Source organism: Equus caballus, chromosome 14 (genome assembly GCF_041296265.1).
Source record: "Equus caballus isolate H_3958 breed thoroughbred chromosome 14, TB-T2T, whole genome shotgun sequence".
Taxonomy (NCBI): Eukaryota; Metazoa; Chordata; class Mammalia; order Perissodactyla; family Equidae; genus Equus; species Equus caballus.
The window spans coordinates 107,081,812-107,225,990 of NC_091697.1; the positions used below are offsets into that span (position 1 = coordinate 107,081,812).

Here is a 144,179-nt window from a genome sequence, read left to right on the forward strand (position 1 = left end):
AACTACCTTTATAAATATTAATTTCCAAACTGCAAGTCTTAATGTTTGGAGGATTCACAGGAAGGCTTACCCGGACGCGCATTCACACCGCCCCTCCTTACAATGCTTCATTCATGACTTCACGTTCTATTTTAATTTCCGTTTTGAGGAGCAGTATCTTTCCCTGCTCCCCCACCGAAAGCTGAACCAAGAACCGTTTAGAAATATATCAATAACAGAAGTTAAATTAAAATGTGCAGAAAATAGGTCTTTTACCACACCATACAAATAAGAAAGTACTCAATTTAAAAAATAGATCATGTCAAACAAGAGAGCACTAATGTCTAAGCTCAGAAAAACACCCTCAAAGAAAAAACCCCAAAGAACAAAAACAACACAACGACAAGACCTATCTGGACCCAAAATGGGAAGAGGAAGAGAAAGGAAAGAAAGCTCATTTCCTTTCATTAAAAATCAGAGTGAAACATCTATAGTTAAACACCTTTATTAACATCGTCAAGCAGGGATTAACATTCACATCTATTATGTCACATCATACAAATGTAAATACAAAATTACTACAGTACAATATATATTCTCTGCATGATCCAAAATATTTGGTGGCCCCAAAAAACTCTCTTTAAAATTCAGCAGCTTATCAAAAATTAAAACCGTATTCTATGTAAAATGAAGATCTGTTAGCACAGAGTTAGACTTCAAGAAGTGTCAACTGAGCACAGTTTGAAGTTGCAGGAGGATATGTTTGAAGGACACATTCTAACATAGTGTGGCAGGTACAGGAAACATCCGATTTAAAGCTTTAAGCATAACTCATACAACCTAAGTTGTCAGCAGAAAGATCCAGTTATTTATAACTAAAGCTAAAACTACTAAATTATTGCACCCAATGTTAACATGAATATTAAGTGTAAAACTGTTTTATAACATGAATTGATTAACCATGTTTAAACATCTCCTCTCACAGATGATAATCTATTAAGTAAAATTAATTACACAGTATTGTCTAATTATTATCTCCATAAAATATCATCCAATCTTCATTTGGTTACACATCCACAGAGGAAACAACAATGAAGCGATAGTGGAGAACACAGCGGAACCCCTCTGCCAGGCTGGTATGGGAAGGGACTAACACTGCCTTAGAGGCTAACCATGTCACAGGAGGCTTTCAGGAAGATAATCAGACTTGCAAAATAGCTAATTCTGCATAATACCAAGCCATAGTATAAGGGGATTCTATGGTAGGTGCACAAAAATTGTTTTAAAGGGAAAATACTATTTCCTTAATTAGTGATATAATGCTTGGCAAATAGATTTGGTTTGGTTTTAAAATGTACAACAGGTACAAAAGAAAAAAATCACCATTTGCCTTCCCTCAAAATCATGCATACATTTTTTTAAACACAATACATTCTGGGATACAAATCACAATAAACAGTTGCTATAATTTAAATGTATACCTTAAAATTAATATGCACAATAATTAGGCATAAAGATAAAGATGACATATTAAGTAACACCAACGGGGGCAAATCTACATAAGACTGAGAAAATGAGTTCTACGTCACCTGAAAAGTATTGAAGTGAATGAAACCTTCGTGTAAAATTTTATTTTTTAAGAGGCATTAGAAATATCCCCATATTTAATACAGTCTGAAGTGTACTAAGTAGGTATAGAATGCTCTTGCATGGTATTATTACCAGACAAAATTGTCACACAGCTCTCTATCAATCTGACCTTGCATCGAGATTATCCCAGACCCCTCACAACCTGAAGCCCAGTTTCTGAAAGATCTCCATGCCTACACTTCAATAACAGCACTAGTAGCGACAGTTAGTGTTTTCCCCCTTGGATTATTTGCAAAAGTAATTCAACAAGCAAAGCTGTGTGCATTTCAAATACTGCTGAAAGAAGGATTTAAACTGCAGTTATGCATGAGACACCCTTCCCCTGAGAAGGATGTTTTTGCACCGTTATCTGTTAATACATTCAATATGAATAATATAGATTAATTATATGAAGCAAAAAAACCACTTTTTTCTTTATGGCAAAGGATTTAAGTTAAATTTGGACTAAAGGGTTTTTAAGACATAATGAGTTTAATTCTGGCATTTCAGCTATGTAATATAACATAGGACAGAAAAATTTACACTTTCCTATCTTGAGGGTCTGGAGAAAAGGAGGACCAAATTGAGCTCACTCTCAAGGTAAACCTGCACACAAAGGGCTCACCAAGAGGGATTTATGCCACCCTAGTCCACTAGAACAGGGACTGGAAAATCAGACTAAATGGGAAGATTCTTCATGAATACACTAGAAAATAAGGAATATAAGTATGATGACCCTTTATAAGCATATGTCACCAAAGCAAGAAGGATACAAGAGTATTCACCTGAGATAAAACTTGTATCTGAATATTTTATAACTGAGTAGACAAAACATTTCAATAGAGGAAAGTCAGTTGAAATTATTTTAAAATATACATCTGATTCTATCTTACAATATATGCAATTTAAGCAATTAGATCAATGAAAAAGTCTTAACAAAAAAAAATCACAGTGTTTATCAATATGTTAATTACAAAATGTATGCTACGTTATTTTGTTTTTAAGATGTAATGGCTTGGTTAAGTGTTTTAAAATCTATTCTGAAATATAACTTGCATCACAAAATCAAGTAGCAATAATGTAAAGCATCAGAACTGGCTCTTAAAGATTATTTACATGTTGATTATTTGGGAAATAACCAACCAAAAAATATAAAAAAGTGATTTTTTTATACAGTATGAAGTTATTAAAGAGATCAGACAATACAAAAAAGAAACTCCTTCCTGAATAAATGAACATCTGTGGCACTAAGTTCACTTACTAATGGACTATAACATGGAACTGCCAAACATGCATTTAAATTATATTAAATACACTTTCTGTTTCCAACTTAGGTTGATCAGCAGCTTTTGTTCTGTTAGAATCCTTCAAAGAGAGAAGCTCGAACAGGAAAAAGAAGGCATATAGAAAACAGTAAACACTGACCTCCTGAGGTTCCTACAACATAAAAATATTCAAGTAGAAAATCGACATCACTGAGCAGCGGCTATCTCTGTAGCTGAGCACACTAACAGCACTTCAGTGTGTAAGGAGCAGATGAAGTAAGCCGTGCTTGAAGCATGCCAAAGGCAGGAACACTGGAATGTAACAAAGACAGACTCACAAGTTCATAGACATTCAGTCAACAGTCAAAACTATTACAACTACACCACAAGAATTTAGTCGCTTTATATATATCCCATGATGTATTAAGTTTTCAGAACAATAGATGCTAAATTGGAGCTTACCTCAAAAGATAACTTAAATGGCTTCTGCAAATTCCTATGCTATACTATGCATCTGAAATATACACTGGGAAGGAACAATAACTTTGAAGGAGAGAAACACAAAAGAACCAACCCAATCTCAGGTTGCCAGCCGTACATACTCAATTTTATTTTCTATTTTTAAATTAAATTTCCTTTAAATTTAAGAACAGGTTAAGTGACTTGAAAAATGGGCACATTCTTGTTACATATCTGCCTAACTGGAAACCAATTCTTAGTCAAAGAGGTGACAATACTGCTTTTCAGTGAATATAGAATTGTCAATTATAGGTCCAGATAACTTTACTGAAGGTTGTTTCTATGTTTGTTTTAAAGTGTTTAGAGAAGAATTTCATTTCTTTCAATTTAAAGTATTTATTATCTGTTCCAGAATATTAAAATATCTCCCATTCTAAATCCTAAAAGTATCCAAACAATTACAGAATATCACTAGAATTTAAGGATAAAACAGCTACCCTAACCAGGTTTTAAAGACTAACTAGGAAGCAAATTTTGAGCTCCCAGTGAAGCAATGGTACTGGAAAGCAAAATGCAACATACCCTTTGGATCCAACTTATAATTAAAAAAAACCCTGGACATTATAAAATATTATTTAACTTCAGGTTCTACAGACTGAAATTTGCAAAGCCAAAGTAGAAGAAAGAAAGTGAAAGGACATGTTAAAAAAAAAATACACACACACACAGAGTAACAGAAACCTTTCTGCATGCTACCATGCATTTGAAATTTCTTGAAACGGTATTTATAAATCCACACGCATACAGCTCAAACTTCAGTGCAATGGCTGTATCATTCAACACCTTTAGAAGAATAGAACCATGCAAAGAGGAGCAACTGCTTATAAAAATGGTTATTCAGAATTTATTCTGCAATGCAAAGGTGACAAACTGAAATATAAAAGGTTGTTATGGCTTAACATTTCTGTTGCAGATTAAATATGCAGCATTGAAAAATGGAAAGGTGTGGCTTCATCTCTGACCAGCAGAGTTAAAAAGAAAAATCTCTCCATTTTCCTTCATCATCATGGGATACACTGCTCAGGCAATCCAAATTAATAAAGACTTGCACTTTCATATGGACACAAGATCAAGTGTACCAGTTAGGTTTTCACATTCACAGTATATAAGAAAATACACATGGAAGGAAAAGTAAAGGGTTAACTTAACAAGGATTTATTCACAGGAATACATGTAAGTAGAGAAAAATAACAGAAAAGCTAAACAAATGAAATGAAGAGGATCCAAACCAACTTTCACTCTGTAGCTTTTTACTTACACCCTGTGTGCATATATCTAGGGCACAGAGGGCCACCAACATGCGCCAATACAGTGTAGGAACCCTGCATTACATCCATTAACTTAAACATATCTTTAAGATCATGCTTTGAACAAAAAAAGAAAGCTTAGAAGGCAATATGTTGAGTGGGAATAAACATTGAAGTATAGCAATCATGTCTTCAACTTCTACAATTGTCTTTATGTGCCAACTAACATTTATGCAGCCTCTTACAGATCTTTTACCATGTAATTTAAGTTTGAGAAGTTTCGATAAAATCACTAGTAGTATATAACCATGCAGAAAGCACATCACACTGACAGCACAGAGGCAAGGATTTTGCACAGGTATATCAGCTTTCCACATTGTGCAGGTTACACACAATACAATATCAATCTTATTCCTAACAGATCCTAAAAAGATATTTCAAGGCCTAGCTGTAAACTACAGTACTTTATATCTATATTCTTAATAAAAATAAAATCCACAAATCTTAAAAAGGAATTTTAAATGCAGGGCTATATTGAATCGGTCAACGGCAACACATACTGGCGCCCCAGCTAACTGAATGCCAATCTCACCCCATGCTGCGAGCACGCCCCCCCACGGATCAAAGGGCCCCATCACTGAGCCAGAACGCGTGCCTGAACCTTCAACTGCACTTTAGAAGTAACGTCCTGGCCTAGAAATTAAATCTAACGAAGTACAACCATCAAATTATATCCACTACATTAATGTTTTAATGCAAAATCAAGATGTCAATCTTTAGTTCGATATGCCCAGCCCCACTTCTTCCTCCCTCCCTGCCCACCCACCAAGGTCAAAGGAGTGACTCAGTTGGCATCTCACAGGGTGCTTCATTGTTTAGATTTGTTTTGTTTTATTTCCAACTTTTTTGGGGGTACCTTAAATTGTAACTTCCAAGAACCTGCTTCTACTATGGGTAGGCAAGCTGATTTTAACTCTATTAGCTTCATTTATGTAGTTCTTCATCAGCATGCAAAAACAAGGCCCCATCATGGGGGAAAATTTATCAAAACCTTTAAATTAAAAAAAAAAAAAAAGCTTCTTTACTGTCTGTATCCCCCATTCTTAGGTTTCCTTTATTGTGCGCTATAGAATTTTTTCTTTCTTATCCCTATGCGTCATTTATATGGTTCTTGTTTTGGTACAATTCCCCATAATATTCCAGAATGTACTGTTTTGTGAGTAGACTGAATAGGTTTGTTTTTTGCTTCTTCACATCCAGTGCGGAGTTGTAATTGGAGACAGATTTCCACCCACAAAGGCTCCAGATGTTAAAACTTTTCCCAACATCGACTTATACAGTGACGGCAACACCTCCCTCCCGCCCCTCCCAGTAGGGTTGGGTTGCACTGTGTTCCCTACTGGGTTGCCCTTCCCCCCGTAGAGGGTAACATTTTCCCTGGGTGCAGAGGCTCCCTCACAGTCTCCAAGACCGAAGGACCTGCAAGAAAACAAAACAATTTCAGACTTTAGCAACTGCTCCTCTTTTAAAGCTGGTGCCACACAGAATCAAGTAACCCTGCTCTTTCTACCTAAAGAAAACGGGAAATTGGACCGACTGCCTAAGATAATCTAGCCAATGATAACCCCTTGCTTCCTCTCTCCGACGGCTCTCAACTGTCACCTGCAACAGACACGAAAAGTGACAGTGAGCTGAGGACACGCAGAGAGTAGTGCAGCACTCTGAACAGAGCAAACAGGGGAAATGGGCCTTGCAGGATCCCATGAGCCTAACGCTTCATCCCCTTCCGCACACTGGGCCCAATGCAAACTGGTTATATTTTCATAAGCTACCTTACTTCAAAATTAAACAGCAGATTTTTTAGGACAATCACTTTGCCTAGTAAACATTAAAACACTATGCTTTTGCCAGTATTCCCAATATTAAGCAAACAAAAACCCAATCTAACAAAAAATAAAAGGAGCATTACTTATTTTTGGGTGTCTGATGTTTTAGCTTAGGAGGCACTAAAGGTGTTCACACTGCAGTAAGGTCACTACACTCAGCAAATATCAAAAAGCAAATTTTAACACCCGCCTTCTCAATGTTCCCGATAATTCCTCCGGCTCTATTTTACTCCATCACTTCCTATACTCTCAGGCGTCTTGCTTTTCCTGGTAAGGACTTTTTCAATGCCAGCACAGGTTTGATGATGAGAAGGACATAAAGACATCAAGGCAGATTACTGGGAGATCATAACTAGCACCTGGTAGTGGTCCTTCTACAACAAAACTCTACTAACCACTCAGGCCAAACTCTGGACACTGACGAAAGTTTGGGTGAATTTACAGAGGGTGACTGGCCCACCTGTGGAGAAGTACAAGTAACCCCTTTTCTCTGCCTCTGAAAAAGGGGAAGAAGAGTACAAGAAAGACCGGAACAAAAGCTACCAACGCACTTTTACCTCTAATTAGAAAACTGAGAAGTATTTCATACCTTGTCTTAGAACATGCTCACCACAGTTAATTCCTAATTGGTGATATAATAGAGACCACAGAGGTCATAAATCTGAAAGTGCTCAAGACTCAGTCCACTCTTGAATCTTTTGGCCCTTGATGATAAAAATCACTCTCATGATTTAACATAAAGTGAATCAAGCACTTTTCCAAAATGCTCAAGCCACAGAACAGCTACAGGGACCCAAGACCACAGTGGGACCAGACGCAGAAGACTGAGATGTTCCAGAAGCCGCGAGTCCGTTTATACGGCCTTCTAGGTTACACAACTGGGATGCTGAAATCTTCCCAGTTTAAAATCTAGCTCACAGTAAAGAAGCAAGCAAGCCGAGAAGAAGTCCGACATAAAGGGTAATTCACTGGTGTGCATCCTCTGGACATAGACTGAGTACTCTCTGGCCCTCCAGCCGTCTCAGTTCATGTTCAAAACCGAAAGAAGTGTATCCTGGTTCACATTCTTAACACTTACTGAGCCAACTTGGTGCGTTAGGCAATACACTAAGTTCTGGCATCACATATAGTACAGTATTTAATCCCTGAAACAACTCAATGAGGGAAGTGGGGTCAAGAGACCAGAATTATTCATTCAACTAAATAAAGAAAAACTCAGGGAACAAGAGTCCAAGTGGACTTGCCCCTCTACCACCCCAGATCAAACACAATCTTCCACTGCCCATTTCAAAACGCAGTGCTAGCCACAGGGTAGGTGCCCAAAAAGACAGACGTTGAAGAATGAATGTTAAATATTCTTATCTACTGAGGGCAAACCCAGTTCCAGTTTTACCTGGGTTTTCCCGAAGGCTCACAACACAGAAAGTCCCTGATACATCAGCCTACAAATCTGTGCTTCAAAAGGAAACCGTTTTCACCCCACCGCAGCGACCGTCAGTGACCTTATGGGGTGAACAGGAAAAAAGCACGAGCCGCAGCAGCGCTGAGTCATCTGACCAGCACGCCAGCCTGGATGTCCTCCTGAGGATTCAAAGCGGGACCTGCAGCGTCTCTTGCTGGTTCTCTGAATGATTCTCCAGCCTCCACTTAAGTCACTGTAAAGTCCAGCATAGCTGGAGGCTGCTTCACTCGGCCTCTGTGGAACAGGCTCTACTCCATTTAGCAGCTTTCGACTGTGGTCCTAACTAAGTCTCTCCATCGTGGAAGATTCCAGACTTCTCACAACTTACCCTAATCACGGGACTGCAGCTTAAGCGCGAGATTAAACACCGTAAAAAGCTGCAAGACGCTCTTTTAAGGGAAGCGGAAACTGGTCAGAGAAACGCCTCCAATTTTCATCCCCAACTTGATTTTTAAATCCATGAAGGATCTGCAGAGAGTTAGAAAAACCATTCAATTATCAATAACAAGAGAGAAAACCTCAGATCTGCATAGCTTCTGACATCAAATATTATTGGTTTTATTATTCTAAAATTTTATCCTTTTAAGGTGGTAATTCTCACACATTGTTGGATTCTACGCCATTTCACGTCTTGCCTAAGAGCCCCTCAGAAAGTGTTCAACTCTGCCTTGAGGAGGTCGGAATTCAGCAAGCGTCCTCCTCACAGACGCAGTACTCTAAGCAACCTCTGAGTAACATGAATGAAAAAACCCCAGAAAAGGACAGAATTCACCCAAGGGATAAAATTTCTATGCCAGATTAAGTTTTTTCAAATTGGAAATAAATAAAGCTTTGGGTTTATGCTGCAACTGTAGTTCACTAATATTAGCGGCTTAAATGCGTCACAGCATTTTATTTCTCATTTTGTTATGGCTGAGTGCTGACGGGAGTCAATTAAAAGAGAGCACTACTAAAGCAAAGAACCAGATAGGTTTAACCCCGTGGAGAAAAATATCTTTAAAGTCCATGCTCTGTGGATACAGTCACTGCTGTATCTTAAGAAAAGATCAAGCCAACTCCTTTATTGATTCAGTATTGATTCGAAGACTCTAAGCGTCCTATGAAATATATAGTAAACTTTCCAACTAGGATGGTAACAGTCCCAAGATATACATTATAAAGACGACTTAGTTACCTTACAGAACATGTCTCTCAGGTCATCCTTTGGATTAATCCAGGATGCAACAGCATCACAAAAAAATATAAAATCCTGTAACAAGCAAAAATACATCTTAGGCTGATATATTTGTCAAACACAGCAAAAGAGCTATGCAAACTTCAGAATACATGTCACAATAGAATCCTAGCTTAAAAAGAGAAAACATTTTAAGAATCACCTATGATCATGAGGAATTCTAAGAGATTACTTAACGGATGCTGCTATTACTCCACCATCAAGGAACTACTGTGTATTCAGTTTATATTGGAAGTTAATGCCCTTTTGTATTTTACTTTACATCACAAAACCCGTCTAGTAAATGCTTACCATCAGCAAAGGACTGAAAGCATCAAATCAGCATCAATTTAAAAAAACCGTCACTTTTTTGGATTAAAGAATTATATAAATTCAATGATCTTACAGTTCTGACTAGCCTAGAAATAATTTTAAACTACTTAAGTGTATACCTAATAAGCTCAATTTGAAGTATTGTAATAGACCTAAATTCAAGACGTATCTTCAGATAGAAACTTAATGTCCAAAAGTGAGAAGAAAAACTAATTATGCCGTGACCAATAAGACCCAGCTCAACTCAAACAAAAAGAAGAAAAAGCCCAATGCTCAGACAATTACTCAAAAGATTACCAGGTTATTCTGACTACAAGAATAAGGCAACAACAGGTATATGCTTTAAATATTTCACTATTTTCCAATTTTGACTGTCATAATGAAACAACAGTCCAGTATACAACATTCAAGATATTGCTGATGTTCTGATATGTCAACTACTTTAAATTTTATTATTAAATTCAGAGAACTTCATTAATTTCAAAATTTACTAACATTAAAGTACATGTATAAAACACACATTTAGGCAAATAAAATGCCATGCGCCTAAAGTTCATGGTTTATTCAAATTATGATTACCTATGCCTTCCAAATAACGTGATGTTAAAAGTTAAAATATATACAAATCTAGAATTTGTGATTAAAAATTTAAATATAAGAAATAAGACATTTCCTTTTAACCGTACCCAAATAAGTATGTAAAAAGTAGAGATTTCTACCAACTCTAAAGTTGTACATGATCTCATGACCACATACATGTGTTACTTCCACCATCTTAAATGTTAATTCAATAAATAAACAAACAACTAAAAAACCCAGAATGAAAAAGGATCCTTCTTAATACGGTTATGTCATCTCAGACACCTCTGAAACACATTTAACATGACACAAAAGTTCTTAAGTACTGCAAAAACAGAAAATGTCAGGAGGTTATTCTGCAACCAGGGCCATCTCTAAATAGTCCTGGCTTGTTTTCATAGTCAGACATTAAGGTTTTACAAAGGCGAAATTAGTCAAAAGATTGTTTCCAGTTCTCCTTTGTAAGTTTTCAAGGCCTACCACCTACATCAATTTGAATTTTATAAGCTGGTAATTCACAATGTTTCTAAACCCGAATTACCAAACACAGTAATTAACAGAAGACAGGAAACACCAAGGTCTCAATGACAGTGTTTGAAGCGCCCATCTCTTGGAAGGGCCAGGTCATTTTCCTGACCCTCCCATGCCGTCCTCTCCTCAAAGTTGGATCCAGAGGTGGCTCAGACTCATGTCTGATACTGTTGCCAAATAATTTTTAAAAAATGCTAAAAATGTCTAAACATAGTATGAACTAAGACAGGAAATGATAAGGATGAATCAATCATAAGCTCTCAGAGTTACAGCAGTTTCAATGGCTGATTTCATTTTCCATTTTATTCACTGCTGAGTCTCTAAGTTTGATTCTAAGTAACAGAAAGAGTACCCTATTTGGTCACTCTTTTAGGTGTAGATAACCTCAAACTCAGCAAACTGTTATTCATGGACAGGAGGCATGTACACAACAAATAAATGAGGTCCAAATGTGAATGGAAGCAGCTTTGGGTTAATGTAAGACAAGAATGTAACTGTTCTCCAAATCTGCCATTACTATGTTTTACGACAAAAAAAGATGTAGGAAATAAAAACAGGCATTATCATTTCAAAATATTAACAAATATACATTTTAATATATAATTTGTTTCAGTACCTCTAAAAAATGTTAATAAATATAATATTTTTAGGATTAAAGTGTTAAAATATTTCCTCCTTTAAAGTTTCATTATTCAGAACACTTGAAGTTAAAAGCAGAACCTTGCAAACACCTTACTTGGATCACGCCGCTGGGATTCACACTGATCATGGTACAAATCCCACGGAACGCTGAGTCCTTCTCCTCATTGTCCCTTATGTTTCTCAGAGAGGTGCACCTATTAAGTTATAGAACTGAGTTTAGTATGTAAGTAAAAAGCAGGTTCAATTACAACACTAATGGACAGTATTTAATGGAATAAGCACCACAGTATAATGTTTATATTCAAAGAATTTTCATAAAGCTTAAGTTTCTCCACTTCCTGTATGTTGGGCCCATCTAATCTCAACATAGTAGAACCTTGAAATTTACATTTTCTTATTAATAGACTACATCTATGAAATGCACAGTTGATTTTAATCTCCCATTTAAACTATTAATGAGCTTGAGTCAGAAGTAAATTACCAATTTTTAAAACTGTATTATGACTTGTATTCCATTAAACACTACTAAAAATGACTTGAAAGATTATCAATTGAAAAGAAGCAGAACATAGGCTATACTGCCACAATATAAACTATTATTATACAACTTATGGTGTAGATGTTTAACTTTTACATTAACAAGCAAATAAGATTTTTATACATAACAAATTTAAACATGTATTTCTTAATGCAATCCAAGTTTTCAAATTAACTCTTAAAAAGAAACATAATGCAAAACCCTAAATTTATAGAATTTGCATGCATCTTTATTTTACTGGTGGATATTTAAATGCTTTTTATGTATAATCAAGCTTTTTAACACAGCAAGCATGTGACAATCTTATCCCATGCATCAATTAGTCGTTAGCCACAACATAAAATAAATATACATGACGATGCTACTGAAAAACCTCACAAACCTGATAGGACAAGATTAGTCACATGGTTGGCAATGATTAAGGATTGTGATTTTTGTAACCAACTGAAAATATATCTAAAAGTGAGATAGAAAGAGAAAGAAAGAGTGAAGAAAAATGAATTAAAAAAAAAGATTGAATAATACACACCAGGGTCTTATAAACTGCTGTAGCATGGGGGCCACCTCTTGAGGACAAACGTAACCAAGACGACCAATTGTTATTGCTAAGGTAACGCAATCACGGTTATACACCACCAAACGCCAACCAAGACATGAGCAAATGAGGGGGAGGAGAAAAATAAAGAAAAACAACAAATAACTCAGAAACAGAAACCAACAGAATTTGTGTATGATAATAAACATAAGATTTCACCAGTGCTGTTTATTACCACCCCCTAAAATAAGGGGCAGCAACATATATGGCATACTCTTGGAAAAAGAAAAACAAAAGGAATTAAAAAAACTTTAAAGATTGAGAGAACACCAAAAACCGTGACAAATTGCTTTTCTCGCTCAATCAAGTGTCAAGAATTTATCATTCTCTGGTAGCAAAAAGATGAGCAAGAAAAATGGATGGATTTAGAGATTCTTCATTCAAAGCCACTGGAAATGTCAGAATTTAATAATGAAATCTGTTTTTTCCCCAAGAAATACTGTACATATGATTACATTTCTGAATTGTCTACACTTCTCAGAAGTTAACATTTCTTTCTCACTTCTCTACATCTCTTTTTATAAAATTACCTACGAATTTAATCCAAATTTTGGTAGGTTTTGTTTTGTTTGTTAACATTTCCAAAACAAACCAGTGAATCATTTGTTGCCTGGTATCAGAATCAGCTGTCAAATTTAAGTGTTAGGGCATGCACTGAATGAATGGACTGGAAGATTGCTGTGCTATGTTAAATCTCATTCCAAAAACCCTCCAATGGTGACGGTAACAGTAACGGACATAAAAGCCCGCTAATTTCGAACCATATTTGACATAAAGGAAATTTAGACAGTCCACTTCAATGACACGTGATAGGTGGACTAAAAGAACAAATAGTTTGTCTTCGCCTCAAAAGGCATAGCCCAAAATAGATGATAAAACATTAGACTGATTACATGCTAATATTTTATTTTAAAAGATTTTGAAGTGGGAATTAATCAAACATATTCACCATCAAATTCAGGAAGTTCTTAAACTTACACTGAGCTAAAACAAGTGCAACTCAGAACTGCATCCTGCAATTCCAAGGTACGTACATATAAATACATTTATACACACGGGAAAATACAAACAGAAAACAAACCATAAGAGCTTTAATGGTGTTCTCTCAAAAACTTACAGGTCAACCTTTCATAAAAAAAGGGTGGGGGTAAAGAAAAATGTTTAAGGATTACTTGAAGCAAACTACACAGATAATACTAAAATCCAGCAGATTCATATGAAGCAAGAGAAAGAAAACCTATGTTCAAAAGACACAAACTATGCAACATTCTCATTAAACAGGCAAGTATGAACAGTCCAATGAAACATGCGATAAAGCAGATGATGGTCCATTGAGAAAGTTCAGTGTAGGATATACTAATGGGGAAAAGCAAGTAACTGCACACACTAAGGAATTGGCTTTATGAAACACCAAGATAATGGTAATTAAGTTGCTAAAATCTATAGACATTCGGCATTGACAATGATTTTACTTTAATAATTAAAACCCCACCACTCTTTCAGGTAAGGAACTAGGGAAACATTTTCCGCAGCCACTTGTGATAAGAGTAATCCAGTGAATCCCAAGTGTGTTTGTTTCTCAATTGGATCAATTCGATCCGTCAACTTGATGGCCATTGTCAACGACCTTTTGATTTACTCATGGTAGCATCATACTTAGAATATAATCTTGTAAATAAAGCCAATTTGTTAAAGGAACTCTAACAAATTCATGAGCTGATATCCCACAAGAAACTTTAATATACATTACACTCAACATTTATTTGCAGTTATCCATTCACATTTAAAAATAAATAGGAAGTTTCTTTAGGTTCAACAGTAATTTTATAATGGCAAGTGTTCCAAATCTGAATGTCATGTATAGGTACTGCATTCTAACAAGATAAAAACCTGACAAGATTTCGTAACCATCCTATACATAGATTTCTGAACTTTTCAGCATGAAAATCTAATTTACTTTATGATATAAATAAACAGTACCCATACAGCCAAACAGCCAATATAACTGTTTCATAATTAAAAGATTTCCTTCCATACCAATAAACATAGCAATATTAATCACATTAGAATAAACTTTCTCTAACTAAAAAATAAAAAACCATATTTTGAAAACGAATTTTCTTACTTAGAAAACCTTGTTTTAATCTTTGTCTGGTATTTTGCTAAGACCCCCACTGACTATGAATATATTATTGGAATTACCTTAGAATATAAAGAAAAGGATATGCCTGATTGAAAACAAAATTTACATCTTTTATCATTATTAGCAAAAATCAGGAAGATGGAAAGGAATCACCCTGAAATGTGTTCTGTAGTATGGAAGGGCCTCTTTATTATAAACATGCTTTCTATAAATGCAAAAGAGAAACAAGCCTCCTGAATAAAACCCGACAAGGTACTGCTTAAGTTCCCAGTGTGAAGGAAAGTATACAATGAAATACAAAATACATCTGCCATCGTCAACCAATTAGCCACTATGCTGCAATCTATTTTTGGCCACATTTTTACAGATTAAAAAAAAATCATTACTTCCCAGCTCCCAGTTACTCTATGAATTAATGTGAAAGTAAAATGCATACTATTCAATAGCTATTTTAGCTGGGGTCCATTTTACGGAGTATTAAAACACCAGGATGGGAGAGAAAACTTTTTTAAAAGTTTCTGAAAACTAGTTATGGAATGCGGCTACAACAGAACACTTCATTACTGAGAATCCAAAATAGCTGTTAATAATAAGCCAGGTTTCTAAAGCTAGCTTTGCTTTGGTTTCTCTACGCATCTTAAGTGAAAATTAAAAGGCAAATAATTTTCTCTTCACCGTTAACAGTTCAGTCATATGGTACCTGTATTCTCTAACAACGTCTTTGGTGTGTTGGGTCTGTTAATGATTTCTACAAGCTGGTGCAACACCATAGGGATATAAGGCTGCATCTCTATACCTAGATCATCCCCAAAGAGAAAACAAAGAGAAAAATTTGAATGTTAAAATATCAATGGAAAATATTTTGCTCCCTTTATTAACTGTGACATAAGTTATAGAAAAATATATAAAGCTCACTTACATTAAAAAAAGGGCAATTACAAAAATACTAAGGCATCTAAAAATGTATACTTTTAAAGGGGAAACAATCTTACCCATCTGGATGGAGATCTCTCCAATTGCCCATGTGGCATTATTGCAGACCGAAATGAACTCTGGGTTTAGGTTGGTTCCCAATATTGGCATGAAATCAGCTAGAAAAAAAATTTTTTAAGAACTATGTAGCAAACTTCTCAAGAGCAGTGTATTGTGCTTTACAGGAAATCTACTAGGTGGAAACTGAAATCTAGGCAAGAAACAGCCATGTTTTTAAAGGTGCTGGTAATACTTATCTTAAGAAACTGAAGGAGGCACTATGGCCACCGAACTTCATGTGAAGTAGCCCAGGACATGTAAGTTTTGGTTGATTTTAGGTGTCATTAAAGAGAGTTGGTCAGATAATCCCTCTTGCATTAGACTGAAAACATTCAAATTAAAAGTGAGGAAAATGTAATACAATAGAACTTCCTTTCAAAGCTAGTTTTTCACACACAGAAATTTTTTTTTAAATCAATGATTTTGGCTTTTAAAATAACTTTTGCCCTAGTGCACAGACTGTGATCTGTAAATATCATTTCCACTCAGAAGGAATGGAAGCTCTCAGAGAAATGTCTCCTACAGGCTAAGGGCAGGGAATGCACAAAACAGGCCTGGACAACGCTGTCATCCCAGAGAGGACTCAGGAGCTGACTGGGCAAGCTCCCACTGCCATCGGAGGGCAACGTAAGCATTCCGAGTTCATACTGACACTCAAAAACTGAAAACACACTACAGATACCTGTGGAGCATGCTGGAAAAAAATTCATCATTTTGAAAACTGGTAAATAAAGAGAGAGAATCAAGTAATTATCCTGCCTCTCCTGTATGATTTGTATTTTAGGTATAAATCATAAAATTTATTGATATGGGAAATGTCTCTACATGTGTGTTCTCACTGTTAAACAAAGCATTAGAATACCATCATTTTTTTTTTCAAACGCCCAATAAATTAGTGGATCCAAGCCTGGGTTTCTAATCTGGGTAATGCTGGTAACTGGGGCCAGCTCACTCTCGTGGGGGGTGGGGTGGTGGTGGGGGGGAGTTTCTCCTGTACTGCAGGCAGTTTAGCAACATCCTCTACCCACTGGACACCAGCAACCCCCAGTGGTAAACAGAACGCTCTGCAGCAGGGGGCGTGAATGGCAGCAAAACTGACCTGGGTTGAGAACCAGTATCTAGCAAACAACCATCATGGCTGATAACAGAGAAAAAAGAAACAACTACACACTGTGTGCCTCCTGAAGAAGGTACACGTGATCTATAAAGTTTTAAAATAAAACAGAAATGAAACCCTTTCACACAAGTTTAAACTCCTAACTACTAAATTAAATGCTAAGTACCTATAGAAGGAGCTTTCCATGAAACAAGAACTCATTACTTTCATTTAGAGGAGTGAGCTTAAACTTAATGGTTTAACACATCCTAATTAATGTTATTACTCAAAGTTCAGAAACACAGTTATTATTCAAAGCACAACGTGGAAGCATGTGAAGGGGGTCACAGGGACCAAGGTCTAGTTATAAGGTAAGTCAGTCCTGGGGATGTGATGTATTACCTGGCGGCTACAGCCAGGGATACTGTATACGTGAATGTGGAAGAGAGATCTTAAAACTTCTCATCACAAGGGAAAAAAACCTTTCTAACTACGTGAGGTGATGGATATTAAGTAAACTTACTGTGGTAATCATTTCACATTATATACATGTATCAAATCACTGTGCTGTACACCTTAAACTTATACAATGTTATGTCAATTATATCTCAATAAAACTGGAAAAAACCCTCAAACTCAAAAGCACAACTGTATCAAATGAAAAAAATCATTGAGGTCAATGTTTTAAAGGTTTATTAAATCATGGATCAGAAACAACCAAGGTTGGGTATAGAAATGAAGGAAAAATAACTGAAACCCCATTTAATCCATGGGTGCAACAGCAATTCAGGTTACAGTATTTAAGGAATCCTTTATTGTGTTCACAAAAGGCTAAGACAAATGCTATGCTATTAAAACAGAAACAAACCATTATTTACTTTTAAAGTAAATTGTTTGAAAAGTTTCCTATGATACCTGAAAAAGTATGCTGGCTTATCATGAGAAAACTTGATTACTATTATTACTTCTGGGTACCTCTACCAAAAAGAGGCTATTCAAAAGGTATCCATGAGCCAGCACATGGTACCAAGGTCTCACAGGTGGCATGTCCTCCACGCTACAGGAATGCTTTTCCACCTTCTCTCCAGTCACACGGTGCCTACCAAAGGGCTGCACTGATGCGAGCACAGGGGAGCAAGAGACACGGGTTCCCATCCTGCCTGCCTCAATCAGTAGCTCTAACTAGTAGAATACACATTTATAAATGCCGGGATTCCATGAAATTTCAGTTTAATAATAAAAAACATAGCTGATGTAAACACCATGTTAAAAATCACACAGCAGTAGAAAATATTCATACCTATACAAGGCTTAACATGCTGAAAGCAAGCTTTTGTCAGGTCACCCAAGAGGGCGAAGGAACTCTGTCGAACTTCTGGCATTTTATCCTACAAGAAATGAGGAGAGATTAATCCGCTGTGACACAGAGAAGCAGGTTTCAGTCGGCTTTAATGTGCCCAGTCTCACCTGCATGCACTGATACATTAGCGTCAGAATGTTACTTCGGGCTACCAGCTGTTCGATGTTGCCGCCAAGTCCTTCGGCCAGGCCGCTGAGTAAATCCAGAGCCACTATCATAAAATCTTTATCTGGAGCCTCGTACTGATCTGGTTGAGCATTGTTCAGCTGAAATTAGACACAATTTTTTGAAAACTTACTTTGAATTAATTACAGAAAAAGTTCGTATACATTACGCATATCCTTAGAAAAATGTTTATGATACCAAGAAGGGAGATAAGTACAAATTTTTTAAATACCATGGCTTGTGCAAGGGTCTTCTGTACCAGATTTACACAACGCTGATACACAGGTTCACAGTACGGAAGGAAGCCAGACTGCAGGGCTGTGGCAACTGAAGACAGGCACTAGAAAGAATAAAGTACATGAAAACTTCTGGGCGTGCTTCAGATTATGATCAATGCCTCCACACTCACTCGCTAAGACCCTGAGCACTTAGGAGCCTGCCCTCCTTGCTGGCCACAGCAGGTCTATTTTCTCAAACCTCTCTTTTGGATGCCATTCCCTGCTGTTAAGTTTGCCAGCCTGTCAGGGGTGGTTCCTTGGGGAAAAAACCAAGAAAGTTCCTATAATGAATGTTATCCTTCAACGACAGATTAAGTATTCCTATTTTTTCCCCTCAAATATAAGAGAGATATTTACTTATCCTCCTATCCTGATCGATGACATGGGTAGACTTTACTGGGCACATTCTGAACCCCTGCCTGAAAAGAAATCGATTTAACCATAATGATTACTCTTGTTTTGTAGGGCCCAGAATTAGCCACTGCTGTTGGTCACAGACGTTTTTACTTCACTGGCTAGGGACAACCTATGGCAGAAGTGGTAACCCCTCAAATGACAGTGGGAACAAGAGTAACAATGACTGAACTGGTTCTACCAAGAGCAATTCATCCAGGTTTAAGTAACCACATCTGATTGTGTGTTATGTGCTATCATATAAAATTTCTTTTTGGTTAGAAAAAGTATTTAATATGCATGGAAAAAATTCAAACTAGACAGAGCAAAAAATAAAGTGAAGTCCCTCCTTATTAGCATCAAGTCCCAATGCTACTTTACATACATGTGTGAGTATATACGTGATAATATATAAAAGAATGACTATTAATTATGGCATAGCTAATATCTATATAAAGAAATATGGTAAAATAGACATATCATATGTAGATATGGAAAGATCTCCAAGATAATTTATTATCAATTAAGTAGAGAAACTTAGAAAACATATATAATCATCTCTACTTAAAGGAAAAAAAAAAGCGTTAACAGTCCATTATGCCTTTTCCATTCAACAGTGTTTCTAAGTATAGATGCACCATAATTAATGAGAGGTGACCTATTTACTCGGCATTTTAACAGAAATGGTTCAGACTGCAAATTTATTAACACTTGACTTATCACATACACTCACTTTAGATTTGGACACTCACTTTAGATTTGGACATGAGTGTCTGACAAAACACACTGTCAGATTCACTACATGTTAGCAGCTCGGCCTACCTCAAGCAAAGGGAAGAGGTCTTTATCTTCGTCCTTTAACATGTTCCACTTCTGGATCAGCGGAGGCATTAGCATCTGAATATATTCCTATTTACAGTGATGAAAAACACATAAAGCTCCACTATCATATGTAAATAAGTCCATTTTGAGTCTATGAAAATTAAAACCCATTTAGAGTAATTGTGTAAAATCGTTACAGAATGCATATTAAGACTAATTCTTTGTTCTACTTAGCACCTTTAAAAATTTTACTGTTTTGGCCTTTTAATTTACATGACCGTGTTCTGTTTTAAAGTCATCTTATATCCTTTTAGAAAGAAAACGTATACAAATATACCACTACATAAAGATTACATGAGCACAATCAGGGATGATTTGTCTAAGTTTTACACTCTAGCGACAATCTTTTCAGTCCTGGGGCCTGGGACATAATACTGGCTCTTGAGGCACCGTACGTTATAAATGACAGGTAAACTTACAGAGGCGTCTGTAGAAAAGGATTCATGTCCTTATTTAAACTGAAGAATCCATAAAACCAGGTAAATAAACACAGTGATCATGTCAACAAGGGGCACAGATTCTGAAGGGTCTGAGACATTTAGAAACCCCCTCCCAAAAACAAAACCAACATCAAAGCAAACCCACAAACCAAGTGCCCTGTACCAAGTTTTAAGTATAACCTAAAGACACGATTTTGAAGACTTTTCCTATAGCAATCATGAAGATGAAATCCCTTCAGCGGGGAGTTTTGAGCTCTATTAAAATTCTATTCCTTAGACCCTACTTAAACGAATCCAATCGCACCCTCCTCTTCCACCCTTAACACCACAAGAGACAGGGTCTCTCTGGCTCCTTAGCCACACTTCTTCGGTACCGTAGTGAGCATTTTTCACCTGCTACCCCAATTTCTAACTGTTTCATCTAGTGTACTCCCCACACTTGTGAGTCCGGTGAGAGAACAAAGCTGCCTAGGTCCAGGACTCTCAAGCTGCAGTGCTCCCCACACCTGTGAGTCCAGTGAGAGAACGAAGCTGCCTAGACCCAGGACTCTCAAGCTGCAGTACTCCCCACACCTGAGAGTCCGGTGACAGAACGAAGCTGCCTGGACCCAGGACTCTCAAGCTGCAGTGCTCCCCACACCTGTGAGTCCGGTGAGAGAACAAAGCTGCCTAGACCCAGGACTCTCAAGCTGCAATGCTCCTCACACTTGTGAGTCCGGTGAGAGAACAAAGCTGCCTAGACCCAGGACTCTCAACCTGCAGTGCTCCCCACACCTGTGAGTCCAGTGAGAGAACGAAGCTGCCTAGACCCAGGACTCTCAAGCTGCAGTGCTCCCCACACCTGTGAGTCCGGTGAGAGAACGAAGCTGTCTAGACCCAGAACTCTCAAGCTGCAGTGCTCCCCACACCTGAGAGTCCAGTGAGAGAACGAAGCTGTCTAGATCCAGGGCTCGAAAGCTGCAGTGCTCCCCACACCTGAGAGTCTGGTGAGAGAACGAAGCTGTCTAGACCCAAGACTCTCAAGCTGCAGTGCTCCCCACACCTGAGAGTCCGGTGAGAGAACGAAGCTGCCTGGACCCAGGACTCTCAAGCTGCAGTGCTCCCCACACCTGTGAGTCCGGTGACAGAACGAAGCTGCCTGGACCCAGGACTCTCAAGCTGCAGTGCTCCCCACACCTGAGAGTCCGGTGAGAGAACGAAGCTGCCCGGACCCAGGGCTCTCAAGGTGCTGTGCTATTAAGTGGTAGATGGAAAACACTCGGAATAAAGTAACGAGGGAAATCCAGAGTATGAAGTCTTCATCCCTTTTCCCTTAGTCACCATAAAAAATGTTGGTGCATTCATGTGAGATGCTGCTGTAATTTCCTGTAATTTGCTGTAATATGAAGCACATATTTATTTTTTCATACTTTATAAAAGATAAATACACTTGCTGCCTTTTCAAGATCTAAATTCTTAAAGCACCAAACACTAAGTGTTCATATCTCCCTAAACATTTTAATTTCAGAATATACGTTAACCTATTGATTGTGACTATGCTACATATTTTTTCATCCTAGTTAATCAGAGATACTTACTGGTTTGTTTAAATGATGTCCTACTGAGTCTGCTAACGTTCCTATGGCATCGTACAGAATGAGCAGGTTCTTATGCTGGTATTTACTAAACGCAAAGACCAACGTATCAAGTATGTAAGCCAGGTAAGGAACAAGTTCTGTACAAGCCTCCTCTTCCAGGGTAGCAAAGGCACTGTAATTGTTAAAAAGAAAAAAAAAGGGAAATTACTGTTGCAGAAAAGGAACAGAATACAACAGAGATAGGAAACTAAGTTGAGAGAATATCTATTTACACTTTACACGCAGCACACTAGGTGCTTAGTTTTATTATTTCTTTCCCATTCCTTACCACTTCTTTCAAAAAGGCTGTCACTTATAGGCATCTGCTTAACTACACTGGTAAAATCTAAAACTAAAACGATGCTGACTCATATTTATTCGTTCAACACATTTATTTGGTGTTTACTATTTATTAGAGTGTTGGGGACAGAGCAACGAACAAACGATGTCCCTGTTCCCAGGGGTCTTACATTCCAGCGATCGTTTCAGATTGGTGAAATGAGAATGAAAATGCTACACTCTAACGTACACCTTGCCCTTCAGATGCATGCCAACAGTCACAAAACTGTAGAAACATCATTGACACTTAGTGTGTTTGAGATGTGTAAGAACAGAGCAGTGTCACGACCGCTCACGTTTCTCCTAGTGGGAGGGGGACATGGGGTGATGTGGGTCAAAGGGCACACATTTTCAGTTATTAGAATACTTCTGAGGCTCTAAGGTGCAGCATGGAGACTGCAGTTAATAATTCGGTACTGAATACTCAAGAGTTGCTGAGAGGAGGTCGTAAGCACTCTCACCACACACACAAGAGTGAGTGACCTGCGTTAACCATGTGAGGTGATGGATGTGTTAACTATCCTGATCTTGGTAACTTTTCTACCATATATATGTATATCAAACGATCACGTGGTACACTTTAAATATACGCAATTATATTTGTCAATTATTCCTCAATAAAGTTAAAAAAAAGTTTCTCTAAGCCCTACACTATGCATTAGAGTGCACAGTGCATCTGTTACTATAAATCTGCATTATGTGAGGCTTGTCTGTTAGGACAACTGTGTAAGAAAGGAGAAGGTCCAGAGTCTCAGTGCAGTTACTTCAATTTAGACCTAAACTCGTCTGACTCTAAGGTATATCTGGCCCTTCATTTCTAAAATTAAGGTTTGTATTATTTTCTGTTCTACCCAGTTGAGAATTTCCTAAAATGATAGGCTTAAGCCAACTGTTAATGAAACTCCTGGTCATTAGCATTGCGAACCATTTCCTTCACAGCACTTGCCATTAACTGTAATTATATAGCTGTTCAGTATTCCCCACTAGCCTGTAAGTCTCGAGGGGGCAGGGGCTGTAAGCCCAGCTTTGGTATATGCCTAGCAATTAGTAGGGATCTAAAAAAACTTGCTGGATGAATAAACTGCAAGAAACTAAACATAATCTGTATCCTCCTCCTACTTAAAAAAATTCAGTGCTATCAATCCCCAAAGCCCCCTTGTTCAACTTTCATCTCATTAAGAATCAGAACTCTCCCAGATACTTTGCTTCAGACTTGGTAAAGTCCAACTCCATTTAAACTGACTTTCCTCTTTTTCAACAGTGATTTCTTCCTATTAACAAAGTCAATGGTAAAAGCAATTCTATTTGAGAAATTAAGAGCTATAAATGAAAGTGGCCCCTTTTAGAACATAAAGGTTTATTCCAGAAAACCAGAATATCTGTAGTAATGAAACTGACTGCTGGTCTGACATCTAAACAGAGACAGCCTCGAACACAATGGCCAGAGCAGCTACTCTAGCAGATGCACTAAGCGACAGATGACAGTCCCTATGGGACCTTCTGTGGAGTAATGATAGTTAACTGTAGACCAGTGATGGGAATCTGCTCAAACTTCTTACTTCCTGCAAGAGTAGGACCCTTGTCATCACCACTCCAGATGTCTGCGTGAATTAGAGTGAAAGAGAATTCTACTATTATCATAGCCACTGAGTGGAAAAAAATGAAGAACCAGTGAAGACTGATGTATAGTTAGTCACACCTGGATTTACAAAATCCTCATGTGAAAACTATAGGTACTAAAACTCCACCAATGGTTTAATACCACCATTCCACCACAAGGCTGAAATTAGTTTCTCATGGAAATACTCTCTTCCCCCACAATGCCCATTTTGTTATGAATTCATCCCACCTGCAGGCAGCTTCTTGCACTCTCTTGTTGCTATCCAGGATACGCTTTAGCAATTCTGTCATTAATGGCTTCAGGTACGTGTCTGGGGGTTGGCTGACTACCCAGTGTGCATAGCGGCTAAGAGTCCAGCACGTTATGGAACGCACAAGAGCCTTTTTATCAGAGAGGCACTGAATAAGGTGAGGAATGAGCTCAGGCAGGTATGGAATCATGCCTTGCATGCAACCTAGAAAAAAATAAATCTTTCAGAAAGTGCTAAAATTTGGTTACAACAAAATTATTTCAGTTAAATACTAAACCAACACACGCATCCATAAAAAAATATCCAGATCATCTCCACTGCAACAAATATACACTTATGTGCTGCCTAATGACGTTTTGATCAGTGATGGAGCACATATACGATGGTGGTCCCATAAGATTAGGACCTAGAGTCTAGGTGTGTAGTGGGCTGTACCCATCTAGGTTTGTGTAAGTACGCTCTCTGATGTTCACACAAAGATGCAGTTCTCACATGTCCCTCCTGTAAAGCGATGCATGACTGTGCTGTAATAATATGCCCCGAAATTGTTAAAAAAAAAAAACTGAAATAGAGCTAACTGCCCCTATGTATCTTCCAGTAGGGTTAGGAGCTCATATTTTACGTCTGCTACACAATTGATGGCTTTCAGAAATGCTTGTAAGATACTTCAGTTTTTTGTACACAGGGGTATACAGCCAGGACAGAATAACAACCCTTTGTAGAGGATGATAACACTCTTGACTCAGCATGTTTCTTACACTTACCTATGGAACAAAGTTATTTTTTTTTAGCAATGGGGATGCTTCTGACATCTGAGGCCTCTCATTCTGTTCCCTTTAACAGAAGCATTTGCAAAATATCTGACTGGGGTTAGAAGTAAACCTACGGCTCTTTAATTAATAATAGCTAACTGGTTCAAAGTAAAAACTTATCCTAAGATGGCTTTTAGATTCAAACAGTCTTTTAAAGGTAAACGTGGATCACAGTCTTGTCTACCCCACATCAGCAACAGAAGAGCAAAGGGGTGTGTGAATTCAAGAGTGAACGGTCTTTCCCTAGAGAGTAACAATTCCTGACAGCAGCCTGGCCACAGCGGTGCCAACTGAGAACTCTACAGTTCAAAGGTAACTGCGACTTACCTTCAGCAATTGCTCCTAAAACCAAGATGCCAGATTCTTTAATAACCCATTCATGATGAAAAAGTAATTCTTTCAAAAGGGGCAGAATATGTGGCAAAAGCTCATCACGATAAACATTTGCAAGAACATCTAGGGCAGCAGCAGAACATTTTCCTAAGGAAATAGTTAATTCAAAAATATAACATTAACGTCTATTATCATTTTGTTATATATATACATAAAATGAGTATCTGTTGCATGTACACTTCATTCATACCTCTGCAGTTTCAAAGAACTCAATTAAAGAGGAGGCAGTCTGTCACATGAAAAAAATTCTATTAACAAGAATACTTTTTTATGACCAAGAATTACAATTAGCAAGCTTATTATAAAGACACTCTATTCTGTACATGCCTGTCATATGAGAATTCTTTTGTCTATATAGAAAATTAAAATCAATACTTTTCCACTCAATTTAATGCTTCTAGGACACAATGCCCACTGTTAAAATCCCACAGCACAATGTGTACGTTTATTATTTCTACTTAACATTCCTAGTGGTAGATCATTCAGAATCAAATATGTAATGACTTAGGTGGGGGTTAGGCAAATAAAATGGATCAAAAGTCACCAGCACGTGAAGCATAAAATATGCTCGAAAACATTCTTTACAGACAAAGGAGCTATTAACTATGGAATTATACATCAATTCAGATTTCATTTACTGTTAATTTAAAAAGAACAAAAAAATTGAAAAGAACGAAAATATAAGTATCCAAATTTTTCCCCCAATGTGAACTAGGCATAATAAACGGTTAGTCACAAACTAGTAGACAACAGTAAAATCCTTAGGGAAAAAAAAAAGCTTTTACATTGGCCAGAAGTAACAGCTTACTCCTCAACAAGGGTCTCAGTTATACTGTATAATAGATCCTTACAAATGAATAGATTGCTATGAAACAGAATGAATCTATATGTGCAGACACAGAATTAGTTAAATGATACATGGAAAAGAGCCAGCAGAGTACATATAATCTGATTTCAATCTGCAAAGTCAGCCTCCCTTCCAAAAACGAAGATACACATGTGTTTGTCTGTATGTGCGCAGAAAAACTTAGGGAAGGACATGTAAAGATGGGTGGGGCGTAAAGAGGAAGTAGTTTTCCCCCAATTCAATGTACATTATTTCTTTGGTAGTTACCTATATTGTAATCACAAACCCCTCCTGCTGCCCACATGAAAGTTGAAGTACACATAAGGTAATTTGTGTAGCAGTAAAGATTGTGGGTTCCCGTCCTGTGTGAGATTTGGGTTCCAACACTAGACGTGCCACCAGGACTGTGCTAACCATGGGCAAGTTTCTCTCTAGCTTCCTTACCTACGTGAGGCTGCTGGAAAGATTAAACGTGGCATGTGCACAAAGTCCCTGGCTCAGGGCAATGCATATCAGGCACTCTGAGCAACTGCTAGTTATAGGAAGCTAAACTGGCAACAGAGGAATGACCACTATTTAACCAAACCAACCACACAGTCCAGGCTGATGATTTATGTTCTTAACCACATCATCAGGTCCTAGAAATCCCAACTCTGAATTACAGTGGTGGTTCTCAACAGGGGTGATTGTGTTTTCCAGGGGACATGTGGCAATGTATGGAGACACTGTGGGTGGTCACAACTGTGTGTGTGTGGGTGATGCTGACACCTACCGGGCAGAGGTCAGGGATGCTGCTCAACATCCTACAAAGTACAGGACAGCCACCACAACAAAGAATTACGTGGCCTAAAATGTCAATAATGCTGAGGTTGAGAAACCCTGAACTAGAGCAGCAGAGCTTTAAAAACCAGCAAGCAAGCAAGTGAAACAGACGTGTCTCGGTTCCTCCCCAGAGTTATTTAATCAGAGTGCAGCCTAGGATGCCGGCTCAACAGATGATGTGGATTTGCAGCAAAGGTTGGAAGCTAACAGATTTAAAAAAGCATATTTTGTAAGTTTAATATGACAAAGCAATTTATATTATTTTAGAATTATCCATGATAATCAGCTAATTGTCATGCAAATTATCACAAAAAATGAGTTTATGTTAGGAAAACAGGAAAAGCTTGTGGCCAATGTTTCTATTTTATAGTATCAAACAATAGATAGTCTTTTGAGAAACAGGAGTTTGAGGTAAGAAGTCTTCTTAAGGAATATAATGAAGATTAAACATAAGAAAAGCCCACCAGGAAAATGCAAACCAAGACCACAGAAAGATACCACTTCACACCCACTAGAAGAGCTGTAATAAAAAGACAGACAAGTGTTGGCAAGGATGCAGACAAACAGGGACCCTCAGACACTGCTGGTGGGAAAGTAAGTGGTACAGCCACTTCGGAAAACAGTCTGTCAGTTCCTCGAAAGGTTAAACAGTTACCATATGACCCAGTGAAAACATACATCTACACTTAAAACTTTATACAAAAGTTCACAGCATCTTTGCTCACAATAGCCCAAAGGGAGAAACAACAAAATGTCCATCAACTGACGAATGGATAAATAAGATGTGGTCTACACATACAATGGATTATTCTTCCATAATAAAAAGGAGTGAAGTCTTGAAATATGCTACTACATGGATGAATCTTGAAAACGTGCGAAGTGAAAGAAGACAGTCACAGAGGACCTCACACTATAGGATTCCATTTATAGGGCAAGTCTAGAACAGGCAAACCTAGAGAGAGAGAACACAGACTGGTAGTTGCTTGGGGCTGGGGGACTTGCAGAAAATGGGGAGTGACTGCAATGGGGATGCGGTTTCTTTTTGGGGTGACGGAAAAGTTCCAAAATTCATTGTGGTGATGGTTGCACCACTCTGTGAATATGCTAAAAACCACTGAATTGTACCCTTTAATGGGTGAATTGTATGATACGTGAATTATTTCTTGATAATACTGTTATCAAAGCAGACAACTCTGCTTTTCCCTCTCTGGCTTACTTAGATTCCAGTCAGAAATTGTATCGTCATCATCAATTTCATCGTCATCATCATCTTCCTCTTCAATTCCATCTTCATCATGCTGCTGAGCCACTGTCCTTGATCGATGAAAACGTGGCCTTATATCCTGTTCACTATCAGGAATTGTTTCATCTTCTTCAACATCACCCTGTTTTTTCAAAAGGGAAAATTTTGGTGTTATTCATTTTAAGCTAATAATAGGCACATGAGTAAAAGAATCAGAATATCCAGAGATGGGGTCATGCACAGGATTTTGAAGCCTAATCCTTCAATAAGAACCACTCCCTGTGCAGAGAACAGTTCCTGTGAAGGGAAGAAAAGACTATCATATAACACCTGTCAGGTGACGGGTACTTCAATTGCATTAGATTGCCTACCACCAGCTGGTATGATCCAGAGCACCCGAATCAAATTCAGATCATATTTACAAGATCTTTTAAAATAAACTCTAGGTAATCTGAATCAACAGAAAATTAAAGCTAAGTCTACTAGGGTCACCACTTAATTCCAATTAAGCTGGATCAATTTCCACCCAAATCCATTGTTTGCTTCTGTCTTTGAACTCTGTAGCACAGAATATACAACGGAAAGCTTATTGACATAGTCTATGCTAAATGGATGTTCTACTAGTCAAATTCAAAGATTTACTCAGTCAATAAAAATAATCTCTGTTCACAGAAAACCTTCCTTACCTTAAGCAGAATAATATCTATATCTGAGTACTTCATGCCATTCACTAACACAGGAATCAACCTAGAGGGAAAGGAATTCATGAAACAAAGATCTCAACACAGTTATTAAAAAGTCTTAACAACCATATGTATACTAGTAATATGAGGACACAACCACAATACGAGTGAGTTAACCTCAGCCAACACGGGTCTTGGCGCATATTCTGTGATGTCTGCCCTTCTCACATGATGAGTACTCCTGACATGCATCTCAGGCCTTTTATATATTCAGGCACAGACTTAATGGATGGAATCTTAGTGGGAATATGATAGCTTGTCAATAGTGCTTACGGGGGCCGGCCCCATGGCTGAGTGGTTACGTTCACACGCTCTGCTTTGGTGGCCCAGGGTTTTGCCGGTTCAGATCCTGGGGGGCGGACATGGCACTGCTCATCAAGCCATGCTGAGGCGGCATCCCACATCCCACAACCAGAAGGACCCACAACTAAAAATACACAACTATGTACTGGGGGGATTTGGGGAGAAAAAGGAAAAATAAAATCTTTAAAAAATATATATATATAGTGCTTAGAAATAAAAACAATAACAAAAACCCAGCAATTTCTCCCCTAAGAATTTATGCAAAATATACTAACAAACATCCCCCATTTTTGGCTGTAATAATTTTAAGCTTTGGTAATTTTTTTCTCACTGGCCCATCAAACACACATGAAAGAGTCTACTGAGGACAAAAGGTACCAGAACACTTTGTAAACGTTTAACAAAGTCCACAGTCCTCTGCTTCCAAATTCTACCTTTAACTGTCCTGGGAAAAGAGTGGAAGTATGAAGAGGCAAAAGAAACTCAGGCTCAGAGTGCCAGCTGTGGGCTGATCAACAGGCTCCTTCCTTCTAATCTAGTGATCCCCATTTTACAGAGGAGTAAACTCAAGCTCAGGGAGGTTACATTATCTCCACAAGGTCATAAGCTTTAAGTGAATGGGAGAGTCAGAATTCAATACCAGTTGGGCCTGACTCCAAAGACAATTCTTTCCCTACACCGGACACAAGAAACTCTCACTGCCTACACTGTCTTCAGCCTTTGTTGAGGCCTTACTTCAGTTACACGCTCTAACGTCAACTTAATAAATAGGTGTGAAACCACTTCTTAGCACAACTCTTCTATCAACGAGATAATTTTGCAAGCCTTCGTTAATTAAAGCACTACTAACAGGGAAACAGAAGCAGTGGGATTTAAAATCCCCTGGATAGATGTAAAAATGTGAGCCAGCCAAACTTCCACACTCAAAGTCCTTCTAAATTCTAAAAGAGAAAGACTAATAGTAATTTAACATTTAGATAGTATAACACAACTAAATAAAACGTATAATACATAGTGGGACCAGCCTGATGGCTAAGTGGTTAAAGTTCTGCACACTTTGCTTCAGGGCTGGGGTTCGTGGGTTCAGATCCCAGGTGCAGACCAGCCATGCTGTGGAGGCATCCCACATACAAATTAGAGAACTGGCATGGATGTTAGTTTGGGGCTAATCTTCCTCAAGCAAAAAAAAGGAAGAAGATTGACAACAGACGTTAGCTCAGGATGAATCTTCCTCACAAAAAAAAAAGAACAAGAAAAAATTTATAACACATAGAACCATATTTTGTAAGCTACAGGCATTTTGTAGGACAACCAGGTCCATCTGCATCACCAATAGTTAAATCATTTACGATCTTTGTCGATAATTTCAGGGAAGTGCTGAGGACAGACGGCAGACTGTACAGTACTGAAGAGCTAAACAGGAGGTGAGGTAAGTGAAGACAGAGCCTCATCTGTTCTCTGAATCTTTTTAAGATGGAAGAAATGGCAGCAAGTTAAAAAGTTATGGAGAAGACGCAACAGAAGGGGAAAGTTGAGAGAATACATCTTACCTGATGGAGTGAGGTCCCTGGAATAAGGAAAAAATCATGCCATCCAAGACCATAAATAGATTGGTTAGGAAAAGGATAACTCACATGAAAAGATATCTGTTAATTTTGGGGCAAGATGGAGGGTGCCCTGTTTCCCCTATAAACAGAAGTGCTCACACACTGAATGAAGAGAACTTCAGAAGAGGGATAAAGGTCTGAAACAGCTGCTCTGGTGAATGGAAGACAAAAGCTGATCTGGAACAGAACAAATTGGCAGGTGTGTGAAGGTCCACTTGGCGCTGAAGGCCATGGGTGCTACGGCCATCAATCCTCCCAGCAAGGCAGCTTTTCCCAACAGGATTGCACAAGAAGCAAAGAGAGTTCAATTAATCCAGAGCAGGGGAGATGCAGGGCAGCTGGAGGCTGATGGTCAGTGCAGTTGATGTGTGGATCACAACGTCTGTGCCAGAGAGAGAATAAAAGTAGATGTGCAGGAAATAAGGACCCAAACAGCTGGGCAAGTAAGAAAATGAGGCTGGGAAGAGATGCGGGAGTTAACTGTGACCATGTGGCAAGATGGCGTGTGTCTGCTGAATTCCAATCATGCAAGGCAGACTGTATCTTTGAAGAGGTCTAACTGTTAAGAATCATTCTCCTGAAGCCTAAGGTAGCCACTGAAAATAAGAACTTTCTATGCTACATCACGGAAGGGCAATAATGTTAATACCAACGATGAACGTTTACTCAATACTTACATATGTGCTGGGCATTGGGTTAATTGTTCTACATGAATTACAGGCCCAGGAGCTATCAATGTACAAGAATAAAGGTGGAAAAAAGTAAAAATAATTTTGGAGGAAAAAGAGAAAGGAAATGAAGACCTGCTTTACCAGGTAGCAAAAAACATTATTAAATGTTCAATAATTAAGAGTATACTACTGCTTAAAAAAAAACAGAGCAGACTATACAGCCCAGAAACAGAAAAAAGAATTTAATGTCATCCCTTGTCACATGAGTACTTTCTTTGTGAGTCCATATAAAGAAGAGCGATCTCATTATATATACAATTTTGATGCCCAGGCAAACCTTTTTTGCTCATCCTAAACAAGAGTCTGGTTAACAGAGCTATTTGGAAAAACAAGCTCTTTTATCACATTTTTTTTTATGTCAGCATCAGATACATGCTGATATTTTCCCATCTTCACAATGCATTATTTCAACTGAAATAAAAGCAGCCTTGTTTTATATAAAAATGGTTCCCAAAGAGTGGTCTGGAAGACATATAAATCAAACCCAGCTATGCTGGCACTGAGCTGTTTACAATGTTTGCACTAATTAATCAGCACAGCAAAAAGGGAAGTGCTGATTTTTCAGCCTGCTACCAAGTTCCCACCTGCTCCAAGGACGTTTAGATTTTATTAGTCTAATGACAGAGTTGGAGCATCTAGCTGTAATTGTGTACTATCGGTAATTATCTCCTAATGTTATAGCTTGGGTTTTCATTAATAAAATCTCTTTAGCTTTTATAAGAATTAACATCTCTTTATAGGATTTTTAGAATGATACAATCCTATAGTAAGAAACAACCATATCATAAAAGCGACATCACAAGTTAGGGCGAAAAGGAAGAAAAATCAATACATTGACTTCCTGAAGGAAAAAATCCATTTAGCACATCACCTTTCACTTTACTCCCAAATAAATTCCAGATTGGCTGGAATAAAATATAGATGGAATTGTTGCTTTCCTAGTGAGAAAAGAAAAAGAACTCGCCTATATGAAAACGAGAACATCCAAGTACCGTAAACATCTGAAAAAAATATGACTCCACTAACACGACAATATATTAAAACAAATGGTTTTGCATACTACAAAGCTACAGTAATCAAAACAGCATGGTACTGGTACAAAACCAGGTGCACAGATCAATGGAACAAAATTGAAAGCCCAGAAATAAAACCACACATCTATGGACAGCTTATCTTTGACAAAGGAGCTGAGGGCATACAATGGAGAAAAGAAAGTCTTTTCAACAAATGGTGCTGGGAAAAATGGAAAGCCACATGTAAAAGAATGAAAATTGACCATTCTTTTTCACCATTCACCAAAATAAACTCAAAATGGGTTAAAGACCTAAAGGTGAGACCTGAAACCATAAGGCTTCTGGAAGAAAAGCTAGGCAGTACACTCTTTGACATCAGTATTAAAAGGATCTTTTCGGACACCATGTCTTCTCAGAGAAGGGAAACAATAGAAAGAATAAACAAATGGGACTTCATCAGATTAAAGAGCTTCTTCAAGGCAAATGAAAACAGGATTGAAACAAAAAAACAACCCACTAACTGGGAAAAAATATTTGCAAGTCATATATCTGACAAAGGCTTAATATCCTTAATATATAAAGAACTCTCGCAATTCAACCACAAAACATCAAACAACCCAATCAAAAAATGGGCTGGAGACATGAACAGACATTTCTCCAAAGAAGATATACTGATGGCCAATAGGCACATGAAAAGATGCTCATCATCGCTGATCATCAGGGAAATGCAAATCAAAACTACACTAAGATATCACCTTACACCCGTTAGAATGACAAAAATATCTAAAACTAATAGCAACAAATGTTGGAGAGGTTGCGGAGAAAAAGGAACCCTCATACACTGCTGGTGGGAATGCAAACTGGTGCAGCCACTATGGAAAACAGTATGGAGATTCCTCAAAAAACTAAAAATAGAACTACCATACGATCCAGCCATCCCACTATTGGGTATTTATCCAAAGAGCCTGAAGTCAGCAATCCCAAAAGTCCTGTGCACCCCAATGTTTATTGCAGCACTGTTTACAATAGCCAAGACGTGGAAGCAACCTAAGTGCCCAGCAACAGACGAATGGATAAAGAAGATGTGGTACATACATACAATGGAATACTACTCAGCTGCAAAACAGAACAAAATCATTCCATTTGCAATAACATGGATGGACCTGGAGAGAATTATGTTAAGTGAAATAAGCCAGCGAGAGAAAGATAATCTGTGTATGACTCCACTCACATGAGGAATTTAAAACTATGGACCAAGAACAGTTTAGTGGATACCAGGGGAAAGGTGGGGTGGGGGGTGGGCACAAAGGGTGAAGTGGTGCACCTACAACATGACTGACAAACATTAATGTACAATTGAAATTTCACAAGATTGTAACCTATCAATAACTCAATAAAAAAAAAACTGAAAAAAAAGAAAACAAATGGTTTTGTTTTTTGCTTATCCATTTTGGTAAGATTAGAGAAATTATAACTAATGGCTGGCAAAAGATGTGACAGGACACTGCTGGTGGGGTGTAAAGTGGCATAACTTCACTAGAGAACAATTTGGAATATTTACGAAGAAGCTTTAAAATGCTCAGACCCTAGGAGCTTGGTAAAAATCACTTCCAGGAATTCCACCTAAAAGAAACCACCACTTACGGACAAAGAAAGATGCTCACTCCAGGATTATTTATGATTCAGACAGCACACAAGCTACAATAACTGAAAAGAGTATAACCAAACATTTCAGCACTAACTATAGGTAGACGCCCTGTTAAATGCTCTACATACTACCAAGTTTAAAAACACCCTGAAAACACGGTATTTGGTATACGGTACCAACACAAGGGAAAACAAACGAACATTAAAAGACAACACATCAAAAATACTAACAGTGAATACTCAGGGTGGTGAAAATCTAGGAGATTTTAAGTTCTCTGCATTTTAATTTTCTTCCACAAGCCTGTATTACTTTATTTTCAAAAGAAAGTAAGCATTACTTTTCAAATACATATATCAAATTATTATGCTGTAGATACCAAACTAATACCATGTTTTAGGTCAATTATAACTCTACAAAACTGGAAAAAACATTATTTAAAAAAATAACTGGGGCCAGCCCCAGCAGCCCATTGGGTAAGGTCAGCACATGGCACTTCGGCGGCCCAGGTTCAGTCCCTGGGCACAGATCTACACCACTCGCCTATCAGTGGCCATGCCGTGGCAGTGGCTCACATACAAAATACAGGAAAATTGGCAACAGATGTTAGCTCAGGGTGAGTCTTCCTCAGCAAAACAAAAACCTGATTTAACAGCATTCACTGGGTTAAAAATAGGATTAACAATAGATTAACGAAAAATTTCAGAGCATCACAACTAGCAGGAAATGATTTTTTTCAGAAAAAATCCCGACCAGAGTCCATGGTCAAACTATAAGGATTATTAAAAAAAGGAGCTGTGTCCTGAATTACCCAAAATTAATTATGATTTAGAATAAACCATCCTCACATAATTAAAAGAAATGTAATTGCTTCTTGAAAACTCTCTCTACTTCTGCCAACAGTAAAATTAAGTCTGACTTCTTCAGAACTTCAGTCCCTGGTGGCAGAAGAATGCAACCTAAAAATATAAAAATGAAAAATCACTGTTAAATTTAAGAACAAAGGTAGCATCCATAAGAAGAAACACTTACTTAGGAAGATGCCTCACGAGTACATCTTTGCATATTGGTTGCTCAGCCAAAGTGAGCCAAAATTCACAGGCTTCCAAAGCCACATTTTCATCTTGATCTTGGGTCCTCTGTAGCATGTACTGTAAACAAAAGTTTACAGTTAAAATTAATCAATTCAAATCATACAATCAAAACAAACCTAATCCCATTTCAGCAAGATAAGGGTCCTCTGCCATGGCCTTGCACTTCAGAGTGGTTCTCAACCCAGGCTCTGGACTTGAAACAAGTTTCCTAGTCAGCTCCAACACGCACGCACACTTAGAACTACCGCTTTACAACTCTGCCTAACGAAAAGTATTCAACACGTGTTGTTTACCTGCTCCCGTACAGGTGTACTTCGTTTCATAAAACCACTGAGATGTTTAAAATGTATTAATAATCAAACATTAAGTCTTCTCAGAAACATTAAAGTAAAAACCTCCCTAATACCTTTCTTAAAATGAAGAATCTTTTTTACAACATAACCACTCAAACTGTCTCCTGTAATGGATATACTTTCACATATTTAGAGAGATACTGACATACACAATTACAAAAGTTAATTTTTTTTTAATTTGCAAAGTAGTGACATTTTGTAACGCAACTCTAATCTGTAGTTTCCAACAAAACAGGCCTATCATGTCCTCTAACATACCAAGCAAAATTCATTCTTTGTTGGAGGAACATCTGATTCCCCAATCTATCCAAAGACATAGTGTCTATCCTCCTTTAAAAAAGCCCTTGCACACAAAAACAAAACTGTATTTGTCAAAGGGACGTGTGTAATTTCCCAGTGTACCTTAGACTGGAATTGGGGTCAACGGACAAATTCTTCGTACCCATCCTCTGCCTAACTGAAACATCTCACACGACAAAGTGTGACGACACAGCAGTGTGACAGGCCAGCTGCCACCACACCCACACCATGTCCCACCACTAAGCTGAGCACGGCTGAAGACCTGCAGCATTATACATGAGGCTCCCGCTGTGACACGGCCCCAGCAAACGATAAAATGGCTGTAACTCTCGGGGTAACTCTAATCTCTCCTGCCAACTTTCAACCAGCTCCACTGACTCTTCACAACACTTCACAGAGAGAAGAGGCTCATCAGAGAAAACGTCACTTATCCCCATCTCATGCTGCTACATCTCCTCATCTCTACAATTATCCTTGCTAAGGTATTAGAATGAGAGCTGCTGCACATTATAGGTGCTAACTCTCTTCTCCCAGGTTTTAGATCCCATCCTTTAGGAAAAGACCTTCCCTCTCCACACCAGATGGCCTTCTGGAAGGGAAAGGGAGGACCTAGATAACGTCCTATTTAATACACTTGCAAAGCCATATATCACTCATGTACAACTACATCCAGTAACAGGCAAGCCAGGTGGCAGAGTCTGATGCAAGCAGTACTGAGCACTGCCCAAATTATTTTGTTCTAATAATAATTATACCTTGTTATCATGTATTCCTTCCTTTAAAAATGGCTAAACAGTGATCAATGTACTTAGAATTTCCTAGTAAAGTTATTTTAATTGCATGGAGATTGAAAGAGGGCCTTTTAAAATCTAAATGGTTTGCTGGAACTAACTATAATGGTTACATATTTTCTACTCAGAAATCTCACTGGGACCATAAGTCACAAGTTCATCAGATCAATTTTACCAGGAATGGTTAGAAAACAACTCTTTAAATTCTAAACTCCAGTGACACAAGAACATGCCACTTAATCTACCAGTTTTATGGATCATTTAGCCTAACCCATATCTAAAAAACACAATCTAAATATTTCCTAGTTATCCTGGTTAAAAGCTATCTACTCCTTTAAACAAGTTCTCCCCTCTTTAACATCTTAAATATCATCAAAGAAAAATCACCATAAAGATAATTTCTAACCCTATGACAATCCTATTTTTTATGTGTTAAATAAACTGGCAAACAGCGGTTTCACATCGTAAACTTTGTGCCCAGGATTTTTCTTGGGGGAACAACAAGGAGCAGGCCTTTAAACTGCCTGTGTTACCTCGACTATATTATGCATGTGAGGAAGCAGGCGGTCCATTCGCACTTCAAGCAACATCACAAGTGCTCGGCACACGTTTTTTCGTACCTCTGGTTCTTCATCACCAGCCAATGCAAAGAGATTCTATTGCACAAGAAATATTTTTTTGTAGTTAAAATATTCCAGTATATTAGAAAGGTTTATATATAATAACCAGTAATCTGCAAGGTGGTAACATTTAAAGAAACCTAAGAAGATACAATACAAAGACTGAATAAACTGGCCTACAATATTAGGTTATAAAGTAAGGCAATTAAATGTAGGATAATTTCCAAAAATTATGATTTTGGTAAGCGATCTAAAGCCATTCTTTGATAGAGTATGATCAGTTGTGTTTTGAGGTAATTTTTAGTTTGTGAGAATAAAACCATGTCATTAGGACACAGGGGCATTCGTTCAGCTCACCCAGAAGTAGAGAGAATCATTAAAAGACCATTTGATTTACCCTTCAAAATTACTGTCTGTCAAGAAATTATTCCTAACAACCCAGATTCTTTTCTTTGTTGGTGAGGAAGATTGACCCTCAGCTAACATCTGTTGTGAATCTTCCTCCTTTTGGTTGAGGAACACTGGCCCTGAGCTAACTTCTGTGCCCATCTTCTTCTACTTTGTATGTCGGACACCACAACATGGCTTGATAAGCACCCAGGATCTGAATGGGCGAACCCCAGGCCGCTGAAATGGAGCACCCAAACTTAACCACTGCGCCACCAGGCCAGCTCCTCAACTCTGATTCCTAAGTTGATTCCTAAGGTACAAGTTTTATAAAAGCATCAATAATGAGGAAACATATACCGGGTTTCTGACAACGCAACCCTAAGCTGTTGCTGTCTACCAAGTCAACTGAAAAAATAAGCAGCAATCGATCTTATGCTATTCTTAACAAGTTTCCCTACAAGGTTAAAAAAAAAAAAAAAAAAAATCTCAGCATGAACAACTGACTATTTCGTTTAATCTTCACAACCCCAAGATTTATTATTCAATTTTACAGATAAAGAAACGGAAGTTCAGACAGTAAGTAACATGCTAGACAGCTGGGGATCAGAATCTGGTTTTCACAGACTCATAAATAAGTCCACACTCATTTCGCTACTTTAACAAGCCACCACTACAAGAACAAGTTGTCTCTTTGTAAGAGGATGCTAGTGGGATGTGAGAAGAAAAAGTAATAAGGTTCCCCATCTCACTCCTGAGGTTTTACTTTATTCACACACACAAACATACACCCATGCATTAAAAGCAGTGAAAAGATCATTTAAAAAAATAAGTAAAATCCCAGGGCCGGCCTGGTGGCGTAGTGGTTAAGTCTGCACGCTGTGCTTTGGTGGCCCCGGTTTTCAAGTTTGGATCCCAGGTGCGCACTTAGCACTGCTCATCAAGCCACGCACTACCCTCTATACCAAACCAGACTGAAAACATCTTGAGGCATAAAATTTACTTATGTATCCCTAGCACCATGCACAGTGCCTGACTCACAGTAGGTACTCAGTAAAATCATTCAAGACATGTTTGGTTTCAACTTTTAAATGGTAGAGGATCCTAATGGCACTACTTGTAGTCCATTAGTAAAAGATGCTCGGAAAGAAGCTTGTCAATTTAAGTGATAAGAAGAAAAACGACATTTTTTCCCCCTTTCTTATATTTCCTAACAGAAATACCAGCAGTTATGGCCTCTGAAGGACTTTTTTCAAGGACAGACGATAAGGAATGGACTACTTAATTCAATTTCACTTGTTGAAAATAAAGCAAAGTGCTTAAGGAACAATTCTTTCACAATTGCTGTTATCAAGCGGTAGAAGTTTTGAAAAGAAATTTATGGTCAGAAAATTATCCTTTTGTTGTCTTTCTGCTTTTATCAAGTTAAAAAGTGCCTTTAGAAAATGCACGCTGAGATTTAGGAGTCAATTTTTTCCCTGACACCTTTTACAACGGAAACCAATGGAAAAATAGAAGGACCTTCCTTTTAGTCTGTGCCTTCAGGTTCTTTATCAGGTTAAATTGATCCAACCTTACCAATGTTTCATGTTTCAAATACTGCAAATGAGCTGGAAGGTTTCATTTCCATATGCAATTTGAATAGTATATTGGAGCAGAAATTTTTATAGTGAAGATATTAAAAACACACACACTCCATAATCAATGTTTGTATCACCATACAAATAGAAAACTCAGTAACAGAGGAAAAGAGCTTTTCAGTTAAAAATTACAAAGCCAATACTGTACCCAATTTTAATACTATCAGAAATAATTTAACTAAATATTGACAGTTCATAATTACAAATTATTATAGCTATAAAACTACATTTAATGAGTATTTCCTAACTTTCTCAAAAACAAAGCAGGGGACGACAAATCTTACCTCAATAAAAGAATCAATGTGCAACATCAGAGCTTGAGTCCTACTGATGATAAACTGATTGACACATGCCACAGCATGAGACCTAGAAACAAAATTTAAAATTTAACATACAGTCATTGTAGCTTTTTTCTATTTATGAAAGATTGGCAAGAACTTAAAACATTCCTCCATAAAAAATATTATGGTGTGTGTATAGCCACATACACACACTCACCCCACTAAAAAGAATGAGTCAAATTTCTCTAGGTATTCACACAAAAAATGTGAGTGATATATTAAGTGAACAATGAGGGTTGCTGGGCAATATGACAGTGCTTCTGTGAAAGTGAGAAGTGTCTGAAAGGACATAGGCACATTTTTAACAGTGGATACCTCTGAAGAGTGGGGGCATGTGGGAATTTATTTTATATACTTACAGGTTTAAAAATAATGGGTATACATTCCTTGAGACTAAAAATGAGGAATAGTCTATAGTCTGTGTGTTCCAACATACCCAATTCAATCCCACAGCAATTCTTAATGGCACTCCCTGTAAAAAGAGAGCCATGATCCAATTCTTCTCACTACCTCCAGGTCCCCCCTCGTTCCACAGTGATCTCCCACCAGGATTATCCCAACTGGTTCTAACTCATTTCCTCACTTCCGCTGTGCCAAACCCCACTACAACCTGTTTGACACACATGAATACAATCACATCACATCCTTGTTCAGATTGCTCCAATAAAACATAACCTACTTTTTCTACAAGAGGTCAAATGGTAAATATTTCAAGCTTTGTGGGCCACATAAAACCTCTATGACAGCTTCATTCCCTCCCCTACTTAAACACAACCTTGTAAAATATAAAATCATTCTTAGCTCAAACATTCACGGCTGGATCTTGCCCCATGGGTCACAGTTTGCTGACTACTGGCTTAGACATTCCTCTGTTACGTGGCCACTCCCAACCCTCCATCTTCATTTCCAACTATGCTACAAAGTCTGTTCTTCTGTCACTCTAAAAGGCTTGATCTTAACTCCAGGGCCTCTGTACCTGCTGTTCCTGTTGTAAATGTTCTTTCGCTTTGATCTTTCAAAGACTTGCTAGTTTACAGTGGTCTCCCCTTATCCAAGGGAGATATGTTCCAAGACCCCCAGTGGATGCCTGAAAGTGGGGACAGTACCGAATCCTTTCTATATTATGTTTTTTCCTACACATACATACCTATGATAAAGTTTAATTTATAAATTAGGCACAGTTAGAGATTAGCAACAGTAATAATAAAACAGAACAATTATAACAATATACTGCAATAAAAGTTACCGTAGATCCTAGCAGCCTCAGCATATGATTCTTTTTCTTATTAAGTCCAAAACTTTCACCTTTTCACTTAAAGAAAGCACTTGTCGGCTTCTCTTTGGCATATCTGAGTTGCCAGCACCACGACTCTTGTGCTTTGGGGCCATTATTCAGTAAAATAAGGGTGACTTCAACACGAGCACCGTGATACCTCAACAGTCGATCTGATAACTGAGACGGCTACTAAGTGACTAACAGGTGGGTGGATCGTGGCGTATACAGTGTGGATATACTAGACAAAGGCATGAGTCATGTCCCGGGCAGGACGCTGCGAGATTTCATCACGCTGCTCAGAACGGAGGGAAATTTAAAACCTATGAATTGTTTATTTCTGGAATTTTCCATGAAATATTTTTGGACTGCAGATGACCATGAGTAACTGCAACTGGGAAAATGAAACTGCAAGGCAGAGAAGGTGGGACTGAGGCAGTACTTTGCTCACGGTCTCTGCACAAACATTACCTTCACAGAGAACCTCCTATAAAAATACCTCTAATCACTGTCTAACCCCCCATTCTCATTATTTCTCCACAGAATTTAAGATGAAATTATGCTATTTATTTACTATTATCTGTCCTATCTACCTCCTCCTCTGATGATGCACTAGAAAAAAGTAGGAACAGAAAAAGGCACCGCAATGTACAGCCAATCAACAAAGGAGATGTTCCACATGATTAATGACTGAAGAGTAAACCATCAAGACCACAAAGGGATACCATCTTAGATCAATGTGACTGGCAAAAATTAAAATGTGTGACAATACCGAATGCCAAGTATGTGTACCCAGAGAACCTTTTGCTTTGTTAATAAAGAGTATACATTGATGTAACCAAATTGGAAAACAGTTTGATGTTATTTCTTTGATTTATTCATTCATGTGTCTTGCATCCCAGAAATTCCTTCCCAAGATTTTATATGTCCTCCTAAGAGAGATTCTTACAAATAGACAAGAAAAGCCAAGCCTACAAATGTTTTCAGCAGCATTATCCACAACAGCAAAAACTGAAGACCAAGGTGGGGGAGAGGATGCGACTAACGCATGTAACCGTCATGCAAAGGAATAGTATACAGCAGTCAACAGAAATGAGCTATGGTGACACAATATGGATGAATCTGAGCAACATGATATTAAATTTAAAAAGTCACCCAAGATAAATTCAGCATAATACTTTCTATAAAGTTAAAAACAAAGATATATATATGCACACATTTTACATATATATGCAATGAAATTGTGTTTTAAAAAATGGCAAGGAAGTTTTAAAGTTCAGATTCGAGGCGGGTTGTTGTCAAGGTCCTTAGCTTTTGTTCTTGGTAGTAGATTCCAGTGCTTATTACTAAAAAAAAACCCCTAATAACTAAAGACCAAATGGAAATAGGTTATGATGAGAACGTGTCACGTGCTAAGAATCCTAACCCAATTTTGTGTACCTCTAGTATGATTAAGAAAATAAAATGTCTCTGATTTTTAAATTGCTTAGTCATGTGATGGATAAAACTATATTTCCAAAGTTCAACAGTTATTTTGAGAGAGAAAAACACTTTTAGGGGTACATAGTAAACACCAGTTAAACTGTATTAATAAGGTATTCAATAATAATGTAGAATAAACCATATAAAGATGGAAGACATTCAGTGCACAGCAGATAGTCATTTACCCAAATATCCATTAAAATGAAGAGTAATTTTAACAGGATGTACAACACCGTCTCAAATGAGTAGTAACGAACACTCACTGAACACATACATTTCTGTATCGCTGAACTCTACCTAGTTAAGTTTTAAACAAATGACCATCTACAAAAATGTATTAAAACTACAAAAGAAATTTTTATATCCAGCAATGGTGTAACCATTGTTTTTTGGATTTTTCTGTTGTTCTTCTTTCAATGGCTGAGAATTAGTTACAAGAAAGTGAATTTCTTAGAAGTAAAGAGAACTATGCCAATCACACTTTCTTGCATCACTTTAGTTGAAACGTTAAAAGGGGGAAACTTCTTAGGGATCGCGAACTCCTCTATCTAGTCAACTATGCCAGGGAGAGAGACAGTTTATTTTGAAAATGTTATTTATTTGTATGACACTACCACAAATAAACATCTATTAAGTTTCCATTCTGAGCACAACACTGTAAGATGAAAGTACAACACTTAAGATGAAAAGTAATTAAAATTAAATGTAGGTAAAAGACTAAGAACCAAATAGAGAATTTAAGCAAGAAAAAGATTCCCGATTTCCTCTGGTCTCATTGTTGGACACCATAATCTTGTGGAATACAGCTTGGGATCCTGAAGTACGCCCCAAAGGGCTCTGAACTGAGAGTCATGGCTGATGCACTCAAGTCCATGCAGTTGGGTATCCCTGAGTAACTGCCTCTAGGAATTGCATAATTTCTACTTTAAACAGTAATATGACGTTTGATCATTCCACATAAAAGCACGAGGCACTGAAAACTGGAAACAACAAAAAGCAAAGCAACTGAGAATCAGAAGAAAGAGCAATAACTTCCATAGAAACAACCGGCAAAGGTCAAGTTAGAAAAAAAATATATAATTGGAGAAGAAAAACAAAGAGTACCGAAGCCTGGGGAAGTTTTGGCGAAGTTAGAGTCTTGCCCTCTTCAACACTGATAAAGGCCACAGGACAATCACAGCTTGATAGGACAACTGATGACGATAAACTTAATCAAAGGCCAATTTAATACTCCAAATGGAATAGTATTTCAACTACATGCCAGGCACTGTTTAGGGAATATAGAGGAAAACAAAGCCTACCAGGTTAACTTGAGGAGCAGCCAACTAGGCCCACCATGCAACTCGAGAGTGTATTCAAAATCTTTCCACCTTCATGCTTAAAATCATGTAAAACTCAAGCTAAAATTACTTAATTTAGATGTCATATTGGAGGAATTGTTATTACACAGCTGCAAACGAAGGTATTGGTATTTGGCAAGATTCATAAGTTAAAACAAAAGAAAAAAACAACCCCTAAACACAATGAATTTTAGCCTTCCATAAAGCAGCTTAAAAACATGACTGTTACCCACGACAAATGTAATTAACCATAAAGAAGGTAGAGAACTAGCATATTCAACGAAAATTTCATCAGACAACATTTCATGGGTTTTGTGATTAAAGAAGTAAATTTCAATTATCAAAGTTCACCTTTGTGGAACATCTACAACTTGTGCTAACCAGAGTACTACTAGGTAATGCAAAATAAGGGAGTGGTCAAGCTTAAATCAGACTCTATAAATTAATTTAATATTGGCTAAAGAGATACCTTATTTTCGGACTACTGTGCTTAAAGAACTGCAAAAATTTGGGAATCATGATGTTGAGAGGACGATCTAAAACATCACTATCTAAAATCTCGGCAGAATCTTCACATATCTTCTGAAGGGCGCCAAACGCTCCCTGTAAAAGACGTTTAAATTATTAGAATTAATTAAAAATGAAGTCATTTTAAAAGCAAATTGAGGAAAATCGACTAATTTGTATGGATTAATGTTCTCTGTCCACGTAAAGTTATGCCTCATAAAATCTGTATATTTAATCATCAATTTTAAGATAGAAATCATTATACTTTAAGTTACCTAAAATTCAGTTTAAAATATAATGGTACATTTTCATTTTAGCATTAAACGACAATATTTTGGTTGGCAGGGATTGTAATAAATACTATCTAATTCAAAAACTTAACTTCTCCTGAAATATTCTTGCCAATTTTAAGTCAACATTCTTCTCTTATTGAACACCAGTGTGTTAAAACTGAATGTAAAACGCTACAATTATGTATTAAGCATGTTTAACCACTGCACCACTCCTCTTTTCAAACCACAAAAAGAGGTCTTAATACCATTAAAAAATTACTTATATCTAAATCATTCATTGGGTAATTGTGACAAAATCTGTTCAAAGGGCAGGCAATTCAAATTGGCAGCTATTTCCCTATAACCATTTTTACACCAAAGGGGGGCTCACCTGGAGCTCTTGTACACAATGTGTAAGCCAAGGTTACCTCCACCACCTACTTCACAGTCTATAATTCCACCAGCAGCACCTCAGTGCTTATTCTCCACAGCCGTTAATTTAAGAACACTGTCTTTCTTTCCCTTTTTTTTTTTTTTAAAGATTTTATTTTTCCTTTTTCTCCCCAAAGCCCCCTGGTACATAATTGTCTAATTTTAGTTGTGGGGCCTTGCAGCTGTGGCACATGGGATGCTAGCTCAGCATGGGCTGATGAGCGGTGCCATGTCGGCATCGAGGATCTGAACCAGTGAAACCCTGTGCCATCGAAGAGTGAGCGAACTTAACCACGCAGCCACGGGGCTGGCCCCAAGAACACTGTCTTTCTGAAACATGACTTATGTAGTGGCGCCACAATTTTGCGATTACTGCAGTTTTTTTACTCTTGGCCAAGTGCTTGCTTAAAATTTTGATCTCCTTTTATGTTATTACCATTATACCAAAGCACTATTTAAATTTTAATCAATTGTTACTTGACGGCTAAATAGTATTTCAGGTTTTCTGTACTCAGTGTATTTCCAGGGCAGTATTTGGAGAATGTATATATGATAACACAAGATTTCTTTTCTCCTAGGGAGGAAGAAGAGTGACTTTAGAGACTTCTCTCCTCTCCCTAGCTCCCTTTCTTCCCCAAGTCAGATCTGGCAACAAGCTGCCATGTCAAAACACCACCTTTTTCTTAGGTTATGCCTGCCTGGCCTGGCGCCAAGCCTTTTTTTTTTTTTTTTTTTTTACTGAAGAAGATTCCCCCTGAGCTAACATCCGTGCCAATCTTCCTCTGTTTTTCAGTATGTGGGCCACCAGCACAGAATGGACACTAAAAGAATGCTATAGGTCCACACCGGGGAACTGAACCCATGCCGCCAAAGCAGAGTGTGCCAAACTTAACCACTAGGCCAGCGGAGCTTGCCCCAAGCCTTGCTCTTTTTTGAGAGGGAGAGGAGTCAGTGCCTTGGAGAGGCAGAACAGCTGAAATGGCTTCCATTTAAAACAGATTTCTACCAAAACTAGAAGCTGACTAATGGAAGAGATACTTAAAGTACTCATTAACAGTGAGAAACTGGAGGAGAAGAAATCCATAGACTCCCTCTCACCTCCTCAAATGGAAAGGTTGCTACTGACTGGATCAGCAGCAAACATCAAGAGGTGATAATTAATCTACACTTAAAACCAGACTAGACATACCCCAGACGTGTCGTACAATAAGAGGCACAAAGACAACTCAGAGAAGCTGAAAAAGTACTCATGGTTTGCAAATCTGGGAAATTCAAGACTATGTTCGAAAAGTACCACATCAATTGATTAAGCTGTGTTTATTACATACATACACCCCCAGGAACTGTTTTAAAATACAAAAACAGAAGATATTTCCTTCTGGAAAATATAGTAAAGAGGTTTTATAATTTATCAGTCTTTATAGATAACACTAAGATAAATGATGGCTAACGTAAAACAGAAAGGTAATTTTAGGCTTCTAAGTTTTGACACGGTACGTTTCCGAGGAAATATTTTTCCCCAAGGTTGCTAATACACAACCTGACAAGAGACAGAGAGAAGGCTTATATAAGCAGCAGGAGTCCTCACCTCACAGGTGTTGTAGTCCTCAGAGTCCAAGAGGCTGCAGAGCTTCGGTAAGAGGTCAGGCCAATTCTGCAGTTCTCCCTTGGAAGCTATGGTTGTAATCAAAATACCTAGAAAGAAAACACATGCCTTTAGGAAAGCTGACCATATCACGTTATATACTGTCGTGTCAACCACCACACAGGGAATGCGAGTGCAGGCTAGTGGGCACACATGCACACACACACACGTTTAAATGTCCCAGATTAGCCTAAGACTTCCAAACTATGTAGAAAAGAACATTCACCAAGACCCTCAGATCACCACGGCATATATCAGACCTGTTTCTAATCTTACTGTCCAACACTTCACCTTCCTTTGTATTTTCAACAAGTATCTGTACAAAAGACTATAACTTGCTCTTCTCCAACAAGACCAAGAACAGTTCTTCTAATTGAAATTACTCCCCTTTTGAACCCTCATACACTGCTGGTGGGAATGCAAACTGGTGCAGCCACTATGGAAAACAGTATGGAGATTCCTCAAAAAACTAAAAACAGAACTACCATACGATCCAGCCATCCCACTACTGGGTATTTATCCAAAGAGCCTGAAGTCAGCAATCCCAAAAGTCCTGTGCACCCCAATGTTTATTGCAGCACTGTTTACAATAGCCAAGACGTGGAAGCAACCTAAGTGCCCAGCAACAGACGAATGGGTAAAGAAGATGTGGTACATATATACAATGGAATACTACTCAGCTGCAAAACAGAACAAAATCATTCCATTTGCAATAACATGGATGGACCTGGAGAGAATTATGTTAAGTGAAATAAGCCAGCGAGAGAAAGACAATCTGTGTATGACTCCACTCATATGAGGAATTTAAAACTATGGACCAAGAACAGTTTAGTGGATACCAGGGGAAAGGTGGGGTGGGGGGTGGGCACAAAGGGTGAAGTGGTGCACCTACAACATGACTGACAAACATTAATGTACAATTGAAATTTCACAAGATTGTAACCTATCAATAACTCAATAAAAAAAAATTACTCCCCTTTTATAGAAATTACATGCAAGAGCAGAAAGAAACTATACCACAATGTTGGCAGCACTTATTACTTGGTGATGAGTATGAGTCTGCTAGGTTCAAACAGGGAAACATCAAGAAGCTGAGAACAGCTCCCTGACTTAACCTAGGACCACAGCCATGGACCACAGTAGGGAGAGAGCGAGCAGACGGGCCAGTCATCGAGAACAATCCTACAGGTTCACTCTGCAACACTCCCCTCGCGTAGACAGGCCATACAGTCTAAGACTTCCCGCTTACTGGATTAAGATGAATCACTGGCAAGGTGATCTTGGATTCGGAGGCTGAGTGGCACATGCTGACTGATCATATCATTTCGACAGGATTATTTCAATTGTGTTGTGCAGTTTAGTTGTGACAGTTAATGGATTACGCAAACACATAAATATGTAACACAAAACTTTTGTGTTAACACAAACAGTAATAACACACAAGTTTTGTGGTAATACTTTTCTCTGCCTTAGTAAATTTAATATAAGTTACATAATGTACTATGCTTGGCGATTACAGATCTTTCAGTATCACAATTAAGTGTATAAACTCTGACAGCAGGCAAATTAAATGTACTCTAAGCTTTAAAATATTAGTTTGTAAAAATGAAAACAAACAAACAAACAAATAAAACCAGTGCTCTCTTCAGGGTTATTTTGAAAAGTCAGTGAGATATGCACACAAAATGCCTGGCATATGGTAAACAGTCAATGATTATTACTGAACAGCAAATTCCACTGTTTGTGTATATAACTTCTCTTTGAATTTTCCACTGCTAGTTTTGAGAAGGTTGCTCCTAATGGTAAAGAGCTAAAAAATGTAAAGAACAAAGCTGCTGGTACGCATATACTTTCCACTAAAAAAATTAAATTATATGGTAAGGGTCAATGTACCAATACAACCCTGTTAGAATAAAACAGCCTTCTGGGTAACAGCAAAAAGCAGCAAGACTAATAGTAGGTCTGTTCCTTTTTGCCAAGTACTCTTTCCTGAAGTTAAAACATAAAAGAACTGAGGGAGAGAGGAAGCTCTGGATCTGCCTACAGGAAACCAAGCACGTCTTAAAACAGTCAGTAACAAAAACTGAATACAAGCTAGAGCCTCACGCTAGCAGACCCCTGACAGCCATGACTTCTGTTGGAAGAACATTAAAGAAGTTGACAGACTGACAAATTCAAATTTGCCTGGCCCAAGATAATCTCATCCACTCCTGAAAAATCTTCTAATGCCTAGCACAGTTGCAAAAAATGAAAAATTGGAATTCTCAGTGTACACAACAAAGATGGAAGTGAAAACTGGTGTGCTTGGCAATACCTACTAAAATTTTAAATGTTCAAACAACACATTTTGACCCAGTAATGCCACTTCTATGAATTACTTTCCCACAGGTATATAAACACACATAAAAGAACGCTCACTGAAATAATAAAATTACAAACCAACCATATTATTCTTTAACAGGAGAAACAATTTTATATTCATCTAATGGATTACCACATAGTCATTGAAATGTGGTCCTTCCAAATATACTTCTTTGGCAAGACCCCCCAATATATACTGTAAGATTTAAAAATTTTAACAAGGCTGGCATAGGGGCCAGCCCCATGGTGAGTAGTTAAATTCGTGTGCTCTGCTGCAGTGGCCCAAGGTTTCGCCGGTTCGGAACCTGGATGCAGACATGGCACCACTAGTCCGGCCATGCTGAGGCAGCATCCTACATGCCACAAATAGAAGGACCCACAACTATAAATACACAACTATGTACCAGGGGGTTCTGGGGAGAAAAAGGAAAAATAAAATCTTAAAAAAAAGAAAAAAGGCTGGCATACACTCACCATTCTTTGTACCAGTGTCACAAGTTGGAAAAACATTAGGAGGGTACACAAGGATCCATCAGAATAACGTAGGGAGCCCCTCTTCTCAAATTACAAATGCCCTCTACCTTCCCCTCCAAAATCATGTTAATAACAGCAGCATTTGATACGTCAATATTTGGAGTAAAGTCAGAGCCTCTACCATTGAAGCAAGAGAAGAACTGGGTACTTGTCAAACCCACCATGAGATAAAACATACAAAACTAAAGAACTTTTAATGAAAATAATTGACTCATGGAAGTTCTCAATTGACTTCCATTTAAGCAATCTGCCAGATTAACAGCAGCTTTCCAGGTCCTTGTAAAACCCAGCTGCTGAAGCCCCATGGCACACGGAGTGCTGCCTGTCAGCAGGCCCCTCCAGAGCACGCCTGCCCAGCTCCTCCGCTCCACCAGTGGAGGTGTGCATCCCGACAGTTGGTGTGCTTGCTCTCAAACCTATTTATACCTGTGACCATAATGAAACATCTTTTTTTAAAAGTAATTTTACTGGGATTATAATGGTTTATAATGTTGTGTAATTTCCGGTGTACATTATTGTTTATCAATTCCTGAATACACTTCATCGTGTTGCCCCCAGTAGTCTAATTTTTATCCATCACCATACACAGATGCCCCTTTGTCCCTTTCGCCCACCCTCCAACCCCCTTCCCCTCTGGTAAGCACTAATCTGTTCTCTTTATCCATGTATTTGTTATTAATGAAGCATCTTAATCCATTGCATAAACTGATACAAAATCATTCTTCCACTGAAAACTTTAAGTTGAACACCCTCAAAAGACTCAAAATTGCTGTAATTAAGTGTACACAAGGCAAATATTAAAAACAAGGGGGAAAACAGCAAAAATCTAAGGTCCCCTACCTAAGTTGTTTTACAAAGAAGTTTTTCTTTCCATGTTAAAAGAAAGTGAAACTAGAAATGATACCCTATGTATTACATAAGGAAGACAGAGAATAAGGAACTGAAAGAAAAGGCAGTGGTCCTAAATTAATATCATTCGTTAATGCCCCATTTTAACCACCCTTGATTAACAACTACCAGTGACCCTGGTTTCACTGGATAGGAAAGCTTTTACTGTAATCATTAACATTATTTCAAAAGCATTTATAAGTGGCTAAGAAAATTTCCCCCCTCACAATTCAACATGAAATGGATGACGAAAATTCCTATGGAAATGGTCTGTGATATCCAAGGACAACTCAGTTACAAACAGAATCAGCAAAATCTTAACACAGTAACTTACCTACAGTGGCTCTAATCAGAGGAGAGGAGTCACCAATATTGTTTAAACATTCACTCTTAATAAAGTCTGTCACGCCATTCGGGAAGTTCTGAAAATGAGCCTTCACATTATTCTTTAAAATGAGACCACTCAGTGATCTTGTGGGTTCATCTGTAATAAAAAAACAATAGTACTGAGCTTTAAAGTAATTTTCATTTCAAAATGTACCAGGAAAGTAACATAAAAATATTTATATTCAAAAATTGATTGCAACATTCCAATAATTTTGCTATAACCAGGAAAGAATATCATAAATAATTATTGAAAGATTAGCCCCATGATTTATAGCTCAGGGTTTCTCAACCTTGGCACTACTGACATTTTGACCAGAAAATTCTTTGTTGGGGGCTGTCTTCTGCACTGTAAGATGTTCAGCAGGATCAGTGGCCATAGATGCCAGTATCACCTCTCCAGGTTTTGACAACCAAAAATGTTTCCAGATGATGTCGAATGTCGGGGTAGGGGGAGGTCGGTGGCAGAAAAATAGCACCTGGTTGAGAACCACTGATTTAGTTTAAGAGTTAATTTAGTTTATATATGGTCACTGTACTCAAGCTTTATTGGAACCTGATATAAACATCAAATTATAGATCTGAAAGTATTAGTCACTAAAAATATCCTAGTAAAAAAATGAAGTGGACAAAGAACATATGGGATCATCTTTACATACAAATAACTGCTGTTCATTTATATCATGTTTTTCACTTGCCTCTGCGCTAAAAAAAAAAAAAGGGTAAAACAATGTAAAAGCTTCCAGAAGTATTTTAAAAACAGAATTTACTTAAAAAAAAAAATTAATCCATAGATAGTGTTAACAAATTTTCAAGAAGCAATTTAATACTAGCAGAAAACGACGCTTTACCAACAATTGAGCAGTAGTTAACGTCTTCTGGATGCTCGTGAGGCACTAAATGCTGCAGAGTGCTTTCCAAGTAGTCTGCATTTAATCCTCACAACCTCATGAGGCAGGAATTACCACCCCCACTGCACAAGTGAAGAAAGAGGCCTCTGCCCAAGTCACATGAGGCTACTCAGTGGGGAAGCCAAAATATCACCCTCAGAGTCTTACTCCAGAGCCTACACACAGCATTGCCCTGCTCAGGGCTGGAAGACATGATGAACTGGAGTGCCCGAATACGCTACGACGGCACTCGTGTTTCACATACCTTATTAAAAAATAAAATACCCCAAGCTTGTTCTAGTTGGTAGTGTGCTCCCAAAGTCTGACCAGCATTGAAATCTTCAAGGGGGAAGCACACGGAAAGCCAAAAAGATAGCTAAGTTTCTTTGCATGTAACCCCCTTCAAGCCATCAAAGCAACACAGCCTAAGAGCCTTTGTCACCATCCCACTTCTTTCCCCTTTCAGTTACAACCAATTCCAATGAGTGACTTAAAATGAAACAAAAACAATTCTAAACTCTCCTGAAAATTTAAAAGTGCCATAAAATAAATTAATAGCCAGATAGTTAACTTCCTCAAACAATAAACTTCTCTGTCTTAAGTTAACCCTTAATAATTCAGTCATGTAATTTGTTTTACATAGCATGTGTATTTGTTCAAAGAAACGCATTGTATTGTTTTTACAGTAAAAGTTACAAAATGAAGAGTTTCAATAAATCACAACAGGAGGTAAAATGATTTAAAATTAAAAATATAAAATATTTTATATTAAAATTCTTATTTTAATTAAAATTAAAAATACCCTTTGTCCAAAATCCATTTTAAAAAGCCATCAATTAACCACTTCCTCTTTATAAAAAAGCAAGGTTTTCCTTCACGGGGGTCTCAATTTGCTCATCTGTAAAGTGAGGGAATTAGCCAAGCTGACCTCTGAGGTTTCTTCCAGAGCTAAAACTTCACTCCACGATTCACTGTGAACAAATTCACGTGAGGAATGATAAAAAGATGACTAAACAAACATTTTCATTTTAAGATGTTCCTTATGTTTATTCTCTAATATGGATGCCACAACGCTAACAGTTTTCTGATAGAAAACTAGATGTACAGCAAACTTCTACCCAAACAAGTAAACACAAGAAGAAACATCAAGTCTTATACAAATGTAAAGCTCCTACTTTGACCGTGAGAAATCATGATTAATGAACAAAAGAAATACATTTCAGTCAGGGTCAAGAACACCTGAACAAAATGCTTTCCAATATTTTGTGGTTTTGTAATTAAGGGGTCCTTCTGGAGGCATTTACACCCAACTCTCTTGCTGCTATTTGAATTATGCTTGTTTGCTTTTTAAAATATTTCTGACAAATCCTTATATCCCAAGAAAACTTTAAAAAAAAAGCCTAATATTGTCACAATCTTAATATTTGTAATTTAGGATTGAGGACATGACAGAGTAGACAGCTTGGTAAAAACAAGCTTAAAATGCTCAAGTAAAACAATTAGTTTAGAAACATTCATTTACTAAAGATTTAAGTTCTTTGAAAACATAGCACTGATTTATTACAAACTACTATGTGGGAGAAAAAAAATTTCGGTACTAAAAAGTAATGTATCATAAGTATATTTATCAAACTAGGAATATTTTGCTTGTTTGTTTTGGTGAGGAAGATTGGGCCTGAGCTGACATCTGTTGCCAGTCTTCCTTTTTGCTTGAGGAAGATGGTTGCTGCACTAACATCCGTGGCAGTCTGTCTCTATTTTATGTAGGACACTGCCACAGTGTGGCTTGACTAGCTGTGCAAGGTCCACATCCAGGATCCGAACCTACGAACCCCAGGCTACTGAAGCAGAACTTAATCACTATGTCACCAGGCCGGCCCCAAAACTAGGAATATTAATTGATGAATTTAAAGACATGCTGAAGGAATTTCTAGTTTCTTAAAACCTAGATCTACAAAGTTTTAAATTACACCCCTCAAGAACAAATTAAAATCCCCAAAATTAACTAGAAAATTATTTGAAAATAATTCAAAATAAATCACTATACTGTGTATGGATTATCAGAATCTGAATAAATACAAGATTAGTGAGATTTTACTAGACACTAAGGCCGTTAATCAGCTAGAGCCTGCAGCTGAAACCTTACAGATGCTCTGGCGTCCTAACACAGGCGTTTTACAGCTGAAAGAGCAAAAGAGGTGGGCTGGCCCCATGGTTAAGTTCTAGCGCTCCGCTTTGGCGGTCCAGAGCCTCGATGGTTTGGATCCTGGGCGTGGACATGGCACTGCTCATCAGGCCATGTTGAGGCAGCATCTCACGTGCCACAACCAGAAGGACCTACAACCAGAATATATAATTACGTACTGGGGGGCTTTCGGGAAAAGAACGAGGAAAAGAAAAAAAAGAAAAAACCCAAACCCAAGAAGATTGTAAATAGATGTTAGCTCAGGTGCCAATCTTAAAAAAAAAAGAAAAAGAGCAAGAGAGGTGAAATGAGCGTCTCAGTCTCAGACTTATTTCCCAACTCCAAGTGCAATGTTGAAGGAACTGCACTAGGCTTCTGCTTTCTGCTAAGCAATGCTTTCATTTAGAGGCCAGGGAGCTGCTCAGTAAGTATCTGAGTGCTCTTTATGTGTCCAGCACTGTTCCAGGAAGGGAATACTCAACTCCACGAAGGACACCCCTAATGCAGGCTCCATGAGGGCAGAGATGCTCATGGACTTTGCCCACTTCTATTGCCCCTCACCTGCGAACTGCCTGGCAAAGAAGCAGTGCTCAATAAATATTCGTGAAATGAATAAATCTGGTGGGACACACTACATGTATTAGAAACAAACGACCACGTCATTTAAAAATCACACTAGTTTTCAGGTTTTAAGTTGTCCTAGAAGAAATTTAAATTTAAAATTGATGTAGAAAAACAGTTAATGTAAAAGTTTCATGTATACTGTTAGTTTTTAAAAAGTTGCAAGAGTCTATGAATAGAATGTTCCTACTTTTCATTAAATTGTGAAATAGTTTATAGCCATACAAAATGCATAGAATTAATCAAAAGATTAACAGTAATTCTCTCTAGGCAATGGGATTATAAGTGATTTTTCATTTTGGTTATACTAACTTTCAATTGTTTTCTATGAACACACACATATTCACTTAGTAAATCCTGTATTCCAACTGTGTATTAAAAGAAATCAACCTTCAAGACATTCATGTACAAGGACTGAAGCAAAACGCTAAAGCAGACTTTGCAACACTTTTCATTCAAAAAGAATGAGGGAAATTATTATAAAAACACCAAATTAACAACTGAATGCTTATTAAATATCCAAATGCTTCAAGTGGCAGTAACTCATCTCTGCTCACTGCACATCTGTAAAGGAGTTACTGCAAAATGAAATCCTCTGAAAGGAATAACGCCCAGCACATTTTAACAGGTCTTAAAGACACTTTTAAGTGGTTATCAACACAAATCCTACTTACCTTCAGATTTTAATTTTGTAAGAACAAAAATCAGGTAGTTGTTAAAATCTGGATACTGATTGAGTTGTTCCAGTTTCTAGAACAAACAGTAGTTAAGGAAACTTCTCAGTGTAATCTAAGGAAGAGATTAAGCATTTTTAATATAAAGTCAAGAATCCTTTTTGTGCTATTTTTAGGCTTACATTTTTTTTTTTTTTTTACTAAGAATAAAGTTATCTTACTAAAACCATCAATACACTATTTCAAGAACACACCAGTGGTTATATTAAAACCTCTTAGGAGCTTAATGGCTGAAATATTAAACTTAGTCTTATCAATATAGTCAATACAACATTAGCCAAGTTCCACCTTCAGCATGCTCAACACAGCAAAAAACCTTTTAAAAATAGAATTCCTTTGATTTATTCAAACTTTAAAAACTCTAACTAAAAAGGTATTTAAGTACAAAATAATGACAAAAATTAAAAGCATTCCAAAGACATGAAAACAAGTCTTTCAGAGTTAAAGATTCAGGGAAATTAACTTTATAAAATGGCTTTTTAACTTAAAAAATAAAAGTGTTTTTATTAGACTCGTTTGCTCTTCAGAGTTCAAGAAATTAAAATGCCATTTATGCACAAGTCTATGCATCAAATCTTACTAGACGAAGTCAGTATTATGAAATTACTGCACTGCAATAATTCTACAATTGTTTGCCCTCACTGAGATTGAACATCTCCAGTGACACAAATCTGCAGGTCCTTCATTCTGCTGGCAACAGGGACAGGATGCTCTCCTATATTTCTCCACACCCTCTTAACCTCTAATATGCTGTTTAACAACACCTCTAATTGTTTTTTATTAGACACAAATATTCAACTGTTTTTACTCAATGGATCTACGTCTTAAAAACTGAAGCCATGATACAAAATCTAGGTACACTGTATTAGCTATTCATTACATACCAGAATAGCCTCAGTGTTCAGTGGTCAGAATGTAAGTTAACTAGCAAAATACATTCTCCAGAAAAATTTCAAAGTGTAACTACCTTCTTCGACCAAGAAAAACCCAGTGATTTCTTTCTTCCTCTAGGGAATAGCCAAGATTAATGGCATGCTGATATGCCAATATATTTTTCATAAATATTTCCTGACAAGGTTTACTTTCTTTTTCTTACATCTTAAGCTATCTACCCATACTATTATAATGGTATTTCATAAAGGGCTCAAGCATATACAAAAACAATAATTAAATACCTTCTTTCCTAAGGAGGCACTTTGAAAATATAAAGCAGTGCGTATTTTTAAATACTGTTGGCCTCTACCTACTGAAATTTAATTTGTTCCTTACGCAGAGGGCATGCTATGCCCCAGGCACAGAGAATCAACTGTAAATTTGATTGCTAGCCCAAGCACAGCGGCAGGCATGTAAAACGTATTCAGTCAATAGTACTAAAACAAGAAATTATGATATATAGCACTGTAGAAGGAATTACGATATGGTTTTGGGTTTGGCTAACTTAAAAAATAACTGTGTCACATAGTACCCACAATTCCTCAAATATCAACTCCTAGAGCTATGACAACACAAATTAATACAGAGGCATGGCAGGGTTTCAGATACTAGCTCCAATACAGCCCCAACTACAGTCCTTTCCTCGGTTACAGCAGTGTTCAAACCAAAGGGCTTAAAAAAATCCAAGCAGACATACATAATTCTCCCCTCCATTTTTAAATGAGCAGTATTCTGTTAACCAAGAAGCTAAGTACTTAATCACCCACTGAATGTTTGGAGTTACAGCAGCAAAATACTCATTCCAAACTGTTTTACCAGACGTTCTCATGAAACTGTATAACCTCAACTTTATAGTGTTTTAGATTTAAATAAGCCCACATTACACAGCAAGAGCGAGTGGGCTTACCAATTTCACGTTAAGTGATTTGGCTGCTTCTTAACAATAAAAATCAAGACGGTTTTCTGCAAAAACACACCAATTTTTTAAAGAATTAACTTTTTCGGTATTAAAACAGATAAAAAGTGGATTTGTTTCCTGAACTAGATCCAGTAAGAACTCTCCATTTGTGCCCAGTTTAGGGCACGACAGAGCACAGGGTCTGCAGCTTCTCTCAACTCTCCTGTCCCTAAAACCGGAGCGGGGTACCCGGCACAGGCTGCCTCGGGCGACACTCGGGTAATAGAGCAGACAGTCCCGAGCCCAAGCTCTAAGCAGGCCGTCTCACGTGGGGGCCAGGGAGCCCGCAACAGGTGCCGGCCCGGGAAGCCCGCGGAGGCCGGGACCCCCGCTCCGGGCCCGCAGCCCTCTCGGGCCGCGCCTGGCAGAGCCCCAGGCCGCCGGGCGCCGGTTCAAACCCCGCGCCGGCTCCGCCCGCGGCCCGGCCCGGCCCAGGCTCCCGCGTACGCAGGCCGCCGGCCCCGCGCCGCCCCCAGCCCGGCTCGGCCGGCGGGCGCAGGCTCGGCCGGCGGGACGGGGCGCGGGTCGCGATCGCGGCGGGACGTGGCGCGGCGCACATGTCGCGATCGCCGCGCGGGCGGCGGCCGGAACCCGGGCCCAGGCCGCGTGCGCGGGCGGGGGAGGGGAGCGGGGGAGGGGCGGCCGGGCCGGGCCGGGGCGGGCAGCCCGGGCGGCGGCGGCGGAAGGATACTTGTTGTACGCTCCTCTGGATGGTGGTGTCCGGGGACTGGGACTCCTTGAGCAGCTGCAGGATCTGCTGGAGCCCCTGCTCGTCGGGTTTCCACTCGTACTCCATCTTGGTTTGCTGCAGAGAAAGCAACAGGAAGACGCGCCGCGTTACTCGGCGCAGGCCGCCGCGCCGCCGCCCCGCCCTGCCCCGCCGCCGACCTGCCTGCGAGCCCGAGGCGCGGGTCGAGGCCGGACGGTCCGAGCGGCCGCCGTCTGCTGCTGCGCCCAGCCCGGACCGAGCGACTGAGTCACCGCGAATTTGCAATCTGGCCCGGGGCCGCGCCGGGAGCCCCCTGGGTCCTAGTGCCGCGCAGATCGCTCCACCCACCCCACCTCCGCGCCTGCGGAGCCGACCCGCTTAAGGAGGGCTCGTCAAAGCTCGGGCCTTACCACCCCCCGCGAAACACTGCGGAGACCTCATTGCGGCTATTCGTCGTTTTCAGTTAGCGTGGGGAATTACGAAGAATGACTGAAATAGGGAAAAGAGCCTGATAACTCTCCTGACAGCTCAACAATACTTAGAATAAAAATGTTTACATTTCAATTTGATATATAAAGCACTAAATACTAATATTTAGTCTAAAATATTAAGCATGCATTGCAATCACAATCCATACCTCGATAAACACTAAATGTTGCATTTACATTTGCAGAACTTGATTGAAAAAAATACATTCTTTCATAAACTTCAACTTTTGGACTCAAGTGAAATAAATTCTATCTGAAATAACCACATTTCACAACTAAAGGTTTGAGACTGAAGGAAAAGCAAGAAAAATAATGCAATTTTACAATTAAATAGTGTTTATAGAAGTGCTTTCACATGCATTTTCTCCTTTGATTCTCACTCCAGCCTGGGAGGTAGTATTTGCCCCCTTGTGGCAATTATAGCAAAAAGATCTGAGCAAATCACCTCAGTTAATTAGTGAAGATTGGAAGAATATAGGTTTCTTAAGATACTACGAGTTGCATCTGCTACAATCAATTGAAACTAGTATATCAATGACAAGTTTCATTAAAAACTAAATACTTAAAGGAAAACAAAACCTAAGTATCAAGCTTGAATTATCTGTAAAAACTAAACTAAGCTTGCTAAAGAAGAGGATTCTTCTTTATGAACATGGTTGTACTACGCCAGGATGGTCTGACAGCTGAAATTAGTTCCTCAATAGTAGAGGCTAAAAAAAGTTACTGCACCTCTCTAGTTAGCATTGTTTTTTTTTACCTTTTCCTCTCTCCTTCTTCACCCTTATTTTCTGATTAATATCCTGTAATCTGGATTTGCTCACCACCTTCCACAGACTTTCTAAACAACCCAACGAACCATTAATTAAAACAAATAAAAACCCAAAAAACAAAAACCACAATCATCTGAACATAATGTCTATCAATAATATTGTAGTGTTTTTATTCCAGTCTTCATTCTGTGTGTTTATATGTACATTATATTGTATAATGAGATTGTCCTGTTTCTTGCCCAACGTCATATATCATTAAATATTAAAACTATTAAAAAAGTCTCCCATTGTATTGCTGTGCTATAATTTTAATAAACTTGTAACTGACATATACATAAACCTGTACAAATCATAAGCATACAATTAGATGGATTTTTACAAAATGAACATACACCTGCATAACCAACACCCATATCAATTATAGATCATTATGACTACCAAGGTTTCTCCTGTCCCATTCTGTCATCAACCCACCCCAAAGTAATCCTATCATTATAATTTCTATCAATATAGATCTCTCCGCCTTCCTCTTTTTCTTTTTACTTCAATTACTTTACTTCCAATGTTCTTTTTAAAAATTACCCAAACTATACTATTATAACAAATCAAACAACATGGTTGTACAAGGAAAGTTAATTCGATCCTACCTCCAAGCTTACCTCCCTAAGAGAATCAGTTTCAACAGTTTGATATGAATCCTTCGACACCTTTCTCGATTCTGAACCAGACACATAGTTCTGATTTGTTTGTTTTTTTAGATCACACTACATACTACACTCTAACTTTACAACTTTTTAACACACCACATAGTATGGTCATCACTCCAGGCCAGCACATAGAGATTTAACTCCCTCCCTAACAGATGCACGCTGGTCTTTACAATGGAAGAACATAATCTGCTCAGCCATTTCCTGACTGGCTTCCAGATTGCTTCTACTTCTTTGCCACTGCAAACACCACGGCAGAAAAAATTCTTGTACTAATGTCTCTACACAGTAGTGGGAACCCAGCGAGATTATTAGGCCAAAAGAATGTGTATTTAAAAATTACTAACAGTTATATTACTTTTCAAAAACAGTTATGTAACTCATACCAACAATAGGAATGTTCCCAGATCTCCAAGAGCACACTAATTTTTGTGAATCTAATGGACAAAACGTAATTTCTCTTGATACTGGGCAGGTGTGTGTTTCCGGGGACCTTAGTTATGAGTTGGAGCGGCTACCATGCACATCCCATCTGTGGGAGTGACATCTGGACAGCCTACATAACTCTTTGGCTGCCCTTCTGAACCAGAAACTAAAGCCAGGGGCCAACAGCAGCTAAGGCATCTTCGTCATATCCATCCTAAAAATGGCTGCCCCATGATACTATTAGCATGCTTCCTTCTTGATCGCTGCATTCAAATAAATACAATTATTTTTCTTTCAAACACTTAGTCTTAAGAACATTTAATTTGATGGGATATGGAGAACTGAGATAAATGGCTCCCTCACACCTTACTCAAGTTATCCGGAACAAAAAGCTCTCAAAAATATTGATTGGTAACTAGCTGGTAAGAGATCTTAGGCCACTTTGAACTTCCATACCACAATTTTGTTATTGTGGTAAAATACACACAACATAAAACTTAGCATTTTAACCGTTCTAAGTGTACAGTTCGGCGGCATTAAGTACATTCTCATTGTTGTGCAACCATCACCACCTCTATCTCCAGAACTCACCACATTTTAATAGCCGTTAAAATTAGGAAAAATATTATCCCAGGGTAGCCAGAGAGATTACATGGTTATTCAGATAATGTGTGAAGTACTTCAGGCGAACCAAGCACACCAGAATTTTATGAGGTAGAAATTGTTTACTTAAACAGTAAATTACATCTATATTAAATAGAAGATCAAGATTAATATTGGGTTTTCTTAAAACAATTACTATTCTTTTTGCATGCTGAAGACTCAGATCTAAATGTTTCAAAAAAGGGAAGTAGTACTCAAAGTTTTTCTCTTTTAGAATACACAAATCGTGCTGATTGGTCCATGGCATTCACCACTTCAATACGCCAAGACAGTTGTTTGAACTATTGAGCTAGAGATGGCACCAGAATAAAAGGTAGTATGCAAGAGGTAAGTTACTGTAAGATACCATTTTGGGCTTTCAGAAGACTTAAACTTACCAAGAGCGCCAAACTATGAAGAACTTAAATTTCCATCACCAATATGAATTCACTACGGTTGAGGATGATGTGAGGCAAAGAAGCCAGACTGGTTGGAAAAGAGTGAAAATATTTAGTTTCTTCCCTGCAGGAAGGGCTGTAAATTTAGCTTAAAAAGCAGACAGGAGATCTGCACTCAAGTAACCTAAGTTTATATCCTAGTTCTTCCACTTAGCAGCTGTGAAAACTTGGGCAAGTTAATCAATCTCTCTGAGCCTCGGCTTCCCAACTGTAAGATGAGAATATATGAACTCTGTAACAGAATTATAGGTTCCTGCCTGGTATACATATGATTTGAAATACAGTCGTTTTAATTGTTCCATCAGTGGTTTTCTACAGCCTACAAGACAAAATCTCACTTCCTTCCACGGACAAGGCTCTGGTCCATCACCTCCAGGGACAGCTTTCTCTCCTAAGATTCAACCCCCGACTTCATGCCCAGCAGTACCAAGTGCACCTCCGCTACCGCTGAGCCTCTGAGCAGGGATTTCCTGTCTAGAAGGCCCTCTGCAGACCTGACCATGTGGCAAACTCCTTCTCACTCTTCAGAGCTATGCTCATCTACTCAGTTCCAAATATTCACTGAGAGTCTTCCTTGGCACTACAAATGATATTGATGTTGGATACTATTTGTCTTCTGTGACATTATTCCAGGACCTCCCCACAAGACTTAGGTGTTTCTTTCATTCCAGATCTATAGTTGACAGCAATTTCCGTTCTAGAAACTGTCATACTGTATTGTAACTATTTCCAGGCCTGTCTTAACGATAGACCACATGTTCCTGGAGAGCAGGGTCTTTCTGCCCTCTTTGCCTAGCAGAGTCTGATTCAATAAATATTTGTTGAATAAATACTACTGTTGCTGCCATTAACTTAACTGAATGAATATTAAGTTGAGCAACTACCACGTGCTCAGTGAGCAGGGAAGATTCAAAGGTAAGTAAAACTCCGCTCTTGCCCCTACTAAGTCCTCATCTGGTGAGAGAGGCAGACGTGCTGTCTACGAACGCAGTACGAATGACGTGCAATGGGAACAGAGGAGAAAGCGAACATACTCTGCCAGGAAAGGGAGAAGAGTGTTCCCCTCAGCTGATTCAGAGCTTTTCTTTTCTTCTAATCTCAGTTAAATTCAAACAAATATTTACACGTATCCACCCATATGGTGAATGACTACGAATGTGATAATGTGATAAATGCTGCCATCAGTGACACGACTTCCCCAAATGGTGAACAACTCTTGGTAGAGTTCCAGACAAAACCAGGTACAATCTTCCTTCAATAATACAGTTTTATTCCTGGAAAACTCAACATTTAATTAAAGTCCTACAAAAAATTCCATGTGTATATGTAAAACTGAGTCAGGCTCTAGGCTTTGACAGCTATAAACTGATTTCTTTCACCTATGTGACCATCCGGTGGGACATTCAAAAGTCATTCAGGGCTTCAGATAATTCTTAGTGGTGAACATCTAGCACTCCTCAGCCCCACTCACTAAATGGAAGAGCACTTGCCAATTATTACGACACCTCCAGGGAGCAGGACTGTCTCCACGGAGACAGACCGTGGTAGGAAAGCACAGAGGCTGTAGGGACACTATGCTGACCCACTTAGGAGGTCAGAAAACGCATTCCTTGAGTAGTGACTTTTAAACTGAGATCTAATAGGAATTTCCAAAAAATGGAAGTGAGAGGAAGGCAGGGGTTAGAGGACCTCTGAGACCATGGCAGGATATCTGGAGTCTGACCTAAGGCTGATTGAACGCTTGTGAAGGAGGCTATACATAAACTGATAAAAGATATGATCAAATAAAAATACGGAAAAGTTACTCCTCCTAGGAAGGAGAAATGGGGAAAGAGAAGTTCACCTTCTCCTGTTCAGTTTTTTATGTTAATTTTCACAATAAGCATAATATTTTTATAATAAAAATGTTTTAAAAGCCCCCAGGCCACACTGTGGGAAATCACCGGGGGGGCGGGGCAGGAAGAGCCACAGCAGGCCTAAGTGTCCAGTGAGCACTTACAGCGGCATTCCAGTTTGTTAGGGGGAGGCTGTCAGGGTTCACGGAAAGCCAAAATACTACCAAAATTTCTAGTACTTAAATATTAAAGACTTGCACACACCTATTATTCTATCAATAATATTGATAGCTAATGTTTTTTGAGTACTAGGCCATGTCCTAAGCACTTAGATGTGTTAACTGATTCATTCCTCATAACTCTGTCATGTGTTAACTACATTTTACAGATAAGTGAATTGAGGCACAGAGAAGTTAAGCTACTTGCCCAGTTACTCAGACAGTAAATGACAGAGCCATGCTTCAAACCCAGCTAATCTGGCTCCAGAGCACAGTCTCTAGGCCCCTGATATACTGACTTTCTAACATAAACATCAATTTCTGTTTACTGGGAAACTAATCATAAATAAAACTATTTGTAAACTAAAGAAATAACATGTATTTGATACCTTTATAATGAGATAAGTAAAAATCATATTTCCTTACTGTAAAAATTGTAACAGATCTATAAAAGCAGTATGTAAACAGTGTAACAATATAATGAAAATAAGATATTTCAATAGCATTGAGGAAATAAGTTCAAAACATTCTAAGTCTAATCTTCATGACATTCCTTTCTTGTAAGTAGGTGGCAAGTATTATCTTCATTTGACAAGAAGATAAATCAAAATACAGCTTAAGTAATTTGCTGAATCATTTGCTGAATGTGAATCAGATCTGTAGACTTACAAACTAAATGTCTCATACTGGTTTTTTACAAAAAGATGCTATGATGAACAAGGAAGACAAAAAACTAGAGCTATCCAAAGGGCTAAAAGGAGCACGTTATTTTTTAAAAAGATATTTAATAAAACTTTTATGAGAAATTGAACCAAAGTTCAGGTTTGAAGGGAAAGTCTAAGGCAACTGATTATGATTAACTTCTAAAAAATGAGGTTTTTTTTTAAAGTCAAAGAATCAAAACATGGACAGACTTGTTAAATTATAGCTATCAGTGGAACTAGAAAGTCCTTTAAGAGATTCTATAAAGTAATCAGAGGTCAAGGATCAAGAAAGAAGACAGGAAAAAGCAAAACCACCTGTTGAGCCCAACCTACTTGAGGAGACGAGCTCAGCTAGATGGGAGGGCAGAGACCACGGCACGTGGAGCCGTGATGTTATACAGTGCTGGTACACAGCAGGCTTTAAATCACCCTGGACTCACTAACGAGAGTGGGCACTCTAGTTCACCACCTGGAAGAGTTATGCTAAGAGGTTAAAATTACAGTCCTCTGGCATTACAACTTATTGTCATCTAAGAGCTGAAAGATTAACAGGAAGAAAAAGAAAATGGAAAAGACAGTACTAAGGAAAATTTAGACAAATGTATTCTTAGAGTGCCCTTTCAAGAAGCCCTTTGAAGATGACCAGCTATGTGACTCAAATGCTAAAGTTTAGAAACATCAAAAAAAAAAAAAGGCTAGTATCAAAGTGAGTAGGTGATGAGAAGGGAGAAGGAAAACTCAACCCAATCTCCAACCAGGCATTTCCTGTATACTCCAGCTCATTTAATAGTCACAACAGCACTAGAAGGTAGACATTAACTCCACGTTCTGGTAACTGAGTCCAGCAGGTTGCCTGGCCACGTGTAGCAGATTAGGTTTTCAAAACCAAATCTGTGCGATTCCAGTCTGGACTGTGCCTTGTAGTAGTAACAGCAAGCCCGTCATCCTTATGGAGCACTTCTATGTGCCAGTTATCAAGCTAAGTGCTTTAATTCCATGAGTAGGTACTATTATTATCCCATTTCACAGAAGAGGAACAGGCTTAAGAGAAGTCCAGCAATGTGTCCAAGGTCAGAGAGAGAGTAACAAAGGCAGGACTCAAGCCCAGATGCACCTGACTCCAGACCCTGTGTAATGAACTATGCTGCCATCTTATTTTCATTCTGCCACCTCCATGAACACGTGACTAACCCTTAAGAGAGCTCTGGGTAGACTTCTTGTGTATACTTCTCTTTTCCTTCCTATTCCATGCATCACCAAGAATTCAACAGCTCTCTTGATGAGTGTCTACTTTGTTCAGTTCAGGTGCGATAACTGTGCTTTGCTTTTCAGAGTTTAAACTTTTCCCTTTTTTTTTGGTGAGGAAGATTGTTGCTGAGCTAACATCTGTGCCAATCTTCCTCTATCTTGTATGTGGGACACCACCACAGCATGGCTTGATGAGAGGTGTGTAGGTCCACACCCAGGATCCAAACCTGCAAACCCCGGGCCGCTGAAGCGGAGCACATGAACTTAACGACTACGCCACCAGGTTGGCACCATAAACTTTTCATTTTCAGTCAAAGTAAAAGATTGAGGGGGTAATACTTCCCATATATTTAACTTTTGGTTACATCATTTTCATCATCAAAACACCAATTTTCTGTTGATTTCTACAACAGATTTAACTATCACAACTGGTTTCACTCTCCATGTATGTTAAGCTACTTAAACCACTAGTTCTCAACTCTGCACATTATACTCACTGGGAACTTTAAAAAAATATGATGCCTGTTCCCTGTACCCCCACTGACTCTACACAGGGGTGGGTCTAGGCACCTGGGCATGGGCAGCTTCAAACAACTCCCAGGGGTTTCTAATATACTGCCAATCGAGAATCATTATATTAATCCAATAAATCTGCTCCCAGCAATTTTCATTCCCTTCTTACTCTAATGAGCAGTAGTGTTCTAATTTAACTAGAAATGAGAGAAAATAGGAGAAAGAGAAATAGAATATGGACCATACTAATATGGAAACATTACTAACCACTAGAAAAATGTCTTTGATGAAAACTAAAACACAAGAACATACTGTTTAAAGTCACACATTTGCCTGTGTCTGGCTAGCTCAGTTGGTAGAGCATGAGACTCTTAAAGTCACATCATAATTTGCACTACTTGGTAAGGACTGCACGTGTTAGAAGCTATTAAGTGCAATGTTCATTTACTTTGTAGTTTACCAGTGACAGAGGATGGGTAAGGAGTTGCACTTAAGTTCCTAGAAATGGAAATTTGGGAAAAGTCAAGATGGGGGGAACAAACTAAGTTGTCATGTAAATTAAGTATGTTAACTAAACTATAAGTAAAATATGCTAGACAATTATGGCCCTTGATTGGCCAAATATGATTTAAATTCATAAATCAACTTATCTTGCCAATGATAACCACATCCTTCTTCAAATGGCAATATTAAGTCATTCCTAAATAATAAGCCCACACGTGAAAATACGAACATACACAATAAACACATCAGGCCTCCAACTCTCCTAGCCTTGTAAATTCAATAATGGGCTTTACTAGGGGTCTTCCCATCACTACATTCAATTGACCATTGCCAGTGAAAATGTCAACCTTACTCCAGCAGTCTTCGTTTCTCTGACATCAACTAGAAAAAAATGTTCTTTCCAAGTCTTCTCTAAGTATGATAACATAATTGTAAATTCGAGGTCAGAATGTTGACTGATCACTGCCAAGTGGTTTCAGGTAAATACAATGCTTAATAATTTTCAAAGTACTTCCATATGCTATCTCATTTAATTTTCAAAACTATACTGTGCGTTGAAGAAACAGCTTCAGTGATGTTCAGTAGTTTGCCAAAAGTCACTCAGCTAGTAAACGTTAAAGAGTTAGTTTCGGCAGTCGAAAACTTCCCAAACTGGAGGGGAGGAATGAACAATCAGATTCATGAGGCCAAAGGACCCTAAGTAGGCTGAAATCAAAAAGAGCTACAAGACATTATAATTAAATTGTCAAAAGTCAAAGACAGAGAGAATTTTTAAAGCAGCAAGAGAAAAGCGACTTGTCACAAACAAGGGAGCCCCCATAAGACTGTGAGCAGATTTCTCTACAAAAACTTTGCAGGCCAGGAGAAAGCAGAATGATATATTCAAAATATTGAAAGAAAAAACTGTCAACCAAGAATGCTATACCCAGCAAAGCTGTCCTTCAGAAATGAAGGAGAGAGAAAGACATTTCTGAACAAACAGAAGCTGAGGGATTTCATCATCACTAGACCTGCCTTACAAGAAATGATAAAGGGCATTCCTCAAGCTGAAATAAAAGAATGCTAATTAACATTGCAAAAACATATAAATGCGTAAAACTCACTGGCAACAGTAAATATATAGTAAGACACTGATTCTCCAATATTGTAATGCTGCTGTGTAACTCACTTATAACTCGAGTTTAAAAACAAATGTATTAAAAATAACCACAGCTACAATACTTTGTTATTGGATAAACAATATAAAAAGATGTAAATTATATATGGATAACCTAAAATGTGATGGAGGGAGAAGTATAAAGCTTCTGTATGTTATTGAAGTTATCAGCCTAAAATAGGATGTTATAAATATTTTATGTAAGCCTCATCATGGTAAGCACAAAGGAAAAATCTATAGTAAATACATAAAGGTTATGATAACGGAGTCAAAGCAAACCACTACAAAAAGTCACCAAATCACAAAAGAAGACAGCAAGACAGGAAGAAAGGAACAAAGAGGCTACAAAACAGTCAGAAAACAACTATCAAAATGGCAACAGTACATCCTTACCTATCAATAATTAGTTTAAATGTAAACGGATTAAATTCTCCCATCAAAAAACAGAGAATGGCTGAATGGATATAAAAATAAGATCCAACGATAAGCTGTCTATAAGAGACTCACTTTATCTTTAAGGAAACACACAGATTGAGAGTGAAGGGGTGGAAAAAAATATTTCAAGCAAATGGTAATCAAAAGGAAGCAGGGGTAGCTATCCTTATGTCAGACCAAATAGACTTTAAGCTAAAAATGGTCTAAAGAGACAACAAAGTTCACTATATAATGATAAAGGGGTCAATCCATCAAAAAGATGTAGCATTTTAAGTATTTATGCACCCAACACTGGAACACCTAAATATATAAAACAAATATTAACAGAACTAAAAGGAGAAATAAAACAATACAATAATAGTTAGGGATTTTAATACCCCACTCTCAACAATGGATATAGATCATCCAGATAGAGAATCAATATGCAAACAGTGGACTTGAACAACACTATAGAGCAAATGGATCTAACACACAGGTACAGAACATTCCAACCAACAGCAGCAGAATAAACATTCTTCTCAAGTGCACATGGAACATTTTCTAGGATAGATCATATGCTGGCAACAAAATAAGTCTCAACAAATTCAAGATAAGAAACTATACCAAGTATCTTTTCTGATCACAATGGTATGAAACTGGAAACCAGTAACAAGACGAAAGCTGGAAAAGTCACAAATACATGGAAATTAACACACAGAAATAACAAAGATTAGAGCAGAAATAAATGAAATAGGGAATACGAAAACAATAGAAAAGATCAATAAAACCAAGAGTTGGTTCTTTGAAAAGATAAACAAAATTGGAAAACCTTTAGCTAGACTAATCAAGAAAAAAAGAGAAGACCCAAATAAAATTATAAATAAAAGAGACATTGTAATTGATACCACAGAAACACAAAGCATCATAAGAGACTATTATGAGCAATTATACACCAACAGATTGGACAACCTAGAAGAAATGGAAATCCCTAAAAACAGAGAAGCTACCAAACTTGAATCATGAAGAAAAAGTAAGGAGAAAGAATCAGATTGAATCCCAACAAAGAAAAGCTCAGGACCACGTGGTTTCACTGGTGAATACTACCCAACATTTAAAGAAGGATTAACATCAGTTCTTCTCAAACTCTTTCAAGTAATTGAAGAGGAGGGAACACTCCCAAACTCATTTTACAAGGCCAGCATTTCCCTGATACCAAAGCCAAATAAAGACACTAGAAGAAAACTACAGGCCAATATCCCTGACGAATATAGATGCAAAAATTCTCGACAAATTACTAGCAAACTGAATTCAATAGCACATTAAAACAATCAGACACCATGATCAAACGCAATTAACCCCTGGGATGTAAGGATGATTCAGCACACACAAATCAATCAATGAGATATATCACATTAATAGAATGAAAGATAAAAATCATATGACCATCTCAATAGATGCAGAAAAAGGATTGACAAAATTCAATACCCATTCATGGTAAAAACTCTCAACAAATTTAGTATAGAAGGAATATACCTCAACATAATAAAGGCTATATATGACGAGCCCACCAGCAGAATCATACTCAATGATGAAAGGTTGAACGCTTTTCCTCTAAGATCAGGATAAGAGAACAAGAGTGCCCATTCTCACCACTCCTATTCGACACAGTACTGGAAGTCCTCACAGAGCAATCAGCTAAGAAAAAAGAAATAAAAGGCATCCAAAGCAGAAAGGAAGAAGTAAAACTGTCTCTGTTTGCAGATAACAGAATGTTATACATAGAAAATTCTTAAGAGTCCAAAAAACACAAGTAATGAATTAAGTTGCAGGATACCAAATCAACATACAAGAATCAGTTGCATTTTTATATACTAACATGATTAATTTGAAAAAGAAATAAAGGAAACAATCCCATTTGTAACAGCATCAAGAAGAATAAAATATTTAGGAATAAGTTGAACCAAGGAGATGAAAGATCTGTACACTGAAAACTGTAAGACATTGATGAAAGAAATTGAAGAAAACAAATGGAAAGATATCCCATGTTCCTGTGTTTGAAGAATATTATTAAAATGTCCATACTACCCAAAGCCATACTGAGATAACACAATCCGTATCAAGATTCCGATGGTATTTTTTACAGAAATAGAAAAACACAATCCAAAAATTCGTATGGAACCACAGAAGATCCAGAATAGCCAAAGCAATACTGCAAAAGAAGAACAAAGCTAGAAGCGTCACATTTCCTGATTTCAAACTATATTACAGAGCTATAGCAATCAAAACTGTATGGTACTGGCATAAAAACAAACACAGAGACCAATGGGACAATTGAGAGCCCAGAAATAAACCCATGCATGCTCAGTCAAGTAATATTTGACACGGAAGCTAAGTCTACTTAATGCAGAAAAGACAGTGGTGCTAAACACTGGATATTCACAGGTAAAAGAATGAAACTGGACCTCTATCTTATGCCATTCAAAAATTAGCTCAAAATGGATTAAAGACTTGAACGTAAGACCTGAAACGAAAAAACTCCTAAGAAGCTTGGAAAAAGTTCCTTGACATTGGCCTTGGCAATGATTTCATAGATAGGGCACCAAAAACACAAGCAATGAAAGCAAAAATAAACAAGCGGGACTACATCAAACTAAAAAGCTTTTGCAGAGCAAAGGAAACCAACAAAACGAAAAGACAACTTATGGAATGGGAAAAACGTATCTGGTAAGGGGTTAATATCCAAAATATATAAGAAACTCATATAACTCAACAGCAAAAACACAAATAGTCTGATTACAAAATGGGCAAAGGACCTAAAAAGACACTTTTCCAAAGAAGATATTCAAATGGCCATCAAGTACATGAAAAGGTGGTCAACATCACTAATCATCAGGGAAATGCAAACCGAAACCACAATGAGATATCACCTCAAACCTGTCAGAATGACTATTACCAAAAAGAAGAGAGTTAAGAAGTCCTGGTGAGGATGTGGAGAAAGGGAACCCTTGTGCATCGTTGGTGGGAATGCAAACCTGTATAGCCACTACGGAAAACAGTATGGAGGTTCCTCAAAAAATTAAAAATAGAACTACTATATGATCCAGCAATTCCACTTCTGGGTATATATTACAAGGCAATAAAATCACTATCTTGAAGAGATATCTGCACCCCCATCCACGTTCACTGCAGCATTATTACAGTAGCCAAGACATGGAAACAGTCCACATGTCCACTGATGGATGCATGAGTGAAAAAAATGTACACACACACAGGAATACTGTTTAGCCATAAAAAGAAGGAAATCCTGACATTTGTGACAACATGGATGAACCTTGAGGGAATTATGCTAAGTGAAATAAGTCAAGAAAGACAAACATTGTATGATGTCACTTATATGAGGAAGGAAAAAACCTCCAAACTCATAGAACCAAAACCAGACTGGCGGTGGTGGGGGGTAGAGATGGGTGAAGGTGCTCAAAGGGTACAGACATCCAGTTATAAGATGAATACACCCTGGGGATGTAATGTACACCATGGGGACTATAGTTAACAACACAGTACTGAAAGTTGCTAAGAGAATAAATCTTAAAAGTTCTCACCAAAAATTTTTTTTAAAAATTGTAACTATGTGAGGTGATGGATGTGTTAACTAACCTTACTGTGGTAATCATTTCACAATATATACATATATTGAATCATTATGTTGTATATCTTAACCTTATACAATGTTATATGTCAATTATATCCCTATGAAGCTGAAAAATTTTTTTAAATAAATTTAAAAAAAGAGTTGGGTTGGAACATATGTCCTTCTATTCCTGGTCCAAAGTTTCCTCTACTCCAAACTACTTCTTTACTTCACAGTTCATAAAATCGGTTAAGTATCATCCATTAAAAGAGTAGCTTGTCTTAAAGTAACATTGTTCTACACTGATTATTGACTTGCCGGTTTAGGTGTGAACATATATGTAAGATGGAGACAAATCTGTATATGCCCTAGCAAGGTTAGGGCAGCTCTTGGCAAAATACTGGTATTGAATGATTAAAAATACATCTGCACCAAGCAAGCTGCACTTACTATATTTAAGGTGCTGATAAAAAGGGATATGATGTAAATAGCCAAATATTTTCCTGTGTAACACATCTGAAATTATAAACTAAGTCAATAATAGGTATAAATCAATACTTTACAATCTACTTTACATGTTTACAAAGTGAGACATGCCTGTACAGTTGACAGGAAGCTAAGCTGATAGTTTTTTGACAAGTTACACAGCACATGGGGATACCATTGCAGATCATTTTGGTAACTACGAGTATACTGTTTCATTGCAGTTAGATTGCTCTTAAAGTTCTAACAGGGCCCTAGCAATCGCTCATTCATGTCCAAAACTATCCTTGACTGCTAAAGTGCAATGTCTTGATTCAATATTTCACATTTCCAGGTGCAAACTGAAAAAGGAATATAGCACTGTGTTCACTGGCAAGGGCCGAATTGGAAAAGGGTCAGAGAGTTTAGACAATAAAATAGAAAGGTGATAAATGGTAAGCAGTTACTAGCTTTTATCTAATCTTTCCTTTGTTTATTGAAATCGCATTCACATTGAAATTACAATAGAGGCAAATGTCATTCAGATTTCAGTTGTGGGAAGACAGACCCAGCATAAAAAAACTTAAAAAAAAAATCAGTTTTTACAATTTTAGCTCCTGAGCTGAATACCGTTCTATGCTATTTACTGCTGGCAACCAGGATGACAGAGCAGAGGAAGCATGGCTTCGGAGTCACATATACACTGGTTCAATCCCAGTTCTTTCAATTGTCTTTTTTTAGGAAAGTCATCTAGCTTTCTGAGCTTCAGTTTCATCATCTGTGAAATGGGGTTGACGAGAAGACTAAAAAAGAATGTCAAGTGCTGCAATATGAGGCACCTAATGTTCCTCCCCTTCCCACTTCAACCACTAAAATAACTATTCAATGATTATTCAAACCTAGACGCTAATAGCAGTTTGTAACATCAGACAGACTTAAGATGAAGATTACTTAAATTACTTTTGTAGGATCAAAGAATACGCAACAAAATGAGCTGTTTGACTTGTCTTTTAAATGAGGTGATATTTTAAAGAAATAGAAAAATCAAGAAAGAAATATTGGAGGAATAAGAGGAACAAAGAGCAAAATCAGAAACCAAGTGGTGAATATTAAATCAGATATGAATATAATCAGTGTGTAAAAATTTTACAAGGGTGAAAATTAAGTAGCTGATTGAGGGGAGTCCTCATAGCGTGCAAAGAGATAGAAAAATAATATCACAAAGTAAACTCAACAGAAATAGCCCCCAACTGGAAAAAAAAATAGGAGGAAATAATGTTGTATGACAGATGGTACCATACAACTAAACATTTAATACAAAAAACAACAGCACCACATATTCTATGAGTGTTGAAGTCTGTTTTTCTATTACTGTGACAAAGAAACACGAAACTCAACCAAGATTGAGACATAAAAAAATTAATATAAAAACCTAGAATGAAATGTGAGGTGGTAAGGAAATCTGACCTCATACTGGACACAAAAGATAATGCTAATCTACTAAAATACTAAGAAAGAGTAATAAGAATATACTGTTAAAACTCAATCTTGGGTTAAAACCTGATTGTTGTCTTAGCGACATTAAGTTATCAGTCACTGACTATCATGTCCTTATAATCATCTATCCCCCTCATCCTATGAAACTGGAATTTATCAATTTAAATGTTCACCGTAATTAGAGAATAGCAATCATAACATCTTCAGAAAGAAAAGAGGATTAGACAGCATCTATCCAATCTCTTATTTAAAAAAAAGGGGGGGAAGCAAGACTCAGAAATCAACATTATAAATTAATTAACGGGAAGAATTTGATTTCTATTTTTAAAGACATAGATCATCCAGTTGTATATTACGAGGTTCTTTCTCCTCTTCGGGTAGAGATGAGTGGAGAGTAAACGGAGTAGGAAGAACAGAGAAAACCAAGATGGAAAGCCAGCTGCCGGCTTTGCACCCTCTTACAGACAACAGGATTCCTACCCATCCACTTCTACCCCGCCTCTCCCTTCCCCTGCCTTTCCAAATTGTAGTATTTTGGTTCTGAGCACTGGCAATCACTGCCCCTGCTGCCATGGAGGGAAAAAGTGCCTCACAATATTCCTTTTGTTACCACTTTATACCAGTGGGAGATGTCGGAACAGTGGCGATTTGCCCTCACTATGATGCCAACTTCCAGGTAACACAGCTTCCTTCCCAAGACTCAGACAGCCTGTGTCGAAGGACCTGCAACATGGCTTACGAGGCACTTCCGGGAGGCACCACTATTTACAAATATGCTGGATGAACACATGCTTTATTTGAACAAATGTAAAAGGGAGCTCCTGGTATTTCACAGCAATACAAAGCCAGACAATCCAATAAGATAGTAAAACATTAATGACTTTACTTACTGGAAAACCAATTAAGAATCAATAGATAAGACATGAAAGAAAATTCACAAGACGAAATACAACAGTAAACAAATAGGAGAAAACGCTGAACTTCACTAGTAATCAATAAACATGATACTGAAGTAAAGTTTGTAGACTAATTAGCAAAGATAATTTTATAAAAATAACACCCTATGCTGCTGAAGATAGACGAATCAACCTAACAAATTACTGATGGTGGTGTAAACTAACACAACCTACTGGAAATCACCTCAACAATCTCTATTAAGAGCTATATGCATTTTCATACACTTTGTCCTCAGGATTACACTTCTGAGACTGCATCCTAAGAATCTCAAATACAAGAAATAAAGCATTACTCTCAATGATTTTATCCCAGGATTATTTCTGACACAACAATAAAAATATGGGTAAATAACACAACATCCAACTGCTGGGCTACTATGCAGCCATTAAAAAAGATGGTTAAGGGGCCAGCTGGTGGCCTAGTGGGTTAAGTTTGCATGGTCCACTTCAGCAGCCTGGAGTTTGCCGGTTCGCATCCTGGGCGCGGAGCTATACACTGCTTATCAAGCCATGCTGTGGCAGGCATCTCAAATATAAAGTAGAAGAAGACAGGCACAGATTTTAGCTCAGGGCCAATCTTCCTCAGCAAAAAGAGGAGGGGGGATGGCAGAGGTGAGCTCAGGGCTAATCTTCCTCAAAAAAAAAGAAGATGGTTAACTTCTGTAATGACATGGAAAATGTTTATGATTAGAAAATGATAAAAGTGATAAAATGTATCTAGAGAACAATTACAGATAGACAAAAAATATGTATAAGATTAAACATGGAATTATTAAATGAAAAAGACTGGAAAGAAACCAGGAAAAGCTAGCAGGGTGTTAGGATTGTGGATCCTTTTTCTTTTCTCTTTAAAAAATTTTCAATATTCTGGTTATGTTACCTTTATAATGAACATAAATAATAAAAATTTCCAACAGTATAACTGTTTGAAGTCATACCTAGGGCAAGGCAAAAGAGCCCAGAGAACCCTACTATATTAGGGTACAGCACTTGCTATTCATAACAATGACAAAATCATCAACGAGTTTAAATTACATCTTTTTTTTTATTTTTTTTTTATTAAGATTATGATAGTTTCCAACCTTGTGAAATTTCAGTTGTACATTATTGTTAGTCATGTTGTGGGTACACCACTTCACTCTTTGTGCCCTCCCCCAACCCCCACCTTTCCCCTGGTAACCAGTGATCAGATCTCCTTGTCTGTATGTTAACTTCCACCTATGAGTGGAGTCATACAGAGTTCGTCTTTCTCTGTCTGGCTTATTTCACTTAACATAATACCCTCAAGGTCCATCCATGTTGTCGTGAATGGGACGATTTTGTCCTTTTTTATGGCTGAGTAGTATTCCACTGTGTGTGTGTGTGTGTGTGTGTGTATACACACACACACACACACCATATCTTCTTTATCCAATCATCAGTTGACGGGCACTTAGGTTGGTTCCACATCTTGGCTATTGTGAATAATGCTGAGATGAACATAGGGATGCATGGGACTTTTGGAATTGCTGATTTCAGGTTCTTAGGATAGATACCCAGTAGTGGGATGGCTGGGTCATAAGGCATTTCTATTTTTAACTTTTTGAGAAATCTCCATACTGTTTTCCATAGTGGCTGCACCAGTTTGCACTCCCACCAACAGTGTATGAGGGTTCCTTTTTCTCCACAACCTCTCCAACATTTGTCACTCTTGGTTTGGGATATTTTTGCTGTTTTTTTTACTTTTTAAGAAGGCAAGACGGTGTGAAATACAGTTTAGAAAGTTTTTTGTGAAATGCTTAAAGGTAAGGGTACCTAAAGGGTTAAGTTTTAGCTATAGAAAATTGAGGTACTTGAACAACTTGTTCTCAGATTTTGCCATCAAATGAGTAGACACAATGATATGAATATTGAAAAATAAAAAATCTTTATGGTAATGGAAAAAAACTGTTTCAACTTTTGCAAAGTGAAAGTTATACCAAGAGTTGTTTTATAATCCCAGAGACCTAGGCTCAGGGACACGCCCTGAAAATCAGAGAACAGAAGTTTCACCTTTACCTAGCTAATGGAGATTACTATAGATTCTACATATGTGATTTGTTTTTTTAATAACAGTTTTAATACCATATATATGGAAATAATTTTTAATATAACAACAAATTTATGTTAGATTTATTTAAATGTTTAAATGAATTACTAAGCAAAGATAGACAGAAACAGTAAGACTACTATAAAATTTAAAATACCAAAATTTTAATATTAAAAAAATTTCAAGCATCTCTCATTAACTTCCTAATTTTTCAAAACATCAATGCATAATTTCAGAAATATCATTTAAGAAAAAAATCAATCAATAGCTCAATTAAACTGTAAGTTGAATTAGAAGGAAAAAAATCCCACAAAAATGTAAAAGCCAAAAGCAAATTAAAATGGATTTTAGCTTAGAAAAGAGGGCCTACAATTCTTCTACAATGGTTCTTGAGACTTCTGTAGTAGTATGTTCTATAGATTCTCCCAATAATCATGACTATAAATATTCTAAGCAAAAATTACTCATGTATAAGGAAATTTCAACTGCAGAAATAACAAGCACATATCACAAATAATTTAAATTTGTCATTTAGCACATACTGAATTCAAAAGGTTAGTTCTAGTAATTTTCATTTTTGCTAATCCATCACTTGTGTCATATACTATTTTACAAAATTCATAAATCATTTAAGTTTAAAATTAAGACCTTAAGAAAATAATGAATGAAAACTTTTTTAAGATAAAAAAATTATATCAGCATCATCAATGGATTCTTAATATATTTTTCTGTCTAAGGAAGCTAATGAAATAACTAAGAAGGATGTAAAGAAAATGTATGCTTACAAATTAACTGGAAACTAAAGGGATAGTTCTGTGTGCCTACTGAGCCTAGGAGGCAGGTACCACCCACGACCATACACTTATAATTGACAGACATGGGGGTCTACTGAACTGCCTCAAAAGCACACACTATTTTCTTCAAGCTAAACTGATTCTTAGAAAAATAAATCCATATATTACAAAATAAACTTTTCCTGGAGTAGTGTTGGGGACACAAATAGCAAATCTTTGTCTTAAGTCACATGAAATGATATTTTAATTAAAAAAGTTTTCATGCAGCAATCCATATTAATTACAGTTAATAAAATATATAGTCTCCAGTCAATTCTTCATTATACATTCTTTTTTTCTTGAGGAAGATTAGCCCTGAGCTAACTACTGCCAATCCTCCTCTTTTTACTGAGAAGACTAGTCCTGAGCTAACATCCATGCCCATCTTCCTCTACTTTATATGTGGGACGCCTGCCACAGCGTGGCTTGATAAGCGTTGCCATGTCCGCACCTGGGATCTGAACCAGCGAACCCTGGGCTGCCAAAGCCGAACCTGCGCACTTAACCGCCGCATCACCGGGTCAGCCCCTCATTATACATTCTTACAGGAGTAGTAAGCATATTCTAGAAGGAAGAAACTCCAGAAATTAATAGGCAAACATTTATTAGGCACTTGTATAAGTGAGATTTTGTAGTTAGAAACTACAAATACAATGTAGGAGAAGTCTGGAATGAGAGGGATGAGCTAGGAAACTTCTAAGATTTCTTTACATTATTAAATTCAACAATTCAATATGTGTCTAGGCATTTGATGAACCTGACTCAAAAGCATCTGAGACGGACGGACAGGAGTTTGTATTTCCCAGAATCAGAAAATGATCATTTTAGCTGAAATCACCAGTTTGTCCTGGCTGCTGAGCAATTCAAACTCTACTAGAATCTCATTGGGGTGTGAATGTGTAGATTCTGTTTTACAAAGAAAAACTGCCTCCTGTGCACCTGGTCAGCAAGTACCAACACCGAAACAACAGCCTCCAGCCCACCGGGACTCAGGTTAAAACAGAGCTGGGATTTTTATTAGAGCATTTCTTTTTTTGTGCCTCAACGTTTTTTTCTCTACTGGCTCTTAAGCTTCCCCATCAAATTTCTACATTCAATCTTAAACTACTATAGCAGTCCCCCCTTATCCCTGGTTTCATTTTCCAAGGTTTCAGTTACCCATGGTCAACCACACAAAACATTACATGGAACATTCCAGAAATAAACAATTCACACGTTTTAAACTGCATGCCATTCTGAGTAGCGTGATAAAATTCTGCTCTGTCCCACAGAGGACTTGTTTAGCATACCCACACTCTATGTGCTACCTACCTGCTTGTTAGCCCTTTAGTGAGGAAAAAACACAGCATATATAGGGTTCCACACTATCCACGGTTTCGGGCAGCCACTGGGGGTATGGAACGTATCCCCCTAGGATAAGGGGGGACTACTGTACACCACACTCTTGATACTGAGCTTACTATGTGTGCTACAATAAGACTCCAGAAAAACCTCCTACCTTCAGTTTCTCCACTATTTCATCCTTGACTTACGGGGGAAGGGGTCAGGCCAGGGGAAGGATGATATTTGAGGAGGCGACACACACACTTTGACTCAGAGCCACGGCCTTTCTGAAGCTAACAAACTCGCCTAACTTCACGGGGCTTTCGGACAAACTGCCTCCGTCTGCGAGTCTTCAAGCCTTCTGTGCCCGGAAGAGCTGAAATAACATCAGGAAAAAAGGAGTGCCAGAGAGCTGGGGCTCTTGTCTCCGTTCTTCTTGGCACACAGAAGAGCTGGCTGGGCATCCTGTACAAATCACTGATACTCATGTGGGTCATTTCCTCATCTACAAAGCAATGAAAGACCCTGGTGCTCTCAACTTCTAGAAGTAAAACATTCAGTCGACTGTAAATAATAAATCTGGTCATAATCCACAGGAAAAAGCTAGCCTCACTACTTCTCTTCATTCTTGCTCCTGAAACTCTCCAAGCCTTCAGGGAGACTTGTATTGCACTCAATTGTTCAAGCGCAGTTCTGGGACTGCTGAGTTACCTGAGCGAGAGCTACGTGTGCCTCGATTCTTTCAGCAAATGCCTGGGCTCCTGTGAAAGGGGACAGTACCGCACCAAGCTGGGTCACTTCTCACAGAAGTCACATTCGACAGTAAGAACAATCTTTAGTTGAAAATGTTAAAGAAAAACTTTCATCATAACTCAGGTCTCTATCCAACAAAAGTCTTTACCCATTATCCCCTCAAACTGTGTAACAGACAACTGTGTAAAACATTATTGAACTAGAAATCCAATGGAGCACTCCAACACCTGTTCTGGAGCACCTGTGGCTTCAATGATTCACTGTTTTCGTTTGTTCGTTTGCTGAGGAAGATTCGCCCTGAGCTAACATCTGTTGGCAATCTTCCTCTTTTTTTCTTTTTTATGTGAGCCACTGCCACAGCATGGCTGCTAACAGACGAGTGCTGTAGGTCTGTGCCTGGGATCCGAACCTGGGCCGCCAAAGCAGAGCACGTTGAACTCAACCACTAGGCCCCCAGGGCTGGCCCAATGATTCACTGTTTAATGCTCTTTTCCTAAATTAGGTCCCATAATATTTTCTCATAAAGATTTGACAAGCAGCATTTTACGAGCTGAAACAAGCTCTTTTTGAAACATAGATCAGGACTCTTTAGACCATGTCCATATACTGCCAACTAAACTCACCACAGAATTAATCCAAGTATTTTATTTTACCTTTCTAAACAACTCCGAAAACATCATTCACGCCAAAGTCTGATACATTTTACACATAAAGTTTAAATATCTTCCCTTCCCTTGCTCTTCCTCTGCCCTAATCCTCCTCAGAGTGACAGGTTAAACTCTGATCTACCATCACAGAGAGTTAGAATCCAGGTCTGGAAATTTAAAATCAGCCTTTCGATATAAGGGATCATTGCCTGTGAGCTCTATATTTGACTTATTTGTCCACTTCAAAGAACGAATTTCAGATTTTTCCATACACTACATGGGAGTCACTGGAGCACAGAGCTGAAGAGCACAAACCCTGGAGTTTCTCTGCTTGACCTTGAGTTCTTGCTCTGCCATATATTAGTCATGGGAAGAAAAATTAACTTATGATCTATAAAGTGAGTAATTAATAGTACTCCTATCTCATGGGGTTGTTATGGTGAGAAAATGGCAAAGTTCCATGAAAAAAACAAAACTTCTGGCTAAAAAGACAACAACTTAGGGTAATATAAAATCCTAGACTGGATCCTATACTGGAGGAAAAAAATGTTATAAATATGTTACTGGGACAAGTGACAAAACTGTAATACAGACTGTAAAAAACTAAATTTCCTGAATTTGATGACTATACATCGTTTCAGAAGAGAATATCCTGGCTCTTAAGATACACACATTAAAGTCTTAAAGGGTAAAGGGACAATATGCATGCAACCTGTTCGTAAATGACCAAAAAAATAATTGTGTGTGTTGGGGGTGGGGGGATGTGGCAAAATGTTAAAAATCGATGAATCCAAGCAAAGTGTATATGGCAGTTCTCTGAATTATTCTCACAACTTCTAAGTTTGAAATTATTTCAAACTAAAATCTTAAAAGACCATCTTTGACGGCATTCACCATGACTCCTCAATCTCTCCACTCCCTTGCACTCAGAGACATCCTGAAGCCTGCATAAAGTTACCGGCTCCGCTGCTTCACTCCACCCCATTGAGATTGAGAATCCCCTGGTGCCAAATCCAGTGATTTCTTCTTGGCTTCATCAGAACTTCCCCACAGTGCTGAACACAGGCAAGCGCTCTTACCTCTCGGCCAGCAGCATCCCACCGCCCTGGTTTTCCCTTTACTTCACTGGTTGCTCCGTCAGTCTCCTTTGCTGGCTCCCCTACCCCTAAATATCCCACCCCTTTTCTTTTCTCTATCCGCATAATCTCATCCAGTCTGTGCCATCCAAGAGTACTCTGAATTCCAAACTCAAGCATCCAATGTCTAACAAGACACATCCACTTGTCTGTTAAGTGGGCATCTCACACTTTGCTGGCTAAAAAAGAACTCTTGATTCCTTTCCCCATCCAGTTCAAAGCTGCTCCTCCTCCAGTTGCCTAATATCACTAAATGTCACTAGTGTTCATCCCGTTGTTCAGGCCAAAATACTAATGGGTCATCTTTGTCTTCCCTCATATCCCACATCCAAACCATCAGCCAGTGCTGTCAAAATATATCCTCAAAATACACCTTCAAAACACACTCTGACTACTTCTCACTTCCCCCACTGTCTGCCCCAGCCCAAACCCCATGTTCCACACAAACACGGTCTACTGTAGGTTTCCCAGCCTTCTCTTTTGTTCCCTTACAGCCTGTTCTCTGAGACAAAGCAGCAAAAATGATCTTGTTAAATCTGCAATTAAATCATGTCTTCTCTCCATCAAAACCTTCCAACGGTTTCTCACCACACTTAGAATAAAACCTCACATCCTTACCAAAGCCTACAAAGCCATCCCTAATCTGGGCTCCTGCCTGCCTCCGAGCTACGTCCTAGCAGTCTCTGCCCACTTTGCACTACGCCTCAGCGCCACTGGTCTTCCTGCAGCTCCCTGATGATGTCAGGCTTCTTCTCACCTAAGGGTCTTTACTTTTGCAGGCCCCTTCTCCACCTATTCATATTGCTCACTCCTCCTCACTCGGACTGTCGGCCAAATGTGACATTTAAGAAAAGCAATGTTCTCTTTCCTCTCTCTCCACCCATCACTCTCTATTTCCTCTCACTGCTTTAGTTAGTACCTATATTTTCCCCTTTCTCTTCATTAAAAAAAATCTTTAAATGAAAAACTAGTATGTGACTGCTTTCATTGTATTAAAAAAAAAAGGGACACAATATGGATAAAATTCCAGCTGTCTTCAAGTTTCTCTCCTGATCTTGTCTCCCCCCCAGAGGTACTCTAATACTCAGCTGATGCATATCCTTGTAGAGCTGTTTTTTGTGCATTTAAATACACATGTTTCTGTACAAATAAAGAGTTTTATTTTTGGTCTATAACAACTCATTTAAAATGTCTTAGCTTTCCTACTCATTATATATAGCTCTGTTTCATTACTAACCACAGCACAATTTATTGATGAACACAACCTATTTACCATTTTGCACCATTACAAGCAATTAATTCATTGAACAAATACTTCCTGAGTGCCTACTATATTCTAGGCCCTGCTCTAGTTGCTGCAGATACAGCAATAAATAAAACAAAGATCTTGGCCCTCCTGGAGCCTACATTCTCGTGGGAGGAAAAAGAAAATAAACAGAATATACAGTGCAAACTTTTTCTGCAGAGAGTCAGAGAGTTAATATTCTAGGCTTTGCAGACCACATATGTCTACTGTATATTCTTTTTGTTTTATAACCCTTTAAAAATGTAAAAACCATTCTTAATTCACAGGCTGTACAAAAACAAGGCACAGGGCAATGGAGTATAGCTTGCTGACCTCTGATAGAGTGTGTTAAAAGATTGTATGTGCTATGCAAAAAATAAGAATCCAGAATAAGGGGGATGGGGGAGGGAAGGATGCAGAACTAAATAGGGTGTTTACAGAAGGTGAAACCTGAGCAAAGACCTGGAGGTAAGGCCAGCAAGCCAAGATGATCTTTGGGAGAAATACATTCAGACAGCTGAACCAGCTAAAGCAAAGGCCCTGACGTGGGAACAGGACTGCTATGTTTATGATATAGCCAGGAGGCCAGCGAGCAAGGAGGGAAGGGTGGTAGGAAACAAAGTCAGGAGAAAGGGGAGTGGGCTGGGCAGATTATGTAGAGCCTTGGAGGCCATTCTAAGGACTAGATTTTCTCTGACTGAAAGCAGGAGTCACTGCAGGGCTTTGAATAGAGAAGTGGCAGGGACTGTCTTAATTTGTAAAAGGCTCATTCTGGCTATTATATTGAGAAAATACTGTTGGGAGGGGCTAGGGTGAAGTAGGGAGACCAGGTAGTAATCTACTTAAGTAATTCAAGGAGATATGACGGTAATGACTTGGACCAGGGTGGTGGTCTGGAGAGGTGAGGCACGGTAAGATGTAAGATTCTGGATATATTCTGATGATATAGAAAGAACAGTCTGTCCTGAAAGAATGGATTAGAAAAGTCAAAGAGGAGGAAAAGTTAAGAATAACTCCAAGATTTTAGCCTGAGCTACTGAGAGGATGGAGTTGCCACTGACAAACAGAAATGAGGAAGTCTATGGGGAGAGTAGGCACTGGGGAGGAAGTTTAGGAGTTCAGTTTTGGACATGCTGAGTTTGATGTCTATTATTAGACATTTAGGTACAGATGTTGAATAGGCAGTTGAACATATGAGACTAGAGTCAGGGAGAGAGGCCATAGATCTAAATTTGGGCATTGCTGGCATTTAGATGGTATTTAAAGATTTGAGACTGAATGAGATTACCAATAGAATATAGAAAAGAAAAACAAAAAACAAACACAACCAAGGACTGAGACTTGGGGCTCTCCAATATTAAGATGTCTATGAGAAGAAAGGCAACAGAGAATTACAAGGAACCAGTACGGAGGTAGGAGATAACTAGGGGTGTGTGGTATCCCAGAAAGAAAGAGTTCCAAGGATAAGTGAAAAAATAGCTGTGTCAAACGTTGCTGACAGGGCAAGTAAGATGATCAGAATCAATGGCATGTGGTATCTGGCAACATGGGAGTTACTGGAGAACCTGAGGAGCTGTCTCAGTGGGAAGGGTGCAAACAAAGGCCTCACTGGAGTGGGTTTAATGGAGTATGAGAGGAGAGAACTTGGGAATAGCAAGTACAGACAACTCTTTCGAGGAATAATGCTGCAAAAGGAAAATGAGAAAGGTGAAGAGTGGATCAAGTTTTTTTTTAAATATTGGAGAAGTAATAGCATGTCTATTTGCTGACATGTGGAAGGAGAGAAGCCGAAGCAATGTCCTTGAGCAAACGAGAGAGGATGGGATCTGGAACAAAAGCAGACAGAAGATGATGAACAGTTAATCTAAGGTAACGAGCGGGAAGACAGTGTGTGCTGACAGATGCTGGCAGGTACATGGGCTGGTGGGGGGTCTGTGGAAGTTTTCTGACTGCTTCAATTTTCTTAGCAAAGTAGGAAGCAAGGTCATGAGCTGAAAGTGACGATGACAAAAGAGATATTGGAGGTTTGAAGAAAAGATATGAAATAGTCATTTACAAGAGTGGGAGAGTGAAGAGACTAGGAAAATACAGTACAATCAACAGGCAGCATTAAGGACCCACTTGAGGTACGTGGTCATGTGTGGATGTGTGTTTTCTTCCAGCCACACTAAGCTACATAGGGGCAGGTGCAAGAAAAGCAGTTGGTTTTAACTAGGGATGTGGTTCTACCAAACAAGCAAAGAGCAAGGGAGCAAATGCAAAAAGAGTGATTAAAATGATTAACCATGGTATTTAAGATGAGTAAGAAAGCAAGGGAAAACATCAAGAGGGTGAGTGGCAGGGAAGCAGGGGTAGGATGAATGGATTGGAGATTCCATGGGGGTCAAAGACGGTTCCGGCTGAGACACTAAGTAGGAGTTAACTTCCCCAACAGGAAGTGGGTCACAGAATGGAGCACATGAAACGGAAACTGCGGATGGACTGCAGTTATGGATGAGGCAAGAGGGGATGACGACTGGAGTGAGCAACTGAGAAGGGCTGGATGGGAGGAGCGCTGGAGAAAGCTAAGAAACGAGAGCCCAGGGGACTGGAGAGGTCAGTGATGTATAACCTCTTCAATTTCAAAATAAAGACTGAGGTGGTACTGGAAAGAGGGGCAATGAGCCCAGGGCTAAAATAATTGAGAAACGAGGAGCAATGACCTGGAGGGTAGTAACTGATAGCAATTAGGAGGGGTAGTGGATTACATAACCTGAAGACACAACCCCAAACTGAGGATTTTTAGGGAGAAGGGAGGAAGAATAGCTTGAAAGCAGCAAACACATGCATGGCAGATACCTTCCCCACCTCTAGCACAGGGATAAGGAGAGCTATGGGGAAAAAATAACAGCCCCAAATGCACAGTGCACAGGTTCCACAAGAGCAACAAAGTGAAGGGAATACCAAGAATAGGTTGAGACTGGATTTTGAGGATGATGGGCTGTAAATTCCAGCAAGGCACATCAGGAGAGCATGAAGAGTTGGGAAGGGGTTAAAAAAAAGGTAGACAAACACAGACCCTTTTATGAACCGGAGGGAAGGAGATGAAAGGTGACCTGGAAGTCTGGAGGTTCTGTGGCTACTGACAAAGACAATCTTGAACACACATGACTCCTGATACACCCATTTCTCTGGGTGTGTCAGAGAAAGAAAGGGAAACTGCTGGGTCAAAAATGTTTTTACTTTCAAAGTAAAATGGTTGTACTGATTTATTCAATGCATGAGTCTTCCTACAACCTTGTCAATACACATTAGCAAAACTTTTTCACTTCTGTCAATATGATGGGTAAAAAAGTCAGTTTTACTTTGCATTTCCCTATTGGTGAGATAGAGCATTATTTCATGTTTATTGCATAGCTGCATTTCCTCTTCTGTGAATTTGTCCATTTAAAAAATTGTTTTCTCTTTTCTTATTGGTTTACATTGCTTAAAAAAAAAACCTATCTTTCTATTTTATTCTGCTCTTCACCCCAATCAATGTTGTGAAGTCCTCATTTCAAATCTCTCAATGGCTCGTGCTAGGGCGACACACAGCTCAGCAGGTCCTCCCTTCTTCAAACCCCCCACCATATCCTAGTGGGCCCACCAGTCCAATCCAGCCACACCCACTAGTCTCCACTGTCTAGGACTGCTTTTGCACTACCATGGCCCACACAGCAGAATATATTTACTGTCTGGTCCTTTGCAGAAAGCTGTGGACTCCTGCTCTACACCTTTTAGGGCCCCTCAACTGCTTAGAGTTACAATAACATAGTAGGTCCTTATCTTTGCTGACACGCCCTCTGAAGTGCTGCCCCTTTTCCCCAGAAAAGCCTGAGCCATTTCTCCCACCCTCCCCACGGACTCTATTGCTAGCCCTCCTGGGCGCCTCCAGATTCGTATCATAAAAGCTGTGCCTATTCCACTGCACTTTTCTGTTTACGTATCTCTCCTCCACTAGCATGTAAATCTCTTGACAACAAGGGACAATCCTAGCACTAATAAATCTTTAGTGAATGAATAAACGGCACATGAAGTCCTTCCTAATTTGCCATCTTTCTCTTCAGTTCCCTGTTTTCCTATGCTCCAACCAAAGTAAACTATATTTTTACTTCATTAAGTATTTTTTAAAACCATTATTTCTAATGGCAGCATAAGGATCAATGTTTTATATTTGTTTCTTTACAATTCTGGTGAATACCACCTAATCATTTACTCACACCTGTTTAATACGCTCACAATTTGCTGATTGCTGAAATATTTCTCTTCTCTAATTTCTTCCTTAGTAAAGACAAAAGCAATGCTTTTCTGGGATCCTCTACGGCAGTAACTTCTTCATCTGAGGATTAAAGGGCTCCAGAGATGATTATTTTACTAGTGGCTTCAGAGTGCTTCAAAATCAACTGTAAAATGCAACTCAAATGGGTTTTTTTTGCTTTTATTTTCAGTATAAAATTAATCTCCCACCCCTTACCTTATTCTCCTTATCTAGAACACCTCTTAATTTTTGGGGGGTATCTCTCTATTAAGACTTTAGTTTACTTTGCCAGGGGGTTTACTAAGCGTATTTTTCAATTTAGTTATTTAATGGGCCTTTGTCAGTTCTCTTAACCTCAATTTCGATGGATTTCTCTTTTTTTCCCTCCCCACCTGTGCCGAGGTCATTATTAAGAGTGTTTTACCCACAAATGCTTGCTGCATTCATTTTACAAACCAGCTTTATATATTCACTACCAATTACATCTCATCCAAGTAAGGGTTTTTTTTCCCTTTTCTAAAATGTATGTGGATAGTTAAGCCCTATCTGGTGTGACTTTGTAATTTATCCATTCATTACTTCCAGCTCAGTTTCACTGTCTTAAAAATGTGATCTATGATTAATAGTTAGTAGATTCACTATGCTATGGTGAATTATAAGATTCATTATAAGGGGCTGGCCCCGTGGCCAAGTGGTTAAGTTTGCGCATTCTGCTTCGACAGCCCAGGGTTTCACCAGTTCGGATCCTGGGCGTAGACATGGCACAACTCATCAGGCTATGCTGAGGCGGCATCCCACATACCACAACTAGAAGGACCCACAACTAAAATATATACAGCTATGTACTCGGGGGCTTTGGGGAGAAAAAGGAAAAATAAAATCTTTAAAAAAAAAAAAGATTCACTATAAGATTTTGTATTCATTCATTATATATATGTATTCATTTTAAAATTCTGAATACTTATATTACATAAAATTTTACAAATAAAAGAATATGTGCTTTGCAACCAGGCAGATCCAGATTCAGATCCAGCCTTGAACTCTGAGTCTTCAGGCACTTACCTATCTACACTTCACTTCTCCCATCAGTAAAATGGAAGTAACTCCCACATGTAACACAAGTCTATGATAATGAGCATCACATATGTAAAAGAAACCATGTATGCTAACTGCCTACAAATAATGTCTAGTATACTACACGGAAAAAATGTTAATTCTCTCTCTCTCCTCCCATCTCAAGCAATAAGGGCAATAAACATGTGCTCCTCAGTTTAAGTCCTTTATTTCCCTTAAGTAAAAGCAATTTGGCAACATGGACCTTGACCTCTGAATGTTCATATACTCTGACCCAAGATTTTCACTTTGGGGAATCTATCTTAACGAAATAATCTAAAACACAGAAATTGTATTATGTACAAGGATGTTCATTGTAGTGTTCTTATAACTGCATAAAAAAGTTAGAAACTTGCTAATTGTGCAACAGGAAAACGTTTAATTAAGAGAAATTCACACAAACACGTGGTCATTTAAAAAGATGCTGACAAGAGTCAGCCCTGATGGTCTAGTGGTTGAAGTTTGGCGCTCTCACTGCTTCAGTGGCCCGGGTTTGTCTCCGGGTGGCAGAACCACACCACCCATCTGTCAGTGGCCAGGCTGTGGTGGTGGCTCACATAGGAGAACTAGAAGGACTTACAACTAGGATATACAATCATGCACTGGGCTTTGCGAGGGGAAAAAAAGAGGAAGCCTGGCAACAGACGTTAGCTCAGGGTGAATCTTTCCCTGCAAAATAAATAAACAAATAAAAAATAAAAAGACGCTGACAAAATCATAGCAGGAGAAAATGCTTATGGTACTGGCTGAAAAAAGCAGAGTGGAAAATTATTCAGCTAGTAAAGCCTCAACTATGTAAAAATCAAACTAAAAATACTGAAAGGAAATGCATCAAGGGTTTACAATAGTTACCTCATAGTCCTGATACTAGTGATTACTATTTTATGGTTGTTTTCTAAAATATCAATAATCATGACGACGATCATACTAACAGCAGTTATTAATTACGGAGTGTTTACTACACACCAAGCCTAGTTCTAAGAGCTTATTTATTGTACAAACTCATTTAATCCTCATTACATTATGAGATGAGAAAACTGAGGCACAGTGAGATTAAGTAACTTGCCCAAAGCCACGCAGATAATTATGAAAGGTGCCAAGATTTGAATCCAAGAAGTCTGGCTTGAGAGCTCCTGTTCCTAACTGTTACGCTACACTAAAAAGATCTGCTTTGTTTTTAAATTTTAACCAGTAAAAAGACCTATTTCAATTCAAATCCTGCGGTCTTTCCTTGAGTTATCAGCTTTCTTTCAGTTCTGAGTTCAGATATTTGCTCTAACATCAGGTACCATCTTGGAGTAAGATGTAGCCACCATTGCTGTATGCATTCTACCCACTCCAGAAAGTTCCAAGACAAATCTGCACCCCTGTTTCCTGTTCCAATATCTCATTTCAGCATTAAGACTCTAGAACTCTAACATTCTTACTTATTACACCTACTGACAAGTACTTCAAAGAATTCTAGCAAGGAGGTCGTGGAGCAACAGAATGTGGCATCTAGGAACTCTCTCCTACACTCACACCCATGCACATAACTACAAATTCACAGTCCCACCCTTGGAAACGTCTGTCTTCCACTGCAGGGTTCGCCCCCTCTGCAGCGCAGGAGACCCCTCTGACGAGCCAATACTCACCAGGTATCTACCAGGGCGCTAACTGAATGGGACCAGCTAAGAAAGATCCCCAACATCTTGGGAATTTCAAGGGCTCTGATCCTTCCTTTTTGAAGGTGGCATTATTCTCCACCATTTTTGAAAACTTCATCAGTTAACCAGTCACTTTAATTCTCTCAGCTTTCTCACCTGTTTGCTGGTAAACCGAACAGTTTTATCGGGAACAAGTTCTTTTTGGCACCAATATGTATTCAAATATCAATGCCAGGAAGAAATATTCATAATCAATGCCCTGGGCAATAAAAATAACTCCCACGTACTGCTGTGCTCCTCCCTGCCGTTTATATTTGATAAACTTATTTCAGTACATATGTCCCTGGGTTTGCCTTCCTTTATAACCAAATTTCTTAAAAACAGTATTTGCAGAACTCAACATGGTTAAATGCAAGCAATTCTCCTCAGCTTAGTACAGTGACATTTCAAAGCAGTTCATTTACCATATGTAGAAAAACTGAGTTCACGCGACAGCTTCAAAATTACATAAAGAAAAAAAAAACAGTCATAAAAACAATGAATACCATAACAAGTCTGGATGATGGGAATATTTACAACCAGAATCATACACATTCTTACCAAAACCTTATCCTGCTCCCAATATATAATGGTAATAAGCCTGATCACTTTGAAAGATTTCGTACTTATTGCAGTGGGAGGAAGTCAGTAATTCCCTGCACGCCCAGGACGAAGATGTCCGTCCATCAGGGCTGACGCGGGGAGGGCCCCATTTCGGAAAAAGACAACGAAGCAGCCCAGTTCACCAGGCCCAGAGGAAACAAGGGGAAGGACAAGCCGCACCGCCAAGCTGGAGGCATTTGTGCTCTGCGCGTGCACGGGAAGCAGACAGAAAGCGGCTCCTCGGACGCACAGCCCCTTCTGCAGCTGCTGGTTTTCAACTCGGCGGAGCCGTTCTCTAAGAATGGGGTGGAGGGCCGGGGCAAAGCGGAATCGTTTCCCAAAAACCTGCCTCCCCCGCCCCGCTTCGCTGAGCACAACTTCCCTACCACCCCCATCTGAAGGCCGGATGCCACAGCGAAAAGTTAAAATCCCAAGGAACTCCTGTCATCCCCGCAACGAGCACGTCGGGACCCCATCTTACACCCCTGGATTTCCAAATACCTAATCCACCACACAACTTGTATTTCAGAAACGCCCTTCCTTTAGGGTAAAAGGAAGTCCCAGCGCTGCGCCGTCCCCGTGAAGGCAGGGCCGCCGGGAAGCACCTGAGGACAACTGTCCGCACCGACTGCGGGCCGCCGCCGGCTGCCAGCCTCCACGTTTCTCTCCGCGGACCGCCCGCCCGCCCTCCGGGCGAGTGCAGCCGCGCTGACGGCCCGCGGCGGCCCGGGCGCGGCCGCGATACAAAGGGCGCGAGGCGGGCGGCCGCGCACAGCCCTCGCCGCGCGGGCCGAGGCGGCGGCGGCCGGGCCCCAAAGCCGCCGCGGCGCCGGGCCGGCGGGCCGGCGGGCAGCCCCCGCCGCGGCGTGACGGGCGGGAGGGGTTCCCGGGCGTCCCGCCGCCGCCGCCGCCGCCGCCGCCGCGCAGGCCCCGCCGCGGACCCAGAGCCGGGCGCTCGGCGGCAGCTGTTGGGCTTCGAACCGCGCCGCCCGCGGCTCCAAACCGCCGGCCGCCCCGGCACCTCCCCGCGGCCCCGGCGGCCTCCCCGCCGCTCCGCCCCCGCCCGCCCTCCGGCCGGCCGCGCCCCCGCGCCACCTACCCGGTCCCACACCATCCCAGAGGCTCCGGCGCTCGGGCCCTCAGCCGAAGCGGCGACGCCTCCGCTCCCGGCCCGAAATGGCTGCGGAACAAAGAGAACTCGGGCGCCGGCGAGCGCCGTCCGATTGGCCGAGGGGCGGGGCCGCGCGAACGTTCCGCGGCGGTCGCCTAGGCAACGGCAGCGGGCCCGGCGGCTCGGCCGGGTCTGTGGGGCCGGCGGCCCTGCGCGCGGCCGCGGCGTGCGCGCGCGCTGCAACCTGGACCCTGGGCCTCTGGGCGCGCCGGCCGAGCCTCGGGCCGGCGGAGGAGCCGCGCCGGGAGGCCGCCGCCCGACGGACGCTGCACGCGGGGCCGCGGGGCCTCGGGGCGTTCTCCGGCCCGTCCTGGCTCCCGGGCCTCGGGGCCGCCCGCTCTGGGAGCCGCTTCCCCCCACACTCCCGCGGCCCGGCGCCCCGCTGCGGGCGGAGGCGGCCCCGGCGGCTCAGGGCGGCGGCGGCGGGGCGCACGGTCGGGGCCGCGCGGGGCGGCCACGTGGCCAGCTGTGCCCGAGGGGACGGCGGCCTCCTGCTGTGGGAAATGACCGGCCCTCCTCGGCGTCGGCGGCCACCGGAAGGGAAGGTGCCCTCTCTTTCTGAACGCGGAGTAATTCAAAATGGGCGAGGCAGGCGTTTTCCTGCTCGGTTGCAGTAATGGTACTGAGGAGGGGCGTATCAGTTCCCCTCGCGTTAATCTTATGTATAAATTTTCCATGTATGAGTATTTCCCATTTGCAAAGCTACACGATCGTTATTTCCTAAGGTGACGATGCCGCTGATAATGTTCTTCCTCACAAGATGGATGTGTGTAAAAATGCCCGCAGTTTGGCATTTTGGTTACCAATACCCTGTTTGCAAGTGCAGTGTATATTGTTTTGAAACTGTGTAGCGGTTGTTGCCTTCCAGGCGTAATCTAGATAAAATTTTAATACCAATGCTAGGAAGTGTTTTTTTATTTGTACTGACACAGCTTATTTATTAATAAACTTTTAATAATTTCCATTTGCAACAACATTTTACAAAACAGCTAGTTTAACTTAAATTTTGAGTACGAAAAGACCATTTTTATCATTAGGAAATTGAACATAGCAAGAAAAAACATTTTAAATAACTAAAACATTCATAATTATGATTTCAATATTTTCTGTTCATTTGATAGCAGTTGGATACAGTAGTGTAAAGAAAAAAGAAGCCCCCCAAATAAGAACAGTTTACTAAGGAAAAAAACCTAATGCAAACCTTCCTAAATGATAGTTTAGTGTATCCACAAGGAAATTTATCCAGAATACATGTATTTATCCAAATAACAAAGAGGGCTTGATTCTGTATTTGAAAAGTTCTGTCGGGGAATAGGGAGCTGTGATCTGTACAAATCAGGGGATGTGTGGTATCTGCCTTCTACTTTGCTAAAGAAGACTAAATGGAATCTTTCTAAATGTAAAGGGTTAGCAAAGAATGACAGATAGAAAGAACTACTGACTAAGCAATTAGTAAGGAATTCACCTGATTAATAGTTTGGAAATATTTGCAATGAAGTGAAAAAAAGCAAAGTATTATTCAGTGTATGTAAGGGGAGTTATTGGCCAAAATCTTTTGAAAGAAAAAAGTATTCATTATCAAACGCTGTGGAATTGAGATTAGGCAAATTAAATATCCATTCTTTCATTAAATTTAAATGAAAGTGAATTAAAATTTTAGTATAAAATAGTTCTGCATTGAATAAAGAGATGCTTAGACGTAGCCTTATTGTCTCTATCTTCTAGGTTAAATTAAAAATGCATTTTTTAAACAGTAAATCTTACTAGTAACATGAATTTATTAACACAGCTTATTTTATTTTACTTTTCCTATTATTTTGTCTTTACAAAGTTTGCACATGAAATAGCAACTACCCAGTAGTGTTTTCTCTTTATACCCAAATACAATACAGCAGTGCTTATGTGGTTAAACTTTGAAGAATTGGCGTTGTTTTTTATGACAGATACTGAAATTAAAAACAGTAAATAGGGTGCCAGCCCCATGGCTGGCTGGTTAAGTTCGTGCACTCCCTTTTGGCAGCCCAGGGTTTTGCCGGTCCGGATCCTGACCACGGACCTAGCACTGCTCATCAAGCTGTGCTGAGGCGGGATCCCACATAGCAGAACCAGAGGGACCTACAACTAGAATATACATCTATGTACTGGGGGGCCTTGGGGAGAAGAAGAAGAAAAAAAAAGATTGGCAACAGATATTAGCTCAGGGCCAATCTTTTAAAAAAGTAAATAAATTTTGATTTTTAACCTCAAAACCCTTTACAGCTATCTTGTATTTTAAATTTCTGTATTAAAATTTTTTTCTTAGATGAAAAATTGGCCAAGATAAAAATCAAAGAATGGAAGAAATGACAAAATAGCCTTAAGGGAGAAAACATACCTATAAGCTTTCACCTTGGAAAGAAAAGGTGCTCACTCTGTCAGACGTAGCAACGTCAAAATAAACGTGAAGCTGGGGGGCAGAGGCCTGTGTGTAGATTCTGGCTTTACTACTTACCAACGCTTTCAGTTCAGTCTTTCTGAGCTTCTCTTTCCTTGTCTTAAACAGGATTAAATAAGACAAAATATAATAAGAATTCTTTAGCAGAGTGCCTGGCAGATAATTAGAGGGCAGTAAAAGATAGTATTACTAGATATTAATATGTATAAAAGGACAGATATTTGAAAAGGAGGAATGGTTATTGAAAAAAAGTAATATGTCTGGAAATCCAAACATTGTTAAATAAATATTTTTAGTAGGCAATTGTTGGTGAGTATATGGAAACTCAGTAAGAGAAGTGAAATAATCTTTTAGATACAGGCAAGCTTCTGAAATAGAATACTTCTGAGAAATGTTTCCATGTTATACTTCTGGAAAGACGTGGGAATTCTCATTATATTCTTTAACACTAGACGCTTTAAGGAATTGCCTTCCATCGAAACATCTTCAGCTTGGCATTAAAGAAAAAGCATTTTAAAAAGTAATTATTTAGAAGAATTTAATTCAGATTTTGAAAGAGGACAGTTATAGTCAGTATTAGGAAATGTGTAAATAATCTGTAGGCGTTTCTCATTTAAAGCAAGCCCAATATATAGTTTGAATGTCCAAAAAAGATAAATTAGGGGCCGGCCTGGTGGCACAGCAGTTAAGTGTACATGTTCTGGCTTTCTCGGCCCAGGGTTCGCTGGTTTGGATCCCAGGTGCATGCGGACATGGCACCGCTTGGCAAGCCATGCTGTGGTAGGCATCCCACATATAAAGTAGAGGAAGATGGGCATGGATGTTAGCTCAGGGCCAGTCTTCCTCAGTAAAAAGAGGAGCATTGGCAGCAGTTAGCTCAGGGCTAATCTTCCTCAGAAAACAAACAACAAAAAAATTAGATACTAATTATTAACTGGGAAAGGATTAACTTCAAAGTTCCTTTAACATTAGTATGTCTAGTGATTAAAATATGATTCTATTTATAAAAAGGTCTACTTAGACTTCTACTTATGGGAAGATGGAATAGATCTACTTTTCCCTGTTCCTCCCACTAAGTACAACTAAAAACCCTGAACGCGACATGTGAAACAAACATAAGAAAACTCTGAAAGGTGGAGGGATGACAGATTAGCTGGGGCCCTTGAGACCCAAGGAACAACATGATGGTTAGCTCCCTGGCTTTTCTTTTTGCCTCGCATATCCCAAACTTGAAACTGAAGAAGCTGGTGATCTGGAAATGCCAATGGTGCAGACGAAAAAGCGCCAACAGAATACTGCTCTCTCTAGCTGAAGGGCCAGGAAAGGCAGTATAGCAGGCAGAAAACATTTAGACTAACTGCTCTACTCCAGCCACAACCTACGGGAAAAAATTGTGCCCCCCCGCCCCCCACCCCCCGCCACATTCCACTCATGCCAGCAAAGGCCTGGTGGAGAGCCTAGACTCTCCCCCTCACCAGGCTGACACAAGGTGCCCCAACTCCTCCTGCCCTCTGGTGTCAGAGAGGGTTAAGTTGGGAGCTAGGACTTCCATCCCCACTGGCCAGTAATGAGGAGGCTCCCATCTAGGGCATCAGTGGGGGCCAAGTGGGGAACGTGGACCTCTCCTCCACCCTGGCGGTAAGGAGGTGATTCCTGCTCCCCACGCCCGTGTCCACTCCCAGTGCTGTGTCAGGAAAAGCCAGCTAAAGCAAGATTTAAATGAGACCCAAAGTCTCATTATGTGATACCCCAAATGTCTAGATTTTAATAGAAAATAGCTAATCATATCAAGAAACAGGAAGATCTCAAACTGTATTAAAAAAAAAGACAATAGATGACAAAACCGAGATGACAGAGATGTTAGAATTATCTGACACAGATTTTAAAGCAGACATAAAAATGGTTCAATAAGCAACTCCAAAAAGACTTGAAACGAAGCAAAAAAAATAGTGTCAGCAAGGAAACAGAAGATATAAAGAAGAACCAAATGGAAATTTTAGAACTAAAAAATACAGTAATCAAAAGAAAAAACTAAGTGGATGGGTTCCATGCCACAATGGAGGAGACAGAGGAAAGAATCAGTGAACTTGTAGGTAGAACAATCGAAATTACCCCATCAATAATAGAGAGAAAACAGATTGAAAGAAAAATGAAGAGCATCTCATGGAGCTGAGGGACTATAGCAAAAGAGCTAACATTCACGTCATCAGAACCCTGGAAGGAGTAAAGAAAACCACTGGGGCTAACAAATACTCAGAGAAATAATGGCTGAAAACTTCTGAAATTTGACGAAAGACAAACACACAGATTTAAGAAGCTGAGCAGATTTCCAACAAAGGTGCCAACACAATTAAAGGGGAAAGACAGTTTCCAACAAGTAGTGCTGGGCCATCTGAGTGTCCACATGCGAAGGATAAAGTGGGATGCCTACCTCATACGATATACAAAAATTAACTCCAGCTGGATCACAGAACTAAATGTAAGGGCTAAAATGATCAAATTCTTAAAACATGGAAGTGAATCTTTGTGACCTTGAACTAGGAAAAGACTGCTTAGATGTGACATCAAAAGCACAAGTAACTACAGAAAAAACTAGACAAATTGGACTTCATCAAAATTTCAAACTTTTGTGCTTCAAAGGACACCATGAAGAAAGACGGTGAAAAGACTACCCACAGAATGGGAGAAAATATTTGCACATCACATGTCTGATAAGAGGCTTGTGTCTAGAATAAAGAACTTTTACATCTCAATAATAAAAAGACAAATAACCTATATCTGACAAAGGCTTAATATCCATAATATATAAGGAACTCTCACAACTCAACAACAAAAAATCAAACAACCCGATCAAAAAATGGGCTGGAGACATGAACAGACATTTCTCCAAAGAAGATATACTGATGGCCAATAGGCACATGAAAAGATGCTCATCATCGCTGATCATCAGGGAAATGCAAATCAAAACTACACTGAGATATCACCTTACACCCGTTAGAATGACAAAAATATCTGAATCTAATAGTAACAAATGTTGGAGAGGTTGTGGAGAGAATGGAACACTCATACACTGCTGGTGGGAAAAAAGACCAATAACCTAATTAAAAATGGGCAAAAGATCTGTATAGACATTTTTCCAAGGAAGATACACAAATGGCCAATAAGCTTATGAAAAGATGTTCAAAATCTTTAGCTATTAGGGAAATGCAGATCAAAACAATGAGATACCACTTCACACCCACTAGGATAGCTATAATAAGAAAGACAGATAATGACGAGTGTTGGCAAGGATGTGGCAAAGTTGGAACACCCATTGCTGGTGGGGATGTAAAATGCTGCAGCTGCTTGGGAAACAGTCTGGCATTTCTTCAAATGATTAGACCTAGAGTTACCGTGTCATCCAGCAATTCTCCTCCTAATGGAAATGAAAACATATGTCCATACAAAACTTGAGCACAAATGTCCATAGCAGCATTCTTGAACTGAATTGAAAATAATGCTAATTCTACTAACGTTACTAACAGTAATGATAGGGGAATGCAAACTTTTTCTTTCTTTAAAAATGTGTCAGTTTGTGTTATACTCTACCAAAGATAAAGATGAGTTGGGCAGATTGTCTACTCCCAAGAAGGCAGAAATAGTGGCAAATAGTGGCAAAAAAATAGTGGAACTATTGTGTTGACAGCTTTTCTGTTGTCTTGATTGGGAGGAATAGCCATGGCTCCTGGTGTTCTGGGCCCTGGAAGGGGTTATAGGGATGGAGGTGGGCCGTCTCATTGTTCATTATGCCTAACTCTGATTAGTCCTTTATTTTCATTTTAGTGCCTTAGCCGTGCTCTCTGCTGTGCCTGGACTCCTCAAGTCTGGCCCTCTCTGGTTCAATTGCTCCAGAGAATAAACCTCCTAAGGTGAGACAACAGTAGCTACCTGGCTTCATAGGGTGGGTTGCAGTGTTCTTTCCAACCAGTTCTCCTGTGTGGCCAGTCCCACCCTGCATCTCTGCTTTTCTCAGGACCTCCCAATCCAGAGCCCGTCCTGGGTTCTCTGAGAGAATCAGCTTGCTTCAGTTTCGTGTTAGGCATTTAGATATCAGGTTTCTCTGCTCTGCTAAGCCAGTTTCCACTTCTTCATCTGCTTTCCATCTTCACAAGTTTGTTAACGTTCCTTGTCTGCTGTAGTGTCTTTCCAGCTCCCTTTGTGCTTGTGGATTTATACCTTTAATAATTTTTCCTTTGCCATCATTTTCAGGGGATTTCAGAAAAGAGAAGAGAGAAAAATATGTTTACTAGCTTAAACCAGAATTTTTGATCCTACTTTTAAAAAGTAGCTGTTAGATGACATACCGGACATGATTTCATTTCTAATTCTGAGTAAGAAAGAAAGTATTTCAATGTATGTAATTTTGAGTCAGTAGGTAAGCAGTTGGGAATTAAATGTTAAAAAAAATAAATTTGGGCTTCTTTCCACTGATACCTTAGGAGTCAGTGTTATGATTTTATTATAGCCCATGGGGAATTACATGAAACTGATCCAAATAAACTGCCATATAATTTTTCATGTTTTGTATGTCATGAAAATTCTTCCCAAAATTAATTTACAAATGAATCAGCATCTTTCCTAGAACAAAGACATTCAGTCCAGAAAGATTTATATTTTTAAGCACATTTATATTTTAAAATATAAATATGAAATTTGTAATACATATTGTTATAGCAAAACTTACAGATTAAATATATATACATATCTTTTAAAATAAATCATCCCTGGAGACAGAAAATAGGAAAGGCTTTTTCTAACTTTTAATTTCTGCACCAGAAATTCTGGGGTCATAATACCCAGGCCTCCAAAGCATTCCACCAAACCACAGGGACTCTCTGCTTGGAGAGGTTTACGCATCAATTTTAAAGCAATAAAAGATTTCCTTATGAAGTTTTCCCTCGGGGCTCTGAAGTTGCATGTATGCTGGGCTGGCTCCTTTTACCCCTGTTTTCTCTGCATTTTTAGTTCACTTTTCAAGCGCATCTCTCGGCTATTACTTTTGTTTTGTCCTCAGTGTTCACTCTTCTTCCTTTAAGAGTCACTGGATTGGCAGTTTGTCAAAAGACCAATTTATGATTCCGTGTTTTGTGCTTTTCCTAGCACTCCTGTCAGGGAAGATTTAAAGAATTCTGAAACAAGGGCTGTCTCTTCTCTAGTTGGCCCGAAGTGGAAGTGGTAATTTGGATCTGCTTTGCCTATACTGGTAATGACTGTACAGTCAGAGAAATGAATTTTAAGGCTTGAAAGCTCTGCCTCCATTTCATGAGACTTGTGTTGCCTGTGGGGGAAGCCACATCTCGTGGTCGCTAAGGACCAAACAGAAACAAAGCTTTCTAGTCTTGGAATCGGATTTTTCTGATGGGATGCACATTCACATAAATGAGAAAAAAAAACATTAGGGAATTTTATTCTGAAGAACATATAATCCCATAAGACATCTGAAAAATCAAAACAAAGGAAAATTTCAATAGTAGTTGTGGATAAGCTATTAATTTATATCCCTTAACACCATTCTCATTTCCTCATTGACCCTTTTGTCTATGCTGGTTAGTAATATTTTTCCTCAAATAATTTGTGTTTCCTCCTCAGAAATATGTTCCAGTATAGGGAGTACATAATTACATTGTTTTTTTCTTTTTTTAAGATTTTATTTTTTTTCCTTTTTCTCCCCAAAGCTCCCCGGTACATAGTTGTAAATTCTTCCTTGTGGGTCCTTCTAGTTGTGGCGTGTGGGACGCTGCCTCAGCGTGGTCTGATGAGCAGTGCCATGTCCGCGCCCAGGATTCGAACCAATGAAACACTGGGCCGCCTTCAGGGGAGCGCGCAAACTTAACCACTCGGCCACGGGGCCAGCCCCTCTTCATAATTACATTGTTACAAATGGATGTAACACTGGAGTTTGGATTGCTGAGGAGGCAGGATGCCATCACTTTGCTATTTTCATGATTTACTGTGATTCTAGTATAGCTTAAGTTGTTTTGGTTCAAAGGATTATTTATTATAAAGTATCACACATCCTTTATTTTTTTTTCTGACTTCAAGATCTGAGTAGATGAAATTAAGGCCCATAAGTGCAACAGAAATATATATATGTATATGTATATATATATATAGTTTACTGACCTGTGTCTATAGAATTTTCTTTTACTGCAAACTATGGTACTTTGTGTAACAGAATCTGAAGGAGAAGGGCTGGGAAGTGAAGGAAACAAGGTGAAAATCTCTCTGAGTCATACAGGTCAGTTTTAGCTGGAAAAAGTACATCTTTTTCTCGTTAAGTTAATGGAAATCTTTCAATTTAAAGAAAGGAGTAATGTGAGCAGAAAACTCAAGGCAGCATTATAGAAGTCACAGAGATGGACAGGGCTGTGAGAGAAGTAATACTCCCTGGCAGGGAGATTATCTGAAGAGGAAAGATTTCAATTTATTTCGATAGAAGTTGTGTTACTTTAGATTGTTTTAGAGGGGGAGGGAAGGCAAGAAAATCAGATTCTGGCCAGCTAAAGCAAAAGAAGAACTTATTGGATTTAGACGGGGCTATGTCTCAAAGAAGAGTTGAACAGCCTGCTCTGGGGATGGGAATACAGCTCGTCTGTGGACCAGCAATGTCGGGTCCTCTGTTTGTGTCTTGTTCCTACAGACCATCTTTCCCAGGGGGAACGCGGCTGCTTGGTATACCCAGGGTTTACATTTTATGACTTCAAGCATTAGGGACCAGCTCTCCATCTTCCTTCCTATCTAAGACCCAAATTCCAGGATGGGACTCACTCGCCCCAACTGAGTGAGGTGCCCAGCTTGGACCACAGGTAATTAACTGTGGCCAGAAGGAAGGGCCACATTGCAATAAGACTGTGGCTGCATTGTAGTGGGAGTGGGAAGGAGAGAGAGAGGAGCAGTTTCTAGAATAAGCAGAGGGCCTAGGGAGATTACCTTAGAGTTTTCCACTGTTAAAGCTCATCTCCAAATCACTTGACTCATGGGATTTAATTGAAGAGATGATCTGATGTTCGGATGCAAAAATCGCACTAAGCTGCCATCATATTCTGATAAGAGAGCAGGACCTGAAGGTTTACCAAGGTGTTGACACAATTTACCAATAACCATTCTGAAGATAGGAGAGAGAATGTGAGTTTTACTTGAGCCAGACTGAGGATTATAACCCAGGAAGGCAGGTTCCACAAAGGAAGAAAGCATTCTGGAGAAGCATGGTTTTCAGTACAGTTTTATACCTTTTTAGAACAAAGAACATACATTAAACATAGCCAAGATACATATTCATCAAAATTTCAAAGGGCTGTTCAGTTGCAGATTAGCAGGTCAGCATGACCCCCGTGTCAGGAGTACTGCTATGGTGTTACCCAATACTGGTGGGCGTATGAGGGGAATTATGCATTCTTATGTTAAAAGAGTGCGTCCTTTTACTTTGAGTTAATGTTTAGCACCTCCTTTACTTTTGTGGTTAAAGCAGATGTACAGTGTGTGTTTGATGGGCCGTAAGTCAGACTTCTTTGGTTCAAGCCGAATCGGTTTTGACCCAGGATAGCTACTCCATACCTCAATATGTGAAAATCTCTTGTCAAAGCTTATTTTAACAAATTAGATATAAAAAGAGTAGTTTATTAATATTAATTTTATAAATTTTCTCTAATAAATTATTCATTTTGAGTTGCAGCTGGAAGGCATTTATAAATCTAACTCAGTTCCCTCATTTTACAGAAGAGGAATCTAAGAGGATGAATAACTTGACCAAGGTCACATGGTAAATAAGTGAAAATACCTGGGCTGTAATCCAAGTGTTACTTCTAATCTAGTGCTGATATCTTGATATTATTAGATCTTATTATTTGCTTAGAAAATGGTTTATATTTTGCTAAAAAAATTTAAGGATGGTGGGTTCTTATTTGCACAATCTCTGAATAAAAGTGTATATAAATCCCTGGTGTCACTGTGTCCAGGGGCAGCAAGACTTAACAGCAGGTCAGAACTTTAGCTCAGAAATTGAGAAATGTCAGTTCCACGCAGTGCTCTCTCCTGAGCGAAAGGCCACTTCTGCACAGAGATGTCTTGCAAATAGATCTTCAGGAAGAGCCAGGATTTAGGAAGCAGCTTTGGGTTCAGCTGGATATCAGCTTCGAGATAGTCCTGTAACGCCAGATCAGGGTCTATCACAATTTAATACGGCAATGATGATCTGACCATTAAGGATGTCAAAGCAGCAATACCAGTAAGGGCCCTGTGCATAGGGGACAGGCAATAAACATGTAAACAAACAAGACTATTTCAGATATGACTGCCCTGAAGAGAATAAGATGGGCGTGTGATAAAGAGCAATGGGAGGCTACTCAAGATTGGAGAATCAGGGAAATTCTCTCTGAATTAATGAATAATTCAATCAAAGGGAAACTGTCAAAATAAAAACTACATATCCATAACTTCAATAATAGAACCATATAGTCATATCAATAAAAGCCCCAAAGGATGTTTGATAAAATTCAACATCCAGTCTTAAACCCCTTGAAAGTGAGATACGGGTTTTTCTTTCTTAACATTAAAAAGGAAAAACTAAGAATTTAAAATTAAGAGTTGATTTTATAAATGGTAGAGCAAATCTAGCAACATTTCCCTTTAAAAAATGAACAAAGCAAAGGCGTTCTTTGTTACCATTATTTTCCAATGTAATGCTGAAAATTATCTTTATCACATAAGGATCTCCAAAAGAAATGAAAACTAAATCTTGGGGAAGCGGGAAGGAAATAAAAATGTTATTTGAAGAAATAGAAGACCCAAATGAAGCCAATTTCACCCTCCACAAAACTATTCGAGATGTTAAAAGCATTCAATGAAATGGGCAAATGTAATATAAATCTATATACACACATATCTTTCCTAAATATCAGTAAAACCCAACTAGAAAAGATAATTAAAAAGAGATCTTATTCACAATGTCAGTAAATTATAAAATATATGGAAATTAATGTGGAATGTTCACAGCACAGAAGTGAGCTATAAAAAACCTTGAATGAAAATTCAAAACACCAAATGAGTGCTGAGATATAGCGTGGCTGTGAACAGTAGAAATTATATTTCCCAAATTAATCTATAGATTTAACATATTCCCATGAAAACCCAAAGAATACTTTATAGAGCTCAGTAAAATGATTCTAAGACTGTTTTGGCAAAACAAATGGGCAGAATTATCAAATGGTACTCTACAGGGAAAAAAGAACAATGAAGAGGATCTGTCTTTGCTGGGTACTAGAATTTTGAAGGATATGAAATGATACGGCATGAGTTCAGAAATGAAGTAAAGGGAAATTGAACAGAAAACCTGGTTTACATTTAATCTATGAACTCAGTCTACCCAAATAATGGAGAAAAGAGTCATGACTTAAGAACTAGTAAGAAAACCAGGTATTAATATGACGAAAGCTTAACTTAGACCTTCAGCTCACACTCCATTTTTATCCCTTCTGCAAGAGGCTGCCCATCAGGACTTCACTGTTTTTGAAAGTTGGCATTAAATCACTTAAAAGTTGCCAGCTGTTTTCTTCTTATAGAGGTGGAGTCATCAATTCATTTTTGAAGAAGACCTTCTTTGTTTTGGAAAAATCTCCAGAATGGACCTTTTTGATTACAAAAACGTAGAGCAAGTACTCCTTGCTTCTTTTGGAGGAAATTAGAGTCTCCAGTAAGCTGACAAGTTTGGTTTAGAAACATAAATTGGATTTATTGGCTGGTGTATGTCCTTTCCGAATCAGAGGGGAAAAATATATTCCTGTGTCTTAGTCTATCCCGGCTGCTGTAACAAAATATCAGACTGGGTAGCTTATAAACAACAGATATTTATTTCTCACAGTTCTGGAGGCTGGTAGTCCAAGCTCAGGGTGCCAGCATGGTCCAGTGACGGCCCTCTTCTGGGTGGCAGACTTCTCATGGTGGAAAGGGCTGGCGATGTCTCTGGAGCCTCTCCCATAAGGCACTACTCCCATTCATGAGGGCTCCACCTTCACAATTTAAGCACCTTCCCAAAGGCCCCTCCTCCATCACACTGGGCATTAGGATTTCAACATAAGAATTTTGAGGGGACACAAACATTCAAACTATGGCACCCCAGAATATGTATTTAGGCTGACCTGTCCTTGCAAAATACTGTTTGTTCATTTTGGATGAGATAGTTAGACAAAATGTGTGTCTGAGTTTTGTCCAATTACAGGTAACTGCTTACAGGAGATTGTCATGCTGGACCATGCTGAGAGGGTTGTCTAAGCTTGATCTCTTTATGCTGGAGGTGAAAAGTGTGAAAGGGAATCAGTAGGACTGGACTTGGTACAATAATACTTGGATTGGACCGTCGGTGCCTTTCACGTAGTGTTTCTTTCAGACAGTAATGCAGAGCCGAGAGATGCACAGCTGACCCTTGTCATCGCCTTGTCTGAGCCGTGGGAGCCCGGTTACAGCCTGCGTGGGTGGGTGTTCCCTCTGTCAACTGTTTCATTTGTTTAACTCAATCTTCACAACAGCCATATGAGGCAGGGCAGGGATTTGGGGAGGAAAGCTGTCTCTCTCAAGGTCTCTGTCTCTCTCTTTCTCCCATGTGTGCGTGCACGCACACATGCACATGCACATATGCATGGACAGGTACACATTCACAGGGGTTCTTAGGGCCAGTATTCCAGAGTGTGGACATGCCCGGAGAGTCTCTGTTGGTGGAGTGAGCTGGCCACTGATGCACGTTGGGTGTTCTGAAAGTAACTCCTTCTAGCAGTAGTTGTAATCTACACTGTGCTGTTGTTAGTTCATCCTCACATCTGCAGTACGTTTTTGTTAATTGTTTTCTTCTTGTTACCTGTGCCTTGGAGAATTAAGGGGGAAATCAGTGTCCGCGCTGGGAGAGAAACTGGTTGGGCAGATTGGTATGCAGATGGCGGGAGTGACCCCTGGACTCCAAGAGTGGTGACAAGTAATCACGAAGACGGATTCAGGGCAAGGTGTAAAAGGCCTGTGGGAGGGAAGTTCCGAGGGAGAATGACTTTCGTGCAGCCTGTGGAACGCAGATTCATGGTTTTGTACTTTGGCTATTAAAGGAAATGCCACCTTGTTGTGTAACCCTAGCTTTGTGTGGTCTGTGGCCTACTGAGGCCAATTTGCTTGTTCCTTCACTTACTCATCCATTTTACGAATGTTTATTGGTTGCCCCCTCCATGCTGGGACTGCACTAGCCATGTAGATACAACGATGACTAACAGAGTCTCTGCCCTTTAGGAGAAAACTCCTGGAAGTTAAATATTAACAAATCAAATTGTAAGAAAATAAGAAGAAAAATAGGAGAGAAAACAGAGAAATGAACAAAATAGAAGCTGGATATTTATGACTATATAAACATTTTAAATCTCTGTAAAATGAAAATAAAGGAAGCTAAAGAAGAAAACAGGCTGAGAGAATTACTTGTACTAAATGTGACAGATGAGCTAATGAAGTTTTAAACGTCTCAGTCTTTAGTCAAAGCTAAGACTAACACCAAACCCTTAAAGAACAAAAGAACATTAATATTCAAGTAAGAGGAGACTTAAAAAAAAATGCCTTAAAAGCAATTAAATAAATTCACATGAAAAACAACAAAAAGGTAATAGCTCACACTGAATGAATTTAAAAGTATTAAAAAACTCATAAAACTATGAATGAGGCTGTGGAAAAATAAGCACCCAGACATTGCTATTGTCGGTATGAATTGATGGAATACAGTAATTCCTGAAAAATGACAGCATTAAATATTGAGAATATAAAAATATAAACGCCTTTAAACTGAAGAGTCATCCTAAGACAAAATCTCACCCTTTAGCAATTACCTCCTAGAGCACTTAGTGCGTGCCAGGCCCTTCTCTACATGCTTTACATCCGTTAACCCATTAAATCTTCACAGCAGCCATAAGACGTATAGGTACTTTTATTATCCCCATTTTACAGATGAGGAAACTGAGAGATGCCAAGGTTAAATGAATTGCTTAAGATCACATGGTTGGCCAATGGCAGAGCTGAGATCGAAAGCTTCTGGGTCTGGACTCATAATCACTGCATCACGCTGCTTCAGTGGAAGAAAAAAGTTCTGTATACAAAGCTGCTTGTAGCATCATCGTTTATAATGTAAGAAACAATTGGGGCAAACTACGTGTTCCACAAGGGGAGTGGTTAAATATGTTACAGTCCATCGATTCAATAGATAATTATTCAACTAGAATTGTTCAGACCTTTGTTTTCTTGGGGTGTCATGGTATGGGACACCAACTTCACAAAAGTATTACCTGTCCTTTTGCAAGTCATCTCTGTGTCCCTATACCTTTGAGCTATTCATGAGGATCAGGAGGCCCTGTCCCAATTGGGCAATCCATTATTTTCCACTGCAGCAGCCTTTGGCTCCACATATCATGTCACTAGATGGACTGAATGTGGCTGGAATGAAAGTTCTTTAGGAGTATAAATTACCATCTTCCCTGGGTACTTCGGCCACATTTAATGAACTCAAACATTTCTTTGACCTCATATTCCTACCCTTCTTTCCTTCCCCTACATAAAGATGTTTCTTATCGTGAATATGTTAATGTAGTTATCAACATATTTCTTACCTTCAAGGGCTGTGAAGGCCTAAGTAGCGTTTTGTGTTGTAAATGTTAGGAAAGACTTTCAAAATATTAAAGTAATTTTTATTTACACAGAAACAAAATTGAAACAAGAGAAGAAAAACACATAAATTATATATTTTAGCATGTCTCGTCATATTTTTTTCCTATTAATTACAAAAATAATGCATCCTATTTGTTAGATGGCTACTATGTGTCAGGAACTATGCTAAGCTCTCTACATAATTTATTGTTTTTAATCCTCCCAACAGCCATATAAAGTAGGTATTATTTACTCTCACCATTTCATAGTGGAGAACACAGAAGCTTGGAGAAGTTGAGTAGCGGGCCCCAGGTCACACAATTAAAATGGAAGGGCCAAGAGGTATACCCAGATCTGTCTGAATCCAGAGATCCAGCTGTTCATCATACTGATGGTATCTTTTCTTCCATTTCTTTTCCAAAAACAAATTTAGAGTGACTCTCTCTAATGCTTACTTCTATAATGAAGTCTAACTCTGTGGTTACAAATAACATTATAACCAGCTGCCTTGGAAATGAAGAGGGTGTCATAAATTAAAACTGGAAGTAACTTATACTATTGAATATGAAAAAAAGGTGAAGTTAGGATGTTCTTTGAAGAGAACTTTGCTGTAATGATGAAGTAAAGAAGAAAAACCAAGCAAAGGAATGGAAAAGCACAATATGGAACACAATCTCAACACATTTGCATGTATGTTTTACAAGTGTATTTCCTAAAAAGGAATACTGCGTACAATAAGTGTTAATGCCAGGAGGGAATGAAATTGTGAAATTATCTAAATATGTACTGTTTTCAACTACAATTCTGCTTTCAGAAGTATCTGTTTTTTCCTTCTTCTCCTGGCTCAACCATAGAAAGTAAGCCATACACACAGAAATCTCACTCATACTGAAGACTTTGTTGTCTAACTCAAAGGCTGACACCTGTCCCCAAAATTGTACCATTTTTGATACCATGAGTAGCTCCCAATATTTCTCTTACTTTTTCTTCCTTCCTTTATCTTATTTTTGAGCTTGAGAATAAAAAAAAGTTCTCACAAATGTAGGAAAAGACTGGTTATTCTGAAGCCATGTAATGAGTAGCCACAAGAACTGGTTTGAAACCTATCAAACAACAAGTCTCTTTGATAAACACAGTTTTACAAGCTAGGCGCTCTGTCAATCTCTGGCTTCTGAAAGTCAGCCAATCGGGGACAGACTCACTCCAATAGCATGCCTCTGAGTGGTACCCAACCAACAATAGTCACACCTGAGTACTGTGCTTCTACAGATGATGCCAACTCGCTTATACCTCTGAGAGTCCACTAATTCCTGAACTTCATGCTTCCCCCAAACTCTATGTGAGACTGGCAATTTGTTCTGCTTGAAAAGACTGTGTCTGGCCAGCATCTCTTACTATAACATGCAATAAGTTGGCTTTGTCTTTTTATTCCGGATACTGAGTGATGGTCTCATTGGACAGTTTTGGAAGTTCCGCCAAGGTTCTTTTGAAAATCCTCATTTGGTGGCATTCCAGGGGACCCTGAGGCCAACAGATGTGCTCACTTGGCATCTTGTGCCAAAATTTTAATTTTCTCTTCAGATATATTGTTAAGTGAGTCAGTCTCAATAATCTGATCTGTGACTAGTTTCGCTGAGTTCGCATTACTGAATTAATCCTGTTATTCCAGGATTGGTAACAACATGGGCCTTTGTTTAGGTCTAGACTTTCCTGTAGAGCAATTAGGTCTTTTGGTTTAAAGGTGCACCATTTGGTGAATAATTAGATCTATGTCTTTGTGCAAGATCTTTAGACCCTTTGTTTTGGAGGTAAGCCCTTTGAGAAATGTTTTTGCCATTAACTTGCTTATTCTCCTACTGCTTGCGTGTTTTTGCTGCTGTTTATCTATACGTACTGTCTTGTTTCGTGTGTTTTTGTTTCATCCTGGGTTGTTTTGTTTCTTTTGAATGTATAAGGAAGTGTTCTATAGAGAAAGAATGGAAGCATAAGCATTCAACTCAATGCAAGCCAGCCTTGAGGGCTAGTGGTTGGAGGTCTGGTAGACCACAATCAATTTGTGAAAAAAGGTTTGTCAAACTTTGTCTAGGGTCCCTATAAAACCTTCATGAGAATACCATCTTTCTTGTTAATTTTGAAAGAGGCTCACTTTGTTTTGTCCATACTCAAGGGTCAAGTTGACTGTATGGCCCCTTCTGAGTCTCTGCTTGGTTGGGGAACCCTTCAAAAGCCTGCACTATAGACTGGCGAGTGGCCTGTCTTTCTTCTGTGTTATGGGTTTGTCTATGCCAAAGTCTCATCCTTCTCCTGGAAAAGCTTCTGTTTCCTTTAAGAAGCACTGTAATTCTAACTTTGGCAGTTTTCTTGGGAAATGGCAAAAAAAATTTGACTTAAAATAATAATGTCATATTTGACGTGTCCAAATCTTTAAATTAATCTCATTTAGAGGAACTCTAAAAATATTAGGAGACAAAAGAGCAAATAATCAGTAGTCAGCTCTTTTTTTGTGTGTGTGGGGAAGATTGGCCCTGAGCTAACATCTTTTGCCAATCTTCCTCTATTTTATGTGGGATGCCGCCACAGCATGACGAGTGATCCTGGGTCCGTTGCCCCAATAGTCAGCTCTTTGATTGATATGCTAAGGCCTCAAAAATATTCTGACTCAAGACAGTCTCTCTCAAAGACTTTGTATCCTTTTGAAACCTATTCACTTTGTGTTTCCCTCTTGTTTTCCACTCAGCTTTCCTTCACCTTCTAAATGAGCTATTCTTTTTTCAGGGTTTTCTCAGGCAAAGAACAGTTATATTGTAGAATTTCTATACCAGAAGGTTGAATTAACATTCTTGTCTAGAGCCAAGTTAAGGGACACAACTGAGGATTTTCCTAAACTTTCAGAGTACAGGGAGAAGTTTTTTACAGAATTTAATGTTTTGCTACATTCCTAATTTCCTCTACTATAGATCTGTACCAACTAGTTCAGCTAATGCTTAGCCTCTCAGGGAAAATGCTTAATAAACAGAGAGATAGGAAAGAAAAGATTCAAGTTACCAGATTATATAAACTTTTAAAAGTTGTCTTAAAAGAGCAATAAAAATAAAAAATAGACTACAGTGAGGCAATTTAAGAAACAATTATTTTAAGGGAAAAACTGTAAAAAGGTTCAAACTGTAAACAAACAAAGATGAAGACTAGACTTCAGGAAATATTCTAGAAGCTGGAGTAAACACAACCAACATGGAGAGATGTGTCTTCTCTTGTTGAAAATGGGATCAAACCAGAAATAGGGAATTTAATAATAAAGAAGAAATTGAAATGTGAAATTGCAATCTAGAAGATAGCCAATGTGTGGCTAGATATTTCCAGAGCCTTAGGAAGTAAATAAGCTGAAACAATAGAGTATTTGGATCTCTAGTTAAAAAATAACAAAATAGTCTCTGTTCTCCAAAAATTTTGGAGCCTATGGTTAAGGATACGTGTAGATATTGCAAAGACAATGAAAATTGAAAGAATCAGTGTTCCATACTGGCTAAGAAACAGAAAGACAGTGATCTAAAATGTGTCCATTGATGTTGCTCCAAGGGTGACATTAAGCCTCTTCCCTTTCCTTCTTCTAAACTCTCAAAGGACTAACACAGTTTTCTTGTTGCTGTGGGAGCCACTATACCTACCATTAATCTCTCTACTATAGAACTTCACATCCCTCGGAGTTAAATCTTAAACTTGTTTGAAAACCCAGAAAGACTTTCAATAAGAAAAAAAGGAAAAAAAAAAGAGAGAAATCTTATCTTAAAGTAAAAATGACTGGTTATGCCAGATGGTGAAAGAAGATAATAAAAGACAAATTTGAGGGTATACGGTAAATTGTGGAAGGTGTGAGGAAAAACAAGCTTTATTTGCCTAGGTTTACTGGAAGCACTAAAATTATGAAAATTTCTACAAAGCCTAAGACCTTTCCCAAGTTCCAACCTGTCGCTGCCACTTTGGAATCATGATCAGAAGGACATTCCCTTCTTCTCTGTGACACAACTGCAGATTTAATAGGAAGGGATTTACTTTACCAATGCAACTGCCAGATAAACTGTACTGCAAAAGGATTATTTTTTTAAATTCCAGAAATGTTCTCACACTCGACAAAATTATAGCTGATATGGCTAATAATATACCTACACTATGTGTGATTCAAGAAATCACTGAGGAAATATCTGTGGTCCCCGAATCTCAATGGGCAAAAGATTCCACGGACACAGGCAGATTAATTAGAATAGAGCACTTAAAAGTTTTCCTGGATTATATAAATTCTTCTTTTTTTGTACAAACATGAGAAAGGTAGGCCATGCTCTAAAGGTTTTAACTCACCAACATGACACACACTTAAGACCTATTGCCTCTTAAAGCAGATCCCTTAAGTCAGTAGACAAAGCTTAGTTTAGTTGCCTCAGAACAATTATAGGCCTCAACTAAATAAGTTAAAACATCTTCACATCTTATACTGTGATCACCTTTAAATCTGATGTTATCATATATAGTAACTCCTTATTGCTAATGAGAAACGCTCAGCATTTTTATAGTAGTCAATTAATCATAAAATACTGACACTCTCTTCATCTCATACTATCATCCACTGGTGAAAAACTCTTATTCCGACAACTCTATTACCCTTATCCAAGAAAGGAGAATTTTCTGATTGTGTTTCTGTAATTCCATGGCTAGAGCAGAATTTTTGGATATTCCAGTACCAACTGCTGACTTAACATTCTTTATTGGTATGATATTAAATGGCTGACAGTATTGTTTGTTGATGGGTCTTATATCTAAAAAAGAAGACCAACAAACAGACCAATGGACTAGAATAAAGATCCCCAAAACAAACCCTCACACGTATGGTCAAATGATCTTAAACAAGGGTGCCAAGACCACTCAGTTGGGAAAGGACAGTGTCTTCAACAAATGGTGTGGGGAAAACTGGATATCCACATACAAAAGAATGAAGTTGGACCTTAACTTTACACCATATACAAACATTAACACAAAATGGATTAGTGACTTTAATGTAAGACTAAAACTATAAAACTCCTAGAAGAAAACGTAGGGGAAAAGCTTCATGCCATTGGACTTGGCAGTGGTTTCTTGGATACAACACAAGAAGAAGCACAGGCAACAAAAGGAAAAATAGACAGATGGGATGACATCACACTTAAGAACTTTTGTGAACCAAAGAACACAATCAACAGAGTGAAAAGGGAGAAAGTATTTACAAATCATATATCTGATATGGAGTTAATATTCAGAATATATAAAGAACTCTTACAACTCAACAACAAAAAAATCAAATAACACAATTAAAAGAAATGGGCAAAGGACTTGCATAGACATTTCTCCAAAGATGATAAACAAATGGCCGATGAGCATATGAAAAGATACTCAACATCACTAATTATGATTATCACAGAGAAATGCAAATCAAAACCGCAATGAGATATCACCTCACATCCGTTATGATGGCTAATATTAAAAAAACCCCAGAAAATAAGAAATGTTGGTAAGACTGTGGAGACATCGAAACTCTTGTGCATTGTTGGTGGGATTGTAAAATGGTACAACTGCTGAGGAAAACAGTATGGAGATTCCTCAAAAAATTAAAAATATAGCTACCAGATGATCCAGCAATCCCACTTCTGGGTATATATCCAAAAGAATTGTACATAGGATCTCAAAGAGATATTTGCACACCTATATCATAGCAGCGTTATTCACAATAGCCAAAATGTGGAAGCAACCTGAGTGTCCACTGATGGATGGATGAATGTATAAACAAAATGTGGCATATACATACAATGGAATATTATTCAGCCTTAAAAAGGAAGGAAATCCTATCACATGCTACAACATGAATGAACCTTGAGAATATTATACTAAATGAAATAAGCCAGTCACAAAAGACAAATCCTGTATGATTCCACTTTTGAGAGATCTAAAGTAGTCAAAGTCATAGAAGCAGAAATTAGAATGGTGGTTGCTAGGAGCTGGGGGCAGAGGGAAAAGGAGAATTGTTGTTGGGTGGGTATAGAGCTTCAGATTTGTCAGATGAAAAGTTCTGGGGGTCTGCTTCACAACAACGTGAATATACTTAACTCCACTGAACTGTACACTTAAAAATGGTTAAGGTGGTAAATTGCATGTTGTGTGTTTTTACCACACAGAAAAAGACCAGGCTTGTTTTACAACAGGTAGACCATTCTCTCTTAGAAAATCTAACTCCTTACCAAATTGTTCAGATGACTGAACTGTGGTCTTCTCTAGGGCATTTCAAATTACTAAAATAAAATAATATACGAATTAGTAGCCGGTATTCTTTTAAAATAGTTCACTTTTTAAAACTGCTATAGAAAAGAAGATTTTAAAATCTTACTCAAGTACTCTTTAAAAATAAACAACAAAGAACATATACATTAATTACTAGATGCCTTAATGATATCTAAAATAATTGCTGTAATAAAAGCAAAGACACATTAAAATAGGTACTATAGAATCGAATTCACCAACCTGTATAAACTATAGAAATGCTTTAGAATACTACTGAAATATTAGCAGAATAGCACGCTGAATACACCGACTAAAGTCATTATACAAGGACCTCGTCTAAACAACAACAAAATAATAATAAATTCATGGAGAAGTTCAAGAATTCCATGAAAGATACACAAATTCTGTACTCCCAAATTCCTAAAAGAAACACTGGGAATGATTTGGTGTGAGATCCATGGGGATAAGATCTGGCAAAAATAGTTCTTATAGCACCAGAGGAAACTTCAAACTGACATTTGCCAAAGTTCTCCATGAAACAACCCATCACAGTAGGGACAAATTTGCCATATTGGAATAATTTTCTGTATAACTGGTTTAAGATATTCCACATCTGGCTTAACCTATCTTATTCCCCTTACCAGTAATAATGACTCGCCTAAGCCTAGAGCAAGCTTGTTAAAGTACGGCTTGCAGACCAAATCTGGCCTGCCACCTATTTTTGTAAGTAAAGAGTTATTGGAAAACAGCTACACCCAGTTTTTAGCATATTGTCTGTGGCTGCCTTTCTGCTAAAACAGCAGAGTTGATTAGTTGTGACAAAGAATGTATGGCTCACAAGGCCAAAAATATTTAATATCTAGCTTTTTACAGAGAAAGTTTGCTGACCCTAGGTCTAGAAAATTATCATCATAACTCTATAATTCAGCTCTTCCAAGCTATTTTCAGTTCAGCCATTTTAATAAATGATGTAAGGGTATATTGCTCTAACTTAACCGGTAATGATACACTTTGCATGCAACACATAAATGAAGGGAAATGTCCTTGCACAGGGAAATTACAAAATTCAAGCAATAACTGTGTCAGATAATACTCAGAGGCAATACATTCGCAGCTCCACCAAAGTGAAGTTATCTCATGTACAACTTTTTGCTCTTTTTCCTATAAAAGAATCAGGCTCTTTAGTGCCAATCCAGGACCAAGGTTAATTATTCTGTTGAATTATTAGCCAGGCCATTCAAAGGTATGATTCCTGCAGTAGCCAGTCTCCAAGATGGCCCCTGATGACTCCTGCCCTTGGCATTCATGCCCTTGCACATTGCACCCTCCCACGTTGTATCAGGGTTGGTCTGTGTGACCAATAGAATATGGTAATAGTGAGGATGCATTGCTTCCAAGGGGAAGTTATAAAAGATGTTGTGATTTCTGTCTTGCTCTCTCTCATATCATCCGCCCTAGGGAAGTCATCTGCTGTGTTGTGAGCAACCCTATGGAGAGGCCCATGTGGCAAGGAGCTGAGACATCCTTGTAACCGCCAGTGAGAAACCGAGGCCTCTTGTCAACAGCCATGTGAGTGAGCCTCCTTGGGAGCAGATTGAGCCCCATTCACGCCTTCAGAGAACTGCAGCCTAGGAGACATCTTGACTGCAACCTCAACTTGAAATACTGACCAGAATCACCTGCATAAGCTGCTCCCAGATTCCTGACCCTCAAAACAATGTGAAATGCTAAATATTCTTGTTTTCAAGCTGCCAAGTTTGAGATACTTTGTTACAGGACAATAGATAACTGAGACAATCCTCAACATCCTAAATGGACTGGATCTCCTTTCAAAGAGTACAAAGTATAAAATCTTTTACAGGGCGAGGATCCGAGAATAATGATCCTATTGGTAGGAGTTAAACTACTAGAGGAACTCATCAAAAATTTGTTCTATTCCTCTGATGACATAGTAAATAATACAGACCAAACTATAGGTTACAACAAACCAGTTTCAATTCCTTAAATCAAGTAGTCAGAGATAATAAAATGGCCTTGGATTTCTTCTTGCCAACCAGAGAAGATTCTGGACCACTGCTCACACTATATACTGTACCTAAACACCACAAATGAATTGGAGTAATCTACACCTAAGCTAGAATAAAAGACAACATAGGATCTAAAATAGACTCGGAGAATCTTGGAGACTTGTTTTCATGACCCGATCTGGGAATTTGGGATCATGGTTCTGAAATGTCTTCCAGTCCTGTCCGTTTACACTTGTCTCACTGTTGCTAAAGGTGTATTTTCTAGAGTCTTAAATGCTTTTGTGCAGCCACTGTCCTGACAGAGGATTCAACAAATGATTCAAAGACAATAAAAAATGGGATAAAATCATGCCAGCAGACGTGTACACTGAAAATAAAATCTCCATTGATGAAACCTCACCTTCAAGGAAAATCAACAGCAGTAGTAAGGATCTTCACAATCCTCGAAGGTCTCTCCTGCAGCTTAGATTGAATGAGGATCAAAAGGAGGGACTGAAAATAACGAAGTTCCCATAGACTTAGGAAAAGACTGATTTTTGCTGTAGCAAAGGTAACAAGTAGCCACAAGACCCAGTTTTAAACCCGTTCGGTCGATCAGGAATAAGTTTCGTCAGTAAGCCCCTCACGAAAGTCAGCCTCTCAGGGCAGACTCAGTCCAAGAAGCACACCTCTGCGAGCCAGCTGATGAACACAGTCTCACCTGAGCAGCCGTGGACCACAGATGATGTCAACCCACTGACACCCCTGGCAGTCTGGCATTTCCCGGCACTCCATGCTCCCTCCAAATGAAGACTCTCTGTGAGGGCTACAGTTTGCTCTACTTGGAGAGGCTGTGCCTGACCAGCATGGCCCCCTTTGCTGTAGTAAACCATACATTGAGCTTTGCCTTTTTATGTCACGTGTTGAGTGGTGGTTTCATCATCCTTTGGCAAAATCTCCTGATTCTTTTAACATTTTTTTAACCTCTTCGGTTTAATAGCACTAACAGTGATAGTGATGATGATGATGATTTTAACCCCCTCTTACTATCCCCCGTGCACTGTGTTAAGGGCTTTACATGCATTATTTCAATAATTGAGGACTGCCGGTAGTATCTGGCTACCAGCACTTTTTAGATTTTCAGGTTGCACTCAGACCTGAAGAAGTTGTTAGCCCTGAGCCAGTCATTTGCTTGTTTGCTTTCAAATCCGCTTCTCACCCTTTCCCTGCTCTGCTCAGCATCGCAGGGGGCTGACTCCTGCAGGCTCTTCTGTCAGTTGGCTTCCAGCTCAGTTCTGCTAAGAGGAACCTGCAGTGAAGGATGGAAGGCAGGAAGGAGGGAGGGAGGAGGCAGGCTCTCTCTCCCCTTTCTACTCCCACAATAGCTGCGTTGTCTCTGCTGCCCCAGCCCCTTTGAACACACCTGCCTTCCTTCTTCTTGGTGTTCGTCACTCATATCACTCTGCTTGAAACAGCCAGAGCACTTTCTGATTTCCTGGACCCTTAGAGATAGAATCAGAAGGAACCAGTGGTAGAAATTGTACCAGGCAAACTAGTACAACTGGAGAGACTTGAGACTTGTCGTAAATCTGTCTCTAAATCACTTGTGACCTTGAAACGATCACAGTTTGGTGCCTCGGTTTTGCTATCTATATAACGGAATTGTTGATCTTTAAGGTCCCTCTACCTGCCCAACTGGAACCTTCTATAATGCTGGGCTTGCAAGAATTGATTGAACGTTACTATAAGAGTTATAACTTTTCCCTCTCCCATGTAACAGTGTTTAGAAACTACTTGAAAGGCCTTGATTATATCTAGAAATATAGCTGTTCTCCTAACCAGATGAAACATATAAAAACACTTTTTTATGAACATAATTTGAGAGGCTCAGTGCAAAATGAAAATGCAAGGCCCTTGTTGAAAAAGCAGGAAAGAAGTGCCATTAAAAGTATTACAAATAAAGCTTTTGCTTTAAAAATATTTTGTTACTTATAATATACAACGGGGTAATAGTGATATAAACTAATAATATACCTCACAAGGTGCAAAAAATATTTTTGGTGTCATGATTGTATATAAATAAATAATACTTTATTAATCTGATGTCTTGATTAATTGTGATTTTTGTGGCTTGTTTTTCTGCAAATTCATTTAATAGGTTATTAAAATACATATTTTTGCAATTTTATTTTCAATTGGTACTTGAAAGAGATGCTAGTGGCTCTTGGAAAATGAAAGATTGCAAATAATCTCTGATAATTTTAAATTTTGACAAGGATCTTTCTGCTGATGCAAGTGTTGTTGGAACTGTTAAGTATTTCATAGGCTGTGACAACATTTGGGATACATTTCTGAAAAATTATTTTGAAATAAAAATTTTAGTATATGTAGAGCTGATGATTCTCATGGAACAGTTTTTCTAAGAGTATTTCATTCTTCATACAAATCAGTTTCGTGTAAGTCAAAATTTAATTTTAAGTGTAAATTTATACAATGGCATTTTAATGTTTCCTCTGACATTTCCTGTAACTTTCGGAGCTTCTACAAGAAACCAAATGTGGCTTCGTAGTTTGTGAAAAATTCACAGTGCTGGTTTATGCATTATATCAATGCATCTTCAAATACAAGGAAAAAATTTTTAATTATCTTCCTCATTGATAATTGGATCATCTGAAGCTTCATATGAAAATAACGTAGTACTGGTCTGTCAAATGCCACAGTCTCTAAATTTATTGTCTATTCTAAGTGGTGGATGTGTGCTTTGCAATGTTGAAGTAGTTTTCAAAATCTGAGATTCTAAACTCTTTAAAGGATTAGAATGACTCCATGACCTGCTTTCTTGCAGTGCCCATGTGTACACTTATTTTGTGATAATTTACTGACAACGTTTACTGCCTGTGCTCTGGCAGTCCTGTCTCAGCCTCCAGCCAGTTATTTGTGCCGATGCCACAGTCAGGCTCCAGGCACGGATGGGCAAGGCCGCCTCCACAGTGGTCCCTGCGGTGCCTGCGTGCAGAACCCCTCCTTCCTCCTGTGGTTGTGACCACTGCTGCCCTTGTTGCTGCTTTTGGGCTGTTGTCACCATCGCTGCTGCCAGTTTGAGCCTAGGTCCTGGCTAGGCTGGCAGCCTTGGTCAGGTAAATATCAGACTCTTGTGTGCCTAAGGCCTTGAAAAGATGGGCAAAATACTGGGGAAGAGGAGCCAGGGTGTTTGTCTTCTTTATAAAGTTATGTAGGAAATGTTTACAGCCTCACATGCCAGGAACCTGGTAGCTGAGACTTGCAGCACCAAGTCTGAAATCCAGGGGACCAGATACAGGGCAACAGATGCCAATAAAAACCTTGGCAGTGCCAGGGGACCCATGGGAATGAGCATGACTGTTTCCAAGATGTTCCAACGACATAATTAGTATTATAGGTGACTGAGAATCTTCCAGAAGTGATGATGCATGAAGATTGGTGTGTTTGGAGCCAAATCTGTCCAAAGGTGCGTTTTTGGATAAACAGTAGAGATGAATGAGTTTGTATTGACCTAAATGTGTACTTCCTCTAGGCTATTGTGTCTTTCATCTTGAAATATCTGATCACCTTGAAGAACGGGAGTTTACCTATATGCACGCATACCATCTCTAGCACTTCTTGAAGATTCTACAGGATTTATTCATCTTAGGTGTGAAATATTTAGTGGTACTTTCCACAGTAGTACATTTAAAAAAACATTTTGTTGTGGAAAACTTCAAACATACACAAAAGGAGAGAGAATAGCATAATGACCCCCTCCTTGTGCATCCCTTCACCAGCTTCAGTACTTTCATGACTGAGTCCTGTCTGTACCTCCACCCACTTTCCTCGGTCCGAGATTATTTTGAAACAAATCCCAGGCATCATATCATTTTATCTTCAAATATTTCACTAAGTATCTTTAAAAGGTTAGGTATCATTTCACTTAAGAATTTAACGATAATTCTTAATGTTATAAAATAGTTAATTAAATTTCTCTGTCTCAATTTTTTTTTCTCTGTTTGAATCACTGTCCAAACAAGGCCCACACACTGCTGTTGCTTGGTGTGCTTCTCGAGTCTCTTTTAATATACAATTAATTGTCCCACCTCCCCTTTTTCCTTTGCAGTTTATTTGTTGAAGAAACTGGGTCTTTTTATCCTGTAGAATTATCCAGATTGGATTTTTCCACTTGCATCCCTAAGTTGTTGTTTAACGTGTCTGCTGTTCCTCATGTCTCTGTAGCCTGGCATTTAAATGTGGAAGCTTAAGAGATTTATGTTTGATTACTTGGCATATGGCTACTTCAAATGTGGTCTTGGGTACTTCCAAAAGGACACAATAATGTCCCTTTTTTTGTGATGTTAGCAGCCATTAATAATCTTTTCTCAGATCCATTATTTCATGAGGGTTTACAAAATGGTTATATGTAAATTATATTATTCTTTACTTATTAGCTAGACTATTTCTATAAAAAGAAACTTCTCTGTATAAAGGATGATTGTGGCAGTCTAAGGTATGATATGCACAAAAAAGACAGGACTTATACTTGATTCTTTCCCTGTATTACCCGTTTCAAAATAATGGATTGTTTCTCTAGCATTCTCCAAATGTGACCAATGAGGGGTTTTTTTTAGTATCATTATGAATTCATGGATTTAAACTTATTTATGTGTTTCCATCCTTATGGATGCTCAAATTGTCCCATCTTTGGCTAGTGGCAGCATCTTCAAGTTGGCTCCTGAGTCCTTTTGACAGAACCCTGTTACTCTTTTATAGCTGCCTGGCTTGTGGTATGATGTGCTATTCCAGCTTCATCTGGTCCATTTTCTGCCCTAGTCCTGGAATCAGCTGTTTCTCCAAGGAGCACTGTGTTTTTTAGTGAAAATATATTCTGGAACTGCAAACAGGTTTCTAGCCTTTTTCAATTGACAAAGCTAGGAAAAAATATTTTTTTAAGGTAAAATACATGATGAATTCATACTGATACTTCCAATTCAAAAGCAGGATTAGAGAGTTTTTATTTAACATCACCTGTTTCTCCTTTCTCCCACGCCAAAATTGGTTGATTTCTAAGACACCAACACAATGACTCATGTGCTTTGTCCCACAAAATATAGCCAACAAAATAACAGTATCAACCCTATACCAACAATATGTTTGCTGAAAACAATTTTATGATTATTTGTATAGGTCTTTTTTGTCTTTAGGGTTTATCCTACTAGGATTGTATGATCAAATTATTGGTTGTAAAAGTCACTTGAAATAATTTTTGATTCACTTTTAAATTTTGTTTTTGTTTTTAGGAACTAATTTTTAAATTTAATTTTGTTTTATAATTACATAAAATATTTACATAGCCTCAAATTCCAATATACAAAATAAAATATAGTTGGAGTAGTATAACTTTTGCTTCCACTCTATTCTCTCCCTCTCTTATAGATAATTTTTAAAAATTTTGTTTTTTGGTTTATTATTTGGTTTTTAAAGATGTGTATAATTGGCCAGTCATTAGCAAACTATTTAAGTAGCTGTGACAACCTGAAGCCGCAGAGTCTGGGGATGAAGACGGCAAAGGACGACTGGAGATGGGTGTTGGGCTCCTGATTGGCAATGGATTCAAAAAAGTATGTTGTTCCTTGTTTGGATAAACAAAGGAAAATGCTACATGCACTTGGGAGAGTATTGGGAAAAATAGGATGACAGTGAGAAGCAAGGCAGAGTGAAGATTTCTTCACTCAGTGTTTGTGGAGGACCTGCTGTTTTCTGGGAATGGTGATGGGGGCAAGACCAACCAAGTTTCAGGAAGGTCCAATTTCTCAGTCAGCATACGTATTTGTGATTATTTGGGTTCTCTGATGTCATTCACATAGTAGCAATACTGACAGAGGTCCATTATATTTGGGGAAAGCACTTGTACATAAGGTATTGCAATTCAATACATTTCAGCTAAAATAGTACGACTAATATATTTAAGATACTTTATAAGATGCTGTGGGGATATGGATGTGCAAAAGATAGGGTCCTGCCTTTTAGGACTTCAAAGCAAATAGGAGAAGTGAAAAGAGACAGAGAGCTCTCCTAAAAGCATAATTGTGGCAAATAAGTACCAGAATGGAAACAAGGCTGAAGGGTCGTGGAAACCCAGTAGACAAAGGTTGGTTTTGAGTTGGGGATATCAAGGACTGTTTCAGCCCAGTTCTAAAGTTCTGTGGTTTCTTGGTTCATTGGATGGCTCTTTGGTAAGAATTCATCAGAGGGAGAGGCAAGGGGAAAGGGCATTTGGAAAGAAAGGGACAGGTGACCAGTGAGAGTGCAGGTGTGTTTGTGGGACTCCTTTACCCATGGCTGTCCTCATATGAATTAGTTTTAAAACCAGGACTTGGACCAAAAACATTCAACCTGTCTAGGAATGTTTGATGATTTGGCAGAACCAACCCGTATGGTCTGAGTGGAACAGTTTAAGGAGAACATTTTTCCTCTTATAGAGTTGCATTATCTAGTTAGCAATTAAGTATTTTTAAAAAAACAAGGCCTGTCTGTGAAAAAGAGCCCTCTATAAAGATCCTGTTATTTCACAGAAATCTCACTTGTTCTTTTCACAGCCCTAAAAGTGGAGTTGTTGGTGAAATGTTCTCAATTTGGGCAAAATTGTTCTCAGTTGTTCTAAATGGTTGTAAGGCACCATCTACTACATTGCTGCTTTTACTTTTGTTTTGAGGCTTGTCAGGTTTGGGAGAGAATAAAATATGCTCTTAGACATTGTGGTAAGGGAAAGACGTTACTGCATTTCGTTGAACTTAAGATGCCATTTACTGTAAGATGAACCGTTATTTTATGCACCATTAAGAAAGGGAAAAAAAGGTTAATTAAACTGTGATACAGTATAAGATTCACTCCAGTTTCAGAGATGTTAAAATGCGAAAATGAATGTGCATTTTAGAATCGATGATATATGGCATTTATTAAGCACCTGCAATATACCAGATTTTGTCCCTGATCCTTGACAAACGTTCTCTCTTAAAAAACCCTAGTGACATGGGAGGGATCAATGGAGAAATGTGTGTAGAGGAGGGTTTTAGATCTCCTAGATTTGTCAATGTAAAAAGACCTACCGCAAGGCACATAATAGTAAAGTTGGCAAATAGGAATGATAAGGAGAGAATACTCAGGGAAGTAAGGAAAAAAAAGAGAATAACCTATAAAGGAGCCCCTATCAGACTGTCAGTGGATTTCTCTACAGAAACCCTACAAGCTAGGAGAGAATGGAGTGATATATTCAAAGCTTTAAAGGATAAAAACCTTCAGCCAAGAATACTCTATCCAGCAAGAATTTCCTTCAGATATGAGGGAGAAATTAAATCTTTTCCAGACAAACAAAAGTTAAGGGAATTTGTAACTAAAAGCCCTCCATTACAAGAAATCCTCAAGAAGGCTCTCATACTTGAAAAAAGAAAAAAGGGAGAAAGGGGACACAATCCACAGACTAGGGAGACCGATGGATAGAACCAGAAAAGGATAGCAAATATTCAATTATAGCATTAGGGTAAAAGTAAGGAAACTACCAAAACAAGGACGATCTTAGCACTCTAACTACAAATTACTAAGACGAGTTGGAATAAAAAATGAAAATAATTATTTAGGAGGGGAAGAGCAAAGGGTCTAAATCAGTATTGGTCAAGTAGGTAAGAGACCACCAGAGAATAGATTATATTATACACAAGATTCTAAATACAAACTTCAAGGTAGACACTAAAATAAAGTACAGAACAGAGTCACAAATCATAGATAAGGAAAAATCTAAGAAACCCAGCATAAGAAATTGCAGTATTAAATGGGTAGTCTAAAGCACACAGGAAAAGAAACACAGGAAAACAAGATAATGAGCGACAGATTGACAGCATTAAGTCCACATGCATCAATAATCACTCTCAATGTGAACGGATTGAACTCTCCAATAAAAAGACACAGAGTGGCAAAATGGATTAAAGAACACAATCCAACAATTTTTTGCCTCCAGGAAACACACCTCAGCCCCAAGGACAAACACAGACTCAGGGTGAAGGGGTGGAGGACAATACTTCAAGCAAATAGCAAGGAAAAAAAGGCAGGTGTTGCAATTCTCATATCAGACAAAGTGGATTTCAAAATAAGACAGGTAAAGAGAGACACACAGGGACAATATATAATGATCAAAGGGACACTTCATCAAGAAGAAATAACGCTTATAAATATCTATGCACCCAACACAGGAGCACCAAGATTCATAAAGCAACTATTAACAGACCTAAAGGAAGATGTGAAAAACAACACAATAATAGTAGGGGACCTCAACACCCCACTCACATCAATGGACAGATCATCCAGACAGAAAATCAACAAGGAAATAGTGGAGCTGAATGAAAAACTAAAACAATTGGACTTAATAGACATATATAGATCACTCCACCCTGAAAGAGCTGAATACACATTCTTCTCAAGTGCACATGGAACATTCTCTAGGATAGACCACATGTTGGGAAACAAGGCAAGCCTCTACAAATTTAAAAAAATTGAAATAATAACAAGCATCTTCTCAGATCATAGTGCTATAAGGCTAGAAATTAATTACAAGAAAAAAGCTGAGAAAGGCACAAAGATGTGGAGACTAAACAACACACTACTGAACAAGCAATGGATCATTGAAGAAATTAAAGAAGAAATAAAATATACTTGGAAACAAATGAAAATGATAGCATGCCATACCAACTCACTCATATGGGATACAGCAAAAGCTGTATTAAGAGGAAAACTCATTGCAATACAGGCACATCTTAACAAACAAGAAAAATCCCAAATAAGCAACCTTAAAGCACACCTAACTGAACTAGAGAAAAAAGAACAAATGAAGCCCAGTCAGCAGAAGGAGAGAAATAATAAAAATCAGAGCAGAAATAAATACTATTGAAACGAAAAAGGCAGTAGAAAGGATCAATGAGACAAAGAGCTGGTTTTTTAAGAAGATAAATAAAATTGACAAACCACTAGCCAGACTTACAAAGAAAAAAAGGGAGAAAGCTCAAATAAACAAAATCAGAAATGAGCGAGGAGAAATAACAACAGACTCTGCAGAAATACAACAGATTATAAGAGAATACTACAAAAAACTATATGCCAACAGAATGGATAACCTAGAGGAAGTGGATAAATTCTTGGACTCCTACAATCTCCCAAAGCTCACTCAAGAAGAGGCAGACAATTTGAACAGACCAATCACAAGGAAAGAGATTGAAACAGCAATCAAAAACATCCCAAAGAATAAAATCCCAGGACCAGATGGCTTTCCTGGGGAATTCTACCAAACTTTCAGAGAGGATTTAATACCTATCCTTTTCAAGCTATTCCAAAAAATTAGGGAAGATGGAACACTTCCTAACATATTCTATGAGGCCAACATCACGCTGATACCAAAACCTGACAAGGACACCACGAAAAAAGAGAACTACAGGCCAATATCACTGATGAACATAGATGCAAAAATTCTAAACAAAATTTTGGCAACCAGAATTCAGCAATTCATCAAAAGAATCATACATCAGGATCAGGTGGGATTCATACCAGGGACACAGGGATGGTTCAACATCCGCAAATCTATCAATGTGATAGACCACATCAACAAACTGAGGAATAAAAACCACATGATCATCTCAATAGATGCAGAGAAGGCATTTGACAAGATCCAACAGCCATTTATGATAAAAACTCTGAACAAAATGGGCATAGAAGGAAACTACCTCAACATAATAAAGGCCATATACGACAAACCCATAGCCAACATCATACTCAATGGGCAAAAACTGAACCCCATCCCCCTGAAAACAGGAACGAGACAAGGATGCCCTCTATCACCACTCTTATTTAACATAGTACTGGAGGTCCTGGCCAGAGCAATCAGGCAAGAAAAAGGAATAAAAGGAATCCAAATAGGGAGGGAAGAAGTGAAACTCTCGCTGTTTGCAGACGACATGATCTTATATATAGAAAACCCCAAAGAATCCATTGGAAAACTGTTAGAAGTAATCAACAACTACAGCAAAGTTGCGGGGTATAAAATCAACTTGCATAAATCAGCAGCATTTCTATACTCCAGTAATGAACCAACAGAAAAAGAACTCAAGAGTACAATACCATTCACAATCGCAACAAAAAGAATAAAATACCTTGGGGTAAATTTAACTAAGGAAGTGAAGGACCTATATAATGAAAATTACAAGGCCTTTCTGAGAGAACTGGATGATGACATAAGGAGATGGAAAGACATTCCATGTACATGGATTGGAAGAATAAACATAGTTAAATTGTCCATTCTACCTAAAGCAATCTACAGATTCAATGCCATCCCAATCAGAATCCCAAAGACATTCTTTACAGAATTAGAACAAAGAATCCTAAAATTCATATGGGGCAACAAAAGACCCCGAATTTCTAAAGCAATCCTGAGAAAAAAGAACAAAACGGGAGGCATCACAATCCCTGACTTCAAAACATACTACAAAGCTACAGTAATCAAAACAGCATGGTACTGGTACAAAAACAAGTGCACAGATCAATGGAACAGAATTGAAAGCCCAGAAATAAAACCACACATCTATGGACAGCTTATCTTTGACAAAGGAGCTGAGGGCATACAATGGAGAAAAGAAAGTCTTTTCAACAAATGGTGCTGGGAAAACTGGAAAGCCACATGTAAAAGAATGAAAATTGATCATTCTTTTTCACCGTTCACAAAAATAAACTCAAAATGGATTAAAGACCTAAAGGTGAGACCTGAAACCATAAGGCTTCTGGAAGAAAACGTAGGCAGTACACTCTTTGACATCAGTATTAAAAGGATCTTTTCGGACATCATGTCTTCTCAGAGAAGGGAAACAATAGAAAGAATAAACAAATGGGACTTCATCAGATTAAAGAGCTTCTTCAAGGCAAATGAAAACAGGATTGAAACAAAAAAACAACCCACTAACTGGGAAAAAATATTTGCAAGTCATATATCTGACAAAGGCTTAATATCCATAATATATAAAGAACTCTCACAATTCAACAACAAAACATCAAACAACCCAATCAAAAAATGGGCTGGAGACGTGAACAGACATTTCTCCAAAGAAGATATACTGATGGCCAATAGGCACATGAAAAGATGCTCATCATCGCTGATCATCAGGGAAATGCAAATCAAAACTACACTAAGATATCACCTTACACCCGTTAGAATGACAAAAATATCTAAAACTTATAGCAACAAATGTTGGAGAGGTTGCGGAGAAAAAGGAACCCTCATACACTGCTGGTGGGAATGCAAAGTGGTGCAGCCACTATGGAAAACAGTATGGAGATTCCTCAAAAAACTAAAAATAGAACTACCATACGATCCAGCCATCCCACTACTGGGTAAAGAGCCTGAAGTCAGCAATCCCAAAAGTCCTGTGCACCCCAATGTTTATTGCAGCACTGTTTACAATAGCCAAGACATGGAAGCAACCTAAGTGTCCAGCAACAGACGAATGGATAAAGAAGATGTGGTACATATATACAATGGAATACTACTCAGCTGCAAAACAGAACAAAATCATTCCATTTGCAATAACATGGATGGACCTGGAGAGAATTATGTTAAGTGAAATAAGCCAGTGAGAGAAAGATAATCTGTGTATGACTCCACTCATATGAGGAATTTAAAACTATGGACCAAGAACAGTTTAGTGGATGCCAGGGGAAAGGTGGGGTGGGGGGTGGGCACAAAGGGTGAAGTGGTGCACCTACAACATGACTGACAAACATTAATGTACAATTGAAATTTCACAAGATTGTAACCTATCAATAACTCAATATAAAAACAAACAAACAAACAAAAAAACCCCTAGTGACATGGGTGTCCCCACCCCCATTTTACAGATGGGGAAAGTGACGCACAGTGAAGCTAAAGGTGTTGGCTGGCCATCACAGAGCTGGTTAAGTGGAACGAGCTCTTCATGGCTTCCTCTTCTCAAACTTTTGTTCTTAGTCTGTGACTCTTCAGCTAAGCCACGTGTCGACAGACTGTGACGCTCCTGGGTATCCACAGCAGGCGGCCTCTTTTCAGCTTGGGCACTTTTCGCTTTGGCAAACACTTATAAAGCCTTCATGGTGAGGCAGAGCCTCATCCTGCCCTAACTCAGATGGGCTTGGCCATGAGGTGCATTGAGACTTCATGAGCCAGGGGAGGGGAAAGGCAGGGCAGGTTGGCCTGGACCCAAAGGAGTTGGCTGTTGGCCAATATGCAACTTCCGAGAGGTCAAAGCAAATAATTCAGAACAGACATAGTCAGAAATCCTGGCCCAAAGGGCTCCTCTGATGGATGGGGCAGCATAGCAGAAGTTTCAAGTCAGTGGCAATATTCAAAATCTTATAAAGGGCCATGTATGGGTTCAAGGTGGCCCATCTGGTGCCTTGGAATCCAGGGGACTGATTCAGCCACCTGCAGGGGGTGAGTGCGCTGAAACTCAGGACAGGCCTCTCACCCCAGCAGGGAAATGAGTAGTTAGGAAAGCCCAGCAGAATCCCAGCTTTACAAGCTGAGCAGTGTGGTGGAAGCAGGAGGGAGCTATAGCTCAGTGGGTCTGTGGCTGCTCAGGGCTTGAAAGCAGGTCCACCAGACACTGGACCTATAATGGCACACCAACTCCATGAGCCTGTCCTCCCTCTCACTGTTTGCTGGCCAGGGTCCAGCCTTCTTGGTGGCTTCAGGGACTGAGGCTGAGCCAGAAGGGCTGGAGAAGGAAGCCCTCACATTCCCCACTTAGGACGGGACCAGGTGAGGCTGGACCAGGCAACAGTGAGATTCAGGTTGGATAATACCGTTCTAGCTGCTTTCCCGCGTAAGCTCTCTGAGCCATCTCTCTTGATTTTAAGTCTCACTCAGGCTCTTATTAGTAGTGTGGCCACAGAACAAGTCACTTAACCTCTGCTATCCTCAGTTTCCTCTACAGTAAAACAGAAATGTCTAATTCGTAGATTGGTTGTGAGGATTAAGAAAGACAAAGTAATTACAAAGTTGGTCTCAACCCAAGTCGATTTCTCTTCCTTCTGGCTTTCCCAGGCTGTGTAGTAAATGCTGTTTGTACAATTAACCTTATCCACCCTCCTTCCGCCTTAACAAGGCAATAAGGATTATAATTTACACATGGTCTACGGTTTCCTAAAATTTGTTCTATTCATTACCCCATTAACCTTAGCTGATTTTTTTAATAATCCATTGAAATAGCTGGCTAAATATTATTTTTTAAATTTCAGTTAAATAGCAACATTTAACAGTAACAAAAAATATTTTTTAAAATTTCCTATTGCAGAGAGGAAAGAAAAAACTGGACATATTGGTGGGAAAGTCTAAACTTGTCCAAACTTGGCTGTCTAAAGCAGAGGGGAATGTTGGGAGTATGACTGAAGGCCGTTTGAATTGTTCCCTGGGTGCTAGGATACTAGGAATGCAAGGATCCCTGAACTTCTAAGTTATTGCTAGAATAACGTTAATACAAGTCTCTCTGGATACACATTTGAGTGCCAAACAGTTCTTGACCATCCAAAAACAGAGTCTCCTTGGTTTCTACATCAGGGCTGTGGTTCATATGTCTAACATCTCTGAAAGAGTTTCTGGTCAAGGGGTATTCAATGCTAGTAGAATGCTAAAATGCCTTTTAATGAGACAGTTGTTTACTGCTTTTACACTGCTCTGGGCTGTTTCCATTTTAAAGACTGAGGCAAGCACTTAAGGAAAAGCAAAGTGTGCTGACGGCATCTGGTGGCGAGCAGAACTCTGAGGAAACGAGACACTTGATGGGTCAACATTTGTCCTCAGGGTGAGACTTCCTTTGTTTGAGGATGGACCACATGAGTGAATCTTTTTAATAACATATTTGTAAAGCAAACACCTATCCATTTTTCTCAGGCTAGCCCAGAAAGGAGGGTAATAACCCCCAATGCAAAAGCTGCAGAGTAAGATATTAAATATTCTGTTTAATAATGTAAATGTAGTACATTGGCAAGTTAATTTAAAAAATTCCCCTGTATCTGAATTTAGGCTGTCCTTTGCTTGGAAATGATTGTGTCGGTGGAGTTCAGTGTCTTTTTATCCAAGCAGTGTCCATATAAGACTGGGAACATGGCAGGAAGATCATGCAGGCCTGGGCTTCCGTTCGCCTCGAGGCCTAGGGAAGTCTGTGATGTGGATACAGACCAGCTGGAAGCAGCACTAGGTGGATGGATCCATTGGTGTCCTACGCAGGAGTTAAGATGGGCTAACTTGGATTGGGGGCAATGTTTGAGGATTCATGTGATTGTCCCGGGTGTGTCTTTGAGGCCAGGCCAGCATCACCATGAAAGTAATGGGTGCTCATGCACCTGCCATCCTGAGCGGGGAAAGAGAAGGGCCTTAGCCTGGGGAGAGAAGGCTTCCCTCCTTCTCTAGGGTCAAAGAGGAAATTGAGCTTGGACTCTGGAATGTGGGAGTGTCTGAAGATTCCCGTGGATGGGGTGCAGCTGGCTCCCACCCCCATTGGGAAAAGACCTGTGGGAGCTAGGGGGAGAAAGTGAACTTGTGTTGGGGCTGTGATTCTAAGAGCAACCACCTTAGTCACAGTCGGGGCTACTTGTTGTATTTCTGTTCTCCCTAATCTCTCACTCAAACCTTATTTAAAGGGACAGCCCCTTCTTAGATGTGCCTTGGGGCATCAATGGAGGGGTCTATGTTCAGGCTTGAGGCCAAAGTGAAACTGAGAAAGCAGAAACAGCCTGGGGCGGCTGGTTAGGTGTGAGCAGAGATGCTGTGCACAAAGTAAAACAATTACCCAGAGACAGCATCTGGCTGGGGGAGCCTGAGGGTTTGTGGAACATGTCATCATTCCTCAAGTTTTCACGGCTGTCCTTGAGGGGTAACCCAATGAAAGAGGAGACTTTCTATTTTTACAGGAATGTGGGTCAGGGCGTTTGGACGTGAAAGAAAAGTTTGACCCCTGGAAGCCGGAGAATTTAGGAGAATATCTGAGGTGTACAATCTTCAATACTCAACTCAGGTATCTTCTTAAAGCCTTCTCAGCCTCGTGTCTGGGTTCAGCATCTTTCTTAGTCTTCCCCTAGCACCTGGGTTCTATCACTTACACAAATAAACAGCAATGACTCGCATCTGTTACGTGCTTACGTTGTGCTGAGCAGTGAGTGAAGTGCTTTACATGACCTACTGCATTCGGCACTTTGGTACCCCCATTCTTCAGATGAGGAAGCTGAAACTGGGAGAAGTTACATGATGTGCGTCAAGTCCCAAAGCTGCTCGTTCACGGAGCCAGGATTCGGACCCTGATGGTCTGTCCCAGAACCCACGCACGCAGGAACTGGAACGTACTCATTTTATTTCTCCATTTGTTCACTTTTAAAAACAACTGTGAGTCTCCTTAGGATAGTATCTGGTTTTTATCTCTGTATCCCTGTCTTTCAGCGTAATTCTAGGTTCATCATAAACACTTGACAAATGGTGATGGAAAGGATGAATGAATGACACAGCCTAAGAGCAAAATGTTAAGAAAACACACTGAAGCTCTTCTTATGGTTTATGAATAAATAAGACAACGTGCTCAGCTCTGCCCCGGGCACATAATAATCACTCAATAAATGTTAGCTACTATTATCATTACTGGAAATAAAAATACATTTAGAAGAATGGCTGTTTTTGCATAGGAATGCATCATATGCCTTAAAATTTTCAAAACGTTCTTTGCTTTAATTGTGTATTTCTATACAATTTTAGGAAAAGGTGAGGATTTAGTTTCTATGCAGTGTTTTGAATATATAGAGGTTAAATATCATTTTTGATAGTTTTCCCTTGAAATTTGAGCTGTGTTTGCTTGAAATATGAACACAGTTAAGAAGAAAAGATTGCTCCTGGTAGCTGAGTTTAAGCAATCTGCAGTGTGACAGTGTGAGAATACAGATGACGGGAAATGTAAGAGGGTTTCTCATCAAGTGCTTCCGCCACCACAGCCTGAGGACAAAAGCCAGCTGCCCAGTTAGATGAATATTGTGATGTTAGTATAACACGAAACTCAAGTTTTCTCCCTTTTGGCTTCATAGTCAATCCATTTTCATTATTCCTGCTACGAAAGCATCTAAATCGATTTTACTTTAAAAATTCTATAAATAGAAAATTGTACTATGGTGCCAATTTAGTTATGGCATTGATATAACCCCTGATGTGGATGTCTTTGACAAGGTAGGTAGATTGAATGGATTATTATTATTATTATTTATCCTTTACCCATTTTTGGCAGAACCTGCTAGTTGCACACCGCACCGTCCATTATTCTCCTCCTCAGTAACCTAACCATTTATATGCGGACAGTGTACCCTGCTAAAGGATTTAGTCCCTCTTGCAACCAGGTGTGAGGATAATTACGTGATGAAATTCTGCTCAATGATTCATAAGTAGAAATGTTATGAGTATTTCTGGGAAATCTTGTTAAAAGGGAGAGAGTAGACCCTTCTTTTCCTCTTCCTTCTTCCTGTTGCCTGAGAAGTGAATATAACGACTAGAGCCCCAGCAGCTAGCTTGGGCCACGCGGTGACTTTGCGAGTGGAGGCCATGAACGGCAAAGCAACAACACGGAAAGATCTCAGGTCTCTAACACCGTGAAGACTCCAGACTAGCCTTGACTGCCAGTTTCTGGCCATCGTGTGAAAGAGACACAAACTTTCATCTTATTTCCATTGTCATTTTGGATCTTTCTGTTATATGTAGCCAAACCCAATCCTAATAAATATTCTAAGGAAGGAACAGAAACTTTTCAAGAAAGTTTTATCTCTATTTCTATCAGCATATTAAGGTCCTTCCATTGTGTGATGTTTGTTTCTGCTCGTCTCCAGTTTCTTAGTCCTATCTTCCCTCCTTCAGTAATCTTTTCAGCTTCCCATTCAGATGTCAGTTGTTTTGAGGACCCTTATTGCTATTCTCCTCCTTTCAATATCTCTGTGAGGGTCTTATAATTTCCTCAGTTCTCATCTCTCTCTTCTCTAAAATCCTGGTGAGGCCCCAGGATAAAATTACAGTTATATCAGTGAACACAGAGGTTTCTCATTAATTCAGAGGGTAGGAACTTGTGGAAACAATTGTTCTAAGTGACTTTTTATTTAATAAGATTTGTGGAAACTAATTTTTAGATAGTGCATCTATGATGACAGATTAGCAAACACTGAGTTGAACACAGGCAATCTTGATTTCACCCAAGCGTTAGATAGTCTCCAGTGAGAAGCAGTGAGTAGAAGGAACTCCAATCAAGCTTAGACTCCCGGCTCTGACATTTATTAGGTATAAGAACTTGGAAAAGACAACTCCTTGAGCCTCAATATCCTTATGTATAAAATAAGCTGTGATAAAGATTTAAAAAGATAATACACATGTAAAAATAAACATGTTTTTGTTAACTCTAATGTACTTTGCAAATATAAGACTGTTTGGATCAGTGGAAAAAAATCTGGGTCCAGAACTGAGTATACACTTGCCAGCCGTGTAATTTTGACAAAATTAGTTAATGTCTCTGAGACTGAGTTTTCTTTTCTGCAAAATGAGAAAAATAATGGTATTGCCTTACAAGGCTGTTGTGAGAGTTAAATGAAATAATGTATGTGAAGACTCTACAACAGTACCTGGTACTCAAAAAAATGATAAATACTACTATTCTTGTGGTTGTTACTGTCTTTATTACTTTCTTGGGGATAAATGGCGAACTATGGCTTGTTGACCCTTCAAGTAGCTAAGTGGATGGGTGGTTGAACCATACTGTCAAAAGAATGCCCATTAGTGGCTTTATGCCAACCTAAAGGAACATGTTAGGTAGAAATCTGCAGGCTCAGGCAGTGATTTTACTGGTGCCATGCATGAGGGTAAAGTTTGCTTATTACATTCGATGATAAGGCAAAGTTGGGAGGGATGGAACCATGAATGTGGTATGATGGGAAGGACACGGACATAGACGACTGAAGACTTGGCTCTGAGTCCCAAAATTCAATCATTCGATGACTCAGTTTCCTTACCTGCAAAATGATAACAACACTAGCAAGAACACCAGGCAGATGCATTTTATGAGTAGATGTTCTTAAAGATCTCACATAATTCGTTACTCATTCTGAAAAATGGTAATGGACTTGCTTGTTTCCTGTCCAAAGTAGTCCCAATAAATGACAATAATATAAGCGTAGTTAACCAGCTTCAACATTATACAATAATTGACAATTTCTTAAAAACGTAGTGAATTTGAACTAGTTCCTATTGTATGTACAAAGTGTGCCTTTACTTATATTTCAAATTTATGTATTTAAAGTTAGCATAAAATGGAAACAAATTAATTAACCTGGGCTGCTACCCGGGAGAGGGCTGCATTTTGGGCATTCTGAGGCCAGCTTGAATCATTGGGAAGACTTGAGAAGAGCAACTTGACCAAGTCCTGATGATTGTTCCTAAAAAAATCAGAAAGAGCACTGACAATAAAAATCCTTCATCTCTGAGACAATGGTGCTTTCCTGGTATTGGGCGAAAAGGCTGGAACTGCCTAGGTAATCTAGATTTATATATAAAGTTGAATAAACCTGGACTTTGTAGCTATGCTGGACACCTGTTATTCTCCTGATTGTCATTCAGACTCCAAGGCTCTATCCACAGATGTCAGCCAACACTGGCTGCACTGAATGCATTCGCTCAGCCTCACCTGAGCCTTAAGGCCTTGGGTTTTATGGCTTTGTGATAGCCACTGTGGTGAAGGACTCCGTGTGAGTTCTGAGACTAATGCCCAGAATCTCTGGCCTCGTTTCCAGATTTATGGGAAGACCTATGCCATAGGGTATAGGATGCAGTTCCCTAGTGGTTGCTCAGGGGGCCACAGCTTGGGTGTTTAAGGGAATAAACTCCTCATAGACCAAACTTTGATCAGTGGGAAATGAGAGTCAGGATTGAGCTAGCAGATAAATTCGCTCTCCATTTTCCCCTACAATAGACTGTTCTGAGTCATGGTTTTTCCATGTAATCAGTCCAGACATGTCCTGCATGGCCAAGTGGGAACCCCAGTCAAGCACTTGCTTGTTATGGCATAGCGGCCAGAGTGGGTAGTGCATTACCTTGTATTTTCTTCCTATCCTCCTCTGACTCAGTTGTCTTTTCCTTTACTCATGCTGCCCTGGGATTGTACCTGCCAAATAAAGTCTTGCTCCAGACTAGTTTTTTTCTAGGGAACTCAGACTAACTCACTGACTGTGGGCAGTGGATTGAGCTTGGTACTGAGTCCCTGCCTTCCAGAAGCTTACAATTTAGGCCAAGAGACAGATCCATGGGGCATGAACCACAGTACCGAGCTAGGCACCGTGACGACTCACAGTGCTCTTTGAGACCCTCCAAGCCGTGAGCAGTTGCTCTGGTTCTGGTTGTCGTGCGTGTGCTGACTGAGACATCTGAATTTGCTTGCGCCTTTGCAGTCAGTCCCCTGAGATTTATTCTGGCTCCTCACTTTCTGTAGAGGCCAGCATCTTCCCTGGGATGTCAGTAAGATATTTTGAATGTGCTCATGTTGCTGTTGGCATTTTGCTTTGGAAAATACACCATTCTGCTTTTCTTTAATAATAGTATTTTATCATAGTTCTCTTTTCCTAAAATCAAATTACTTCAGATTTTCTGGTTTTTGCCTTCTCTCTCCAGTCAGATAATTGAATGTAATGGTGTTGTTTACCCATAGATATTGTCTAGACTAATTTTTGCCTGCTTTTCTAAATTAATTTAGCAGACTTTTCAGCCTAGCTGGCTACCTATATGGCCCTATAATGGGTAATTTGGACTTAGACCTTAACATTTAGGATCGTTGTTGTCTCTAAGTGGGAACAAAAACGTGACTGAATTTGAAAAGTGCCAGAATTTGCTTTAGTTGACTAACGGTGGGAGATAAAGCCTGTTGTGGGGGCAATCTCTTTGTTTTGGGAGGATTACTTTCGTGAGTTGTCTTGTTCATGTGGATTTAAATTATCCCCAAACTTACAACAGTAATACTAATTTATTATTTCCTCACATTTCTGAGACTCTGGAATTCAGGAGCCACTGAGCTGGGTGGTCCTGGCTCGGAGTCTCTCGTGAGTTTCCCGGGGCTGCCGTCGTCGGGAGGCTAGACTGGAGCGGGCAGATCCACCGCCAGGGTGGCTCCCTCGTATGGCTGGCAAGTTAATGCTGGTTGTTGGCAGGACACCTGTGTGCCTCGCCATCTGGATCTTTCCATAGGGCTGCTTTGATGTCCTCATGACAGGGTGGCTGGTTTCCCCAGAGTGAGTAATCCAAGAGAAAACAGGGAGGAAGTGGCAGTGATTTTTATGACAAAGCCCTGAAAGTCACACACTGTACTTCCGCTGTGTTCTACTGGTCACACAGACCAACCCTGATACATCGTGGGAGGGGAGTGCACAAAGAAAGGAATACCTGGAAAAGAGAGTCATTAGGGAGCCATCTTGGAGACTGAATACCACATTAAGTAGTATTGTTTCTTTTTCTTGAAAGCCTTTTAATTGCGGAGTAATCCACATGCAAATATATTAGACTGGGATAAAGGACGTTTTGTCTGATAGTAAAATTCTAAAGGCTGAGTTGATTGAGGATCAGCATGCAGCTCTGCGGAGAGTAATTTGATGTCAAGTGATTTTTCTGCCTCCTCTGCTGGAGAAACCACGAGAGGACCAAAAAGAGAGAGGCCCATTGGAAGGACTTACAAAGGTGGGGTAAAACCTTGAGTTCTTTCCAGTTAAAACCTTAGTAACTCAAAGTTCCTGTGACTCACCCTCTGGCAAAGTTCCACACAGAAATTTCTCTGATTCTCCCAGGGCGGCCTGGCTTCACATGTGCCCATGAACCAGTCCGTCTGGAACAATCGTCTCAGGACACTGCTTTGTTTTCCCTCTTCCCCTCCAGCTTTTCGGGGTGCCTATCTGCAGCCTCCATATTGGGATTCTGGTCCCAGGGCAGAGAAAAATGGCCCTTTCTCCATCTCTTGCGTCCTACTTCGTCGCCTGGGCCCTGAAGCCGCACAGCCTGTGCCCAGACCATCGCAAATTCCTCCCTGAAAACAGGTCTTCTTTGCCTCTGAGTGACTCTCCGCCAAGAACACAAAAGGGCAAGCAACAGGTTTATTTTTCAGGATTCTTTTCGTCTTGAATGTAACTGAATAACCTTCCACCCTGACTTACATTTACAGGCGGCTACTTTCTCCTCACATATTTACATAGTCTGCTGGTTTCTCCCCAGACTGTCAAATGTCTTCCAAAACAATCAGCTGTCAGAGCTAAGAAAAATCTGTCAACACGTTATGTGGGCACAGCTCAAGGTTGTGATAGAAACTGATCACAAGTATTGAAAAATTCAAGCTGTCCTCTTCCATCTAAGCTTTAAACAAGTGCTGATCATTGGCCCCAAGATCATTTGACTTTTGCCAGGTGCTCTGCACTTTGAGCACTCTTGTGATACCCCACACGTGGCTGTTTGCAAAAGCCTCTTGCCTACTGCAGATATCTTAGTGGAAGTGCTGAACAAGCTGAGCCTCATGTCTTGGCTCTCTCCGTTGTGTCTCCTGGGCCAGATCCCTGGGAATCCGCAGTTGGCTGTTTCTCTGCTACTGCACACATTGCACGGATCTCCTGGGGATTCTGCCTCCTCGGTGGCTTCCACATCTGTCTCTTCCTTATTTCCACTGCCACTGACTTGGTTCAGGTGCTCCTTTAGTCCTTCCTGGATCACTCCGATAATATGCAAACTTTTTAATTCATCCTCATTGCTGCCGCTGCAATAACCTTTCTAAACACAAATGAAATGGCATCTTTCTCCTGCTTGAAGTCCCTCCTTGGGTCTCCCCATAGGTACTGGGGTGGAGTTCCAGTCATAGGTCAGCCCACAGATTTTTGCCTACCTCTCTGACATTTCCCCCATCCCTCTTCCTGTGCTTGTTGGCAGCCATCCAGCTTTCAATTATCTTCAATTTATGCTGTGTTTAACGCCCTATGCTTTTGCAAATATTGTTTCTGCTACCTTATTGCATTTTCTACTCATCCTTCAAGCCCTAGGTCAGGTGTCATTTCCTGTAAGACACTTTTCCGTTCTGGCTTAGATGCCCCTCTACGTTCCATAGCATCTTCTGCATCTCTCTCCACGTGAGATGCAGCATGCGTTGTACTTTGAGTTTTGGATTCTGGAGCGAGAGTATGTGGGTTTAATCACATGTCTTTTATTACTAGCTGTGTGACCTCTGGCAAGTGTCTTAGCCTTTTTTATGCCTCAGTTTCCCTGACTGCAGAGTGATAATAGTGTCTCTCTCATGTGGTGCTCTGGGCTTTATATTGAGTTGACATATATGGCGTATTTAGAGAAATGCCTAGCTCAGAGCCCAGACTCAGTGTATGTCAGCTGTTCCCAATAGTTTATTTTACTTTCAGTTTGTGTTCCATAAGATTCTAAGCTTTTAAAGGGATGTAGCTTGTCTTTGTTTTCTCAGCATCTGTCAGAAAGATGGCATTTCTGTGCATGCATAAATGAACTATTAGTACCACACGTAAGGTATTGTACTTAATAGCACTTTCCCATTCCCCGGTACTTTCTGACACATTTAGTTCACACAGGAACAAGCTAGAAGTGTGCATAGCAAGTCTTTAAATAATTATAGTGACAGCATATATTTATATGAGATTACATTATTCATTTCCAAAACAAGGTTTCTAAACCCAGAGAAAGTTAATCTAGTTTGCTAGGATTTTATTGTTTGGGTGATTCGTATTACAAAATCAGCACTGTTCTTTCTCATTGGTGCAAGACATCTTTTATGATACCATATACCTCTAGATTCAAATTACTACAGAACCCATGACCCATGGTCATGTCGTTGGCTCAGTTAGAAGTGCTCTTTACTATCTTCTTGGAATCTCTCATGTATTTTTGTATTTTAAGTAATGTTTCAAAATCACATTATGTGTCCAGTTATACTAATAACAGACGAGCTCTTGCCATCTGCATTACGCATCTCTGAGAAAGCGTTGCTAAATAGCATGAGATTTCATTTTACAGCAACATCTTCTGGTAAACACACAAGACATTCATCATCCTTCATTTCTAGAGTAATATGTTTTTATTTAATAAGTGTATAATCATTTTGAGACCAACTGCATTGTTTAGCAGTCAATAATCTTCTGGGTGTCCATATTAGAATTAGATTTGACTATGAATGATAGAAACCCAAAATAACAGTGGCTTAAACAAGTTAGAAATTTATTTCTCTCTCATGTAAACATAGGCAGTCCTGGGCTGGATGGCAGTTCAGTCATCAGAGACCAAAACTCTTTCATTTTTCTGCTCTATCATCCTTAATATACAGGTTTCAACTCCTAGTTTAAGATGGCTGCTCCAGCCCCAGCCTTTACATCCTCAGTCCAGCCAGCAGGAAAGAGGAAAAGGGAAAAGAGCACTCTGCTGGTATTTAAGGCCACTTCCTGGAAGTTGCATATACCTTCTCATTCATCAGAACTTGGTCACATGGACACATCTAGTCAAAGCAAGGGTTGGAAATATAGTGGCCATGAGCTCAGCTAAAAATTGGGGGTCCTGTTTCTGAGAAGAATGGGTAAATGCATATTAGAGGACTATTACCAATGTGTGTTACTTATTGTCTTACTGTCATTTAACTGTCTCAGATTACTAAGGTCCAAAACTGAAAAAATATTGGGTAAAATGACCCTCTTGATCTCAAAATTATGCACTGAGATAATTTTGACCCTTTCTTAATGTGTTAGCTAGATAGAGACTATTTTTAAATTTTAAAAGCTACGTTGTCTTCATGAATTGACTCCAAAATTTAAAAATATATGTGGTTAATGTTGCAAATAGCTTTCTCATAAAGGAGCAATAAAAAAATATAAAATGATACATGACACCAAAGGCACAGACAACAAAAGAAAAAACAGACAAGTTTGACTTCATCAAAATTAACTTTTGTGTATCAAAGGACACTATCAACAGAGTGAAGAGGCAACCCATGGAATGGGAGAAAAATATCTGCAAATCATATATCTGAGAAGGAACTAATATTCAGAATATATAAAGAACTCCTACAACTCAACAACAAATAAACAAACAAATCGACTGAAAAATGGGCAAAGGAACTGAACTGACATTTCTCTGAAGAAATATACAAATAGCCAATAAGTACATGAAAAGATGCTCAACATCACTAATCACTAGGGAAATGCAAATCAAAACCACTTTACATCCATTAGGATGTAAACAAAACAAAACAAAACAGAAAATAGTAAGTGTTGGCAAGGCTGTGGAGAACCCTTGTACATTGCTGGTGGGAATGTAAAATGGAATAGCCACTGTGGAAAACAGTATGGTCATTCCTCAAAAAATTAAAAATAGAACTACCATATGATCCAGCAATCCCACTTCCGCGCATATACCCAAAAGAATTGAAAGCAGGGTCTTGAAGATTTATTTGTACACCCATGATCATAGTGGCATTATTTTCAATAGCCAAAAGGTGGAAGCCACCCGTGTGACCACTGGTGAGTGGATAAACAAAACATGATGCATACATACAATGAAATATTGTTTAGCCTTAAAAAGAAAGGAAATTCTGACATATGTTACAACATGGGTGAACCTTGAGGACATTATGCTAAGTGAAATAAGCCAGTCACAAAAGGACAAATACTGCTGGATTCCACTTATATGAAGTACCTGGAGCAGTCGGATTCATGGAGATAGAAAGCAGAATGGTGGTTGCCAGGGGCTGGGGAGAGAGGGGGAAATGTGGAGTTATTATTATTATTATTATTGGTGAGGAAGATTGGCCCTGTGCTAACATCTGTGCCTATCTTCCTCTATTTTGTATGTGGGATGCTGCCACAGCATGGCTTGATAAGCGGTATGTAGGTCCATGCCCAGTCTCTGAACCCATGAATCCTGGGCTGCCCAAGCAGAGCACGCAAATTTAACCACTATGTCAGTGGGCTGGCCCTGGGGTTATTATTTAATGTTTATGGAATTTCAGTTTGGGAAGATGAAAAAGTTCTAGAGATAGATGGTGGTGATGGTTGTGTAACAGTGTGATATACTTAATGTGACAGAACTGTACACTTAAGAATGATTGAAATGGTAAGGTTTATGTTATATATATTTTACCACACTAAAAAATTAAAAAAATTGTGGCTATTTTTACACACACGCATTTATATAATCAGACTGCAGATTCTAGAAAGTTTTTGTCAAGTATCCTGGTCTTATTTTGAAATTCTATGAAAATATTTCAAAACATACGCAAAAGTAGAGAGAATAACGTGTGCAGAACTCCCCAGTCCCCGTCTCCCAGCTTTCCCACCTCAGTTTGTAGTAAACCCTCTTTGTGAGTGGTTAGTCCGTCACCCCAATTGTGGAGTTCCATGTGAATGTATTATCCTTACGCCAGTGATCTGAAAAGCCAACTGTACATAAACTTCTCATTTTTGTGAATTTTTTACAGGTGTCCCTTAGGAAACCTGGCTTATTACACACCCTGCAAAAGGAGCAGCGTTGTGTAGACCAGAAGTTGGAACCTTTTCTCTGCAGAGCCAGATAGTAAATATTTTAGGCTTTGTGGTCACATTTTGCTGTTAGTGCCCTCGAGTGGATTCCCACTGCCGCGACCCTGTGGACAGCAGAGTGGAACCTGGCTCGGTCACTCTGCACCATCCTCTCCCCTTCCAGTGCTATGTCAGACAATGCTCCACTGCTATTTGTAGGGTTTTCGTGGCCAGGCCTTTCTTCCTTGTCTGTCTTAGTCTGGAAGCTCTGCTGAAAACTGTCCACCGTGGGTGACCCTGTTGGTACGTGAAATCCTGTCGGTGTAGCTTTTAGAATCCAAACAACACACAGCTGCCACAGCATGACAACCGACAGATGGGTAGTGTGGCTCCCTGACTGGGACATGAACCCGGGCTGTGGTGGTGAGAGTGCCGGATCTTAACCACTAGACCACCAGGGTCAATTAGCCTTGTTGAACATTCTTGTTTTTTTCGTTCTTTTTAAATATCCCTATAAAGATGTAAAACCCTTTCTGAGCTTGTGGGGCTGTATGAAAAAGGTCTACTTCCAGATTTGGCACAAGGGCCGTAACTGGCTGACCCCTGGTAGACCTTTGGGGCCCTTCTGATGCCGACCCAGAGCAGAGCGGCAGATGTGGGCATCTAATCCATGTTGACGAAAATAATCCATAACCAATCTGTAAATGAAAATTTGGGTGAGTTTATTCTGAGCTGAAATCTGAGGACCATGGCCCAGGGCCTTTCTTCCCAAAGGAAGAAAGGGCACTGAAGAAGTGGGGTGCACATAGTGGTTATATACCCCCAAACAGGGTGTTTCACATAGGATTGAAATGTCCCTCCCACAATAGTCACAAGATTGCCCTGTCAGCACAGCGCTTGATGGACACAGCAGGTAGTAGGTCTGCTATCTCGGTAGGTGTAGCAGGAGGCAAGTCTATTGTCTCGAGCCGGGTGGTCACAGGTGAGCGCAGCAATCAGTTTCTAGCCTAAGGAAAGATGCTTAATCCTTAAGGAGACGCCAACGTTGGGAGGGGCAGGGAAGTTGCACCTTTACCTCAAGGGCCTTTGTTCTTGCCATAGGGAATCTCTAAAGCAGATATACAATGCATGCTCAACGGCCTTGGTCAGGCCCTTTTGGAAAGACAAGGTCAGGCCGAATTAGGTTTATATCAAATGGCTTCCTCATATTCTCCAATATATCCTATTGCTTGCCATTTTTATTTGTCATCCAGATCAGTCGATCTTTATGGTAGCCAGCAACCTCTGCCTGGGCCTGACTCAAACAGGATGGTTTCACATCTGATTGTATAAATGCGTGCATATAAAAACACCTACTTAAATTTTTTTTAACCATTTTTTCATTGTGGTACAATTTTACGTTGGTTCCTCTAAGTAGGATCCAACAGGCCTGTCAGGTCTGTTTCCCGGAACTCTGAGAAGCAAGAATTTAGAGGTGAGCAACCCCAGGAGAAACAGAGACTGGGTCCTAAGTGACAGACTCCTGGAACAGTCTCAGTTCCAATCCCAATATATTCATACAAGAAATCCCCTTTCTTGAGGAAACTTAAGTGATGCATTCCTTGTAACCAGAAGAATCTAAATTCCTCTCATCTATTGCAGATGTAAATTTGTACAAACACGGTGGAAGATAGTCTGGTCATAACCAGTAAAGTTGCATATGGGCGTGTCACTGCCCCCGCAATTCCACTGAGGGTATTTTGCCTGGAGAAATTTTTGTGCGTTTGCGTAGGAGCATCTATGTACAAGAAGATTCGCAGCAAGTAGCATGTGACCACAGTGGACTCTGTTAGCCCCATCAAACCCCAACTCTGCCACTTACACAGGTGCGTAACCTCAGACAAGGTGCTTATTTCTCTGTGCCCATTTTCCTCATTTGTAGGAGGGGATAATTATTCAATCCTCACAAAGTTGTGGTAAGGATTAAATAAGTTAATTTATGTAAAATGCTGGGCACACAGGAAATGCTATGTAAGTCTGAACTGTTGTTTCAAGTCACATATAGCAGCATTGTCTATAATAGCAAAAAATTGAAAACGACCCAAACCTCCATCAACAGATTGATAAATAAACTGCGGTATGCTCACACTATGGAATGCTGTAGAGCAGAGGATTGATAAATAAACTGCGGTATGCTCACACTATGGAATGCTGTAGAGCAGAGGATTGATAAATAAACTGCGGTATGCTTACACTATGGAATGCTATAGAGCAGAGGAGTGGAAAGAACGGACGAGGGCTCTATGTGTCAACAGGGTTGAATCTTAGAACAACACTCAAGAAGAGGCAGGCACAGAAGAACACGTGTCATACAACCCCAGTGTGACCAAATAAACACAATTAAACCTATCACATAGAGACACATACACAGGGAGAAAAGGACCAAGAAAAATGAGAAAGAGACAAAAGTCAGGGCAGTGATAAGGAGATGGGTCACGACAGCCTAGTGACATCTGTGACGTTCTTCAAGTTTAGAAATCGAGTGGTAGGTTCTGTGTGTTGTAACGTTATAAATGTAGGACCGTGGATCCCAGGGAACCAAATCTAAATGTAAAGATAAATTAAATGTAAAGATAAAATTTACCTGGAAAAGAACTGAGCTTGTTGAAATGCGGGAAACGAGAATTAAAACAAAAAGGAAACGGTTAACATGCTCTCTAGAGACGTCACTGAGGAACTAAACTGTTGAATGTAGCTTGCTCTAGAAAATACTTTTTTAATGACAACTTATCAGCACTGGCGTATTTCTGATTAAAACATTTGTCTTCATAAATTCAAAGTCAGTATGACCTGGGGGTCAAAATAGCTGGATTAGATCATCCTGTACATAGTTAACAATGTTTTAACAATACAATAAGCATTGAATTTATATAATGAGATGTACACATTCATAGGAAAAAAAAAGAGCTCTGGGTGGGAGTTGGGTGGGAGCAAGGAGTCAGGAAACCCTAAATAGTCGAACTGTGAACGGGTAAAATAGCAAGAGAGTAATTCTTCTCTAAACATAAGAGAAATAGGAAAAACACCAGGAAATATCACTATGTTATAAAAAAGAAGAGTGAATTCAATATTGAAGTGATTGTTTGGGTAGTAAGCTTGATTCACTTTCCCCAAGATTTAATTAAGCTGGTACATGGAGTTTAGGAGTGAAGATATCTCTGGACAGCTTCACTTCCAAAAGCCACTGCATACTTAGCTAGTTTCCCAGGAAACAGCGAGTACACTGCCTTCTGGACATCTTGAGGGGTGAGGGTACACCGATTTCTGAAATACATCATGCTGCAGGCTTCCGTAGAAATGCGCTCGAAGATGTTGTTGATCAAGATGTTCATGGTGTCCAAGGTGCGAGCCGATATGCCCCTCTGGGGAACCACTTCCTTTAGGACCCTGTTTATGTAGAGTGAGTAATTTCTGTGGCCACGGTAGGTGCTGGCGTGTGATTTCTTTCTGGAGGCTGGGCTTTGGCGTCGTCTGGAGCACCTGCTCTTCTTGGTGGAATCTCTGGCCATTGTAGATGTTCTTGTCAGTTACGAGTGGAGAGGAGAAGGGCCTGAGAATTGGGGGAGCTCTTGGATTTATGCCTGAGTGTCACAATCAGACTTCCAGGCTTCTCTCTCATTGGAGGTTACTCTCCCCATGTCACAATCATCTGGTGACGACAGTGATGTGTTGTTAAGGGAAAACCTTGTTCTTGGC

At 39.1% G+C, this 144,179-nt stretch overlaps 2 protein-coding genes across 9 annotated transcripts; one reads left to right on the plus strand and one right to left on the minus strand.

Moving 5' to 3' along the window:
- Positions 1-468: 468 nt before the first annotated feature.
- TNPO1 (transportin 1) lies at positions 469-91,601 on the minus strand. Of its 8 annotated transcripts, none has more exons than XM_023618213.2 (25): positions 91,314-91,601; positions 57,849-57,962; positions 55,207-55,282; positions 50,787-50,936; positions 46,613-46,719; positions 44,283-44,416; positions 39,662-39,743; positions 37,264-37,386; positions 35,225-35,343; positions 28,837-28,897; positions 28,124-28,292; positions 25,173-25,325; positions 24,012-24,237; positions 21,785-21,956; positions 19,708-19,794; positions 18,447-18,554; positions 18,157-18,315; positions 17,990-18,077; positions 15,554-15,652; positions 15,262-15,357; positions 12,353-12,428; positions 11,380-11,479; positions 9,162-9,236; positions 8,316-8,455; positions 469-6,118 (listed from the first exon to the last, which is right to left on the minus strand). In XM_023618213.2, exons 1-24 carry the CDS (start codon positions 91,326-91,328, stop codon positions 8,348-8,350), a joined length of 2,697 nt encoding a protein of 898 aa, XP_023473981.1. In that variant the 5' UTR covers positions 91,329-91,601; the 3' UTR covers positions 469-6,118; positions 8,316-8,347. The 8 variants fall into 8 exon arrangements, 6 of the variants coding, with proteins under 6 accessions (XP_023473981.1, XP_070089639.1, XP_023473984.1 ...); XM_070233538.1 differs by lacking the exon at positions 91,314-91,601 and adding an exon at positions 90,716-91,021; XM_023618216.2 differs by lacking the exon at positions 91,314-91,601 and adding an exon at positions 90,820-91,016.
- Positions 91,391-116,924, plus strand: LOC111767924 (collagen alpha-2(I) chain). Its single transcript, XM_023618219.2, has 2 exons — positions 91,391-91,930; positions 114,274-116,924. Exons 1-2 carry the CDS (start codon positions 91,391-91,393, stop codon positions 114,331-114,333), a joined length of 600 nt encoding a protein of 199 aa, XP_023473987.2. The 3' UTR covers positions 114,334-116,924.
- The last annotated feature ends 27,255 nt before the right edge of the window (positions 116,925-144,179 follow it).

What these genes read in the sequence shown, in the direction of transcription:
- TNPO1 (XM_023618213.2), bottom strand. An exon ending in AGGACTACAACACCTGTGAG is followed by an intron (nt 44,417 to 46,612) that starts GTGAGGACTCCT and finishes CGTCTTTTACAG; the next exon opens with GGAGCGTTTGGCGCCCTTCA. An exon ending in TTTAGGAGCAATTGCTGAAG is followed by an intron (nt 24,238 to 25,172) that starts GTAAGTCGCAGT and finishes ATTTTTTTCTAG; the next exon opens with GTTGCATGCAAGGCATGATT.
- LOC111767924 (XM_023618219.2), top strand. Translation starts at nt 91,391, where the DNA reads ATGGCTGCGGAACAAAGAGAACTCGGGCGCCGGCGAGCGCCGTCCGAT. An exon ending in GGCGGCCACCGGAAGGGAAG is followed by an intron (nt 91,931 to 114,273) that starts GTGCCCTCTCTT and finishes CATCCGCCCTAG; the next exon opens with GGAAGTCATCTGCTGTGTTG.